At 37.9% G+C, this 144,179-nt stretch overlaps 3 protein-coding genes across 6 annotated transcripts in view; all 3 read left to right on the top strand.

Annotated features, from left to right (window-relative positions):
- The window catches only part of ATP2B1 (ATPase plasma membrane Ca2+ transporting 1), a 61,683-nt gene extending 2,837 nt beyond the window's left edge, over positions 1–58,846 (top strand). For 2 of the 3 annotated variants that reach the window (XM_084283425.1, XM_084283426.1), the window contains exons 2-22: positions 23,718–24,128; positions 28,918–29,115; positions 29,982–30,236; positions 30,318–30,443; positions 30,802–30,945; positions 33,847–33,885; positions 34,261–34,422; positions 36,735–36,949; positions 38,108–38,350; positions 40,291–40,532; positions 43,306–43,543; positions 44,445–44,624; positions 44,705–44,792; positions 45,039–45,145; positions 47,997–48,188; positions 48,385–48,598; positions 48,749–48,960; positions 50,609–50,716; positions 52,599–52,781; positions 53,119–53,205; positions 57,397–58,846. In XM_084283425.1, coding sequence (XP_084139551.1) covers positions 23,924–24,128; positions 28,918–29,115; positions 29,982–30,236; positions 30,318–30,443; positions 30,802–30,945; positions 33,847–33,885; positions 34,261–34,422; positions 36,735–36,949; positions 38,108–38,350; positions 40,291–40,532; positions 43,306–43,543; positions 44,445–44,624; positions 44,705–44,792; positions 45,039–45,145; positions 47,997–48,188; positions 48,385–48,598; positions 48,749–48,960; positions 50,609–50,716; positions 52,599–52,781; positions 53,119–53,205; positions 57,397–57,708 — 3,750 coding nt within the window. In that variant the 5' untranslated portion in view covers positions 23,718–23,923 and the 3' untranslated portion in view covers positions 57,709–58,846. The remainder of the gene's footprint in view (positions 1–23,717; positions 24,129–28,917; positions 29,116–29,981; positions 30,237–30,317; positions 30,444–30,801; positions 30,946–33,846; positions 33,886–34,260; positions 34,423–36,734; positions 36,950–38,107; positions 38,351–40,290; positions 40,533–43,305; positions 43,544–44,444; positions 44,625–44,704; positions 44,793–45,038; positions 45,146–47,996; positions 48,189–48,384; positions 48,599–48,748; positions 48,961–50,608; positions 50,717–52,598; positions 52,782–53,118; positions 53,206–57,396) is intronic. The other variant, XM_084283427.1, reaches the window with a different exon arrangement.
- Positions 58,847–82,070: 23,224 nt separating this feature from the next.
- Positions 82,071–132,738, top strand: POC1B (POC1 centriolar protein B). Of its 2 annotated transcripts, XM_084289343.1 has the most exons (12): positions 82,071–82,179; positions 82,275–82,359; positions 90,479–90,650; positions 91,406–91,585; positions 92,886–92,993; positions 93,774–93,889; positions 94,247–94,380; positions 95,138–95,206; positions 96,845–96,997; positions 105,087–105,173; positions 129,240–129,422; positions 130,702–132,738. In XM_084289343.1, the coding sequence occupies exons 1-12, from the start codon at positions 82,165–82,167 to the stop codon at positions 130,804–130,806; spliced, it is 1,407 nt and encodes a 468-aa protein (XP_084145469.1). In that variant the 5' UTR covers positions 82,071–82,164; the 3' UTR covers positions 130,807–132,738. The 2 variants fall into 2 exon arrangements, with proteins under 2 accessions (XP_084145469.1, XP_084145470.1); XM_084289344.1 differs by lacking the exons at positions 129,240–129,422; positions 130,702–132,738 and adding an exon at positions 114,607–114,688.
- On the top strand, positions 82,601–85,309 carry GALNT4 (polypeptide N-acetylgalactosaminyltransferase 4). Its single transcript, XM_084305876.1, has one exon. It carries the CDS (start codon positions 82,780–82,782, stop codon positions 84,529–84,531), a length of 1,752 nt encoding a protein of 583 aa, XP_084162002.1. The 5' UTR covers positions 82,601–82,779; the 3' UTR covers positions 84,532–85,309.
- Positions 132,739–144,179: the final 11,441 nt, after the last annotated feature.

The following is a 144,179-nucleotide window of genomic DNA, read 5'->3' as shown; positions in this document are numbered from 1 at the left end:
AATAATGCCAGTGCAGCAAGTATGCGTATTTTGCTCAAAGTCAGCTCTCAGTTAGCAAAATTTTATCTAATGCAGATTAATGAGCAGCCGTGATTAGCCCAGGGCACGCCAATGTAAATTTTATTTTTGAGAAATAAGGAAAACTACTTCAATCTATAGCAGATTATTTTGGTACAGAAACACATGCTTACTTTCCTCCAAAAGGATCAATAAAATTGTAGTCATGTTCTTAAATTTATGCTCTTAAGTATTCCTAATTTTTTCTAAAATGAATAATAAGGAAGAAACCCAAGCTTGTTAAAAGCTTCTGTTCAAGAGATAGTGATCTTTTTTTTTTTTTTTCAAGTATTTTAATTAAAAATTAGATAAAATCTAGGTATTGCAGTATTGTCTAAAAAGCTAAGATAAGCTCTTCTTCCTAGCTTGCTGTAGTCCAGGCAACAGTCTCAAGTAGGTTTATTTTTTGTATTCATCCTGTTGATGTTTTTCTTGAAGGTACCATTTTTGTTTCTCATTAAGAAGTTAACAGATTGTCTGCTGTACTCCTTGTTCTTCAAAAGTAATACTGTCGCCTGTTTAAAAAAAAAAAAGTGAACCCATGATGATTTATGTAGAGGAAGAGTATTTCTCACGTGTGCTAATGATTAGTTGCTAATCTAACTGAAAATGGCTGGTCTTCAGGTTTGGATTTCTGTACGATTAAATAACTAATTTTGTTACTAATGTTGCTTTTTCCCTAACTTTGGGTTCAAGTAGTGGATAAGATCGTGTTCATTGATCGCATGGCAGAGCAATAAAAAGTAAGAATCTGAGTTGATGAAACCCCCACCAAACATTCATATCCACCTGTAAAGAGCAGGAATGTGCCCGGCGTATCTGAAAGGGGGCACGCGCATCCAGAAGATGGAAGCAATAGCGATAATTAGAGTAGAAGGATACTAGATAAGAGGAATTTCTGGGAGTTACCATGTACAATGAAATCAACAGGCAGAAAATTAGACGGACCCACTGTTGCACCTTTCCAGACTGAACACAAATACATGGAATTGTCCAGTTCCTATTTTACTTCTAAACTATCAAGCTTTCAAATGCAGTTTATAAAAATGAGTTTCTAGTTTTCATGACAGGTTTCGTTTCATGTGAACAGTAAATTTGAGGGATCTGCCTGTTCAAGTTATTCATATTCCAGTAAACATTATGAAAGTGATTTCTGCTGCCACTTACAAATCTTATTCTAAATGACAGATGACAGCGGGAGGTGTTATTAGTTTAATTTTGGTGAATTGCAAAGTAGGCATGAGGCTTTCTCAGTTGGTATTTCGAAGGTCTGGTGGGAGAAGAAATGTAAAGAAAATGTAGGAGGTGTTTTTAGGAAAAAAAAAAAAAGCCAGAAATGGCTCTAAAAATAAATCCAAATTCTTTTTCTCCAATAATAGATAAGATGTAAGCACATGTTACAAGACAAATAACATCTGCCCTGTCTTGGGGATGCATGGGGGAGAATGGATTGAGGGAAGAAGATACATCCTTCTGTTAGAGCTGTTGCCAACTGCAGTGTGCAGTTAAGGAGCGTGTAGATAAATTTTGAGGATGACAGGGTTGATGAGCTTTGCTGCTGGTCACAAAGTCTGGGTCGTTTTGTCATTAAAAGAATGATTGGTGTCTTCTCAGCACAAGGGGGTAATGTTGGTTTATTGATGGCTTTTTCTTTTTTTCTTTTTTGGTTCTGCTGTGGAAAAGAAACCCAAGTAAGTTCTTGCATGACCTTTCACTTACAGTTAACTTCAGTGGTCTACGTGTCTCAGTCTTTCAATATTGCTTACAAGCTGGATGCTGCCTTCATTCCCAGTAAGCACAGGAAACATCATGTTCTCAAAACGCACTTCTGCGGAGCCTATCGCTTGTAATCTGCTACCCTTACTTGTGCCCTTATATTCACAGAAAGATAAGGTGGCAGTAGGGAATACAACACTATTAGGTTCTGACCACTTGGTGTACAGTGTCTGGACTGTGAAGAAGAGGCCTGAGATGCACCATGTTCTGAATTAGTTGGTAGTGTCAACCCCCTTCTCAAGGCAGACAGGGTGATTCAGCACTCTTATTGGTTGTAACAGAGGTACTAACGTGCCAACTCCTGTTCTTAGCCCTGCCATCACAGTGTTTATCAATATGGTGATAGGCACTGTACATAAAAATAAATACACGCACGCTACAGTTAATTTAAGTAGCCATGCAACTTCCTGGGATTTAACCTAGGATTCATAGTTGCGTGTTCTCTTTCTGACTCTCGTGTCTTTATTTAAACTGAAATTTTGGTATTTATTTTAAGGTTCTGAGTCTGAGGTGATCTTGATCATCTTTAAAGTACATGTACCAGTGAAAAGAGATTGAATGCCCTTTACCCTGGAGTAAAAGATGTGCCTTATAAAAAGGTCACACAGCCTTTTTGACATATTATTTGACAACTGACTATCTTGTCTGCATGGCTTTTTCAAGATTGCTGCTGTGTGTGTGCAAACATGAGAATGTGTTGCTTGTGGTTTCTACTATGGCTTCCTGAGCAACTGCATTTTTAATGAAATCAAGACTTCTTGCGTATTGCATGATAAGATTTCTCAAATAATAATAGCAATAATAATAATAAAAACAACACATGAAACCAAAAAACACCCACAAAAATACCCACAACCAAAACTCACCACCAACAAAATGAAAAGCAACAGTACATGATAAAATAAGTTTCATCTGCAAAGCCAATCACAATATGTATCTGGCTTTGAAACAAATTAAAAATAACTGATACCTCCTTCTGGAGAAAGGTGGAAGAACAGAGACATCAGCTGTGCACGATGGAATTTTTCTACCATCAAAAGGAATAGCCAGAGTGTTCTGCTCTTAATTGGTGTAAGGAGCTTAGCAACTAGCAGTTAAGAAGTTTTGTGGCTACTGCTAACTTTTTTTTAGGAAACCCTGTAGAATATAATAAAACATTAGGAGGATGGCCACTGTGACTCTTCAGAAGTTTAGAGAACACTTACATGGTAAGTGTTCCGAGAAATGTCTGTCAAGTTCTAAACAAAATACTTGCTAATCATTTCTATTAAGATGATTGATTACTTATATTTTTTGTTATTATTCTGGAGCTACAGCATCCTTGTATCATGGCCTTCTCCAACTGCTGTGTTGATCATCATAATCAGAGACTGTGAGGACAGTGAGACAACCATTTCTGTTCTCTCCTCTTTAGCCTGTCACCACGAGTAGAAAGTTTGGTGGGGTGGCAGAGGTGATCAGGAGGCTGCATTGGTTTCTACAGCATTCTGAGTTGCTCTATACTTTTCTTCTTGTTTGTGCTACGCTGACCCTTTGGCTCACTGCACCAGTACTTGTGCTGGACAATCCTAGTGCACAAAATAGGCTCCCCATGGCATGAGGTGAGAGGCACAGCTCACAGGATGGAAGCAGTGTTAGTATCTGAATAGTTGCTGTGTGAATGTTCTTCCTTGTGTAGCTCTCAGGTGAAACTGCTTGCTAGAAAGTAGTAACCTTTTCACATAAAAGAGCTTGAAGTTACTGTTCTGATAGCAGATTGGAAAGTAGTTGGAGTGCCGGCCATGAACTAATGGCTTTCCAGAAAAGATTCTTTGGATCTATCCATAAAGATCGTTGCCCTAGGTAAAATATTAAAGAATATTGCAACCATTTGCTGTATGCCTCAGTGGTTTCTTATGCTGTAGAGGAGGAAATGAGGAACTGTTTGTCATACTGTGCACCTGGGCTTGCTTTCTGAGGCTTTGCTTGGATAAGATGGAGGGGATAGAAGCAAGAAATGAGTAGAAACCATGACAGGTATGGTTAGCCCTTATGTTATCTGAGAAAGGGTGGTATTTTCGAATCTCTCCTGGCTGTTCAGATGCAGTAGAGACTAAAGCAGAAGCTTAATATGCACCGTTGAGCAGGATTTTTTTCACTTCCCTATATGTGCTACTGCTATTGCCGTTGAGTCACTTTGTGCTTAAATTGTTTCACACTGGTTGGGTCTGCCAGTTTTGTCCTTCGCATGGGAACAAAGCTGGTACACAACTTTGAAACCTATGGATAATAATGCAAATCAATACTTAAATCAGTGCAGTATCTAGCAACCACACCCTGGTGAGTTTGTGTGAAACATAAAATAATTTAATCTGACTAGCAGTGTCTGTGCCAAACAGCTTTAAAATATATACATATATATGTATTTGGGAAGCTGGAGACTGACAGCTGGAGAGGGTAGGGAAGGCATTCCACCACTGGTAACGCACTGATTCCAGCTGTCTTTCTTCTGCTTTATTAACAGCTCAGATCACTTCAGCTTGTGTTCACCTACTTCAGCTCTGAAATCCATGTAGTTGTGACAGCTTCTTCACATCCCACAATGAGCTTGCTTTGCAGAGTGAAATGCCTCAACGTCTTCATGAAGTCCTGTTTCAGCAGTGTATTTTGATAGCAGGTGCATCTGGCTGTGGTGACTGCAGATGTAGGGGCTCATTTCTGAACTGAATCTATACATCTAAAGTGAAGTTCTCAATTATCTCAGTAAAGCACTCAGTTATCTAAAATTTGAGAGAAGCATGGTCTATTGTTTTTTGTTTTTTGTTTTTTTTTCTTTATATTTGATTTCTGTTAGTGGAAGCATTTGTAATGGATCTACCCATAAAATGGAGATGGCTTCTCAAAGCACACACTGTTGTACAGGAGCCTTTTGAAATAGTGCATAGCCACTGAATAGTGCATAAAGCTGTCTGAGTATGAAATAGTGTATAAAGCGGTGGCATGGATGTCATCTACTTATGAGTGAGCAGTTTGTGTGGATTTCTTTCCGCTGTCCAATAATGGCATTTCTGACTTTGGACAGCAGCTTTGAGAACCACCTTCCAAAAATTCCTCAGAAAAGGTTGTCTGCATTGTCCTGACTATGTGAAGTTTGACATCCTAAAGCTACAGTGTGAATTCTGGCTGCTTCAAAGCTTAGAAAATAAGTTCACCAGATAGAACAATACAATAGGTGGAGGGTATTAATTTTTGTTTTCTGTTGAGATAGTGCAGTAGCATTCTAATTGGTGGACTCATCAATCCAAAAACTGAATTGCTGTATTTGTATGGACCTGAAGTTTTATATTCCCATTCCATTGCTGAATGTAAGGCTAAACAAATGAATATGGGGAATAAAGCTATATTATTAATCTTAGTCAAAATGGTTTGAACTGCCCAAAGTAAATACAGTGTAATTTGGTCATAAAATAGGCCTGTTGTGAGCTTCTGATAGGTGTTGCCAAAGGTGCCTCCTGAACACGATTGAGCTGACAAAATAATAACACTACTGAAAGACCTTCTTCCCTGCAGTGGTTCAGAATAGCTGGAAATGGTGACGTGTGTCCAGTACTGGGCTGAACTAGCAGGGCTCCTAGGCAATCCAGATCCCTCTGGGTGAAGGCAGACAAAGTTGTGGCTGTCCTGGGCGTTGCCCATGTCAAGTGGCTGCCTTGCTGCAGTGGAACAATGCAGATCCAAAGGAGTAGACTGTGTCCTGGTGGTATAAAACGTCTCTGCCTTGAGAAGCTCAGCAAAGATGCACATGATGCCCTGCACCTTGAGTGCAGCTGCTCTGTGTGGCAGTTCAGGTCAAGGGCCGTTTGGTTAGGGAGGAGGTCTGTGGGAAAGGTCTCGGGCATCTTGGGCATGGTCCTATCCGGTACCTAAAGGAGACCTGAAGTCTGGGGAGGGACTGTTTACAGTGAGCATTGTGATAGGACAAGGGTAATGGTTTTAAACTATAAGAGGGTAGATTGAGATTAGATATAAGGAGGAAATTCTTCACTCAGAGGGTAGTGAGGCCCTGGCACAGGTTGCCCAGAGAACCTGTGGATGCCCTGTCCCTGGAGGTGTTCAAGGCCAGGCTGGATGGGGCCTTGGGCAACCTGGTCTGGTGGGAGGTGTCCCTGCCCATGGCATGGGGTTGGGATTAGATGGCCCTTCCAGTCCAAAGCATTCTTTGATCTTTCCAGACAAGTGGGTTTGGAGTTGGCAGAGCGCTTGTGTGCTGGTGAGGACTAACCTGTTGAGGTTTGTGCTGCACTGGGAGGGGACAGCCTCCACCAGCATGTTGACCTTCAGAAGGAGCCGCATGCATTGCTTCTGTCTTCTTGTCACTAATTCTCATCTAGGTCTGTTCCCTGACCTTGTGGTCAGGTGAGCATTAGAGCCAGCACACGCCAGGGCACAGGGCTATACCTTCTGGCAGCAGCCTGCGTTCAGATATTCCTAAACTAACTGTGAAACCACATCCTTACTCTCACATGTGCCTGCTTTTACATGGTAATGTATCTGCTCAATATGCTAATTCAGCGAGCTGGCTGCCGTTAACATTGGTAGCGCAATCCTTGCCCCTTACATAACCACCTCAACAACTGAAACCAGTCACTCCAGGCCTCTTTTGCTGCTGAGCAGACATAAGTACTTCCAAGATGAGATTCATGTGACTATTTTAGATTGTGTCCTAGATAGCTTCTGCTGAAAGATTAAATTCAGCTCTAATTTATCCATTTCCTATTTAAAAGGAGAAAAAAAAAAGCAGCCTGGGGTTCATACTTCAGATAGAATTGTTACCGTTTGTTCAGGTGGATCTCACACATGGTGGTAAGAAAGAACAAACTTTTAACAAGTGTAATTCAAATAACAGACTTCAATGCATCTGTCCCCTTGGTGAAAGGAAAGTGGGATGGCGAAGGGCAAAACTTTGGAGTTGTTTTCTAAAAACTAAAATTTTCATCTGCTACATGCTGTCTTTTACTAATTAAGTACTAAATTTAAGAGAGTGATTAATACTGGAATCAGTAAGTGTTCAGCAGTATACTAAATATAAGGTGTTAAGCATTTCAAGTTAAAAACAGGTAACTAAACTTCTGCAGATACTTAAATATAGCTACTGTGATTTTAAAATGTACATTTTGGAGTTTGCTGTAGATACTTATCCAAGAAGAAAAGTACTACATACATACAAGTGTTTTATTATTTTTTTTCAGAGCTTTTTTTGCACCCCATCTATTTCACCAATGGATAACATTGTATGTTACTGATTAGAATGCCAGTCTGAGTCGTGCAAAAGAGTATTATAAACACAAAGATGTGCTACTACTAGGATTTTAGGAGTAATACAGAAGCTTAGGTGAAGTACATTCAGCAGTCAGTGAGACAGTCTTTAGTCCCTTCAAGTCTTCCTTTTTCTAATTTGTGTCTCTTTTTTAAGATACTAAATATTACTAAAGATATTATTACTTTGGAGCTTAATGAGACGCCAGTTGCAAGTTGAAATACAGTTGTGGTATTATGTTAAACAAATAAATTGCTCTGTGAATTTGTGGCATTAACCTTGCTTATACCAGCTGTCTGACTTCATAGACATATAAATTCAGTAATGTCTTTTTTAAAACAGCTTTTCTGAGAGTATAGTTTCACATTTGCTTGACTTAAACAGGTTCTGCATAGCTCTGTCTCCTGTTTTGAACTGGCACTCATACGAGCTTATCAGTGTAGTGAGCCTGGTTATAGATCCAGTCTGCCTGAAACCTACATTTTTCCTGTATTGATCAGCTTCCTAATCAAACTTGTTCTGCATCTGCCAAAACTCTCCACTTTCATGAGACAAGAGTAATTTCGGGAATGAAAGGATAATCAGGGTGGTTGGGACACATCTTGATCCTTGGACATCGCCTTTCTTGTGACAGAAGAGGCAGCAATTTTTGTGCTGCTACAGTGTGCTGTGCATCCTGACAACAATCCTAGGAATAGGATAGTGAGAGCAAAAAGGAAGTGGTGCTTGAGCCCTGAATTTTGAAAGCAAAACTATGACATGGTCCTCAGCCATACAGGAGAGGAACTGCAGTCAGCTGTACGATATTTAACCTTAAGCTTGTTCTGTAAGAGAGGAACCCATTTGTCCCACAATGACTTACTCATTTAACAAATCTGTAAAGGAAAAATGAAGCTGAGAAGTGGATGCTTCTTTTCTGTAGGAGGTGGGCAACAGAATCAGCCATCTAATTTACTAAAGGATGGTTTTTCTATTTTTAAAACCTGAAACAAGTGAACGGTAAATTCCATTGCTCTAGGGGCATTCTTCTTCTTGGGCAAGGTAGTGATTAAAGTCTAATGATTGAAGCTGTCAAAGCTTCTTAAACTTGATGCGAAGTTTAAAAAGACTGAAATTTACTTTCTTCGGGGGTGGAGAGTGTTTTGCTGCTTTTTGTGTTTTTTGTTTGCTTGCTTATTTGTTTTTAAATAAACTTTTGAGATTAAAAAAATTATCACATTCATGTGAGCTCTTCATATACTAACTTTTAAATAGTGAAGGTTAGAAATAACCACCCAATGAAATGTGATAAATGCTTAAGATTGGCCTAGAGCTCCTGAGATGGCAAAAAGCTATCAATCTGTCTTCTTAAAGCCTGTTCCTCTTTCAAGCCATTTCCACAGCAGCTGCTGTGTCAACACCATTCAGTCATAATTGCCAACTCCACAGCAGGCTGATCAATGGAAATGCTAAATAGAGCAGCAGAGCTCTTGCTTCAGAGGATGTGGAAAACCAGATTTGCAGCTAGGTGCATGCCTTTGGGAGCTCCAGCAGGAAGGCTGAGCCTCTTGTTGCATTCCAGCCCTAGTGATGCCCTGCCTTTCTGGCTGCTCTGCCAGTGAGTCTGAGTTTTTCTGCTCTCTGAGATCCATGTGTGCTGCTCTTTAAGATTTGAAACTAGCAGGGTTTAGCCCTTCCATAAATAAGAAATGACAGAATCTATAATGTTGACCAGCTGAAACTGTAGGTACATATTTTTGACATGTTAAGGTATCAGACTTAAGGTGCTGGTCATTATTGTTAGAGTTGCTCCTGACACTGTCAGATGCAAGTCCTTGAGACATCAGTGTTAGTTGCAGATTGAAAACAAAACACTAACTCTGCTGGCCATTGACATATGGGTTGTGAAAGCCAGAGGAAGTTCTTGTCTTGCTTTAAACTAACTGCATTATGTTGTATGCAGTTCTTTTAGTGCTTTCTCACAAGGTATCTCTTCTACAGCTGATTAGTAAAATGATGTCTGTACTCCCTCTGCTGGCTCTGCAAAAATAACTTAACTCAGACCAAATAGCTGAGTAGTACCTCTCAAATAACCGTATGCAAAATGCTGACTTATGAACAGCTTAATGAATGGAAGAGGGGTTTTCCTGAAAAATGGGTCAACAAATAGTTACTGAAAGCTAATCAGGTGTCTCAGATGCTATCTCCTGCTATAATGGTAAACACTGGTGTTGTATATACCTTTGTAATTGTAGCATGGTCTGTTTTTGTGTGTCATTGATTGGATGGGGCTATCCAAGCCAAGATACTAAATACTTCTATGCCTAGACATATATTTGATCCCTATTTTTATAGTTATTTTTTCACAATTGTTGTACGCTATGTGTACATAAATAATATCTGGAAGCCTCACATGGGGGAGCAACTTATATCCTTCCATGAAGTACAGCGGTCTGTATGTTTGTTTGTTTATCCTCAGACTATTTATTTGTTCCCATGAGATACCAGATACTCAGCCAGGGTGAAAGAAGGGAGTTCAAGGAGTTCAAGACCTTGAACAAGGTCTTAGCGTATATATCATGAACACAGTGAAAGCAGTTGCTCTTGAAAGTCATGGACATCTTCACATGCCAGTCCAATCTATTCTGCTTTCTTGTTTTTCTGATGTTATGACTATCACATGACCTTTCTGGTTGTCTTTACTTTCCAGAATTTGGGGCTGGTGTGAAAGTTCTGGAGGACTGAGAGAATAAGCTTCCCTACTGTACTAGTCACTAAAAGCTCTGAAGCTGGACAAATGGCATAAGAAGCAAGATTGCCTTTTAGCATTTATTAGTTCAGGATATCTCTGAACAAGAACCCCTTAGCCTTATAATGTGGAGAGTCTGGCTTCTTGTTGCTGAGTCTGAGGATATAATCTGGTTTTTCATGCCTGCAAGGTACATTTCCTGGAAAGTACAGAGTCTTTTGTCCAGGCGTTTGGTAGTGTAATTCATGACTGTCAAATGCTTCAGAGCTGTGAGACTACCGTGCAAACCTGATTTAAGAATTCATTGCAGTCAAACGTTCTAGCTCTTCCAGTTAGACATCTCTTTTGGTATACCTGGGGCTGTCTGCAGGTACCTTTAGGCACTGTTATACTTGAAAGGGACTGCTTGGCTCTGTGACAGCAGGCGATTTCTTCGGCTTTCACACAGTTAGAGCAAATCTTCTAGTAGTGACTGTTCACCCTACCATATAATATCCTGCTCTTCCAGTTTTTCCCTTTGGGCATGCAGTTGTGGGCATAGGTCCTGGAATTTAGCCCTATGACTTGGATATCCTCCACTTATGATCAGAATTTAGTTTCATGCTTATGCTGAGTCACCGTTGGTTTATTATACGAAGATGTGTTTTAATAATGTTCATGTTAACAAGTAAACCACAACTTGCTGACCTGCATAATACAGGCCATAAAGTTTAACTGAATGCTTTGCCTTGAACCCAAGTCTTGTCAAGCAAGAGCAGCTGAGAAGTCTAAGTGCACAAGGAAATGCTTTGTTTTTCTACGAAAGCCTAGCATGGTTTTGACTCCTTAACTTGGATGAATCTGAGACTTCTCAAAATGACTTAAAATAATAAATTATCTTAAAATAGCTTGGTTTAGGATTTTTTTCAGCAATTTTACTGTGAGGAAATGAAATAATTGAAAATAGTTGCTCTGTGGAAAATGTGTTTGTTGTTGTTGTTGACAGCTAATGTCTTATTTTAATTATAGTTGCTCAACAAAATGGTAATGTTTTAGTAAGCACCTGCTTTATTGAGTTCTAAGGAAGAAAGCTGTCTCAAAAGCTAGGCTGTGTTAATCGCATGCATGAGGCACCATGCATCAAACTAGGTTCTGGTCTTGACAGACAGCTGTGTATCTGTCTAAAATTGTTCCTTTGCATTTAGTTTGAGTCTGTTCTCTAGCTGTATAGTGTTTGAGAACATTGCACAGTTCCTTTACTTGGATAACTGCTCTGAACTGTGTACAAATAGCAGTAAAATAAGATATTTTTCCACCCTTGCTCCCCCCACTCTCCAAAAAAAAACAAAACAAAACAAAAACAAAATCAAAAACAACAACGACAACAACAACAAAACACCATCAAAAACCCCAAACCACCAAATAATTTCATGCTGCTTTGCTGAGAGGGAAGGATTCCAGTAGGAATGGATACACATGCAAAACTGCCTCCTGTAGCAGGAATAGCTCTGTAGCACACTGAGAATGGCTTGCTATTGAATAGGCTAGAGAAAGACCTGCATGTTTGCTGTTGGCATGAGTCTACTGGTGCAACGTACAGAAGTGCACTTAAGCGTTCAGTGTAAACAGGCTTGTTCTGAAGGTGAGCTGGAAGAATTTTTTATAGGTTGTGCTGCTATAGCTGTGAATGCTAAACATGAAGGATATTCATGATCTTGTTGGTATAAACAGAGGCCTGTTTTATAGTACCCCTTTGCTTCAGAAAAGGAGGAAACAGCAGTATTTTAAAATATTGGAAGTAGACTGAAGCTAGGAATTAAACTAAACATAGATGCCAATGTAGAAGCTAGGTTTCAAACCTGCTTGATACAATGTACAGACCTGAATGTGCATGTAATTTAAGTGAGCTAAGTCATAGCATAACTTCAAAATGAGGAAACACTTCTAGAATGATTCTTAATTAGATTTCAGACATGGCCGCTTCTTGTGCTTTCATTAGCTCTATTTCCCAAAAAAAAAAAAAAAATCGCTGTTAATGGACTGAAGTAATTTATTTTTTTGGAAAACGGTCTTAGCATGACTGCTTCCTAGCAACCTATTTTCTCTTCTCCATTGCACATGGAGACACTGCCCTATGTCCTTCAAGTCAGAGGCTTTTGAATGTGCTGAGAAGCCGGTGGTGTCCTGGGAGGAAGGCAGGAACACAGGAGGCTGCTTGGGAAATATAGTGGAGCACCAGGCAGCAGTGGGGAGACTTACATGCATCTTCCAAAATTACCTCCAGAAGTACCAACTCCTTAAGGGCAGGAGCTTATGGCAACTCATGTTACAACTCCTGTGTTGTGGTGCTGTATCGTTCTTGTTTTGTGATACTTTGGTGCCCTCCTCAATCATTTCCCTCCTGTGGGGAAGCAGTCATTTCCCTGTGTCTCACTGCAGGCTGGAGGCAGTGCTCAGCTTCTCCACACCTGTGTGCTGCAGAAAGGGAAGCTTAGGAGCTGCGAGGGTTAGATAAAAATATAATTTAGCTTTTGGATTTTCAGAGCTGGTCTGTGAGCCACAGCTGGTTGTATGGGGAAAGAAACTTCGTGAGCTGAGGTGGCTTGCCAAGGAAGTTCACTGGAATCCATGAGCTGGACATACAGATGTGGTTCTTGGAAGCATTTGTGCCTTCAGCAGTGGCCAGCTGGAGTTAGTCTAACATGTAAACTTTTGCAGGTTGCTAGAAGTAAATCACTTGGAGGACAGATACTGTCCGTCCCGATTCCCTTTCTTCAGATATACTCTTATGCTGTTGCTGGAAATAATCTGACTGCAAAAGTTGCAGAATATTACTGTGCACCACTGCAAACTAAACCCTTGTGGGAAGTAGCTGTATGTAGAAGGAACAAAACAGGTCTGACGCAGCTGAGTCAGTGATGATCTGTAGCCTTTATAGATGAGTAGGCTCTTGGCCCTTAGGGTAAGCTGCAGCTGAGCTAATCATGCTAGGCTTCTGATTCAGATGTCCTCTTTTGGTGAGAGCTATATTACCCATATACCTACACCTAGGAGTTACTGCTGCAGGTTCAGAGCAGCCTTAGCGTGAGACTGGTGCTTCAGTGTGAACATCGATGGGCAGCTACACTCTAAGCACTGAGAGTGCTGCCACTCTCTGCCCTGTTTCTGAAGGCCTTGTGCTGCAGTTGGGGTGGGAGTGAGGGAAGTGAATGTCCAGTCCTCAGCACTGAAGAGGCCCTGCTGATTGTTCAGAAGCGTTTCAAGGTATGACCTTTCCCTGCTTGAAGCATTGTATGCATTGTACTGGAGCTAAGCAGGTACCAGTTCACTTCCTCATCTGAATGCCTGCTCTTATTTACTCTATATGAGCTGCTGTTTGACAGTAGCTATGTACTTCAAGCAGTGTCTGGCCTTGGTAGCAAAGTGATGTTTACATGATTTGTTTAGTGGCATGTCACTTTGTCTCAAATAACAGAGGGAAAACCGACCTTTCTTTAATGGAGATAAATGTTATCTTAAAGGTGGCAGCAACATAATAATTCTATGAAGGAGCTGCTCCCAATAGTAGCTGATTTGTATGTCCATCCCTTAAGGTTAGTGTATCTATGTGGCCTTTATGACTTCTACAAATAAATCATCTGCTGGAAACACTTCTGAGGAATCTGTTGTGGTAACTTGTTTGGCTAGTAGTAGAAACTTTAAATATTTTTGGCTTTGTTTTGTTGCTGTGGAAAAAATGCTTTTTGGACAGCTGCTTTCTGCAGGCTGCAAATATCCCAAATTTAGACTGAAAAGGACTGTAATGTATGCCTACAGTAAGTTCGTGTGAGGATGGAGGCTTGGGAACATGCATGGTGCTTTTTTGGGATTTTTTTTTTTTATTATTTTGCTCTTTGCATCCAGAGGAAATGATCCTGTTGCTGGCAAAAATGAAAAATAAAAATAAATCTTAAAGTTCATGGAAACGGTGGCACTAGAGTGGAGAGAAGTCAAGAGTGGTAAAGGAAGAGGTGCCAAAACTGCTTGAAGTGCTGGGTGCCCCATGGCAGATGGATTTAGTACAGGACCAAAACAAGGCTGAGACACAGTGGAAGGAGTGAAAAGGTGCACAAGAAGTTGCCGTGCGAAGCCCTGCATTGATGTGGTGGCAGGATTTTGCATAGTCTATTACTCATTAATGGTGTTGCCAGCAAATGTAGGTTGCCTTTCCTTGTGTGAAAGGATAAAGATAGCAGAAATAATATGTCAGAAGGTGAAAGCTGGTAGAGCTTTTAGTGCCAAAGGAGAGCTGTCTCTGTGGGTGTAAGCCTTACCCTCGGTGTTGTAGCACAGCTGTACCTTTGGTCATCTGAGGATGGTGAGAGGCTTGCTACTTGGCTTGTTAGACCTCATAAATTGCTCTGATGGGAATTGCAGCTTTGAGCATCTTGTTTACCAACAGTTCTTACACACCCCCTGCCCACGTTGAAGAAATAAACTCTTCCAAAAAAACTTCTTTCCTTATATTTAATGATGGACCATTAATTGTCACATAGCTCTTAGAGATCACAAAACATTTAATTCATCATTGTTCTGTGGACACATACCAATAGCTATATTGTAGTAACGCTTCATTGCATGGAGGGGATGGGGTAGTGGTGGTGAAGCCAATCTGGAAAAATGAGAGAGCTGTTTAAAAGTAGCTGAGAGAGCAGGATAGTGCAGGCAGCATGAGAATTTAGCCTTTAAATAGCTGTCAGGCTCCAGAAAGACCAAAAAGTATAGTCGTGAGAAAAGAGCAGTTCTGAAACTGGAGAAGTGCCCTAAGGATAAAGCAGTATGCAATGTCACTGAATGGTAAAACATACCAGGTAATGCAATGAGACTTAACTTACTAAAGCTACTTCTTAAACTGTACCAGAAGGGGAAAGCCTGCTAGAACGGCTTAGTGAACTAAGCTCTCAAAATTTATCCAAATAGCTAAAGGGATGCTCAGTATAACCATAATGAAGTTTGCAAAAGATTCCACAACATGGTTTCTGCAAAGCCATGAAGTGGATTCTCACATTCAAATGTTGGAGGGGGAAAAAAAAGGGGGAGGGGGTGGATGCACCTCCATCAGGAGCAGCAAACTTGTGCAGTAATTCAGGAAGAGCTACATAAAAATCATAACTGGTCTACCCTTGAATTAACGAACTTTGTCTCCTTGGCAATAGGAGATGGCAAATGTAATGGCTTTTGAAAGGGGTTTTCTCACAACTCTTCAGCCAGTTTGTCTGGTGTATTTCTGGCAGGCAGGGATTAATATGGCATACAGGGAAAGCTAGCATTTTTCAAGAAGCAAGCTTTAAGAGTAAGGGTAAGGATGTTCTTGTATTTCCAAAAGGCTTTTGAAAAATCTCAAGATGAAAGCTCTTGAACTGGCATATTACAGGACAACAGGAAAGCTTCTTAAATGTGGGCTGTAAGAGAACAAAACAAATATTCCACTTGGCATTAGTGTCTGCTCATTGAGATAGGTCACCAGAGCTGGGCTTTGTGTTTTGTTTGTGCTTTTATATTTTTAGTTCCAAACCATCACTTAAGAGGGGTGTGGGAGAATGATGGTTTTAAGGGTTATGAATGGCCATTTGCTACATAAATCTGTCCAGTTCTATATTGTTCTTAGAGTTCAATTATCATATAGAAGAATATTTATTTCTACTGTTTTTACAGAGCAGTAAGCTAGTCCAAGGTAGCAAAAAACTCTTCAGACTTTTCCAAATTAATTTTACTGCCCTAATTGAAAGGAGTCAGTCATATACAGAGTGACTTTATGGGAGTAATTAGGTTTAATCTCATTAGGCATAAATATTTCCCAGTACTCCTAGGACTAATCTGAAATTTCTCTCTAGGTTTCCTGAACATAGAAGCAATCAGGTGGGTAGCTCAGGGCTTTTGGCCCCTCTTTGTTACCAGGAAGCATGGTTATAATCAAAAAGCCACAGCTCTGCTTAAGTGGATTTAATATTCTTCTAGAAGAAAAGGGGTGTGCATATCAAGGTGAAAGGAGAAACGTCTTGTTCTGGCTGAAATGCTATATACAATTTAAATTGCCCATGTTTTCATATAAACGGGGGCATCGTGCTCTGAAATGAGGAATTATAATTTCTGGTGTTAGGAACTCCTCCAAGATGATTTTAGCTTCAGAGCAGAGCAGTTTTCACCTTTGCTGCTTACTGTCTTATGAGAAGGGAAGAAAATCATTGCTCAAATGGAGTAAAGCAATCATAGTGGTATGCATGTTTAGTATTGTGGGAGATAAAAGATGGAAGTAAAAATAGAGGTAACGTCAGAATTGTGTGTTTAGCTGAGAATGTATTAGAAGTAGGTTTAGGCAGCAGAAAATAGAGACTCGGAGTAGGGGGTTAAAATAAATAAAAATTGCTCAAGAAAAGTAATATACCTGCGGGAATAACTAGTATGAGGAATTCACAGCCTGTTTTGCTCTGAGTCATGATTATTGTCAAAATGGACCAGCTGGATGCGTTTCCTACAGACATGTGCTAACCTTTAAATACAACAAGTAACTAAAATCCAGAACTCCAGTTCCAGCTCTGTTGGATGAAGTTTGGCACAGTTTCCGTCTCACTTTCCTTTTACTTGAAACTTGGCTGTGTATAGCAGTGTCATGGGCTCAGGATATGCCTCATTTAACACATGCCTGACAGGTTTTGTGACTGGAATGCATCTTGTAATTTGGGAAAGCAAGCAGGCTCTGTTGTAATCAAATGATGCCTAATTTTAATTAGCACGATGTCATATGTTACCTTCTCTTTTATAGAAAAAGTTCAGCTTCTTGTGCTGTAATTTTTGCCAATGATATTCGGGTAAACCCAGAAAAGTGTTGTAAGTTGTTCTTCAGCCTATTAATGTGTATATATGTCAGTGAATGACTTCACTGGGCCCTCACTATCCCTCCCCCCTGACTTTTAGGGCTATATATTAAATTATTAACATGACAGACCTGTTAATAGAACTTAGATGACAGCACAATTATCCTGAATAAACATTTTCAGCCTGGACTGTGCAGGATTAAGAGACTTTAAATCCTCAGTCATCTATTCAGGGCCTGATGGATCTGAACTAAAGTAAGTGATTGGGCATTAGGCAAGCAAACTTTTTTTTTTTTCAATTTCATTTTTAAACTCCAGGAATTTAGATGGGAATCCTGTGATATCCCATGTCTGCTTTCAGCCATCAGTTGCCTTAGTCCAGATTTTGGGAGCTCTGCTCATCTCAAGTTATCTGAGGAAGCTAACGCACACAGTAAATGCATCTTAGGTACTTGAACATACTAGAAATAATGCCTAATAGGACAAAGTCATATCTAGAGGTTAAAACTTATTTCATGTGGGATTATAGTCTTAACTTGGAATTATGTGGCATTATAACCAGTCCTGTCAAATGTAGCCTTTTTGTTTTCGTTTGATGTCACTGCAGAGCAAAAAGGAGCTGAGATCAGTAGAAGACAGTACTGACAATTGTGTTTCAGGCCCTGTGGGTGGAACAGGGAAAAAGCCCTTTGAGTGTTGGTCAGGGTGGTAGACTGCAGGAGGCCCCTTGACGTATTTGGAACAATTTCTGTTTTTATAAAAAGCAACTGAGTAGTTAAAAACTCAACTCTTCTGAATGTGTTCGGGGCATGAAGTGTTACCAGTGTGGAAAGAAGTATTTGGCATCTTGTGGATGACTCAGCATCGTAACATGAAGTAGGAAAATAGGAACACCTAGTGTTTTAAATACCTGGAACACTGGATGCTTTCTGTAATTTGACAGGCTGATGACGGCATTGACTTTATTCTCTAGGGCTTCCCAGTATGTCTGTCTGTTGTTCCTTGGAAATGTCTGTATGTTTTTCTAAAGCCCTGCTTGTTTGACCAGTCTCTTCTTTCTTCTATTTAGTTTTCTTGTTAAAGTCAAAATACCTTCAGAAAGCTAGTGATTAGTTTAGGCTTTTGATAAAACAGCTCATCTGCTAAGATTACTCTATGCAGTACTTTCCAGACTCGTTTCTTAATCCAGCTGTCATTGTAGCTGGAGATGACTTGCTTCATGACTGCGGAAGTGCCAGGACTTGGAAGAGGCATGGCAGTGCAGATTGGCCTGGTGGTATAAAACCATGTCTGCTCGCTTGCTGGGCTCCTTGCAGAGGCTGCAGAGCAAGCTGCTTTGTAGGAAAAGGTCATGTTCTTTGTGCTGTGCATGACCATTAATACAAAGGAAAACTTCTCAGCAGCTCATGTTCATGGTAAAGAGATCGAAAGCCACTATTACTAGTTGCCTAATTGCTCACCTTTATGACTGTTACAAGTTTCTCTTACTGCCCTGTAAAATAGGGAGGGAATGATGTGAGAGTCCTTCGCATGAACATTGCTAATTTGTCCTGCTGAATTTACATCAGGCTACTGAAGACCTAATTTGCTAGGTGTCATTTCAATAAGAACTAGTTTGGGGTCTTAAAGCAAATCAAACTGTATTAGATGAAATGGCTGCTACAGAGAGTCACCAGCAATCCTTTAGGTAAATGGTAAATTCCAGTGTTTACATCCACTGCAGAGTATGGAATGGCAGTCAGTTTTATTTCAGCTAAGTACATCTGCCTCCCAGGAGATTAAGCTTCAGAACAAAATAGAGAACAGTTTTCTCTTAGAAAACTCAACAAAATTCAGAACCCTTGATTAATTTACTGCTTAGAAGACAGGAGCTGTAATAAACAAAACTTGTCAGAACAATGCTGCTAGGCACACATAGGGCTGGAAGATGATGTGTTTAAAAACTCTGTGTTGCTGAGCATCTCCTGTGGCTGTGCATTCGTGCTTAGCTCTTCCATCTTCCTTCAGCTGCCCCTTCAGAAGCCAGGCTCTAAGACACCTACGCCAGAATGGCAGCAGCATGCCACGAACCAACTTGACTCCTCTACATGTTCACTTACGCATGTTTTAACCTGTGGGATCGTGACCTGTAACTGCCTGCTGTTCTTTATGAGGCTCTCATTTAATTTGCAGTTGCTCTCATTTACTGTGAAGTAGGTGATGAATTTCTGTAGTATTCCAAGCTGGTGGGAAGGTCTGTCTCTTTAAAACAGAAAACTGACCCTCCAGAGCAGAAGACCTCAGACTTTTTCAGCATGCTCTCCAGGTCAATTTATTACAATTAATTTCCAGTATAATAATATTATGGACAACTTTTTCCTCCCCTCTCTAATCATGCAATAGCTTGAGGCTATGGAATATACCCAGTACTGTGGATTTCAACCTAATGTATGCAAAGGCATATTATATTTTTCAGTGTTTAGAAAGTGCTTTTATAAAATGTTAAAAACAGATTAAAATGACATGACAACTGAAACATATGGGGACAGTTCTTATCACTGCAGCCTCTTGGTATGTAGATCTGTCCGGTCTTCGTTGAACTAATTAGATTAAACAAAGGCTTTCCTAAGATAATCACTTTGCAAGCCTTTTCCTATATTACAGCAACCAGCTTTACAGTGTTGTTGAAGGTCAAATGCTAGTACCAGCTAATGCTTAAAGTCTGAATGCATAGTGTTCAAGCAGATGAGTAAATAGAGTAGCACAGGATATGTAATTGTCAAAGCTTTGACTCTTGAGATTTTGCTGGAGTTTTTAAGATTTAATTTTCTTAATGCATATTAAAATATTTCCTGGAGATTGGTTACTCCTTGGTGAAGCCAGTATTAAATGTGAATTAAATAACTGGAAAGGTTTGGGTAGGTCTTTATTGGTATCTTAGGTCCTGTGTGTCCTGGCAATAGTGATTATGCTACATCAGACTTCTGCTATTCACATTTTAATTGTGTGTTTCCACTTCAAGCTATTACTGCAAGATGGTTTTAATTTTAACAAATGTAGAAGAAAGATTATTGCTTGCTTTCAAATACAGGTATTTAGTATTGCTTCTGCCTGTCAAGGACTACTTGTAGAGACCCTTTCTGAAACATGCTCAACTTTCAGGGCTGTCTTGATAGCAGTTTTGTTTTGTTTTTCCTATTTCTATTTAGGGTGTTAGAACACTGCACATAACATCACAGCTTTTTCTGGCTTGGTCAATGCACTGTGTTCTGGTGACACCAGATAGAGTTATAGGCTACAGGCTCATCATGCTTTGGTAAACATCTCCCCATGCAGGCTTTTGAGTTTGCCTTTTCAGTTCCGACTGCAGAAGCCTGTGAGGTGATACAACCTCCAGCACTGGTGGAAATATCAAACCTTTGGTTCAATGATTTTTGAATTATTGTCTTCATCTCATAACAAAGCACACTGATGTTTTTCAACATCAGTTTGATTTGGGTATGGAGTTCAGGATGCAGTACTTGTGGTAGGCACCCACAATGACATTACGTATCAGCGAAGCTGTTAAAGTCAGAGAACCGTGGAGTCCTTTCAGACTTGCACAAGTATCTGAATCCTGCCTACAACAGTATCGACTTTTTCCATCAGGTGCCTCTTCAGTGTAGGAGTTTTAGTCACTTGAGTGTGACAGACAATACCTCTACAGTTACTGGTAGTCCAAGTGATAAGGAAACAAGGTTGATGTGCTGAATGGAAGATTGACTTCTTCCTGGTGATCACCAGGTGCACAGCTTTCAGTTGAACAGTGACATACCTTCAGCTGAATTAAACTTAAAATAAGCTACAACTTCAGTAATGGCTTGCAAGTGATTGGTAGTTCTGATAACTGTTACCTGATTTTAAAAATTGGGATATTAGCAGATTGGAAGTTTAAGGTGAATTGCTTCAGAGCTATAACTCTATAATGCTTTGGAGCTCTTGCTGCTCAAATAATGTCTCAAATGGCTGCTGCAAGAATTGAGTTTGGAACTGAAACACTGATCAAAACAAAATAATCTGATACTGGGAAAGATAAATATTATTAGATGACCTGTGTGGCTTAAGAAATACACTTTCTTTTGGTACTGGAGTTTCAGTGTTTACAGTTTCATTATGCATTGCCACTTTCTTGTTACAGTGGACTGTTGGAACTTGCTGTAACAGGAAATGATTGAATGTTGCAAGGCTTGGCATTGAGCCTCATAAAGGGTATTTCTTAAAAGACATTTGTACTGATTTTTTTTTTTTTTCAGTACAAATCAGCAAAGAAACTAGGTTAAGATACACATCCAATATGTACTCATATGCTTTTATACTGTCTGAAATATCTGGTAAAAATGGGCTACTGCAGCAGATTCTTTCTGATCTGATTTGGTGTAACAGTTGCTGATGTTTAAACAAGGTTTCATGTTTTGGAGCAGAACAGGTCTTGCTCAGTATTCAGGATTTGAAGATTCTCTTCCTCTGAATTTTCCAGAGCTATTTCTGAGCAGGGACACACAGAATAGCCTGTAACATTACTAGAATTGATATGCAGAACTGTGCCGTTTTTGTACTGTTAATGTAAATTCTTGAAGCTGTCTGGGAACCCTAAGTATTGGATCTGTTGGTATGTTAGAATATCAGTGAGGTACTTCAGAATACCGAAAGGGCTTCTCAGGTGTAACCTGTTAGCAATATGTAATCACTACATTATTACGTCTTAGTGAAAATGGATCTAGATGGCATAAAAATGATAGAGAGGAGTATTAAGCATATGAGCTACTGATTAAGAGATATTATTGCTCTTCTGATGACTATGCATGAAAACAAGTCTTGGCATGGCTCATCAGTACTCCATTGCAAAGCTTTTCAGTAGGAAGTTAGCAATGACTGCAGCTGTAGCTTTTCCTAACCTCATATCTGTACTTGGATTTGGGAGTATTTGGGCCTAAAGTGCAAAGCTACTGTGAGAGGCTTGAGCTGAGCTTTTATTAAGGCTGGCCAGCCTTAATTAAATTTAAATTAATTTTGATTATAATTAGTTGTGGGGCATTCTGTTTGGTCTATTCTTGCACAATTAGCAGCTGCTGCATCCACTCCGTAGCTATACAAACTCATTTGCCTGATCTGCTTCTTGTTACCCTGTCACAGCTTGTGATCAGATGCCAACTGATAAATCCTAGGCTCCCAGTTGACCAACAGCATCTAGCTTTTGGCCTTTAGTTAAAGATGCAGTGTGGCTTTAAAGAGCACTCTTTCATATATGAGCTTACATGAGTTTCTTCTCTTACAGGGTACTGTAGCAGAACTTGATAGAGTCAGCTGAAGAATAGTTGTTAATCAAATGAGTGCATCCTAGAATGCAGCTTAACACCACTGAAATGGGCTCTTAAACTACTTTAATCTTTTTTTTTTTTTTTTTGGTTTTGTAGGATGTGGAAGTTTTATGCATATGAATATTGATTGCTTTATGCTCTTTATCTCTTCCCAGAAAACAGCCATATCTTTTCTCAGAATTTTCCAGTGATAGGACTAGAAGAACAGCTGTAGTAGTGACGCAATCACTCCTGCATCTTTTAGTATCAATGGTTGTCTTCAGTGCAAATGCAGTACTGTGTCCGTGTGCTCAAAGTGGTAGATCAGCTACAGATGTAGTCAATTGTTTCCAGAGCAGACAACTGAGACTTTCCTGCAACACTGACCTTAAATTTTTGGTTATCAGGTGCTTACACCTAGACATGGACACAGTTGTTGAGCCAAACAGTACTCTGACCTGGCAGGGTAATAGCCAGAATTATTTTTTCCTATGTGATTCTGCCTTTGCAAATCAACATAGTCTGGTAACTGCTTGCCTTTGCTAGGCAATGACTATTTGATGCCATGAGTATTCAATACAACAATAGCAGTTTCTAGATGAGTTTGACTAAATTTGAATGCTTCTTATGGCCTGATGGGGGTGGCAAAGGGGCATATGGCACCTTGGGGTCTTGTTGACCTGGAAGTGCCCAGGTTATTTTTTTTCATTTGAGGCTGGCAGCCTTAATGTTTCGCAGATGAATATATGGTTACTTGTGCTCACCCTGCCATGTTGATAAAGCTGACCTATGTGATCAGACTCCTGTCTTTTCTGCACACAGCAGATCTTTATATAGACATGAAGAGTTTGTGCATTCACTGTGAAGTGAATACATGTGTATGTTAAAGAAGCATCAGCTGAGTGGGGGAAAAAAACATAGAGTGCCTGTGCAGGTTGAGAATCCTGTGGGTTGGGGTTAATTTCTCAGCTACAGTGCTCTCATAATCAGATGGAAGAGCTGGCCTTAGTCTCCTATATCCCTTCTGTAGGAGGATGGTATTATGCAATTTTTTGCTCTATGCAAATAATAAAATGCAGATGCTGTGGGAGGCTTCAGCTGATGAAATGGGCTGGAGTGGGGTGCTAAAACTGGATGTGAAAACGTATTAAGACCTCGGTCTGTCTGACGATATAATATGCTTAGTTACACTGCAAATGTAGTTCCTGCGCCGGTTAGCTTTGCGTTGAAAATGTTTTCCTTGAGGACTGCAGAAATGAGTTTAAGCTAATGCACAAAAAGCTTGCTCATCTTGAACGCCAAAAGCTTCCTGGTATGTTGGAAATAATTTTTAATTTGAGCGTATTCTTACCACATGTGGTGCCCATGGTGGATTTTCCAAACTCCATTTTCCTGGTAACTGGCTTACTTCCAGGTGTTTGTAAAGGTTTCCTGTTGATGATGAACCACAGGGATGTACCAAGTAGAATTTAAGACTTAAAGGCTGCAACTCTTCTTAGAAGTTCTGAAGTATAATAATGCAAGGTTATTTTGGGACTGGAAACATCCATTTTGTGCCTTGTCACTTTGCCAGTTGAATACGGACTAAAAATATGATAGGAAATATGAAGAACTTGTTGTTGGGCAGAAAAATATTCTGTAATCTCAATACAAAAAGAAGGATTGTCTTACAATGTACTATGTAACTGAATGTGTGTTTATTCTTTCCCCAGATCGTACCTGTCGCTTGGCTTGGAGAGCACAGCTCGCCATGGGACGGCCTCAACAATATCTCTCCAGAAGGGGTCTCTTACTTGGGTGATGTGTCTGCTGTCCTGACTGTCTTCATACCCAAAGGATTTATTTTCCTTTTGGAAATATTTTAAATTGAAATCTTGTTCCTTACTGGAAACTGTGTATACTAAAGACTGCAAGCATCATGGGTGATATGGCAAACAACTCGGTTGCATATACTGGTGTAAAAAATGCTGTCAAAGAAGCTAATCATGGAGATTTTGGAGTCACTCTTGCAGAGCTCCGTTCTCTTATGGAACTTCGAGCTACAGATGCACTGCATAAAATACAGGAATGCTACGGAGATGTACAGGGCATCTGTACAAAATTGAAAACTTCACCAAATGAAGGTAAGTCAATTTTAATGTTGCTATTGAGGAAATTCCACTTATGAAAAACTTGAGTCAAGTAATCTTTATTTTTTAGAAATAGCTTATAAAGATTTATTAATATTATAGTATCTGAAATACTGTCTCTTACTCCTGTAAGACGGGATGATACTTCAGTGATAATAAATAAGCAAGGGTTTTCAGCTTGCCTAACTGCATGCACCATTTTGAACTAGTGGCAAAATTGCACATAGGAAGGAACTTCGATGTAGGAATCCAGATATGAAATGAAATAGCAAAACAACATAGCAATGTTTTTTTTTAACTTGGTGTGAATGTTTTGTGAATTGTTCACGTGACCTGTAGATCAGAATTTAGATTATGCTGTTGTAGAACACAAGGTTTTTATAATCTAATGGAGAGCTTATTAATATGTTGTTAATTGTGTGTTGCTACCCACTTCTTGCGTTCCTTAATGCAGCAATTCTCAAACTCATGTCATCTGTTTTGTTACTGTACTGCAATGAACTCATAATAGCCATATCTAACTTAAAAGTCTACCTTAGATCAAGTAGAAATTGCAGAAATACACAACTGTCAATGCAGCTCTAGGCACTAAGATGTACTGTGACCACTGGGAGAAGGTATGCGAAGTGATCATGCAATCTCCAGAAATAAGCATCTTCAGAGAAGTTTTTGCCATTTCAGGCTCAGTGGTGGCCTCTGAATGTGACTATAAATGTAACAGGTCTCCTTCCTGAGAGCCTTCCAGAAGTTTTCCTTAAGGTCTAGTCATCTCTTCCAGGTGAAATAAAAGCTGTGAGCTTTGATTTGTGAAATAACAGGTTCAAGTTATATTTGCTTGAGTTAATGTGAAGTCCTGCTGTTGCTTGTGGTTGATACCGAGTACCAAAGTCGAGATACTGGCAAATTCTGGTGTCTCAGCATTTAAGTGCTTCCCTAGCTCTTAACCAGCTTCATGTTGGTGGCAGTGAAGTACCTTGAGAACTGTTCTTTCTGTTCTTCAGAAATGCTATGGAAATGTTTGCATCCTTGGCTCAAGCACAGCCTACTAATGCTATAAGATACCTCTTGGTACATCAGCATGTAGCATGTTTTGGCTTGATCTGCTTTTGAAGCCAGACGTCTTACATTCAGACTCCTAAATGATTTCAGAAGGTCAGCTGGCTTTCTCTTGCCAAAGAGCAGGTAGCCAGCTCGTATGCCTGACCTGCCAGTAGACCAGTTCTAGGCTGAAGAAGAAACCTGTAAAACAAAACCTGAGGAGTTTGAACTTCATTTCTTGGCTTCATCTGTTTTAAAGCTAGAGCACATGCACGAAGCGCTGCTGTGTGCAAGCAGCATAACATGGCTTGGGTAAGAGCAGCAGTCTTCTATTCAGCACCCCATTGACCTGCTGAATAGCATTGAAAGGCAATTTCTCTTCTCCGTGGAAAAAATCCATAGTACTCTACAAAGAGTGCCTGAACTGAGGGTGAAATCCAGTTCTGCAGTGGTCTGTGAGGTTTAAGGCCCATTATTACTGCGAGCTAGAGGAGCTTGTGATTATAGACAACCAGGATGAACTAAGCACCACATGCCTAGCATACTGCAGGGTTCACTTTGTTCGTGTCCCATAAAGTAACTGTCAGATTAATGCATGGGAATCATGAGTGAGAATATATTAAAAACAGAATAGTTAGATGCCCTTTCCCACAGATTGATTCTGCTTTACCTGAGGACTGTGTGATCAAGGCCTTTCCTTTTTAAGATCTTGACATTTAGATGTTTTTAACTGATTACAGTACAGTACAATTGCTAACTTGATAAAAGATAAAAGCCTTTTTTGATGTGTGAGAGCAGCTCATAAATGCAGCAAGGCTTCAATAGTCAAACTTGATAATTAGCTCAGAAAAGATTAAGATGAGTTATAGAATAGTGTCTAGTTTTTGTTCTAAATTACTACATGAATTTTTAGAGAACAATGTTTTTAAGGCAAATTAATCTCTCACAGAGGTGTTGGTGTAGAATTAATGTAGGAGAACTATGTCTCTTCTTTTGTCAAATTTAAGTTGTAAATATAGAAACAAATTTCTAACAGAGAAAATCTATGCAGGACTATGAAGGCTGCTTAGGAGATGGACTCAGTGATCTTTGTTGGTCCTTCCAACTCAGGATATTCTGATTCTGTTCTGTGCTATTAATTGTACTCGTTCTAATTCTTGGAGGAAGTCTTGAGTGTACATCTGCAAGGCCCTATGGCATTTCTTCCCATTCAGAAGGTCCCTGTATGATAGGAAATGCTGACTTGCATAACCGCTAGTAGCTTCACAGCTAAAGTACATGTAGTTTTGCAATATTACACAGTGAACAACTTCAGTTTGTGTAATTTCTTGCTTTGGAGTTCTTGACAATGTAAGACAGTATCTCCTTTCAGAAATGCCTGGCATAAAATGAGAAATGGGAACTGTCCTTTGCCAGTATTATTAGGAAAGACACTTTTTTACTGCTTAGTATTTAACACTTATGTCTTTTGTATGTGTGCAAGTTCATATAAATGTGAATAAATGAATGTTTGACATATCTGTAATAGCAAAATCCTGTGTGTTCTGGGGAGGTGGACTACCACTGGTTTTTCCATAGGTCTACATCATTTTGATTTTCTAGTAGTTCCTGCTTCTAGATTTCTAATATTTTTTTTCATAAAGCTTCAGCTAGGCCCTTCCCCAATATTTTTCAAACTTAAACCCAAATAAAAGAAATTATCCTAGTTAAAATACGTAATGAATAATGTAGTGCAGTAGTGGGCCTGTAGATTGTGAGCTATGAAATTACTAACATGTGGTAAATATAGCAGGTTCAGTAGCTGTTCACAGTTCCTAATGGTGAATACTAAAAATCCAAATGCTATTTACCTTTGTTAGGTGTGTTTACTAGTCTTTGTTTAGTGATGCTGATAGTAGCTTAACTTTATATAGCTTTGTTAGAAAATGCTTGTCCTTCTTAGGAGACTTCTACTGTATACTTCTGATATTCTGCCTCCTGTGAAGGGAGGAGGGAAATGGTATCACTGACATCATGTAAATCATCTTCCAAACACTGCCATAGTAAACAAAGAAGAGACAAATTGTATCTCTGGTAAAACAGAAATATGGTGCAACCTTTTTGGAATGGCCAAACTGTCCAGGGTTTCTCCAGATACACTCATATAGATTAATTTTGAAAACGGTCTTGCTGTGTCCTCTTAGTTTGAGAGAGAAGGTAAGCAGCTCAAAGCTTGAACTTAAAGAAGCATAGTGTTACAGCTGACCAGTAAAATTGTTCCTGTGTTAAACCTCCAAAGCTGTGAGTTCAAGGTGAACGTTATGATAGAATAAACCTAACTTACTGTATAAACCAAGGACATGTTTAATTCTGTTTGATTTTGAAATGATCCACAAATGATATTTCTGCTTTTCAGTTAGGTGATTACGTAGTAGTTTTTGCATTTAAAACTGAGCTTTGAAGTTCAGTAGTCTTTGCAAAGTATCTTGAAATACCATGTAATGGTTCGGTTGGAAACGTTAAATACTTCACTTAATATGAAAACCGGTTTCATACTTAGCATGTTTTAATCCCTTGTTATTCCTAAGCAACTGGGTAGACAGTTTTCTGAATAGCAGTTCTTCAGGAGTTGTCTTTAAGTAGGTACTGATAATAAGAAAGCTTGGGATGATAGGGTTGAAGTGACTGGAGTTCTGCTCTGAACACATTCAGAAATTTGGCCAAATTGCCTTTAAAAGGAAGCTAGTGGTGGATATTTAAACTTGCTGTGGAGGGTTAGGCAGCTGGAAATTGTTGAAGTAAAGGTGTACTTATTAAAGACCTTGAGTTCATGACCTTGCACTGAATATACTTGGACTTGGTATTCCTTTATTTTTAAGGACTTAGCTAACTGTTGAAACACGTGAAGTGTTTTCTAGTGAATGCCCCTCACTCTTAACCACTGGTGTCCCTTAAGGGCGGTGCAAGAGTTGAGGTAGTGAAGAGAATTCAGAAAGAAATACGCCAACTTAGAAAGAAGGCAGTTGAAAGAAAGGCAGAAGGAAAGCTGAGGTGACAAACCATAAGCACCACTTGCGCAGTGCCCAAGACAGACTCTGTCTGTGTGAGAAGGGATGTCAAGAGACTGAAGCTTCAGAACAGCCATCGGCTGCTGCCCAGGCCGAGGCAGCACTGTTAGGTGGCTCCTCTTTCCTCATTATGCCCAGAGAGCTTTGCCAGACTTTCACAGTGTTTTATATCATAATTAAATAGTACATAATATAAATACTATGGCTGCTGTATTTATCACACAATATTTTATTAATTAGATGCATTGGATTAGAATTAGAATTGTGGGAACATAGGGTGCTGTCTCTGAATATCCAACCCCGACCAGGAGAACCAGAGCTGGCATCACAGCCAGCGGCCATCCCAAATCTGCGTGGTGCTGCTCAGCCTCTACAGCAGTGACTGTGAACAATCTCATCTTGTAAACCTGTTTGCTTTGTACAAGGATGTCTGTTACTGTTACTCTGCTGCCATGCAATGTTGTGTTCAAGTCGGTAGGCCTTAATTTTAATTTATATTGGCAAACTGTGAATTATGAAATATAGCAAGTCTTGTTTAAGGATGATTCTTATGTAATTATACTTGATAGATGTCTCTTCTGTATTGTTTCCAAAAATATGGAGTGGCACTTGACCCTGTGAATGGGGAATATCAACCACTTCTTGCACGAAGGTGAAATGCAAATGAGTGTTGCTAACTTTGTCTTCTTATTAAATAGGTTTAAGTGGAAATCCAGCAGATATAGAAAGGAGAGAAGCAGTTTTTGGGAAGAACTTTATACCTCCTAAAAAGCCAAAAACTTTTCTTCAGTTAGTATGGGAAGCACTACAGGATGTTACACTAATTATATTAGAAATTGCAGCCGTAGTATCCTTGGGCCTTTCTTTTTACCAGCCTCCAGGAGGAAATGAAGCATGTAAGTAAATATTTGAAAAAGTAGTTATCTATCTGTGTTACACTTACGATTTCCATGGTCCAGCATGCTTACACTGTAAATTTGATGTGAGATAAGTCTGGAAATGCAGCCGATTGTTTCTTATTAAGACAACAATGCTAGAATTCTACCTTGACTTAAAAAGCCAAGACTTACCTGCTCATGATCTGGGCTGATTCTACCCAAAGCAATGATAAGGGTGAAGTGCAAGCAGCAGGTCCTAAGTCCTGTTTTAGATTAGTCAAGCTTCTGTGCAAGCAACTATCTTGGTATCTTTGTCTCAAATATTTAAGCAATTTAGGAATTGTCAGTGCTTTCTCTGGGGAGTCAGCATGTCTTACCTTCTCCTTGATTTGCATTATGACACTGGTAACTTTCCAGTTTAAGAAACAAAGCTATGTTTATAGTCTGAAACTGAAGGTTAAGGGATCTGGCGTTTGTTAAACTAAACTTACAGTTGTATGTGGTTTGTTAAAAGAAAGATAAAGTAGGAAATGTTGACAAAGCAGAAGGTAGATAACCAGTTGTTCAATCTGGCCATTTTATCAGCCATCATTTAACAAGATAATATGGACCAGGTAACTTTGTATCAATTTCTCTTATGCTCAAGGGAGCAGGGCTGTAAATTCTAGGTGCTTTAACATCATTGAGCTGTTATATCTTTCAGGTTCTATAGCCTCTTTGTGTATTACCATTACTGAAAATGAATATAAAATTGTGACAAAGGCTAGCAAAGAGAATGTTTAGCAATCTGTAGTAGTTTCTTCTGTTTGGGAAAATATTTTTTAGTGAAATAACTATGTAAACTTAAATCTCTAAAAAAAATCTCTAAAATTTGTTTTCTACAGTATGTGGGTCGGTAAATGTTGGTGAAGAGGAGGAAGAATCTGAAGCAGGCTGGATTGAAGGAGCAGCAATCCTCCTGTCTGTAGTTTGTGTGGTATTAGTAACAGCTTTCAATGATTGGAGTAAAGAAAAACAGTTTCGGGGATTGCAGAGCCGTATTGAACAAGAACAGAAATTCACGGTCATCAGAGGTGGCCAAGTCATCCAGATACCAGTAGCTGACATAATTGTTGGAGATATTGCACAAGTGAAATACGGTAAACATACTTTTAAAGTTGAAGTTTTATTTTATTTGTAAAGAAGGATTCGAAGTCAACATGCCTAATCATCTTTTGTAGGTGATCTTTTGCCAGCTGATGGTATACTCATTCAAGGAAATGACCTCAAAATTGATGAAAGCTCGCTGACTGGAGAATCCGATCATGTTAAGAAGTCTCTGGACAGGGATCCTATGCTGCTTTCAGGTGTGTAGCATTTGGCAATTCTTGAAGAAAGTGGTTAGTTTTCTATGGGGACTGGTTGTTTTAAATTGCGAGATTAAAACCTAGTGAACTGGACCATATCTAGGCTGGTTCCTAGAAGTATTCTGAAACCGCAACTTCATCAAAACTTGTTTGAAGTGAAGTAACAGTTGAACAACATTTTGTGTGTTTGCCTATGGCTTTGTTTTCCAGATAGCTTTGGCACGTATATTACTATGTTTTAAGAGCTCTATATGCATAATCTTATGATTCTGTAAATGTGATGTTTGAGAATGGATTTCCTTTGTGGTCTGCATACAACTGTTTAAGTTTCAGTGGAAAACCTGATGCCTTCTTCCAGGTACACATGTGATGGAAGGCTCTGGGAGGATGGTTGTTACTGCTGTAGGTGTGAACTCTCAGACTGGAATCATCTTTACCTTACTCGGGGCTGGAGGAGATGAAGAAGAGAAGGAGAAAGAAAAAGAGAAGAAGGACAAGAAAAGTAGGCATAATAATCTTAATTTGCTGGAAAACGAGGGGTGAAATCCTAAATATTATTAGATGCAAAAGTGTTTTAGTCATCTGGAGCCAGAAATCTTTAAACGGATTATCTTTCAGTAGGTTTCACAGAAGAAAGGTTCAGTAACCTGAAATGTATACCACTACTAAAAAAGTCTTGCCATATGGATTTTTAATTAAATTTCAGATCTTATTGATAAATTAGAGGTTGGAAAGTTTATAACTCTTAGCCACCCTTACTTGAGAAGGCAGTTTAATAATTTATATATGGTAACTTCAAAGTACATTTGTGTCTCATAACAAATACTTGTTTACGGCAAAGAGGTTGTCAACAATAAACCAACTTAATGAGCATCTAGTTCTGATTTTGACAGTGTTAGGTCCGGTGAGTTCTTGAATGGAAAAAGTCTTACTTGAAGTGGAAAAGCTTGTATCATTGATAGCACTGAGCTTGTAGGTATCTGAAACGTATATGACCTATAAAGGTGAGCAGGCAGTTGTTTGTGCGAGCCCTTTTCTTCCAGAGCTGAAGATCTGAAAGCTGTACTCAAGACAAAAACCTAATGGTGCTTTCCTGTAAACTTTCTATTTGGAAGAATGAGGACATCGTAACGCAGAGCATTTTAGAGTCTTTCACTGAAGTCTGAAACATGATATCTTTTGTATTTTGAAGCATTTGAGCCGCTAGAATTATAGTCACTTATCTAAGCCATAACCTTTATCCTGCTTAAGAATCAAAGCTCAGAAATGTTAACTGGTAATGTTTTGATGCTAGCTCTCCCATGGCGTGTTCAGGACTGAACTTGATCACCACTGAATTTTTGTTGAAATTGTTGTGATATTAACTGGATGGGACAGGGTCTGTGAAGGTTCCTGGTGGGAAAATGTACCATTTCACCAAAGGAACAGGAAAAGAGTAATGGGAAGCCATGCAGAAATGTGTTTTGGAATCTGTGGCCTTCAAGTGTCAGTTGTTGGAATGTGTGTGCTCTGTGCAGGGGTTGAGATTGAATTGTGCTTTTTGGCTTGTTGGCCTAACCTACAGACATTTCTAGCCCTTCTAGAAACTTGCTTTGAGTTCAGCATTAGATTCAAGATCAAGTGGGATAGCTTAAAAGTAGAAGCTGACTTGGAAGGAAAAAGAAACAAGCTACTAGAAGTACTAGCTACTACAGGAGATATGGTGACAATCAGCTTTCTAAATATTCTCCTAGTATGTAAGCAGAAATCTTTTTGACAAGTAATATTTTGGTGTATCCTTGGGCCTGAAAACCTGTTTTACTTTTTCCCTTTGCCTCTTGAGATAAGCAACTTCCTGTTTCCCTTAAGTTATGTGCCTGATAAGATTCTCCTTGGTAAAATTCAGGTTAAACTAAATTAGCTTCTCTGAACGTTAAGGAGATTAAAGTGGCTATTTTTAGTTGTCTGTATATGCCGTGGTTCAGAGTGAAAGCATATGTATATGTATATGCAGGGAGTTAGAAGTAACTCAAGTGTAGAACTTAGTTATCATCTCCTACAAGAACAAGGAAAGAACAAATACTAAATTAGCAGATAATGATGACTTCTTAAGAAGTCTGAAGTGACATCTTCTGGAGAAGATTAACGTACTTTTTATTTTCTCCTCAGCTGTTCTGAGGATGCTTGGGGGAAAAATTTTATATGTATTAAATCAGACTGTGTCTACAGTAATAGTGCATTGGAGGTATTAAATGTCATGCAAGACAGACTGCTTGACAACTTGATTTTCTTCTAGCTAAGTTCTGTTCTGAATTTTTCTAGCTGTCATATACTTCAGTCTACATACTCTTAAGGCAGAAGATAAAATGAAATAGCAATGAGACTGAAAAAAACTGTTTTGTTCTATGTTCTTCCATTTTGTTCTTTCATTTCAAGATATTGCTAGTAGTAATTATAGCTTAGCTTTAGCTTTCTTTAGGTAGGAGAAAAGCTGTCAGTTTGTCTTTTGCCTAGATAATATCTAAACCTCCTTACCTGAAAACCCAATCAAAAAAAAAAAAGGTAGTGACCTTATAATAAGCTACATGTGATGCATAGTTTTAGTTGCATTTACTGTTCAATTCATAAATTTCATTCATGAATTTATTTCATTATTCTATTGTCCTTCTTCCTGATCTTTTTCTGATCTCCATTTCTGAACAGAGGTAGGAATGAAATTTTGTCAGGAACGTAAAATATTCTCCTTGTGCTTTAATGTTGGTATGTTGCCAACAGATTATGTTCATGCTTGTGTAAATAGGGTTAGCATAGATCCAGTAATCCAGCGCTGTGCCTCCATTAAGCTTTGGTGTGGATTTATAAATATTTTATATTACAGTAACTTCTGCAATGTTGTGCAAAAGCACTGACTCCGGAAGTGGAATCTGATCTTACTGTTCATTACAGTAGTCAGGTACAGTTGACAGTGCTGAAAGAACAGAGCAAGGCTGAGGCCACCAGAATCTCTTTAGTGTTACAAATCTCTTTCTCAGAAAAGGTTTAAAAATCTTTCCTCACCTACCTGCTTCAACTAAATACACTCCCATAGGACAGCTGTCTGGCCAGGCAAGGCCTTCTGCTGTGTTTCTATTTACTTGTTTATAAATGTCTATATCAGTAATTTGTGCAAATTTGACTATGGTAGGATAATACTACAGCAGTCTTGTATGGGAAAAGTGAAGTCCAAAAGAGTGATTAAGTTGCTTTTGTGAGTTAATTAAGACTTTAAGGGTAAGTTATGTCAGCCTTCTTTCTCCCAGGTTGTTTTACACTTTCTGAAATGCAATCACTTGTCTCAACAGATATTATTGTATCTGTTATATAAACCTTAACACTGAGTTGGACTCTGCACAGCCAATTTAAAACAACTTTCCCTCTTTGACAGGTAAAAAACAAGATGGAGCTGTTGAGAACCGTAACAAAGGTAAATGCAGTTTCTGTGGTGCTTTCTCTTAAGTCCTTATTTTATGAGTGTATACAATGAATACATACTTTACTATGAAAATGCTTATTGTGTCCTGATATTCAAAGTAATTAATGCTAAACATAGCGTAAGTGAATCTTCCAAAAAAAAAATGCTTAAATGAACTTGGCAGTCTTAAGTAAACATAGCTGAAGTCTCCTCCTCTAGTATCTAGATATCTTTGTTTAAATATTCAAGGATAGTATGACGTCTCTGGGTAAGAGGTACTACACAATACTTATGTTCAGCTGGGCCTGATATGTAATCAAACTTTGTAAGTACTATTGATTTCAGGGACTCCAGAATGGCTAAATTTTATTTGCTTCTAACTTCAAGCTAAAGCCCAGGATGGTGCAGCCATGGAAATGCAACCACTGAAGAGCGAGGATGGTGTGGATGGAGATGAGAAAGACAAGAAGAGAGCAAATTTGCCAAAGAAAGAAAAATCTGTTCTCCAAGGCAAACTTACGAAGCTAGCTGTTCAGATTGGCAAAGCAGGTATGCCTTACCACTGTCCTCTTTTTGCTGTCACACTTCTTTTGATGTCACACTTCTGAATAAAGTAGCAACATGCATAGTTCATGAGGAGATAAGCTAGCCAAGGTTAGCTGCTGAAGTATAAAACTCCAATGCATGTAAGTGTACTGATGGCTTCTGAGACCGCGTAATGTTGGTGACCTTTTTAATTTTGTCTTTATCTAAATATATTCAAGCTTTAAAGTATAAGCTCATAGGACAGACAATTCCAACTTCATAACATTGGACAACTGTTATAAGAGATGTTTTTAGGTAAACATAGCTTTTAGTGATGCACATAGAGAAAAACAAGTTGACATAAGTCTGTGGAAAATGTGGTAGAGATGACTAGACTATCGCTGGTATTTCAAAAGGCTTAGGAATTTCCACTTAGCACATACTTCACTGCTAAGTAATAAAAATTTTATTGACTTGCTGCTATCCTTTAGTTTCTGTTACTTTTCTTTCAGCTGGTTCATCAAATATTTGATAAACTGTTGCTTATAAAAGATAAGCTAAAATAGCTCAGGGTGAATTTTAGGCTTTGTTGTCTAGTATGTAGAAGTTTAATTTCAGGATTTATTCTGGTGCATGTGAACCTAATGAGGTTCAACATGTCTAAGAGCAAGGTGCTGCACATGGGTTGGGGCAATCCCAGACATAAGTACAGACTGGGAGAACACACTGAGAGCAGCCCTGCAGAGAAGGACTTGGGGGCTCTGGTGGATGGAAAGCTTGACATGAGCCAGCAGTGCGTGCTTGCAGCCCAGAAGGCCAACTGCATCCTGGGCTGTATCACCAGAGGAGTGGCCAGAAGGTCAAGGGAGGTGATTGTCCCCCTCTACTCTGCCCTCGTGAGGCCCCCATGGGAGTGCTGAGTCCAGGTCTGGGGCCCCCTACACCAGAAAGATGTTGATGTGTTAGAATGGGTCTGCAGAAGGGTCACAAAGATGATCAGGGGCATAGAGCACTCTCCTATGAAGAAAGGCTTAGATAGCTGGGGCTGTTCAGCTTGGAGAAGAAAGAGCTCCAAAGAGACTTTATTGCAGCTTTTCAGTACTTAAAGGAGGCTTATAGAAAAAGTTGACAGCAACTTTTTGCTCAGTCAGATAATGACAGGACAAGGGGGAAGGGTTTTAAAATAAAAGAGGGAGATTTAGATCTGAGGTTAGGAGGAAATTTTTCACTCAGAAGGTGGTGAGGCACAGGCTGCCCAGAGAAGTTGTGGATGCCCCATCCCTGGAGGTGTTCAAGGCCAGGCTGGACGGGGCCCTTGCCAACTTGCCAACCTGGTCTGGTGGGGGTGGTCTTTAAGGTCTCTTCCAACCTAACCCGTTCTATGAGTTGCTGAGTTGTTGAAAGAGTTAAGTTAAAAGCAACTTCTGGAAGTCCTGTAGTCCAGCCCACAGCTCAAAAGAGCAATTTAAAGCATCTATGTCATAAGATAGCTATGGAGCAAAGAACAATTAAAAATTTTTAGCTTTAGCACTTCATAGTTTGTATAGCAATGATAATTTTTCATTGAAAGCCGAATAAAACTTCCATAATGTTTAGTGTAATACATTATTCTTCTCAAATAACTTCTTGACGTTACTTTGTTTTTGAAAGAGCTCTCTTCCTTTTTTGTAGCCGTTAACCTATTCTAATTCCCCACATACCCTTAATGCTCATCAACTTCATGCATGCATTTTCTGTCCTGTTTCTCAGGGGTGGTGCACACACTGACATATTTGTATATAAAAAGCTGACACTTCTGTGATTTCTGTTGCTTTATTTCATCCAGGTCCATTTTTTTCTCCATTTTGCTGTGGTGTCTTAAATGTGCCACAGAGCTTGTTAGCATTAGTTTGAAGTTGTCTTCCCAATTATTCCTATTTCACTGAACACTGCTTGCCTGCTATATTTAATTCCAGCTTTAGCAGGAAGTAAGGTATGAACAGTTACCCAGTTACCATCTCTCTCTGCTGAGTAAGTTATCAGTATAGCCATGGAAGGCCTATTGAGCTCCTTCAATTATTTTGCTGCTTAGTCAATTTACTTTGCATACGGGTCTCTACTGTTCATAATTAGATCTACGCTTTTCAATCAAGTGAAAAGAAAAACAAGATTTTAGAGGCTTTTAAGTGAAATTCATGAGGAAATACTTGCGCTGAAAGTTGGTATCTCTCTGAGAACTACCTCTGAACTGTAACTTCTGCAAAGGCAGGAGTATTTGCACTTAGCCTGAATCTGTATGGTCAAATATTTAAAAAAAAAAATAAATTCTAAAAACTGTTTGTTCTCTTTTTAAAAAGGTTTGTTGATGTCTGCAATCACGGTCATTATCCTTGTGTTGTATTTCGTAATTGATACCTTCTGGGTTCAGAAGCGTCCTTGGCTTGCTGAATGTACACCAATTTATATTCAGTACTTTGTGAAGTTCTTCATTATTGGAGTTACAGTCCTGGTGGTGGCAGTACCAGAAGGTCTTCCACTTGCAGTCACTATATCGCTGGCTTATTCTGTTAAGGTAAGTGGATAGATAGGGAGCAGATTTGAGAGATAGGTGGGTGTAGTCATCAGCTGTGAAATCTCACTTAAGATATGCTGCATCAGGTACACCCAACAGACTGAGGAGAAACTTGCTTTTCTTGCTTCACTGAACTGCGTAAGAAGTCTTTCGCAGTATTTTTCTTAACCTCCAAATGTACTAACATGAATGCTGAGCAGTGATGGCCTGTTGTTGCCAACTAATGATAAGTGCTTTTAGCTGTTAACATTCTAGCATTAGCATGTTAGAGTTGGATAAGTTAGTTTGTTATTTACAAATTCTTATGTCAACTTGTACTTATACCTCACCAGCATGTTAAGCAACAACTGCAAAAGCTTCCCGATTGAGTCTCCTTGAGGGATGAATATTGTAGAAAATAAGCTGTATAATAAATGGCTACCTGTTTTTTAACTCATTGTTTTTGTTCTTTAACATTTATTACTGCTTCAGCAAGCTGGGCCTGGTTATTGATCAGAAAATCTCATTGTGGAGACAATAACTATGTAGGATATGTTCTAAAATTGAGTAACATAAAGTACTAATTACTCGTGTCTTTGTAATTGTGTTACTTGAAATTACTCTGCACCTTAAAGGTTAAAACACTCCCCAAACCTGTTAAGTAAAGATATTTAAGCAATGCTATACCTGTGAAACTTGTGTATTCCTCACTCTCTTAGCTGAAAAATTAGGCTCTTAGTTTGTATGTAATGTGAAGTTTGACACTAGCATCCTTGAAAATGTCATATGACATTAAAAGTCTGTGGTGTAATTTACTTGTTCCTTCTAATAAGCAAAAAACAACAGATTTGAGCCAGTGCACAGAGCCTCCCTTGGAAAATATATTTTAATATTCTATTGGTAATGCTCAGTCTGTACCTCTAATATATTTCTAAATATAAACATAAAATACTTCCTTGTAAGTCTGTGACTAGTATCAGTCAGTCTGCCATGCAGATGTGGAAGAATGGTTCCTGTGTTTAGGAACCTTGTTCAAAATGGAGGGGAATCCTTACAGCAGCCATCCGGATAAAGCTGAGTGTGTTCTGCAACTGCTCTCTGAGTCTGGACACCCTAAGTGAAAATTTCTGAAACATGAACTGATAGTTAAGGATAACTGAACTGCTTTTATTTCTGTAGAAAATGATGAAGGATAATAACTTGGTGAGACATCTGGATGCATGTGAAACAATGGGTAATGCAACAGCTATTTGCTCAGATAAAACAGGAACATTGACCATGAACAGGATGACAGTGGTCCAAGCCTACATCAATGAAAAACATTACAAAAAAATTCCAGAACCAGAAGCTATTCCAGAGAAGATTATGGGTTACCTTGTCACAGGAATTTCTGTTAATTGTGCTTATACTTCCAAAATACTGGTAAGTAGATTTTTTTTCTGACTAGATAACTAAACATCTTCCTCAAAACATGAAAAGTGATGCCCACATGATAGTCAGTAATTAAATGTTTGTGGCAGAAAGCCGTGTAAAGTGTATTGTACGCAGGGTGAATAGCTCAACAGTTCATTTGAGGCTGAACTTCAAAAATGGTTTTCTGCTGATGATTCAAAGATACAATCTCAGGAAACTAATTTCCTTGTAAGTTCATAAGTGTGTCTAAATTTGTTTTTACAAGGAGGGCAGTTTACCATATTTGGAGAACAAATAGTTTGATTTGGGAGCTACTTCAAAGCAGACATGTAAGGGTAGCATAAGCTTATGTAGAAAGTAACGCAAAAATGCAAGTACGGATGATGCAGTTAATGGATTTTTTTCAGATACTATTAATGCAAATTTGTAGGCTTTGGAATTGTAACACCTTTCCTCATAGCTTGAGATGTCCAAAATATTTTGGAATAAACAGAATAATGGACTGTTATGCATTACAGGGACTCAAATAATACTGTTACTGTCTCTTCACAAATTCCTCTGATACATAGACAATACTCAAATCTCCCTTGTGTGCATCATATTTTCTGCAACACCAGAAAACACTTCAGCTTCCATGCTGAAGTCATTCCAACATGTTACATAATTTAGTTTGTTTCAAGGCAATAAAAATACTACGTAGGTTTTATTTTTTTTTTAAATAATTACACTTCAAGACTTAGTAGAATTCTCCACTAGGAATGCTTTATACTTGAACAGAAGTAAAACCATGTGACAAAAGTCACTTTTCAGCCTATAAAGATGGTAACTCCACAAGAATTTTTCTTGCTAGCAGTACGCAAGGGGATACATCAATATAACAAGCACCTACTTCTCTGAAATGAGGCTGAAATACTAATCAGTTGTAGCATGTGGAAAGTTTCACAGTCTCATTCTTAAAGAACCTTTTATAGGAAGAAAAAGTAGTTGTTTGTAAGCTCACCCAGTCCCTTAGTCGGGTATTGCAGTCCATTCGTATTTGTGGCCTATTGCTGGACTTGCCCCAAGTATGCTCATCATTCTTGTTCTGGGGAGCATGTTAAACTGAACAATTTAGGAGTGTGAGTTTTTAGTACTGTCAAAATACAAGATCTTGCAGATCTGAACAATGAAAATGGATCACTGCCTTATGATTAATGTAGTTGTGATATAGTTATTTGAGGCCTGTCAGGCTAAGTACTTCAGCCTTTTTCGCTACAAACTACAATGCAATGTTATAGCTCTATAAGCTCAGAAATATCTTCAGAAAAATACTCCTTGTAGCACTAGTCTGTGCGTATCCCACATTACTGAGATAAAAACTTGTTCTGGTATAAAAGGGCTGGATGCTGAAAAGAGTTCAGAAACAAGTTAAATAGGCCATGGCCTGGAAAATGGAACTTGTAGTGAGATTTAAGAAGCTTAAAGACTTAGTTTCTCCAGTAGAAGGCTAACAGGTGATTTGATTTTATTCTAAGACATTGAGTAAGAGCTGTTACAAGAGAGGACACTTTAATTTAGCAGAAATAGTGGCATTTAGTATGTTTTAATCAGTTTCCTTAAACTTATCTATGTGTTTATTTTGCAAAACAATTATTCAGGGATCTACTACACACAAGTGATCCAGGCAGATATTTCAAGCAATGGGAAACTCTAAAAAGAAAGGTCATCTCTGGATTTGATACAAACTTCATGGTGATTTTTGAGCCTAAGAAATAGATTGCAGAAGTCACTTATAAAGGTCAGCAGTATGATCTTGTGACTTACGAATTTATAGATTAATTGTTGCAAGAGTGAAACCTCTACATCCCAGAGCTAATCTTGGACTTAACCTTCCTTGTTTTCTAAATGCTGTACTCCAGTGGTTCATAAGTTAACCTCCTCATCAGTGAAGGTTCTTGTTCTTCTTGCAGCCTCCTGAGAAAGAAGGCGGCCTACCACGTCATGTTGGAAATAAAACTGAATGTGCCTTGCTGGGATTGCTCTTGGATTTAAAACGTGATTATCAGGATGTAAGAAATGAGATACCAGAAGAGAAGTTGCACAAAGTGTACACCTTCAACTCTGTTAGAAAATCTATGAGTACTGTGTTAAAAAACTCTGATGGCAGTTTCCGGATATTCAGTAAAGGTGCCTCTGAGATAGTTCTTAAAAAGTAAGAACAACTACTATTGTACTTTGGCACTTCTAATTTGGCTAAATGTTGTGATAGGCTAAGAGTCTGTAAACTGCTAAACAACATTATGCCATAGACTGCAAATCATTTCTGTAGCTCTGTTCGTGAACAAGTGCAACAGTCCTGTACCCCTGGGATAGCTCCCTGGCTTCTCTCTCTCAGTTATTTGACTTTATACAGTGAGGTGGGCTGGTAGCATTTGCGTTACTTTAATTCTAGCCCACTAAAAAATGTAAAGCAGAAGTACAGCTGGTCATTTTTAATTTTAACATGTAAAATCTGCACAGATAAAGAAAAGTGTTTGATTAGCACTATTCTCTAGTTACTAAACCATTTTAGTTTTAAGTTGGTAAAAATACTCACCCATGTTCCAGGAAAGTCCTGACAGCTGATCCACTTAAAATCTGGGTAGGATTTGTGACTTTGCAAAAGTGATCACTTTAAGGTCACTTTGAGATTGAGAAGAGTATGTAAATTTGTGCCAAAGTTGATTACTTTAACAGAAGATTGAACTTTACCGAGAGGTTTTTTTTTTTTCTAATCTGACAAAGCAAGTTGTTTCCTTATGCATCTGTAGAGGCTTTTTGTTCTAGCGATTAGACTATTAGTGAGCAATGTATCACCATTGGGACAAACCTTAAAGTGTGAAAAGGCTGTGGTAACTCCTAGCTCCTAACCAGGTGAGGAGAGAAGGCATGCATGCATCCTGTAGTCTAGAAACAGCAGTCGTAGCTGGTCTGTTTTCATCTTAACTTCATACTATTTGTGTGAGCGTAGCACGTAAGATTGCGTTCTTTAGTTCAGCTTAATTTTTTGCTTGCTGCCAGCCCCCAAAATCACTGCTTAGGGATGTACTAATACACTAAAGAGAAAAGATGAATTTTTTCCTTCTTCTTCAATTTAGTACTGACAACAAAAAGTCAGTCTTTCAGGGACTTCAGTTCCTTTTGATACAGAATATAGATTTAGATGTGAATTACTATATAGCTAAATTTTAAACCAGTCTTCATCAGTGAGTAACTGCCTGTTTTTGCCTTACTTCTACCTTGTTGAATAACCAAACTGTAGATGCTAGAACTCATTCAGTCCGATTCCTGTGGTCCATTTAGGTTCACAATTGAGATATAAATAATAATGGTACCTAGGAAAGAAAAAGAAAACCTAGACTGATTTAGATATTATTGGTATACTGTAATCCCAAAGCTATTTGAGCAGCACTGTCTAAGAAAGTCTTAGCATCCTAAGCCATTTTCTTTACCTTCTGCCTATGCTGTGCAAGAAGTTAATCACAGAGCTGGTAACATGGTTTGTCAGCTGTGCTGTTCATTCTTTACTATCACATGTATGACTATTTACAGAAAATTTAAATAGATATATATATATAATATGTATTAAAAGATACAAAGAAATCGCTAGTAAGGGTAGAAGAAATGCTGCAAAAAAATTAAAGCAGAACAGTTTTTTCCTCTTGCCTTACAATCATGTCTCGAGTAAATACTTTGAAGTGAGTTTCAATTAAACCTTTACATAAAACTTACTGGTTTCCATGCATTTCCATCTTGGAATGCTTTGAAATCATTACAAGCCCTATGATTAGAGTTAATGTAAGATATACTTAGTGGTTGCTGACATTAGAACAGATAACCAAAATGAAGGACAGACTTCAAATTTCAGTTTTGATAAATAGCAAGAAGTGTAAAGGAACTGCTTCATCTTTGTTTCCTGGCTGCAGTGGAAACTTTGTATGTATTGCACCTGAGAATTTCCTAAACCACTGGACTAAAATATTTGTATGTAACACTAGTTGTCTGTCAGATCTACCAGATGTTTTTAAAGTGTCATAAATTCTTACTTTTTTCAGTGCCACATCAGTACTGATTGGTGAAACAAGTGCTTATGGCATTGAATTATGGCAAAACTTTAGTAAGGATACAGATGAACAAAATTACATTTATTGTTAAATGCACTTGTTACTGTTATATTCGTGGCATCAATATATACTCTCTATGAAAGCAGTGGCATCTATGGCATGAAGAAATAAACTAAAAGCGTGAGTTAAAATGCTTGAATATGTTATTTCGAATCTAGCCTCTTAAACTTTTCAGTCAGTTTTAAGCATTTGTTTTTAATTTAATGCTCCACATTAAAAACTCTTTGCCAAATAGCCTGAATTTTAAATGTACATTTTGATTTATTTATTTTTTTAGACTAGTAAGGTTTACACCCAATGATAGGATTGGTTCATCATACCATCAGAGTTGGGTTTTAGTGCTGTAAGCTTAGTGCTTAAAGCTGTTGAAGCACCATGTGCATCTTCTGGAAGTTTATTGTACTTCTGCGATGATTGCAGCTGCTAGCAAGGTGGGACAATTTGTTGGGACAATGTGAAACTAGATGAACTGACTCCAACAGTGTAAGCACTGCATTGATGTACAGTAGAGAAACGGTTACTTCTAGGAAGCAACTAGTGTCTGTTTCCTCAATTCAGGGGGCGTTATTTTCATCCAAGGACAGACAGCCATCTCAGTTAACATTCTGCAGATGGTATGTTTTACAATTAGGAAGAGATTAAGTGCATATGGAGACAATTACCTTAGAGTTGCTGCTATTGTGTATTTTTTTTTCTTGTGTGTGAGAGAGTCTAGTGAAAACAAAACTTGTGGAAACTTACTGGAGCTGGCTAACAAGCCATTTTCCACAACAGGCTGAACTTTGGTAAACATCTGATAACTACTTAAACTTTCCTTTTCAGGTGCTTCAAAATACTGAGTGCTAATGGAGAACCAAAGGTATTCAGACCTAGGGACCGAGATGATATCGTAAAAACTGTAATTGAGCCAATGGCTTCTGAAGGTCTCAGAACCATTTGTCTGGCATTCAGAGACTTCCCAGCTGGGGAACCAGAGCCGGAATGGGACAATGAAAACGACATTGTTACTGGTCTGACGTGCATTGCTGTTGTTGGGATTGAAGATCCGGTGAGACCTGAGGTAGGATCACTGAGTGAACTGCAGTGACTATTAAAGCATATCCTGATTCATGCAAAGAGTACAAGAAACTGAATTACTATTGTATGTCTTAAGAATAGTTAATAGATGAAAATCTAATTTCTTGGGGGGAAAAGTTAATGTAGCTACAAAAGCAGATTAAAACTTCTTAACGTCACTTATGCTGTGTTACTGAAGCTCTGTACAAACTAATGACTTAAGGCGCTTACTAAGCAGTGTGTGTCGGTAGATGGAAGAGCTAGTGGTTTTTTAACCACTAGGAATATTAGGAATATGGGTTAGGATCATATTTAGCCATTGCGGTTGCTGCCAGCTTCTCATGGGAAGGAGGGTTTGTGATCTACGAAGTGAGCTAAGGAGTTCTGCTTGTTGTTGAGGTCCATGGAGGGCAGTAATTCTCAACAGTGAATCCTATAATGCTGCATGTAAATGGGACTCCTTTTTGATCCACATTACTGTCACTTAACATGGGAAGTTACGGGCTGATGAGTATTGTGTGAATTGTATTTTATTTTACATAATCATAAATGTAAAGCCAGTATTTGGTACCTTTTAGCCACTACTACACCCTGTAGTGTATTATGGGGTTTGTGTGTGATATTTTTTGAAGACTGCAATAGTTGAAAAATTAAGAGGGTAAATAAACGGGGAGGCAGGGTGGGGGAAAGGCAACAAAACAAAAAAGAACCACCCTTTGCCAGAATAGCCATTTATATGTTTTTCAGGAAAAGAATTAAGGTGACTAAACTTTTTCAAATGTTCCATAACAACATTATTGATTTTAAAATAAGAATTATCCTTGTTTGAGCTAAAGACAATTCATTCACGTATCTATATATTTTTTAGCAACTGTATAGTCTAACTGTCATTTTTTTGCATATAGGTACCAGATGCAATAAAAAAATGTCAGCGTGCAGGCATAACTGTGCGTATGGTCACTGGTGATAATATTAACACTGCTCGTGCTATTGCATTAAAATGTGGTATTCTGAATCCTGGTGAAGACTTCCTGTGTTTGGAGGGCAAAGACTTTAACAGGAGAATACGCAATGAAAAAGGAGAGGTAAGTACACTGACTACTTAAGTTAAATCAGCAGCTCTTTTGTTAAGGCACATAACTGCAAAATATCTATCTTTTTGTAGATAGAGCAAGAGCGAATAGATAAAATCTGGCCAAAGCTTCGTGTTCTTGCAAGATCATCTCCTACTGACAAACACACTCTAGTAAAAGGTAAATAAAAACCATTAGAGCTTATAAGGAAAGTTCTGTTTATAGAAAGAATAATATAGGAATAGTGGGAAATGCCAATGACTGCCAGCTGATCTATTTACTAAGCGAGGGGGAGTGGGGTAACCAACACAATCACAGACAGTCCTAGTGTTTTTGACTCTGAGGAAGGTAATGGTTTTCTCTTTCAGCTTCAATTTTTTGTTGTCTGTTTTGAACTATTAACACTGAAATGTCATTTTATTTTAGGTATAATTGACAGCACTGTCTTTGATCAGAGGCAAGTTGTAGCAGTAACTGGTGATGGTACCAATGATGGTCCAGCTCTGAAAAAGGCGGATGTTGGATTTGCCATGGTATGACTTCTTTTCCTTCAGTATTTTGAGTACTATTTTGATAAAGCAGTTTATCTAATCACTTGGAAGAAGATTAAATAACCTGGCTTATTTCCTGAGCTAATATGCAACTAAGTTAAGGGTGACTTCTCATGTTTAATACTGATTAGTTTTTCTTGTTTCTCACTCTTCCAACTTAACCATCTTTTTATTTGATTAAAAATGTCTTTGTGGCATTTGCCATTGAATAAAGCATATGCTGCAAAACCCCAGTCATTTGTAAATAAAAACCTTTTTTTAAAGCAAAGACTTGTTGCAAAATGTAGCACTAAAATTACTGATACTGAAGATTCCTGCAATGAGTTCTGTTCAGCATATGGCGGAATGACTTTAGCTGGTAAGTAGCATACTGTGTTGATGTTCAGTAAAGCTTATACATGATATGAAATGAGCTTATTCGTATGTTTTCCATAAAGTGATGCAGAAGAACAGGGAAATTAGGATGAAAGAGAGTCCTAGCTGATGTTTAAAATTACTTTGGAGGCTGTACTATGATATCTCTAGTACAACTGAAATACCAGCATTTTGTGGTAGCCTAGATTCAGACAAATCTGCATTTGTCTGAATGGCTCCTCAGTCTACCCTGCTTTCTCAATTTAAATTCTCAAACACTCTTTGATATGGGAGCCAAACCAAGTCTTAAACAGAGCTCATGAAAATTAAGCGGAATGTCTTAGCCTATATTTACCTTGTGTTAAACACTTGTTACAGAGTCCTAAGCAGTCTATGGTGGCTAAGGAAATTGCATTGTCATTTTGCTCTTCCTGGGATGACCTGAAGGAGTTAGGAGACAACACATCAGTTCTCTATCAGATAATAAATGATCTTTAAGAAGACACAAAAATGTTAATACTTGAATGTGTCTCCCAGAGGCAGGGGTTGTAGTGTTTTAGTTTGATTAGTTGTTTGTTTGTTTGTTTTTTGACTTGTTGTGGCTTATGTATTTGTTCTTGCTGATGCAATTGTCTACATGGTATTAAATATTTGATAAACTACAGCTATAAAGGTAGTCCCTGAAAAACCTTATCACTGTCAACCATAGAATGGAATCAGAAAGTCACAGAACAGCTTGGGTTGGAAGGGACCTTAAAGACCATCTAATTCCACTCCCCAGCCCCCCGACATGGGCAAGGACACCTCACACCAGACCAGGCTGCCCAAAGCCCCATCCAGCCCAACCTTGAGCACTTCCAGGGGTGGGGCATCCACAACTTCTCTAGTCATCCTGTGCCAGTGCCTCACCACCCTCAGTGGTAAAAAATAAAAATAAAAAAAAATAAATAAAAAAAATAGCCTCTTCACATCTAAACCAAATCTCCCCTTTTAGTTTAAAACCATTCTCCCTTGTCCTGTCATTATCTACCTGAGTAAAAAGTCAAGCTCCAACTGACTTTCAGCATTGAATTTGACTTAAAATTCCTTATTCTGCTTTATAAATCTGGATTAACATTTATGAAAATTGATCTGCCATTATATAGAGAGCCTTAGAATACTTGCTTGCCTATCAATTAGAGTAGATTTAGCCTATCAATTAAAAACCCTTTAAGTGCTAATACTAGACAGGCTCATACCTTAAATATTGTAGGCTTCAGCTCTTTTCTAACTACTTCAAAGCACTTTAAGACGAATACTTCAAGCTTCTTCTTGCCTCAAGATTCCTCTTCAGCCTTAAGCTGACAAAGTACAATCTGGTGCTAGTCGGTCATGCTAGTCTTTAAAGGCTCATCATTAACCTTTTGAACTGGGGGGGTGGTTGGTGGTGTGGTGGTGGGATGGGACGGATACCTGAAGACCACACTTTTACTACAACATACAGATGAACTGAATTAGATTGTTTCCCAATAGATTACTATCAAGAGAAGGAAAGGCTTCCATGCTGTTTTCAGAGTATTTTCAAAAGCATACGTTACAAATTTATGCATGAAATGTTCTCTATACTGTAACAGTCTTGTTAGGATAAATGTGTTTTCTGCTATTTCTGCTGTTGTAGACCGCTGCTGTAGTTCGTGCTGTTGGGGATGCTATCTATGTTCATCTCTTTTCTTTTTATAAGAAAAACAAAATGCCACCAGAAAAAAACCCATATGCCAACGCATCATCTCTAACTGATTATCTAAAGATCACTTAAAATACCTACTACATACTATTTGAAGGTATCTTTTAAATTGTACACATAGTTTTACAGGTAACTTAGCAAAATAATGATCATTCAATTTCTTGTTGAGTTACTGTCTATGGTGTTTCGAAAAGCCACCCTTGAAGTAAGTGTTACATATAATACACAACCTAAACTTTTTAAATAGTCTCAGCAAATTCCAGTTGCTCAAAACCTAACAATGTCCTTGCACTGCAATGTTACGTGTGATGATAACACGTCTTGCTGTTCAACATCAATATGTTTCTGCAAAAGGATTTTGGCAATGTGTATTGCTCCACCACGTACACATGTATTGCCCTATTGGTTGGAATCCATATAGCAAACTTGGGAGATGGACTAACCTGTAGTGCTGCACCATCTGGTGGTCTTTAACTTGAACATGGGGAACTTGCACAGTGTCTTTTTATTGTCAGCTTGAGATTTGTTTATTACTAAGGTGTGTATACTTTAAATGACTTTATAATTTTTCATTCTGCAGTAGAACTTAGAAGCAAATCTTGCTTCAGTAGAGCTTTGGGTTGCTTACATTAAAGTAATCCAAAAGACATGGTGCATCAAAGTGAATGCTAAAATGCTGACCAAAGATATAATTGCTTCTACTGTATACAACAGTGCATCCTGTTATATTTCATAATGTTTCTCTTTTTCTACCAGGGAATTGCTGGAACAGATGTAGCTAAAGAAGCTTCTGATATTATCCTTACGGATGACAACTTCACGAGTATTGTTAAAGCAGTTATGTGGGGACGAAACGTGTATGACAGCATTTCCAAATTTCTTCAGTTCCAGCTTACAGTCAATGTAGTAGCAGTAATTGTTGCTTTTACAGGAGCATGCATAACACAGGTATGTACTGGTGATGGGTAGTTTCAACTAAAAATGTTGCAAATGTCACAACTGCCATGTTTTAAAGAGCATTACATTCTTTGGACTATTATACAACTGAGTTTGAATTCATTTGAGTCAATGTCTTATAATAAATACCTTTAATAGCTGCAGTTTGTTCACTTAAACTGGAGGGTTTACATATCTATCTTTATAGGATTCTCCACTTAAAGCTGTGCAGATGCTGTGGGTAAATCTCATAATGGACACACTAGCTTCTCTTGCCCTGGCAACAGAGCCACCAACTGAAGCTCTTCTGCTGCGAAAGCCTTATGGTAGAAACAAACCTCTGATTTCCCGCACAATGATGAAGAATATCTTGGGTCACGCATTCTATCAACTCGTAGTGGTCTTTACACTCCTGTTTGCTGGTAAGGATACTTAGAACTTTATCATAACTCTGTAAGTCTATGTTGACGAAGTCTTTAAACCTAGTTTTTTTATTCTATTGAATGTTCTGTCTGTGTGTGTGTGTGTAAAGTCACCAACTTAAGCTGCTGATAAATGTCTTTTATACACAGGTGAGAGAATTTTTGATATCGATAGTGGAAGAAATGCACCTCTGCATGCCCCTCCTTCAGAACATTATACTATTGTATTTAATACATTTGTGATGATGCAGCTGTTTAATGAAATTAATGCCCGAAAAATTCATGGCGAAAGAAATGTTTTTGAAGGGATCTTTAACAATGCTATCTTCTGTGCTATTGTTTTGGGGACATTTGTTGTGCAGGTAAGTAACTTCTTGCTTACCTTGGAAATGCTAGCCACCTAGGCATTTCATTTCTACAATGTGAAAAATCACCAGTCAAACACACTTTAAAACACTTGGAAATCCTGCTTGACAGGGTCTTCAGGTAAGACCTATTTGAAATTGTCAAAATTACTTGTATTTAGTATTTGCATTTTCTAGTCATTCAATTTGATCTTGGTGTTTTAGTCTCTTAAAATGTGAAGAAGCTGTGTCTTTCTCAATAGAAATCTATTGTCTGTACAGGTAATATTGCATTAGGTCTTATTTACAGTGATGACTAGTGACCTTTAGTTGGCGCATCTAGGCAGATTTGTTAGAGCTGGTTAGTTAAATCTCTCTTTACTAACAAGATGAATTATTATCTGAAATTGATCAGGTCAACACACTGAGAAACACAAAGTTTATTTTAAAGAAATAGTTTACACAAGATAGTTTCACCTCATTAGCATTAACCTTTAATTCATTCGTACCAGTGAATGTAGTGAAATAACCAACAAAACAATATTACATTTTAATGATTAACAAAATATCATTTTGACTTACATTATTTTAGACTTAAGATACATCACACAACTTAAACTACTTCTTAGCCTTTGAATTTCAAAAGATTGACCAAATACATAGCAGTTCAAGCAGTGCAAGTGTATGCACCTCTACTTCATGTAAAATTGATTCACGTACTTTCCCAGTTTTAGACTTCTTCAGGTGGCAGTTTCCCAGAAGTTACTTTTTTTTTTTTTAGGCTGGCAAATGCAGCAGACTATTATTTTCCAACAAATCCAAATATGTAGAAATTACTCCTGCCTACAACTGTGTTCCTTTCATAAACCTAATGGACAGATGCCTTCCCAAATAAGCAACTCTTGAGTTGTCTTAGTGTTTTATTCCATGTTAATAAAATAAATTACTCTTGGACCTTCCAGTTGTCAGGAGTCTTACTTAGTGGTCAGTACTGTTTCCTTTTGATGTTTGCCCTGCTACTTGAATGTTTATTCTCCAGGGCAGAGTTCCATGCATATTATTCCTATGCAGTGGGGATACCTTGCTTATTAGGGCCTGCACAGATTGTTGTAATAAGTTAGTCAGAAGGAGCTCATTTAACTCTTTTTTTGAGGTCTTGACCACTCTTCCCCCAGGGTTTTACTACATAAGTCATCATAATGCAACATCTAAACTGACCTTTAACACTGAGATACATAGTAATAGTCTGAATGACTTCTGAAATGTTCACATCTTGCAGATCTAAGATTTGTGTTAATCATTTAGATAAGTTCATTCAACTTTCAGATGGTTGTTAGTATGATAAATAAACACTGTAAATTTGTAGCATCAAATATATGCTGTAAATGTCATATGAAGAGGGAAGACTAAGCACGAAGAAGTAACCAACAGGGTTTTCTTGAGTGTACCATTTGAAGAATAACTAAATAGTTATTGGAAAAACTGAAAAGCAAGAGAAGATTGCTCATGTTTGGAAACAGTTCCAACAGCTGAGACAGAAGAAATACTTTCTTAATGGGATGGTAAATCCTATGTGCTAAAGTAACGTTTTCTATAACAATCTTTTACTATGGAATTTTCTAATAACGGATCACTGATGTATGTTCAATAATACTGCTTTTCACAGATAATTATTGTGCAGTTTGGTGGAAAGCCTTTTAGTTGCTCAGAACTCTCAATTGAACAGTGGCTGTGGTCTGTTTTCCTGGGCATGGGAACACTACTTTGGGGCCAGGTAAACTAGCTTTTTTTCAAAATGTCAGCTATTTCCTTGTGTGTGTTTGTGTTTTTCATGTAAAGTATTTTATCTTAAGTACTCATATCTTTCAATGGGCCTACATGAATTTGTGGAGATTAACAGTAAATACTGCATAAAATAGTCTAGGTCAATAGCTAGCAAGTCCATAGTTGGTTATTCCTTACTCTGACTAGGCTGAGTAGTTATAATTCCTAACTAGATGCTATGTCCAGTTTATGCTCAGCAACTTTTAACTAGGAGTACCTGTAGTAACTACTTAAACAAGAAATTGTCTCCAGCCAGATAAGTACTAGAAGAACTTCTGTAACGATTCAGATGCAATGCTAATGTTTCTATATATTTAACTTGGTGTTGAATAGTTTTCTGGATGAATCAGGACTGTAGCAATACTTGCTAGTATTTTGGTATTTTAGGACTTTCTGGAATAGCAAAACACAGCAAAACTCAAAACAGTTTTCTCTTTAATCTTCTCCATTTGCACAGTTATGAAGCATAACTAAGCTACTGCATCTTTTTTTTTTGTATTTCAATACTATTGCATGCACAATAATTGTAAGCAGCAAGCTTATTTACACGAAACTTCAGAGCTACATAGTTTGTCATTATTTAATGACATAGTTGTCTAAGTTTTTTTATACCACTTGAAGAGTTTTTCAGTACAGTTTCTTCCATTCCATTTTGTAAAGAACACTTCAATTTTTATATGAAAGTGGCAGGATTAATTTTACTTGTGAATACATGCAGAAATGCATATTTTAAAAGTGGCTATAAGACTATAAAGAAGGCTCTTGGAAAATGTACCTTTTTAAAAAAAAAAAAAAGTTAAAATCAAATAGTCACTGATGTTTACAGGTAGCCTAGAAGAGAGAATTGAGATGGCTTGAAATACCTTTGATCCAAATTATCTTGCAGGACCTACAGTTCATGCTGCTGTAGCACTTCATTAAAGCAAAAGACTTTCGACTTTCTGAGAACAGTAGAAACTGAAGTGTAAGCTGGGAGCATTCATAGTAGCCACATCAGTATGAAGGGCAGTTTATTTTGCTTTTGGAGCAGTCTTTCTTCTGCAGCTGCTGAAATAGTCTTCTAGGTTTATAATGCTCAAGGAAAACAGGCTTGGAACTGATGTGGATTTACTAGATTGGATGTATCAAAATACATAGTCCATAGTTCAACAGAATAACTGAAGAAAGTGGGGATGAAAAGGAAAGCTGGAATGTACATAGCTTTTATTTATCTTAAGCTAGATGAATTAGTTTAAATTAAGTAGCAATTTAATAAAAACAGATAGCAATTTAATCAAGGATTAAATATCTCAAAAAGGATTTTGAGATATCACTCAATACGACTTGCAAGTGGTGTTTTCCTGGTGTCAGAGGAATGCATGCCTATTCTGCATTTCTGAAAAAGATGTGGCTACTCCTAAGTAAATGTAGTTCTTCTCATATGAGGCAACACGTCATGCTTATCAAAGTGAAGAAGACCTGAAAGCTCTAGATACTAGTACAGTCTACAGAATTAAGGGCTTTTCTTAGGTTTGATACTGTTCCTTCATGGCATGGTCAAGTAATTATAAAGTGGAATCTTTGTCCCTACTAAGGATGAAGTCTTCGAGGTTTGTAGTCCAAGTTTAATTTCACATCTCAGTTGAGGTGCTATGGAAACACACAGCTTTGCAACTATTCAGATGGAGTGATGGCTCTACGTTGATGCACTTAAGCCGTGTATATCTTTATCTTTTTTCCAACTTTGATAATTGTATGCAGGATTGTATGTTAAGGCTTGCATCTTTAGTATGTTTATTCTTTTTTTCCCCTTAAAATAATAATCCTGTTTCATGATTTTCATTCACTGTTAGTTGATTTCAACAATTCCAACCAGCCGCCTGAAATTCCTTAAGGAAGCTGGTCATGGAACACAAAAGGAAGAGATTCCTGAGGAAGAGCTAGCAGAAGATGTGGAGGAGATTGATCATGCTGAGAGAGAATTACGTCGTGGTCAGATCTTGTGGTTTAGGGGCCTAAACAGGATACAGACTCAGGTATGGTCTTGGAGAAGGTAGGACACAGTGGGTGTTATGAGGGAAATCACTCCTCTCCATCCTCAGTCCTTTGAGTGGCAATTCTAAATGGTGTGGCTGAGACTCTCAGAGGGGATATGGATGAATGTATAATCCCTCAGGGTTCTCTGTTTTCTTCAGCTCTAAATGCAACTCTTACCTGTGTTTCTGCTGTATTAAAAAGAAAAGTGCCTTTTTTCTTTACTTCTTGTGTGTTATAGATGGGATAGTCCTCTCTCTCTCTCTCTCTCTCTCTCTCTCTCTCTCTCTCTCTCTCTCTTTCTCTGAGCAAGCTGTCACAATCTCTGATTCCTTGCAGATGGATGTAGTGAATGCTTTCCAGAGTGGAAGTACCATTCAGGGGGCTCTAAGGCGGCAACCCTCCATCGCCAGCCAGCACCATGATGTAACAAATATTTCTACCCCTACACATGTAGTGTTTTCCTCTACTACTGCTTCTACTACTGTGGGGTGTGAGTGTGTGTTCCTAAAGTGCATGAAATTAACATTTCCTGATTCACATACCTAACGTTTCTCATTTTCTCCTTAGTACTTAAAATCATCGTTCAGGCTTTTCATAGAGCTTTTCCACAAAGTGGAGTCCTCAAGACTTTTTTTTCTTAGAGGGCTGAGAACAGGTGGAACAATTCCAACAAAAGAGTTTCACGTTAAAGCTGTGAGCCTGCACATCCTGTGCCTTCATCCATTTGTGTACAGAGGGTTATTTAAGATAAAAACAGGAAAACTGTTGTAAATTTTCGAGTATATGCCTCTTAGGGTGACTTATGTTGAATAAATGAATTAAGTGTATAATTGTAGAACTAGGTCTACTAAGTAGTTGTCTTCATTCTATCTAGCACAAATAATACACTGAAAGGTAAACAAACTGGAAAAGCAATGGTATTTTGAAAATATGAATGTAGTTAGAGCATAGAGCACTAAATGCATTTTCTTTGTAGCCTGTGAGGAACTTATGAATCTCTGCTTTCGTTGGACTTTTTTACTGAATAACACAACTTTCTCAACATCAGGATTCAGGTGGCGAAACAAGGCTTCTTAAGTGCATACAAGTCAGAAGAAACATTTATTTAGCTAATCTAAAAAGGAAAAAATATTTAAGCACTCAGTGGTAAAACTTTCATGTTTGAAGGATTTCTTTTCCTTTCTAGGTTCTTCTGGCAGCAGTTCATAAGCCATCAGTGACAGTACAGTTCTTGTCTCTAACTGCCCTCTTGATATTGTGATCTAAGTGGCATTTTAGTTTCAGCCTTTGTCTGTAGAGGCTAAAAATTTAACTGCTCATGTGTGTAGGCTTAAATTATGGATTCTGAAGATGTGTAACAGTTAGATATTAGCTATCAGTATTCAACTGTTGTTGAAAGTTTTCTATCTTAGTAATATATTATGCATTTAACTTCCTTCTCTAATTTCCTATAGAATGGTTAAATAATTGTTTTTTAAAATAACTTTGAGAAGGCCTCTTTTTTCCCCTTCCTGCTTTTTAAGATTTCAGATTACCAGGTGGACGAAGACCCTTAATTTAAGGAGCTGCCTTATTTGTTCTCTTCTGATTTTTTTCCGGCTTGGCCAGAATTTGTGCTAGTTTGCACAAGCTAACCTGTTCTCCGTTGGTGACACAGATATTTTCCTACCTTGCAGCATTATTGAGAAGCTCAGCTCACAGATTTGCATGCCTGAAGAACACAAAATGAAAAGTAGATTTACCAGTAAGGATGTGCAGAATTGCATCTCCTACTTAAAATGCTAATGAGTAACCTGTATCCCTAACTACACTCAAGAAAATTAATTAGACATTCAGAATTCTCTAGAGAGCAACTTCATGCCATGCTGTCATTTGAGCAGAATCTAATGGGCACTGCAGCATCTCATTACATCAAATGACCAATGCCGGTACAAAGCTACAGTAGTGCAGAAGTAGTTTTTGAGTCTCACTGAGAAGTACAGCCTTCTGCTACACCCTCCAGGAGAACATCTTTTGATAAGTAATGTATATTAATGGGAAGCAGATGTGTTACTTCATTTTTCTCTTTTTTTGGAGCTGTTTGCTGGAAGACAGTTCAGATGTTCCTGTGAAGCGAGGTTGCTGCTCTAAGCAGCCATCTGGCCAGGAGGATTTGGAGTGCTTACTGCATTCCTTACTATTCTGGTACTAATATGAGAAAGGCCTGATGACAGTATAAATTATACATAACAAATTGTCTTGTTTGCTCCTCACTTATGATATTTATTTATAGTTAGCTCTCTTGTCTAATTATCTTTAGTAGCTAAAAATAAAGCTTTAAAAATTCTACTTTTTACCTTTTATTACTTAAAATGCTGTTTATCTGATTTCTGCCTTCATGGCTGACTTTCTAAGGGTCCTGGGTTCACAGGAGTGTCCAGATTAGTCTTGATTCACATGCACGGAAATAACTTTATTGTGGATATGTTTATATTCCAATGATAATTACAGCTGTCCTGTTAAGCTTAAAAACTGTTTTCCATTACTGCTTATGTTCTAACTTACCATCTGTAAGCAATGAAAAACTATTCCCATGAGGCAATCATATTTCATTTTGCCACAAATTGGTGGTGGGATGCAACATGCCAAATAAAGGAATTGCAAACTTTCAGTTTGGCATTGTCACTGCTGACTCTCTTGGAAAGTGCCAAGACAGCTTATTCAGCATGCTGGACTTGTTTAAAGCTCATGTAACATGCAAACTCCTTAGGAGCATGCTCAATTTTTTTTTTTTATTTGATGAATAGTAAAGTATTAGATGCTGCTGTAACATTTTACTTCTCAAGCACATCAACACTATTTCTTGTCATCCCTTTATTGAAAGTTGCATGTCCTCCCTGTCACCTCCCAGTGATTTCCACTGTCATTGGGTCTCAGCTGTATACCTACAGTATAAAAATGGGGACTTTATAGGTTTTTAGTAAAATTCTTAGTGGAAATGGGGGTTGGGGGGGGGGAACAATGTTATTTCTAGAGATCAAAGAAAGTGGTCAGAACCTGTCACATGTCTGGTAACAAACTTGACACATTGCTTTTGGGGAGTCCTTTTCTGCTTACTACAAGGGTGTTTGAATTCAAAGGAGTTAAGATACACCAATGTTCCTGACCTGCTCAACCTTCCAGCTTCATTCCTTCACCTGGAATTGCTTTATGTTTACTATTAAGGAACTCTGTGCATCCTGTATGGAAGCAGTAGTCCTGATAAACTTCAGTGCTTGCAACAAGTCATCTTGGATGTGCAAAAAAGAGTTGTCTTAATTTAAAAGTCCTCTTAAATTATGACTTACTGTTTTGTAACAGTAAGCTATTGTTGTTTACTAGAAAGTTTTGATCTGTTTCTTATTGTACAACACAGGAGCTTTTGGATTGAAACTACTTCCCTGAAGACTTACTTGGATTGCTTAGAGATGTTGAGCATTGAATAGACTACTAACAGAAGGGGATGCTGAACTGTATTTTGATTAAAGTGTTAGACAAAAGGCTCATTGACTTCTGATTAACTATATTTATATCAATTCAAGAATAAATACAGAAATTCTGTAGTTGGTCAGGGAAACATGGAACATAGGAGAAAGAGGTGTGTGGCAGGTGATTTCATCCTTCAAATCAAAATTTGAAAAGCGTAGGTTGAAGTCAACTTGGACATGCACAATTTGCAAAATGAAATTGTACTTCGCTGTATCCAATTTCATATCCAATTCTATTCTGAAATGTTTATTCATGAATTCTGTAAACTCAGTATTCTAATTTGAAAAATGTTAGTTAAGCTGTGAAAAGACTTCAGCCTGGGAGTTTTGTCCATGAATTCAATGGAAATTGAAAACTCAAGTAAGCTAAGGCTGATCACCTGCTTCTCTCATACTTTGTGCTACTTCAGTAGCGTCTTCAAAGTTAGAACCTGTCATGACTAAATTTTAAGTGTATAATACAGTATTCAGGTTCCTAGTTCCGGTATTAAGCTTCCAAATCATTACTAAGTAAGAAACTTTCTCTAGTGTGATAGATGGGTATATACTCGAATATTTACAGCTGTTACAGTGGTATCCTTTTTTGCATGACTTCATAAACGTCTGGTCATTGTGACATTGGCTTACACATGCTTGGCTTTTTCATAGTCAGTTGACATCCTAATTCCTAGCATGAGAATTAGTAACCCTTTTACCCTCTAACTTATTTTCAGCCCCATTCTCCCTTTCTGCCCGCCATCTCTCCCCCCCGCCCCCCCAGTATTCAATAAAACTCACTGAAATTTATTTAATTTGTGAATAAATAAATAATTGTTGGCCTCACTTGAAAAATGCTTAGCCCATGTTAAGTAATTGAACAATTCTAGTGCCATGTCTGAATTTTTAGGCCCTTCAGCTTCTTGCAGTACTTTCACAATTTTTATTCCTCTTGTGTAGACTGGCAGTGCTCTACTGAAATGCTCTTCATTTTACAGTTTATTGCAAGTTCCACTGCATCACATATAAATTCGATTCACTCATGTCTAGCTGTTTGTGGATTCAAACTCATAAGAACCATACCATTACCAGTAGATCGCAGCGTTTTAACGACCTTTTTCTTTGTTTACAGATCCGAGTGGTGAATGCATTTCGTAGTTCCTTGTACGAGGGACTAGAGAAACCTGAGACACGAAGCTCAATTCACAATTTTATGACGCATCCTGAGTTTAGAATAGAAGACTCCGAGCCTCATATTCCCCTTATTGATGATACTGATGCTGAAGATGATGCTCCAACAAAACGCAACTCTACTCCCCCACCCTCTCCCAATAAAAATAACAATGCGGTTGACAGTGGAATTCACCTTACAACAGACATGAACAAGTCTGCTACCTCTTCATCCCCAGGGAGCCCACTACATAGTTTGGAAACATCACTCTGATTGTAAGCTGAATGTTAATACACTAGCTGCATTGTAAAGAAATTGAAACTGGGTCTCTTCACACATTATGATGGACAAGATGATATTCTTGTCTTGGACTTCAACAGAAGACACACTTGTACGAATGTAGATTTATTTTTTTAAAAAAAAAAGCTTTCTGCCAGACTGGAGGGTGCTTTTCTGGGGGTGGGAGTAATAATGAACTCTGACAGATGAAGAGTAACTCAGCATAAGTGACCTGTGGATCATCTGTTGTACTTAAGAATGGTCCTGAACAGTGTGTTAGCAGAGCTTTAGTTTATCTTGATCCTTTTTTGAGGGGAAGGCTGGGAAGGGCAAGGAGGCCCTGGATTGTTGAATTGATACTTTAATTTCTGCTGTTGGCTGTTAATAATTTGGATTATTTATGTTTATAAATGATACAGATCTGTTTACAAGGTTTGTAGATACTTTTTTGTTCCTGTTCATAGATGGGAAGCTTCCTTATAAATGATGCAGAGAAGAGAAAAAAGAAAAAAAAAAAAAAAAAAGAAAAAAAAAACTAGTCCTTCAAATACTGCTGTATTTTCAGGAAAAGGGTGTTTCTATTGAAACTGTACTAAATTTTGCCTGCAATTTACCTTGTTAAATATTGTAGATAAATTGCTAATACTAATAGCCAAATAGATAACACTAATGCTTTGTAAAAACATGAGCAGTGGTGTTCTAATGAAGTTATGGCCTCTGTCCTAATTAGTTTCTTAAATACATTTACTACTTAATGGTTTTGAAACAACTGTTTAATTTTTAAAAATTTTGAGAAACTTACTGAATAACTTTTGTTCAGAACTTAGTAGGATTGTTTAATGCAGGACATCAATATGTGATGGAACTTGCTTGAAATATTTCTGTTATCTCGGGCAAAATGGATTAAATCGAAATACATCAGAATCTTAGTCCTTTGTTTTTGTCTAAACATGTTAGTTTAGTGCTGTCTTGGTGAACTGTGAGTGGAACTGTGATTTTTTTCTAATCTATAGAATCCTTCATGCGGCATGAGGGCTGTTGGCATTTTGAAAGGTTGTTAGTGGGTAGCATACATGTTCTCCTTTTTGTTTTTGAAACTTGTTTGTAAACATGAATAAATCTGCCCTTTTGTTAAAATAAAATTGCAGCAATGGTTTATTACAGATGTTTTTCTCTCCTCAGCTCCTTCACAGGAAACATTGAAAAGTACTCTTTTGTATTACTGGTTAACTTTAAATTACAATTTCAAGATGGTAACAGCCCCACTAAAGCAGTACTTTGGGTAAATGGAATTTTGGTGGCTGCCTCATAATGAATGTAAGCTTAAGGTACTCAAAAGTCTTCAATGAGCCCCAAAAGTACTTGGAAATGAACAGGTCTGGCTGGAATTCTAAGACGCACTCTGAGTACTGCATAAGGACTATATTCCTGACCACCTAAATGAAGAACTGACTGATAGCACCAGTGAAAGTATATTTCTCACGTTCATGTACCAAAACGGACCTATTAGTGATAGACTGAAAAAGCCATGGTCTGCCTCATCTGGATTCTTGAAACAGTTAAGGATGGTGGAGCAGTACTTGAGCTGGTACTTCCCATGTCTTCTAGGTCCATTACTGTTCAGAAGAGCATGAATTTCATACTATTTTTCTTTTGACAGCTCTGTCTTCTTAAACATAACACTTCTATAGGTGTTTTTTTTTTCCAGAATAATTCAGAAATTTGGAAAAATTTTAAATGGGTCCCTTGAAAGGAATTAAGTTGGTAATGAGGGAAGAGATAACACTAGAGCAAACTGCAGAAATGAGCAGGTTAGGAAGATGAGCTCCAGCATCTTTCCCCTTGTGGTGGGATACCTTCATGCTTGGGTTTGTTCCTCAATGGCTAATGTTGGACATAGAGCACTGTATCCCACTGTCAACCACTCTGAATTCAGTCTTTTCTATTGTACCTAGGTGAATACACTGAATTCTAGGCAGAAGGGGTAGGGGGGGGATTGCACTTGACACTTTGTATAGTAACTTCTCCCACCTTTCTAGAGCACTTCCCTCACTTCAGATTTCTTCAGCATGCTTGGTGGAGTAATTCTTTTTTATGTAAGCTGGTTTTTTTTTCTTCCCCTATTACAAAAGTCAGACAAGCATTGGCTTAAAATGCGGGAAGTTTATCCATAAAGTACACTACCATGTGAGACGATTCAATGCATCATAACTTCATTTGAAAACATAATTTATTTTTTATATCTTCTAGTTGTGTTCATGACTGCATTGTATCATTTTTTTGGAATAAATTCTACACTTAAGCCTTTTGGAGGGACAGGGGAGTTGAATGTAGGCTTTGTACATCAGTGGTCCCTCTTGATTCTGTTAATATCAGTGTGCTGTTCTTATAGGAAGTGTAAGTGAAAACTAAATAAGGAAAAGTTGTTGGGGGGGGGGGAGTATGCTTTCTTTGTGATCTCAAGAAATCATAACATGTTGCCTAGATTATGAAATGGTTATCACTAAGCTAATGAGGCCTTCATTGCCTTTCTGGTTGTAAGGTTTACTTACTTGTCTTTCTTGTAACTGAAATAAATAAATGTGCTGTTCATCTCAGTCTGTATGGGGACTGAAATTCTTGAATGTCAGTACAATGCTAATTTAAACCTGAAATGCGTGCTAATTCTATAAAAACTGCTCTTACAGCAATGACTTTAAGCTTGTTCCTTTTCAAGAAGTTACAGTATACGTGGTATTATGATCAAGCAATACCAGCATTAACCTAAATACCAGCATTAATCTAAGTACAGTTCTAGGTTTACTTCTGTTTGAATTCTGTGCCTTGGGTAGGATATCTAATACACTTCTGTATAAGACAAAAAGTAGGACACCTAATCTTGGTTTTGGGGGAAGGGGAATGAAAAGTTAACTGTTATAAAGAGGATTCATTTTTTCTGTATTGGTCTTAACAGGAAGAGGAAAGCGCTGCATCGTGGAATATTCTGAAGAGAATAATGGATACAAATGCCATAATGCCAAACCAATGATTGGGGTCTGTAGCAAATGTGAGCATCCAAAAATGAACTGACACTCCCAGGGATTTTTTTTTTCTTTGAACAATAGGATGCTTTCCAGTATGTTTCAAAGTGAACAAGCACATGTAATATAAAGGGTTAACTAATGTATGTCTGACTGTATTGGGAAGTTGTTGCAGAGGCCTTATATGTTCAGCTTCTGCAGGGTCCAGATCACATTAAGCCCTGTAGAAATTAAAGTAGAATGTTTTAACGTCAGTTCTGCTTTTATGATGCAAAATGCTTGGTTCTAAAGAGCTGCTTTTTCCACCCCTTCCCCAAGCAGTGCATATCTTCTGATCCTACAGATTCCAAGCCCTCACTGAAATACCTTAACTTTGTTGGATGAGCCTGACCAGCATGGAGAGTCCAGCTCCGACTTAAAGTTATCTTCGGATGGATCTGGTCTGCTTATTCAGGGCCATGTCACGAAAATATCTGGGTCAGAGTCTGAGCGCTGCTCCTGCTTACCTTCTCCCCTGGACTGTATACAGAACTAACCAACTTCTTCAGGAGACTGCAGCATCTATCCAGGATTTGGCTTATACGGTGTCTAATCCAAAAGCCTCCTACAGGTACTACCTGCCCTTTTTGATCAAAGTAAGACCTAAGATGAGGATTTGCTTATGGGATGGGTTTAAATACCTGAAAGAATGCAGCATGAAATAGGTAACTAAGAGTGACAACACTATTCTAGTTGCAATGCATAAGAATACAGTAAGAGATACTTATGCTGCAAATTTGGCAAAGCAGGGACTATTCCTCAGTAGGGTAAGCAAATTAGATATGCCTCCTATGATTTTAGTACCTTTGTAGCATTAATATATATTATCATATAATAACAAGAAGAGTGACATGGTTTGTCCAAAATACTAAGAACTGCAAGGAAGCAAGCAGACTTCTGTTGCCCTCTGTGGAGGAAACAGCGTACTATGTTCTGTGTCTCTACAATTTTATGGCCACTTCATAGCTTGTTAATCTTATGGATATATTTGTAGAAAATGTGCATAAGGATGCCCAGTATTGTAGAAGATAAATGATAATTTGTTTTCAGCCATTCAAGATTTACTGAATTCCTCTAATCCCCTACTCCACTGTTAAACTCATCCAACAAGACTCCTTTTATATTAAAAAAATATATATTTTTTAAAACGTCAAACTGAAAAAGGTTCTTTGGCATGCCCCTGCTGGAAGATGGTAGGAATTCAAGCTTGGTAGGATACTAGCAAAGGGATTTCTGGAAAATGAACTTTTGATTTTAGTATGTGCTTAAGAATACTGAAACATCACCTGACGCCTCAAATTCTGGTGTTCTGACAAGGGACAGTCCAACCAGAAAACAGCAGTTGTTCACTGAAATGCAAGTATGTATTCTGTAACCCTTTGATTCATCACAAAGCTAGTAATATCTTAACAGCATTCTGATATCTTCATCTGCTTCCCTAAGATGCCTCTCTTCCAGGGTATGAAGCTGAAGTATGCTGAAAGGCTGCAAGTACAATCATAATCATACAGAAAAGCCTTCTATGGCTTCCTCCTCCTCATCAAAGGCACGATCTTAACTTTGCTTTGATAGTTGATAAGGCACAAAGTGAGTACTAGTGTTTCCTATTTAAATCTTTGAGTGACCATGAGTGATACTTGGCATTAGCATGGTTTTGGAATACACACTGAGAGGATGTTTTTTCCATCCTTATCTAAAAAGGAGGACATGGGAATGAGTAGGTATTTTTTTCACTATATGAAAGTGAACAGAATGATCTAACTCCCTGGGCAAAAACCCTTTTCAGAATCTGTGAGATCATTATAGATGATGTACTGTATCTGAATATGCACGTTGTTCAAAAGCACTGAAGTTATTTGCTTAAAGGAGCTTGTGTCACTTTAAAAGGATGTAATGACTTCAAAAGAATCAAATTCCACTGAGTTTACTGCCTTTCTGTATGCAAGCAGAATTAAGTAAGTATTAAATAGTTAGCCTACCCAAGTATTCAAAATAATTGCATCCTTTTTTACTTGGATATAGCACATTATAAACAAACTGAAAACTGTGATAAGTCCTAAGCTTAGGAAAAGAGACATGCCTTTAACCTAGTCAGCAAACTTGAGTTCAAAATTAAAGTGAAGTTTCCTTCAGGCAGCATTCATTCCCTCTAGTTCAGTTATTCTAGTCTACTGTATTTCTAGACTTACTGGAAATGTAGACAAATTTTGTTGCAGAACAACTAAAAATAGAAAATGGGAGTGTTTTTTTATTTTTATTTTTTGGTTGTTAATAGTATTAAGGATTTCTACAGAAACAGAGCATATAGCTCAAATGCTTCTAAATTCTGTGTGAATAGCCTCCTAAAACTTCTGATTACAGTAAAAAAAAAAAAAAAAAAAAAAAAACTACAAATAAACACCAGAAGATGCATCAGTTATTTTTAACAATTTCAGTTTTACAAATACAGCTTTAAATTGACATTTCCCTTCTTCTCCAAATTGGTTTCTGTTTGTAGGTATAAAGCATCTTTAGTTTTAACCTAAGTTTGTCTCAACATCTCCTGAAGGTAAGCAGCTATGTGGCTGATGTTTGTGGGGAAATGAAGAGCTCACTATCTGTGCTAAGCAGATATTGCATGTAGTTTTGTGCAACGTATTTTAGGGGGAACCTGCAAAATTATCAAATGAAAACATTCAGATTCTTGTCATAAGACTTGTCAAAGGATACCTGAATACATAGGTTGCTTAAAATAAGGAGCTTGGAACTGCTATTTTAGTGTGAAGGTCTAGGACTTAGTTTCTGAAAAACACTTTTTTAGATGAGATGGTATATCTTTACTCCCTGGCCATGTGCATGGGCCTCGGTATTCTTTCTGACATCTTTTCTGACACATGACAGTCTAATTAGTTGAGGACTAGAATAACAATCACTGCTATTAAACTAGCATTTTAAAATCATAGTTAAAAATAAAAAAATAAATAAATACCCCAGAACATTTTCTGTAGTATCTTAATTTCGAAAAAGATTAGTAATTCCTAGCTTTTTTTCCTTTTACCAAATCATCTGGACCATTTTAATTCATCTAGTAGTAATGTGGACATGACCTAAAACCTGGTATCTTATCCCTTTCTCCTGCTCCCCCTTCATGGCCCTCCTCTGGATTCACACTAACAGGTCCACATCTTTCTTTTGCTGGGGGCCCCAAACCTCGACAGAGAACTCCAGGTAGGGCCTCATGAGGGCAGAATAGAGGAGAACAATCACATCCCTCGGCCCGCTGGCCACTCCTTTGTTGATTTAGCCCAGGATGCAGTTGACCTTCTGGGCTGCAAGCGTGCGCTGTTGGCTCATGCCAAGTTTTTCATCCACCAGAATCCACAAGTCTCTTTCCGCAGGGCTGCTCTCAACGAGTTCTTCTCTCAGTCTGTACTCATGTCTGGGATTGCCCTGACCCTGGTACAGCACCTTGCACTTGGACTTGTTGAATCTCATGTAGTTCACATGGGCCCACTTCTCCAGCCTGTCCAAGTCCCTTTGGATGACGTTCCTTCCTTCTTCGATATCAAATGCACCACTCAACTTGGTGTCATCTGCAAACTGGCTGAGGGTGCACTCAGTCCCCATCGTGTATGTCATTGATGAAGGTATTGAAAAGCACTGGTCCCACAACAGACCCCTGAGGGACACCGCTTGTCACTGGCCTCCACCTGGACATGGAGCCATTGGCCACCACTCTCTGGGTGCGACCATTGAGCCAATTCCCTATCTACTGGATGGTCCACCCTTCAAATCCATCTTTCCCATTTAGAGATTGGGATGTCATGTGGGACCATGGCAAAAGCCTTACAGAAGTCCAAGTAGATGACATCAGTCTGTCTTCCCTTGTCAACTGATGCAATCACCAAGAAGTGTAATTCTACAAAGCTTCCCCATTAGCCTCATGGATGTTATTTGTAAACAGATGGAATTCAACAAAGAAAACAGTCACTGGAACCATCAGAGAACAGTCACTGGAACTATCCGAGCTGAGCCACAACAGGAAAGGAACTGCTGCTTGTACCCTAAACTGACATGACAAATGGGCTCCTAGTGTTTTCCTGCTGTAATGCTTACTGTGGTAGCAAGAGCTCTGGACACCTCTGCTATCCTCTACTATTGTAAATGTTCTGAAGGATGACTGACTGGGAGGGTCAAAAATTAATGTCTTAAAACGTGAAGACACAAGGGGAATCTTGGAATCCTGATCCATTAAGTAACCAGTTAAACCATTCTGGTGGTTGGTCTTCTGGGCTTTGAAACATTTAAATGAAATTTATGTTGTTGTTTTTCTAATGGGTAAAAAAGCTATCCCTCTACCTTAAAAAAAAAAATAAAAATATTCATTCCAGATTACAGTACTGGAAGACAATGCCATTTTAAAAGTATTTCTAAAATGATATCATTAAGTATAAGGAACTCCACCTTGCTTCTGCTTTTCATCTAAAATGCTACGACTTTCAGACTTTTAAGTTACTCCATGTGAAGCGATATGTTATATTTGCCAGGCTGCTGGGTATCCTAGAGGATTTTTTGCAAGCGAGGCAACCAGATTGTCTAGAATATAAGTGGTTTTGGTATTTTTTTGAAAAATAGGAAGATAGGAGCATTATGTGCACAATAAATGGGATTGCATATGTGCATTAGGGAAAAAAAAAAAAGCCTTGTAGTTTTGTAGTTCCTATTCCTCTGCAGAAACACCTTTTAGTAAATAGAAGCATGCACTTTTTTTCCTTTCTTCTAGCAGCTCTTTCTCATAATCTTTTTATTATTTCCAAATGAAATAAAAATAATTTTGATCTATGACTAGTGCAGGTATACACAAAGCTTGCTGCAAATAATATTACTGACATGTTTTTAGAGTTGTTCTCTAGCAAGCTGAATTTAGTCTAACATCTGATCTTGAGGATTTCAGCAGTGATGTTTTTAAATGTCATAGATAGGATTTAAGTTACTGGTTTTGAGTGAAGATTCCTTGTAAGAAACTTCAAATACAGTGTGTTTTTTTTCTTTCTAATGAATTTTAGCAAAGACCAGTGAAACTTAAAGAGGACTTGAAGATGTTTTCCGCTCCTGTTAAGAGAGAAATCTGTATGAGAAATAACACAGCTTAGTTGTTAGTTCAGTGCTGAACAACGTAGACTTTGTGTGGTGTTTAATCCCTGCTTCTTCCCCCCCCACTTCCTTAGTTTGCAATGCAGCTCTGCAGACAGTTGTCTGGGAAAATATTCTGAGTTGTGAAAAGGGGTAGTTGTTAAATAAGTATTTAAATATCCAAAACAAAATATTATTCCTTTTTTTAATATATATACAGTTAGAAGACTATTCAGCAGAAAATAGCTCTTAAGTAGGGAAAATTCACAGCCTTTTCTGCTTGTCATTTATTAAAGGAAAGATGCTTCATGAAATAATCAGAGTGAAACTTCAAGAAGTTCTACTGTTCTAAGTAGGGGGTTGGATTAGATGACTTCCTGAGGTTTCTTCCACTCTGAATTGTCCTATGATCCAACTTTTAAATAGTCTTCAGTGGGTATCTGTTAAACTTCTCTTATGCCTTTTTTTTTTTTTTTTTCAAAATACAAACAAGACATGCTTTGGTATACTTTGAGGTATGAGTCTGTGATATGTAGGAAAGCCCACAGATTTGAAAGTGATATCCAGAAAGCTCTACTGTGCAGTTGTGTGGAAAGCAGCTGTTCCTCAAGGAAGAAGATAATTTGTCGCTCAGTTATTTGGCTCTTTCAAATCTTCCAAGTGTATAAAGAATAAAAACTGTAGCTACTTCTAAGGAAAACAAAGAGCTGCTTTATTTGCTGATTTGTGTAGTTTCACTGCTGTCTACTCAGGATACTTGCAAGAAGTTGCACCTTTTTCTCAAAGATGCTGTGCTACTTTTTTGATTTCAAATGTTGGTTTCTGAAAAAGAAGGTTCTTCTGCAGTTGCACAAAGTTAACGAAATCTATATTATTGTTTAACAACAAGAAAGAATTGAGAGCACTGAAAAATAGATTTTCAGTAATAGAAGTTTGTAATTTAAATGGAATTGAGAAGCTGACTCTCATCCTTTCCTTAGTTCATAGGGTGGTTCTCTTACAGGTTTTTATGAAACAAAGTGAAACAGAATGCAGTATCAGTTTCATGACTGAATATAAATACTCCCTCTTTTGCCTCAAATTACAAAAATGCATTGTCACCATTGCAGAATTCAATGTTTTATCAACTTGGTGCATCTCTTTACATGCAAAATTTTAAATGAATGCAGTCTGAAGATAATCTTATGCTAATGTAGGATGTGTAGGATGCCTGATGTTACAAAACTGCTGTTCTGGTCTTAAAGAATGAACAGGTAAAAATGCTGTCAAATCTTCCAAGTATAAGACGTATAGTAAAACTAGCTGACTAACCAAATGTTATGAGATGATTCAAATAGAAATTTGACATTCTAGCTATTGAAAAAAATAGATGAGTTTCTGCAAAACAGTTGCTATAGCAATGTGTTATTTATAACAAAAGAAAAGGCTTCTGAAACCAAAAAAGATTTAAAATGAATGTGTTTAGCAGATGTGGGAGGACTGCCTATAACACCAAATCTGAATATACTGTGTTCCAGCTCTCCAATGGTGCAGAAATCACTTGCATTTTCTTCTGTAAGGCCAGTATATTGCTATGCATTTCATTTCAAAGGTATTAGTGTTTCAATAAAGATGAACTAAATGCTATAATGAGAGGTTAAAAGTATTCTGAATTACTATTTTGAGCTTAGGAGCGGTTGCCAAGCATTCTGCAGGCATGTCAGTACCTGAGTACATTTGCTACAGCTTTAAACTTCATTGATTCAACTCTATGAAATGACTAAAGACAGTACAAGTCTGAATATCAACTGGATTGTTAGCTTGCTACTAATTGCTAAGATCAACATTTTCTCTGCTGGAATGAAGAAGTGCTGCAAACTTCTAACCATTGGATGAGGATCATGAGCTGATAAAATACTACCTGAGAATACTACTTCATACCAACTTGCTTTATTACTGTCCCCAAAGACAATCAGCACAGCCATTAGATCTCTCAGTGTGGGTTTTCCAAAGCCATGCTTGATCCTGGTTAACTGTTGTCAGAAGACCAAGCCACTGAAACAGTTGTGTATGCTTTCATAAACCAGTTTGAAACATTAGAGTCAGTTCTGTTCAACATTTTTATCAATGATCTGGATGCAGGAGTGGAATGTACCCTTAGCATGTTTGCTGACAGTGCTAAACTGGAAGGGGCTGCTGACTCTGGAGACATAAAAGGCCTTGCATAGGTATCTAGATAGACTGGCACACTGGACAATCATCAGTGGCATAAAGTTCAACAAATATAAGTGCTGGGTGCTGCACCTGGGACAGAGTAATGTTAGACACAGTAATACAAAGCCTGATACTTGTACTATAACTTAAATTTCCTCAATGATCTGTTTTTTCATTGCGAAATGTGTTCAACTATTGACTGCCCTAATAAAATTACACAGCTCAAGATGTTTACTTCTGAGGCAGAAGAGTAATGATGTGAAATAAAATGGTTTGGCCAAATAAAATGGTTTAGCCACTTACAAGAATGAAGGTGGAGGCAGATGTGTTATTTTTCATGTTAATGCTTGTTGCTATTCTAATATCTCCAAGTTTTTAAACTAGCTTAGAAACTCATTGAGGAGGATGTCTGGGTGTTGAGGATTTCTTGCTGTTCCGTTGGAAAGCGTGGACGAGTTGCAACCTGCTAAATACCTGTACAACCAGCCTTATTCATTGCCCAGCACCATTCTCTGGAAATTCTACTTGTTCTGAGCAAACTGCTCTCTACCTTTTCTGAGGGATGCTGATCAAGTTGCAATCGATCCTTTCACGCTGCGGTGATAATGATCATAATCCACGATGCTGGCTTGGGTTACCTTCTCTGCTCTGTTCTTCTCTTCTTGCAGTATCCTGTCAGTTGAGCTATTTCAACTTTCTGTGACAGCATGGTGAACCACACCAGAATGTCTTTTGGTTAAATTTCTGCTGCTGAAGCTAGTACTGCTGCAAAAAAAAATGCTTTTCGTGTTATCAGCTGTATGGGGGCTGCCCCTTCTATGGTTAATAAATACCCCAGTAACATAAAGGTGGAGGAAATGGGAGGGGTGAGGGGAAAGAAAAGTATGAGCAGTGAGAAGGCTGCAGAAACTTCCAAGGGAGGCAAAGCAGAGAGCTGATAGCATATGCTTCTACATAACAGGGTAGGCTTGCGAGGAACAAGAATGAATATTCAGGTTGGAAAAGGCATAGCAAGTAACATAAGTTCCTCCAGCTCTGGCCACCACCAGGAGGGTTATGAACTGTGTCCCTCTTTCAGTTCATAATTTTGCTTAAGCATTTAGGTACCTTTATATCTTATTTTGGTTTACAGGGGAACCTATTTGGATCTATGCTGTGAATCTGAATGCTGAAATTTGACAACCAACGTGGATCACAGTATGATTTCACATAAGTGATGATTGGTTGGAGGGACTGTAACAGGACTGGAATACCAGACAGTTTAAGTAAATACCATGTGTGTGCAATTCCTGCTACTTAATCTGCAAAAGCTGCTATGCCGAGATAACCTTTCTAACTTCAAAAGGGAAGGCCATTTGACTTCTGTTTTCTCTTTAGTGCTTGGTGGTTGTGATGATACTGATGTGCTACATATCTGGTCTGCTACTGACAGGCCCTATTTACCCTCCCCACAGCTGTGACCAGCCTCCATAACACCTGCAAACTAATTTCCATGGAAAAACACCTTACAGAAGCCTAACTAACTGTATTATGGTGGGGAGTTGGGGGTATGCTGTGTCCATATGCCTTGTGATTAGAAGCGTTCAAAGTGATTAATAAAAACACAAGTAATGGCTTTTTTTTTTTTTTTAATATGACAATGCTATAGGGAACCTGACCGCTTCTCTCAAACATGTTTTAACAAAGGACATTTTTATCTGATTTCATTCTCTGTGTGATATTATGCAAATACTACCTTCTGTTCTTTTCCCCTGCAGAGTACAGGGGTTGTTCAGTTATTCAAGTCTTTCTAAAACAAAAGCATTCATTATGCTGAGATCAGCAAAAAAGTCTTACTTTATTAGTACCCCTGCAAGAAGTCTCAGAGCAATATGACACATCAAACTAGGTATTTATACAGCCTTCCTGCAGGAAAGGAAAGGGAGATTTTTTTTAAAAAATTAGTAGAAGGGTATATTTATAGCTTGGACTTTCTACCCCCAGAATAACTCATGAGACTTATATGCCTCATCAGTGGAATAGGGCCTGTGGGTTAGACTTATAATTTCATAAGCAGCATTTGTCAAGCTATCATTACACCACTCTCTCTTTGAATCAGACTAGTGTCTAGATGTTTCATTTAAGGTGGAAGCTTTTATGCTTGATGCAGGAATGCAAATAGAACAGTATTTAATCATAAGCTACTAGTATTCCCCTGCATCTTTCTGTATGCATCAGCCATGCAAGTAATATTCTAGAGAAAATCTAAATGGTTGTAGTAGGAAGCATCTATGGTACTGTCACTACTTGTGGTTTTGCCAACTGACGTGCTGGAAAGTTCTGCCTGCCAAAGCAGCCAGTGCTGCAACAGAAGGGGGGGGAGAGGGGAAGTAAAGATGCAGCATTTCCTTCCCCCCAACAAAGAAGTCCCTTGCCTGTTCTGAGACAGCAACAAAGAGTGGCAGATCAGTTAGCATTGAGGGTTGTCTCTAAAGTGGCAAAAATACAACATGTAAGGTTTCTTCTTTCTCATGTGACCCAATCTTCTCTGAAACAGTTCCAAAACAAGCAGTTGCCACTGCTAGTCAGAAACACTTTGCTTTACTCCCATCCCTCTAATGAGAGGAGACTAACCCAAGGGAAGGGTGGAACCAAGTTCTCCTAATTCAGAAACCAATGCCACTGATAAAATATGGTATGTGAACCAAGCTGTGCAGCAGAACACCACCCCTCCTCCAACTGAGTGTTCTCTTGTTTCCATTTCCATGTCTCTGGATACCACTTTCCTTGATCTCTGCCCTTATAAACAGACCTGTTGAACTTTAAGCTGTAGTAAAGGACCCAGAAAATCAATTGGCCCAGTGATCTCTCCTTGTTATTTTTTATCTTCCCTTTCTCCACTTGTAGCTGCAGGTGTTTAGTCACCATTCGGTTCCTCAGTTTCCAACAAGAGGGGCATACTGGATCTACTCATTTGTTTCTGTAGTAACATTAATTACAATTTCTCATACTTTGTACCTGGCAGTTCTGGTCACTGGATTCAAGCACTCACATTCATTTTTCTGTTGTACTTTTACTGCTTACTCATATTTGATATGTTCATGTGTGTTTTTCCCTAGTCCTGCTTGGTAAGTGCACATAAGCAAGCTTATAAAAGGCAGGAGGTAGAGTAATTACCATTTCCCGCCCCCCCCCCCCCCCCCCATCAACAGCAGAAAAAAATAAATGACCATGGGCTATTAAAACAGATGAGTACATCATAGTAAGTTATGTATTTAATAATTCAATCAGACTTCTTTTATAACATGAGCCTTCCTGATAGCCACAACTGGTTAAACCAAATGAAGCAAGAAGGGGTAACACATGATCTTCTAGATTCATACAGTTCTCGTGAACGGACAGGACCAGTTAGTCTGACCAGAAGCCTGGGCTGTTTGGGTGGCTGAAAGGAAGACAGGTCCAAATATGTGATGTGCAGCAGCAGCTGAAGCAATAACTAAAGATCCCAAGGTGATAGGTCAGATTGCTAGCGAAATAGTCATCACTTTCACAGGGGCAGGAACAGAGAAGACATCTGGCAAGCAGAAAAGGTGTTATGGTTCCCACACAAAGTACACCATATCTTTTGACCAAGATGAAATGCAGAACACAGGCACGATGTACCTAACTAAACCAGCCAGTGTGCACACCTGCAGTACTGTTAGAAAGCTGGCAAAGGCCATTTTGTGCATCTATCAGACAGAGATGGCATGGACCAAACACGACCCATACTGCTGCAGTAACCTAGATAACACCTCAACTGGTATGTCTCCCTCAGCTTGTCTTTGTAGGAGAGGTGCTCCAGCCCCTCGATCATCTTTGTTGTGGCCCTCCTCTGGACTTGTTCTGATACTCCATGTCCTACCATCCCAGATGCAGGTCTTAGCAACCTCACAAAGTTCAGTGAAGTCAAGTGCAATCTGCCCATCTTTCCCAGTCTGTTGAAGTTTCTGCAGTCTTTCAACATACCAACTGCTCAACTCAATTTGATATTGTCTACAAACATGCTGTCAGATGGACTTACTGTTGGTGATCAACATACTTTCAGCCTCATGGTCCAACCAGTTTTCCACGTGCCTTATTATCTACTTAATCAAACCATGCCTTACTGAGTGTAAGGATACTACAGGAGATCATGTCAAAAGAACATGATCTTGCTGAAGCCAAGGTATGCCACATCGGCTGTTCTCCCTTCATCTGCATAGCCGCTCATTTAACCACAGAAGGCTATCAGGTTAGTCAGGTGTTATCTGCCCTTGCTAAATCCATGATGGCTGTTTTCACTTTCTTGTCCTTCAGACACTTGGGAACAACCTTGAGGATGACTAGCTCCACAACCTCACCAGCTCCAGTCTCACTCACCAGCCCGTAATTCCCCAGACCTTCTTTTTGCTCTTGTGAAGTTGGGTGGGACATTTGCTTTTCTCTGATCAAAAGCAACATCCCCTGACCACCACGGCCTTTCAAAGGTGAGAGTGAGCAGCCTGGCAACAGTATCAGTCAGCTCCCTTAGCCCCCTCTGATGCATCTTGTCTGGTCCCATGGACTTAATTTTTGATTAGTTTAAGTGCCCTCAAACTGTACCATCCTCTTCTGTGCATAATGTTTTGCCCCAGAAACTACTAGTAGGCTAAGAATTTGGGAAACTGGAGGAAAAACATGACTGAAAACTGCCATAAAAAGCATCAAGTCCCTCAAACCTTTTCAAGTCCTTTGTCAGTAAGTGAGTCCCTTGTCCCACGGAGCTGTGGACACGTACTTTCCTTATTTTTCCTTTTGCTGCCACATATTTAAAGAAGACCTTCCTGTTGCTTTTCACATCCATCCTTTGTTCCAAGCTAAGCTTTGGCTTTCTTCACTCCATCTTTGTCTATGCATATAGCTATGTTAAAACTGCCTTCCTTCCTCCTCCACAGACAGTCATGTGTTTCCTTGTCTCCCTGTTGTGCCACCCACTTCTACTGATACTCACTGTTTCTTATACACTCAGGCTGTATGCAGGATGGATAGCACAGTCAAAGGTGAGTCCATCAGTAAAACTCACCTGAGTAACAATCCAGGCATGTAGCACCACCTGGTAGATATGACACAAGAAGGAGAACTTTGAAGCTACTGGTATTACTTGCAAATTTACACAGCAGAACAAGAGGAGTGAAGCCAGGTCTGTCACACTCTGGCTGCCTGTGCCAGACCCAGAAGCGCCAGGTTCCAATGCAGGTTCTGACAAAACAATAGAAGCAGAACTATCATGTATCTAAAGACATTCCAGTGCAACAGGCCTGTGTCCCGCAAACCACATGGAAGGTAAGTTGGAGGAAAAAAGATGCAAAGCAATCATAGTATAGCACTTCACCTGCTTCTTCTACTACTTCATGATGTCTGACTCATCACAAAATCAGCAAGATTATAATTCTTCAAGTCAAAGCTGGTTTTAGAAGCAGCAGAGCACTGCCAGTATTACACTATCAAAAATGATCCTGCTGGGATTTGCACATGAACTAATGGTGACGTGTGTAGAATTAGCTCAACTATCTCTACTCCTGTGATATAATTATCTACAACCTAAATAATCTACCCATGGGAAACAAGGAATTGATTTTATTTGAAATGCTAGTACTTACCAGCACAGACACCTGCAATTGCCTTTGTAAGCATGCTACAGAGAGTCACCTTCATAGACGAGCACTCTAATATGAATGCGGGAGTCACTTCTGTAAAATTCAATAAGTAAAAAGGGAGAAAGTGTGCTTTATTAACTGCAAACTATTAAATGCAACTGTGAAAATAACCGTATAAATAAAAAAGCAATTTCATCTCAGAAAAGAAAGCAGAGCCTGTCCTCAATCTCAGATAGAATAAGAACATCAGACGAAGAAAAAATTTGTGGAGATGGTGGAACCTGGTATTTCAGAGGTATTCTTACCCAGTCAAAATGCAGGGAGGGTAGGGAGAACCTTTATGAAAAGATCATATTTCGGCACAATGTGACAGGAAGTAAATGAAATGAAAAAGGCTAATTCAAGGTTATGGGGCAAATTTCACACTGTCTATTGCACATATTGAATAGAAGGCACTTTCATCAGATGAAGAAATTTTCACAAACCTTGACATACCTTGATGATACTGGACTGTGCATTAAGCTTCAGCCTGAGCTAAGAGACACTTAAACCAAATTTAGAACTTATCAACGTAAGCAAGAAGTATTTAAAACAAATTGTGAGTTCTGACTCAGTCCTAAAACATACTGTGAATCCAAGTACTGTCTACATACCTCATGTCTCTTGCTATAAACTGACTATAATATAGGGTTCAATTATTTTGACCTTGTATATTTCAGGCAAATATCCAAGCCAATGCAAGAAACACAGAAACAGCCGTTCCCTTGTTCTTCCATATAACTCTGATACCACAAAACAAAAAACAAGTGGCTAGTGGAAAACAAAAGCTACAGACGTTCTCAAATATAATCCTACTGATGCAAAATTTAACCACCTAACATGCCAGAAGTGATTATTTTTGTCTTAAACTTAACAAAATGTAAAGAATAAGCAATAAGAAATAACATCTGAAGAAGATATGACACAAAACAGAGGTCAAATTGGAAATAACATCAGGGTTATTGAACAGAAAATGCCATTAGCTAAGTAAGATCGTGTTATGCTCTGATACAGGTAATTTTAACCAGTAGCCTTAATTAAAAATGGCTCTTACAACTCTGAATTTTATTTCTACACTTTTCTTTCTTTCTTTTTTTGTTTTTTTTTTAATTAAAAAAAAAAAAAAAGTATTCCCTAGGGGCACAATTTCTTGGAGCACTGAAATAAGAATTCGGAGTCAGACATGAATTCTGTCTCTGATTCTATGACAATTTCACATAAAATTAGCTTCCTTTGAGTGTGCCTTTCTAACAGCAGTTTTTAAAGTGTTCACCACTGTGTGAAACTCTGCAAAAATTCAAAAACACGTAGATTTCTACTTATAGAATAAATGACTAGTAGAACTAGAAAAATATTTGGCAATCTCTGAATAAAAAGCACTGAATTAATATGAAGTATCTGATTACCTTAGCTATAACATACACATCTACTATTTTTTCATACAGTCCCACATAAGTTCCCCAAAGCCTAAAGTACCACCTATGTACCAGCACCGGAGTACCACCCTTCTGTTTTGTTCCTTCAAGTTTAGGAAAAAAAAAAACACCACCACATTCTTGTCTTTGGTCTTCATTGACATATCATCAGCTAGCCACCCTCACTGGCTCTCTGGATTTTTACACAGCCTTCAGATCTGAACATCTTCCATTCAATTCCTTATGTTTGTCTCATAACTTAGTTGTTCATCTATGTACAAGGGAAAGATTGTATGTTTAAAAAAATGTTTCTAACAACTTTCTGGGTTCATGAAATACTCAGATCATTTGCAATTGTAGGTGGCAAGAACAGGTGCTTTTCTACATTTTCTGGTTAAATCTAATGCATACAGAATTCTTTCCTTTTGAAATAATTAGTCAAGCATGATGCATTAAGGTTTTATCACTCCTTATATTCTTTATGTCTTCATTTTAAATGTTGAAAACTTCACCCATGTTGTTTTAGCAAAGTCTGGTTTAAAATAAACCCCATGAACAACCTGCTAATATGAATTCTGTTACAAGTTTATCCTTAGCACCCATAAAATAAATTTATTGCCGTCTGTTATTCAAAAATTAGGCAGCTAGATCAGAATTTGGTTTCAGAGAGTTTGGACTTCAAAAAAAGCTACTACAATTGAGTAAGCGACAGATCAAAAAGCTTATCTTCAGTTAAATTTATTGTAGTTTCTCTTTGTCCTGTGTATTCCATTTCCTAGTTTATTCTCCTTATTAGTTTCTTTAGGTATATTGTTGCCTTGTGATGCATAAATAAGCAGACACTTCACCAAGCTAGGTATCTCCACACAACAGTTCATCAGTTTTCGTCAACTCACTCTTGCACTTAATTACCATGTTACACTGGATGATGCTATTGTCAAGCTGTAGTAAATGGAGATACTCTGCAAACACCGCTCTATGCAGCATCTGCCAAAGCATCAATAAATTTGTTCTAACCTTTGCTGCATTATACTAACTTCTTCAAAATATCAATACCCACAAGAACCTAATAACACACATTAATAGCTGCTGATTTGAAACACCCCATACCAGACAGTTTGCTAAGCTAATTTGGTTCCAACACATTGAATTTTGGAATAAGCCAGTTTCTCAGGCATTGTATGCAATGGCAAACGACCATCATACCACGCATCTATTTAAAAAATAGCTGCTTTACTTATTTTTAGGAAAGCTAAATGAAAGCAAAAATCTATTTACCAACACACCAATGTTAATGGCAGCACAGCAGGTATTACTGGTATTGATCATCCTAAAATATTACAAAAAAAAAAAAAAAAGAGAGGGAGATTTTCTTTAAATTTAGAATTGCATGCGGGTATACAGGTAATGATGTCATTGCAATAAAGCACCATAATAGGATTAGCCCAGAAAATTCCTCTAGTCAGAACAATCTCATTATCAGAAAATAATCAGTTGCTGCAAACATTCTCACAAATCCAAACAATATACATACACTATAGAGCCTATGACTTGTAATCTAACATTGAAGATAATACTAAGGCAGGTTTACATGCAGCTCACTGCATGCTTCAACTGCATGTTATTTCGTGAGTTATCTTTACTGTGCTTTTGGGTATTTAGGATTCTCCCTATTAAGGAATTCTCCAAGGGTTCTCTCCAATTAAGGAATTTAATCCCTGAAGTCATTACAAAAATACATATCCTTTATACAAAAGTGTCTAATTAAAAGGGACAAACCAAAGAACTCACTGAATAACATGCCCATTTTTATGCAAATTCTAATGACTTTAAGACAAATTCTTTGGCCCAGTAACTGTCACTCAGCTTTTGATCTACATAGCTATTTTATTTACAGTACTGTTTTAAAATTATACTATTTTCCTTTACACATCTCCCCTCAGGCACCTTAAGTTCTGTTAATTATCCTTCAGTAGAAATACTATGTTTTCCGGAAAAGGAAAAATCTTAAAAATCTATCAGCTGCAAGCTAGTGCCCAATACTTAAAATTGCTTCTATATTACTGTATATCTATACTGTGCCTAAGCAAGTCCCTATTACATGTTCTTGCTCTCTTGCCATGCTTGAAGAGTCAATGACATTCTACAAAGCCATTTGACTAAATATAAATTTGTTGCCAATTTTCATCAATCTACACAGACATAAAACTCATTATTTAAGGAAGCAAGCCTTTTAACATTTTAATCCATCCCACTATATCGTTCCAGAAATATAAATCTCTTTAAATTTCTAATTAGAAATACACGTGATTTGCATGTAATATCCATCTTGTCTATTTGCTAAAATAAAAGAATCCAACCAGTGTTTTGGTGAAGACAATGGCTATAATCAGTGCAATTCAGAAAGTTGAAAATCCTTTGCATTAAAAAAGACTAATGTTGGAGATTATGTAAGGCATTTGGAAATAGAGCAGTGAAATATATTATAGACGTAACAAATATAAAATACTCCATAACTGTCTATGTGAGGCTGCCACCGATTATAGTGAATACAGACTATTCAATATTCAATGACTTAATAGGATTCTTGAGGTACTTCATTAGCAGAATTGGATGTAAAATATTTCTTCAAAATTTTCTTAAGCTAGTAATATTTAAGTGCTGGGTAATTTGCCATGTGTGCTCTGCTTTGATAAGGGCCTCATCAGGCTTTTTACTGTGTATTGAACTATGTTATGTGGACTTCACTAATACAAAACTCATTTCTCCTCTCCTTCAGTACCTTCTTTTTGCAAATAGGAGAAAGCTGTGACATAAAATTGATGCATCTGACTATAAGTCCTTTTGCATTTACTAGCAAAAAAGAAAAAAAAAAAGTAATCCGTTTTCATGAAAAGAAAACTTACAGTTTCTGTAGCTGGAGTGTTTGTTCCTCAGCTTTTTAGTCCAGCTGACTAACGGTCTGCCAGGAGTACTGTATTTTGAAAGAGCTGAAGCTACCTCCTAGCTGAAAGCATGCTGGCTGGAAACAGATCTTGTGCTACCCAGGCACCTCTTAATTTCCGCTGATATGCAGTCCTATGAAGAGTTAACAGACAGAAGAACAATGAATGCATAAGTGTAGCTATTTTTTATGTCTCCTTTCCAGTGGTTGTGAAAACATGCAGTCTTCCTGAACTTTCCTTCAATTTCTCATACATGTACACGTTTTGATACTTAAAACACACTGCACAACTTACTTTTAGCCCACTTGTGGGTCACTTATAAAACCTTAATTTCTTTTAGATTCAACTGATTTGATACATAAAGCTATGGAAATAATACAATATAGCTATTTTTGTACAGGGCCTAAGAATACAAACCGAATATACCTAAACCCAAGTTTTCTCACTAAAAGAAAAAATAAAAAGGAAAAAAAGGAAAACAAAAAAAAAAAAAAAAAAAAAAAAAAAACATTTTTGAGACTTTCATGTGACTTTCTTCAAATAAGTTGTTCCATTATCCTGAACATGTATCTTCCTGTTGTCCCTCAAGTCTGCATTTCTTAGATTAAATCATATTTTCTGAATCATACTTGCATTTCAAATGTGTACATACAGGCTTGCTGTCCTTCCCTCTCCCCCCCATTCTAGCTGTTGTTGGTAAACAGACTTTGGTAAGAATATTCCTCCAAACCAACAGTACTCCACAAGTCACTTACAGTCTCAATGTTTATTTCACAACTTTTTTTTTTTTTTTAATGTAGCAGAAAGCAAGGCAGTATTAGAGGTTGGAAACATGTAGGGGGCAGAACGTGTAACAGTTCTGCAACTGCAAGACAGCACATAATTAAATCTACACGTCCTGAGACCACATTCTCCTCCTTCAAGCAGCTGAACAACGAACGACCCCGCTGGCAAAATGGATCTCACACTCCCCTCTAGTGTCCAGGGCGCACCACAGCCTCGTGTCCCCCCTCTTCCAAAGACCCAAGGCCAAGGTCTTTTCCTAGCATCCCAAAGGTTCTGCTGCTAATGAAGCTGCCGCCAATGCAACTCCACAGAATAAAAGTTGGGGGTTTCAGATCTATTTTAAAATAGGATATAACATTCGAATTCTGTATTAACATTAAAGTTATAAAGTCCTCCTATGAGATATGACTGAATTTTAGGTGGGCTGCTATGTTAAATCTGTCCCCTGTGCACATGCGCTATCTTACCTCAATTATTTCATTAAGAAATAATATATCGGTGTAATTTATGCATGCATTGCAACACACACACACAAGAGTTATTCAGTTTGTCTACATGCCCTAGAATTCAATGAGCACTTTAATGAGTTCTTTTCCTACTGTGACCATACAACCTGCACAAACCTTGAGTTGCAATCTTAAAATATTCCTCCATATATATCATTTCTGCTTAGATCCATGTTATCTTAACTCAGTATCTGAGAAAAACATTGCAGATGCTGAAACAACAGCCTGCTGAGGCATTCATTATGTTTGGAAGATATTTTCTGATGCACCATTCATCATTGCCATCACAGCGCACAACAACCCACTATCGCAGATTGCATTTGTGTATCACAGAACAGTTACTTTCAACCTTAAAAAGACAATGCCAACTCATATTAAGTTATGAGGAGTTACAAGAATCTAAATCATTCTAGAAATAAAATCTATGCATACTAATGAGAAAAAAAAAAAAAAAAAAAAAGAAAAAAAGAAATCAGCATAAAAACTATTACCCGCCAGCCTTATGCCTACAATTATTATAGCTAATTATATAACAGCAGCAAGGGACTGCTTTGCTTCGTACAATCATCTGTGAGTCCTCAAAATGCCATCACATGAGGGAAAGCAGCAAGGAAGAGATTAACTTTGTAAACCCTACAATTTGAGAAACATTCTTCCAGAGCTTTGTAGAAATAGTGATACCCACCCACCTTTCAGTAATCATAGCCACAGAGCAAATGGACTAGCACTTGGCACTGTTTCAGAAATTTTATGGGCAGGTACAGATTTCAGTTTACTGACAACACCCCAAAATGAGTAAAGGATATTAAGTTGCTGGAAACATACCAGCTGTGAAGGCAGCAAAAGGAGAACGATTCAGTATGACTGAGAAATCTCATTTATCTCAGGTTGTAAATAAATGAACAAGTGCTCCTGTCCATTGGGTTTTAAGGCGCTTTAGGAACACAAGATACCAGAAATACTGAGATCCTGTAATACACAATAACAGAAGCAGAAGGTCATTTCTCTCAGAAAACAGAACACAGCAATTTGAACTGATACAAAAACTGTTTCCCAAAGGTAGCTCAGCTATTTGATACCTTCTGAGAGGCATTATTCATAGTCAATAAACCATAGGAAACAGGATAGTTGGAAAAACAGTTGAAAAATGGCAGGAAGAGTTCAACAGTGGTAAGGAGATCAAGTGAACTGAAGTTTAGTCACTGTTCCTACAACATGGTAGGACATGGGATGTTTAGGTCTTATCATTACAAACTTTTTTAATGCTACATTTTTACTTTGCAATAACCAGTCATAGAAGCTAACACAAAGGGACAGATGAGTGAGCTGTGTGGAAAAAACAATGCCAAACCAGGAACAAGTAATGACATAAAACTGGAGGTCTGAGTTAAAGTTAATGTGTCTTGTCCACCACTTATTCTTTGAAAAAAAAATAAATAAAATAATTTTTAATTCTGAAGCTGTACAGGCAAATCATTAGTCTGCATATCAATGTAAGGACTAGTTAGAAGATCTTCAAGGAAACTTTTTATAAACTTGTGATAATATTGCTTTCTTCAGTATTTTTAAATTACTATTTTAAATCTGCATTTTACGATTAAACCCAATTGATTTAGAAGTGTTCTGTAACTGACCAATCTTACATGTTGGCCTAATTAGTAACCTGATTCTATAGATGTTTGAGTTCAATGTCAAATGAAACTCTGTAAAATGCAGCCTAGATAGAAAAAAAAAAAAAAAAAAAGTAATTGCAGCATAAATTCTCTCTTTGTGAACACCTGCATATTGAATGACAGTTTTATTAGTAGAGCCCTCCCTTTTGCTAATTATTGTCACCTCAGTTTCTCTTAACATAGCTCTTGGAGCATTATCTTTTGAGTGAGGTTGGTTCCCTTACCCAGCTTTCTGTGAAGCTGAATGAACATTCACAGCACTACAGTAACACTAAATTTTAAGTTTAAAAAACAACATAAAATCTAGCTGTACTCTTTTTAAAGCATTAAATGACTGCTTAAGGATAAAATGGGTATGATACAACCATGAGTACTGACTTGGAAATCTGGAAAGCACTAACAGGTTAGGAAAGAACAAGAAACTGACAAGGAGGCCCACAGTACTTAAGACTGCTTAATTCAAAGTCACTGTTGTCGTGTATCAATTTAAGTCAGGAGATCCAGGCAAGAAGGGGCACCACCTTCCACTTTGAAGATTTTGCCTCCTCCCCAGCTCATCTGAAGGGCCCTCAAGAAAAGGCAAACAAAAGCACTGGCAGATTTAGACAGAAATCTACAAAAAGCGGCGTGGTTACTCAAGAAAACCTGCCTCTTGACACCTCCCCCTGTGCTCCTGGCTGGTGCCCAGGGACGGCACTCTTAGAGCGAGGATAAACCGGGATTTTGTTGAAAAACAACTGTGCGTGCTCCCTGGCAGTAAGCCCCCAAACGTGACACCCTGCCCCTCGCACTTCGGGGCTGCAGCACCCTGCTCCCCGAGCCAGACGGAGCATGGGGCTCCCTCAGGCCGGCCAAACCCCCGGCCTTGGGCCCCATCCCCCGGTCGCCAGCCGCCCCCCTGCCCCTCCGACACCGCCGTGGGCTGGCGGCGCCTCCCCGCAGCCGTTGGTGCAGGCGGGCCCGAGCCCGGCCGCGCTGCCGGGGGGCGGCCCCGCCCCGGCCGGCAATGGGCGGACCGAGGGACGCGGGGCTCGAACCGGCGGCGCTCGGGAGGCCGAGGGGGGGGGCGGAGGGCCCGCTGCGCCCATGGCCTCCGCGCTGGTAAGGAAAGGGCCGGCAGCCGGGGGAGGAGGGCGAGAGGCTGCCGGGGGGGGAAGTGGATAACGGCGGCTGACGGTGCGCCCCTTGTCCCCCAGGAGGACCCGGTGCTGCTCCGTCCCCTGCGAGGCCACCGGGCGGCGGTGACGGGCGTCAGCTTCAGCGCGGACACGGCGGGGCTGGGTGAGTGCCCGGGGCCGGGCCGGGCAGGGCAGGGCAGGGCAGGGCCGTTCCGGGTGCGGGTCCGGGTCCGGGAGCGGAGGCGGGGCGGGCTCCCCCGGGCGGGCCGCGGAGTCTCTGCCCCTTCCTTAAGCGACAACTTTTTGAGCAAACCACGAGGCGGGGAGAGGGAGGGGTTTGTCCCGCGGCGAGCGGGGAGGAGGAGGAGGAGGAGGAGGAGGAGGAAGTAAGCGAGGGGAGCGCCGAGGCTGCAGGGGCGGGGGGCCGCTCCGTGCCGCGTTTCCCCCCCCCCGGTGCCCGCAGCCAGCCCCGCCGGCGGCCCGATCCCGGAGCCGGCGTCCCCCGCCGTGCTGGCGGCGCGGGGGGAGCCCGGCAGCAGCCCCCGGAGCCGCCCTGAGCGAGGGGCTCTGCCCGGCGCCTGCCATGAGGATCCGCCTGGCGAGGAGGGGGCCCTGGGTGCGCAGGGGCTGCGCGCTGCTCGGGCTGCTGACGGCCGCCTACTTGGCGGTGGAGCTGTCGGTGTCGTCCTTCGGCGCCTCTCTCGGCGGGGGCAGCACCGCCGCGGCGCGGTGGGAGAGGCGCTTCTCCGGCGGAGCTGAAGAGGCGGTGGACTTGGCGCGGCCGGTGTATGACAAATCCCCGCCCGATTCCTACGCCCCGGGAGAATGGGGCAAAGCCACCCGCCTGCAGCTGAACCCCGAGGAGAAGAAGCAGGAAGAGGAGCTGATTGAGAAGTATGCGATTAACATCTACGTGAGCGATAAGATCTCTCTCCATCGGCACATCGAAGACAACCGGCTGAGCGGCTGTAAAGCGAAGTCTTACAACTACAGAAAACTGCCCACAACATCTGTTGTCATCGCTTTTTACAACGAAGCCTGGTCGACGTTGCTGCGGACGATACACAGTGTTCTTGAAACCTCTCCCTCGGTGCTCCTGAAAGAAATTATCTTGGTGGATGACTTGAGTGACAAAGTGTATTTGAAGACTGACCTTGAAAAATACATCAGCAGGCTGAAAAGAGTTCGTCTGATACGGACCAACAAGCGAGAAGGATTGGTTCGTGCACGCCTGATTGGAGCTACCTTTGCGACCGGCGATGTCCTTACATTTCTCGACTGTCACTGCGAGTGTGTCTCTGGTTGGTTAGAGCCGCTGCTTGAGAGGATTGCTGAGAACGAGACTGTTGTCATCTGTCCCGTCATTGACACCATTGACTGGAACACATTCGAATACTACATGCAGTCAGCAGAGCCCATGATCGGGGGCTTTGACTGGCGGCTGACCTTTCAGTGGCACTCGGTGCCTAAACATGAACGTCTGAGGCGCAAATCTGACACTGACCCAATCAGATCCCCGACGATGGCCGGTGGCTTGTTTGCAGTCAGCAAGAAGTATTTTGAGTACCTGGGTACCTATGATACAGGAATGGATGTTTGGGGAGGGGAGAACTTAGAACTGTCATTTAGAGTTTGGCAGTGTGGAGGCACGCTGGAAATTCATCCGTGCTCTCACGTAGGCCATGTGTTTCCAAAGCGCGCACCATATGCTAGACCAAATTTCCTTCAGAACACAGCACGTGCTGCTGAGGTGTGGATGGATGAGTATAAAGAACACTTCTATAACAGAAATCCTCCAGCAAGAAAAGAGAACTATGGAGATATTTCTGAAAGAAAGCTGCTAAGAGAGCGTTTGAAATGCAGGAGTTTTAACTGGTATTTAAAAAACGTATTTTCAGAGTTGCACGTCCCAGAAGATCGTCCTGGCTGGCATGGTGCCATCCGCAGTGCAGGAATATCATCAGAGTGCCTAGACTACGTTTTACCAGAACATAATCCTACCGGGGCTCACCTTTCTCTCTTTGGATGTCATGGTCAGGGAGGTAACCAATTTTTTGAATACACATCAAATAAGGAGATTAGATTTAACTCTGTAACTGAGCTATGTGCTGAAGTCCCCGAGCAAGAGGATTACATAAGTATGAGGAGCTGCCCAAAAGATGGATCTCCTATCCCAGAAATTATTATATGGCATTTCAAGGAAGATGGGACCATTTATCATCCTCATTCTGGAAAGTGCCTTACTGCTTATCGTACTGCTGAGGGGCGTCCTGATGTGGAAATGAGAACTTGTAATACTGCAGATAAAAATCAGATCTGGAAATTTGAGAAATAGTCACCACCAGCCGTAAGAATCAAATTGAATAGAGTCTCCAAGGTTTTTACATGCGTGAGCAGATGATAACATTCAATTGTATACCTTGGAATCTTTTCAGATGCATCTGCCCTGTAGTAGTATAGAAAACACGTCTGCTGTGGTGAACTGTATGTAAAGCAAAAGTGAATACTGGGATTTAGTTTCTAAAACAGTGATTTCAGATCTAATGCCTTCTATTTTTGTAAAATTTTGATCCATTATTTTCTTATTTCGGTCTGTCTTGATTATGTGGGAAAACAAATCCTTTTCAGTGGACTAAAGAGGGATTTTTTTTTTCTCTTAAAACTAAACATGTTAAACCTATAAAATAATGTGACATGAAAGCAAAGATTTTTTTACTTACTTCAGTAGAAGTTAAGGTTCTTACAGCAGTGTTAACTGACCTATTTTGTGGATGCATCGTAATATACATATCTAGCAACCTATGTTAGACTACAGTGATGTGATCAAACTGACATTGATGTGGAAAGTTGAATCTTAAGCCTTGGAATATTTCTAGGTTTCTAGGGAATTTACATGCTATTGAGAGTTTTAAAGTGACCTCTAGCTCTACTGCATTGAAGAAAAGGAAGGAGTTTTTAGTGGATGCCTTTTGGCACTGCTTTGCAGTCTTGCTCCTATTGTAGAAACCTTAACCTGGAAAGCGTGAGCTGGGACCTCATGCACTTGGAAAGGAGAGTAGCAGCACTGGAACCAGGGACGTGCTAGGTAGAGGTACTACAAATGGGAAGAAAGAGGGGAGTTCTCTTTAAAGGTAATGGAGAATGAGAGAAAGCACAGAACAGCATTAGCTACTGCTGTTTCTTTGCTATATATTTAACCTTTACATCATCTTTGTGTAAACTTTTCCTTGTTAAGCCTGGCTTCCTGGGAACACAAAGTCTGTGTGACTATGTCATGTATCCATTTTTTGGATTTTGATAATCTTACAGGTTTTGGACTGGTGTCAGGGTATGGGTAGGGGAGAGGAGCATAAAGGAAAAGTTGGGCTGTTTTATTTTGTGTCACGTGTTTTGGCACCAGCTGGCATGCTCTGCAACCGCACTAGCGGTCTGAAATAATGCAGCATACACAGCTTCTTTCTGCTCATTGTCATGTTGTGGGAGACCTCGGGAAAGGTTGAAAAGCAGGAGTTACTGAGGTGAGGGGAGTTGGAAAAGCAAAGGACGGCTTGGAAGAAAAGAAGATTTGATAGTTAGGTGATTCACAGGACATCTTATCATTTTCTGTATCCTGTTATGCTAAGTTTTCAATAATATTGATTCTTGAATCGGGTCACTAATTTGCTTTGAGTGTGATTATAGGCAGTAGGTATGACTGATGTGTGTTGGAGAAAAATATCTTGTCTTAGTATCTGTGTTTTTAGCTATATATGAATAAGTTAAACACTTACTTTAATGTTTCAGGCATTCCAGCTCTTTTGGTTACTTTCACTGAAGTGGTAAATGCTTTTTGGTAGCCATGGTACAGTAATCCTTGTCACTGGGCTGGTAGGTAGGAACTTCAGCTTGTGGTCAGTAAGAATCTGGATAAAGGCACCTGAGGAATGCGGTAGGTGTGGGTTTGCTGCAGACGTTGGTAGGTAGAAGGGTTAAAGTGAGACCTGAAGTAAGTGAAGATATTCCAAAACTAAAGTAAGAGTAAATTAAGATTGTGTGCTTGAATCTAAGTGACTTTAAAGAGTCAAAGGGTTTGTATGCAAACAGGCTAAGATAGAAGGGGAACAAAGGAAAAAAATTTGGAGTTGGGGATGTAGAGCTGAATCGTGCTTAAAATGCTTGCCACTGTGTGGCATGGGTTGTTTTATGCCTTTAACTTATTGTTAGGAGATTACTTTGACTTTTTTTTTTCCTCCCTAAAACAATTTTTGGGAAAAAGGGAACTTCTTTACTATTTAAGGGAGGCATTCCTGAAAAATTCCATTCCACTGCAGCAAGGAAGTATTCTGTGGACCTACAAGTTATGAATCACTGACCAAATTTTAAAAAGGCAGCCAATCATTATGTACTGGGGCAATAACTTATAAGTATGTGCTTTTGTGTAAAGCTTGCTGTAAACTGTTACATTCAATAGAAACAACAGGAAAAAGACCTGGGTTCTCCTACATGGCAGAAGCATCAGTTGTATATGCAATGCATGTTTCCTCAGATGAAAGTAATTAAATAGTGTGAATATAGACTATGCAACTTTTATACAATTAACTTTTTTTAGGACTTGACAAAAACTATATTTCGTATAAAGAATACCTACTTGTTGAATTTGACATTCAAAGTGTTCCTTATCTATTTAAGCAATAAATCTAAGTGCAACTGCCTCTTAAAGTTCGAAAACTTATTTTTACTGTATGTACTTTAACCCTTCTTCTTTCTCCCCACTACCTCCCATTCTGGTTTTGTGGTTATTAAAAAAAACTACAGGTTAAAAAAAAAAAAAAAGGCAAAAATAAACAATCTGGATTTCAAACATTAAAAAAAAATGTATGTGTGTGTGTGTATATATATATATATATTTTTTTTTTTCCCAAAGGAAATAAAAAAGAATGAAGTAGAGGAGGTAGGGAAGGAGAGAAAGAGAGAAGGGGAAAAAAAAAAGTTGCCGTTTCTGAGTTCAAGTAGGCTTGAACTGAGTTGTGGCAACTCTACAGAAATACTCTAATCTGGTTGTTTTCCAGTGCCTACAGATTTCTGGAAAATCTGAAACTATGGAAGATTTTTTATTCTGTTAGACTTTGAAAATTTGGGGAACACTTCTGTATATTTTAAACTACTGATTTTTAAGTGACTTAAGAAACTGAATGTAAACTTAACACTGAATAAATGTGGGAGGGCTTTGAGGTTTCTCTTGAAAAATAAAATTCAGAATGATAATTAAATATGGTGTGCTTTTTGTTTTTCAGTCTTCCTCCATTTGTGTGAATACATACAGTATGTAATGAAAATTATGAACTTTGAACTTCGTGGGAGATATTAAAAGTTGTAAAATGTTGTTAAAATGTTGTATCTGCTGTGCTTAAAATCCTGATTGGTTGCCTTGACAGAGGTTTAATTAATTAATAAGTTTTCCTTTAAGTAGGAAATCTTCAGAATCAATGTTAACAGTGTTTGTATTGCGACGTTTCACCTTATCACAATGAGATTTGCAAGGTTACTATAACGTGTGGAGATTTCTTTGTTTGCTTTGTTGTTCAAATATTCATTTACACACAAGTCCCTGCACTCTATTTGACCTGTAATCCGTGCACTGGGTGATGCAATTATACTGGAGATGTTTCAGTATTTGGGGGGGGAAAAGGTGACCAGGTGGTGCATTTTTCTGGTAAAGCCTGGCACATATATCCTTCAGATCTTTTGCACAACTTCATCTCATAGTCACTACTGTGGTATCCCAGGAAATGGGAGTGTAATGGTAATTCCATATTGTGGCACCTTGTTTGTGTCTCTGCTTATTTGTGTACATACACACATTTGCACGAAAATGGGTATCATCAATACATAGAACTTCTGTGAGCCAAAATTGAACTTGGTTTCATTGCAAGCGCCCATAAACATTTTTCTTGGCATATGTAAAGCCCAAGTATTTGTTTAGAGACCTGCAGCAAAGTGATGTGTAAACCTGACCTTTCCATGAGGCCAGGTGTTTATTCTTTGCTGTTCCGTTCTGTTCTGACTCATAACCAGAAAATATTTTCTAGAGATACCTCAGTGATGCTTGGGTGTGTACAGAAAGCACTGAGGTTGTAAGCTGGACTAAGTTTTTTATTGAATCCAACTCTGAATTTTCAGCTTTCTGCTTATATGTTGCAATTGGTCTGTTACTACCATTACTACAGCAGGGCCAAATTGTTTAATCTTTCAAGTCTGAACATGTTTCAGGTTATGTTGTGGTTTCTCTGAGGAGCACCTGTTTATTAGCGCATCCTAAAATACTGTTCTGATACTTCTGTGTTTCTTTTTGTTTCATTTCTAATACTAAAAATTGGCCATGAGATATGTTATGGACCACATTCTCATTAGCCTGGGTGCCTTGGGAAAATACTTCTGCAACTGGCCTGCCAGTTACTGTCCCTTTCCTGCCCAGGTCCTGAGCCTCTCCCCTCTTTCACACCTTGGGGTAGTGTAAACTGGGCTGGGGCTGCAGCAGCAAGGGTAATAGCCCTCAAGTGTCATGGTAATGAAGAGGTAGCTTGAAGAGAGGAATTTACCTAAGGATGGAGAGAGGGTTCTCTTCCAGCATGGGCAGCAGAGAATACAAAAGGAGAGCAAGGACGATGCTTGTGGGTGTCCCAGGGAAAGAAAAGCTTCAAATCACTGCTCGTGTCTCATTAGCCATGGGGTAATCCTTCTGTGAGAGAGCAAGCTGCAGGAAACCAGGCTTCGAATTTATTACTGTAATCTCTTTAAAATATTTCCTTCAGTTTTAGAACTGGAGGCAAAGAGGGCTGGCATTACAAGGCCTGTCAGCAGTTTGTGAGGTACATCTTCATGTTCACGGGTAATTGGCACTTCATGCATTATTAATTTTAGAAACCATCAATCTTGTCCGACATGATGCCTTCAAATTGTATTTTGGCTTATATTTCACTTCTTTTACTTATGTTTATGCTACTTTAGATCACATTTTTTTTCTGAACCAAAACCAAAAAAAATAATCGTTCTAGTACAATTAGAAAGAGCCTGCTATAAAATAAAGAAGTCTGAAAACTGGAAGTGGATGGGGGAATGTCCTATACTTTTGTCAAATTTACACCTACTGATATAGGTGCAGGGATAGTTTGATCCCATGTCTTTTACCAGAAGCCATTTTTGGAGGAGAATGCTATCTCTGAGCCAAGTCCCAAAGGAGAGTTTAAAATCTAATATTTTATTCAGGGCTTGCCTTGACGTGTGTTAATAATCAGACTCCTTTCCTTCCACTGCTGTCAGTGCCATGAAACAGGCCGGAAAGCGAAGATCATCCCTGTTTTCTTGTCCCCCCTCCTCCTCTGTTCCTTTCAGCTTCCAGCTATTCTATTCACTCCCTTTCTGTACTAAGGATAGGAATTATTTGTCTATTTTTAATGGGGAATGTGCAATTCCCTTTTCAGTTATGCCCTGTGTGCTAGCACTTAGGAGAGATGAGGAAAATAGGGGTGTAGAAGTATCACACTTACAATTTCAGTTCAGCTTCTTGTTGCTTTTGCTGTATATCGTTTCCTGAAAAGCTCTGGTTAAAGCTGTATCTCCCTTATCAAATGTAGATAGTGTGGCCAACTTGTAAGGTGACTGCAAAAAATAAAGATTCTAGTGCTTTTTCTCTTACCAGACCAAAAACTTCACATTGCGTTCTGAACTATACAAATGATAGCGTTAAGAACTTGATACTTAATTAGGATTACAGAATTATATTTAGATATTCGGTTTCATTTAGATAAATGAGGTGTTAGAAATGATATCTTGAGTTTAAGTTGGCCTCTCTTCTGAGATAAATAATAGATGCTTAGGGAAAAAAAATACATCTGAAAGATCAAAGTGAGATTCCAAACTTCTCATTGAAAACCTTGTCAGTTGTTTTTAGTGACACTCTTAGTATTTGGTAATGATGAGTCTGGATTCATACTTAGGACATGTGCAAGATGTTGGGCTAGTTTGCTCAGTATGTGGGAGAGCTATCTGTTAAGAGTTAGCCTTCACTTCCCCAGTCTTCTGATGTCCTTGCCAAAAGTCTGCTGGCAGTATTTCTGGCTGCCAGGCTTCCAGTCAGGCTAAGCAGACCAAATTACCCATTAAAACTCAGTAGCTCCTCCTTCCCTAACACTCTCATGACCCAGTAAGTTCACAGTAAATCCAAAATTCTAGACATTAATTAGCTCTGTTTTTTCTAATAACGACAAGCAGACTCATATTATCTTTTAATTATTTCTTGCCAGCTACCTCTTCTTTGGATAGGTCTCTTATGATATGGAAACTGAAGAAGCAGTGCAGAGCTTACAAATTTGTGGGTCACGAGGAAGCTGTGACCAGCGTGCAGTTCTCACCGGAGGGGCGGCTACTTGCTTCAAGTTCCCAGGATCGTACTGTCAGACTATGGATCCCTTGCATGTGAGTGTAATTGGGCGATGCTGGCTGTATGTTTCTTCAATGTGTAATATGAATATTGGGGGTCTTACCTGGTAAATGTTTCTGTTGCCTTCCCACATTCTTGACTGGGCTTCAACCCAGTCATGGGAGAGCACGAGTAACATGGTTCTTTACCATGTTACTTTATTCTTTGCTGATTACTTTGTCCTTTCCAAGGCTTAGCAGTTTAGATGTTTTAATTTCATGAGTATGCAGAATTAAACTTGGTACTTCTCTGGCTTAAAGTGCATATTTCTTTTAAGAGGATTGCGTAACTGCAATTCATTTTGGAGAGACAAGTGATGAGTGAAACAAAAATAATGTTCTTGAAAAAAATAAATTGATTTGTCTTCTTAGACTGTTACTCTCAAGTAGTAGTGATTGCAAGCTATTCAGAATAATCTTAGCGTGACTGGTGTTTTAACTCTTAGGCATTTTGTAGATTACTGTATCAAAAGATTTAATAGTCTTCTAAATACTTCATGAAGGCTTGTACTGCTACTTAATTGCAATGATTTCTAAAATTCATAATTTTAAATATGATTACTGCTTGTATTCTAACATTTAATCTATAAATGAGGCAAAAAAGGCAACAATGATTGGCAACAAATTGGCAAAAAATTGGCAACACTGTACATTGCTCTTTTGTTTGAATGAGTTTTTTGTTGTTGTTGTTTTTCTTTAAACCCTATTTCTGTTAAATATTACTGTGAGTTTGATTTTCTTTTTTTTTTCAGTCATGGAGAATCATCAGTACTGAAAGGTCATACAGCATCTGTTCGTAGTGTGAGCTTCTCGCATGATGGCCAATTCCTAGTTTCAGCTTCCAATGATAAATCGATAAAAATATGGAGTGTTCACCGTCAGCGACTTTTGTTTTCCTTATTCCAACACACTCATTGGGTTCGCTGTGCCAAGTAAGCTTTGTTTTTATTTTCTGTGAAGAGGGTGTTATGGTGGATTCCGTGTCCAGAACTCCTTGCAAAGAATTTTTATTTCGTAGAGCAGAACTAAAAGAAGAAAAATCTGTGAATAATAAAAGCTTCTCTGTCACTACTAATAAAATTTTAATAAACCAATCTCATATATACATGCACACAACATTTTGTATGTATATCCTAATCGAAGTCTGGATGCTTGTTTTGTGTTAATATGTGCACATATGAAATCTGTTACTGATTGTTATATATATATATATATATATATATTTTTTTTTTTATTCTAAAGGACAGGTATATCTTTCCATATTTATTTTCTCTCGGTATCCTGTTCACTACCCTGATCCTGTATATTTTTGTGCTGTATTAACAACTTATTTTGCAGCATTCACTTATGTCTAATTTTATTATTCATAGTAGTGGTTTTCTCAGCTATTCTATGACCGTTCTTGGTCATGAGTCAAAATGAGTTAAATGTACAGAATCGGAGAAGGTAAAAGAAAGTCTTTGTACTGAAAGTTCAGATTAGCACCCTGTTTAAAGGCAGAACTCTTCAAGGACGAGAAAAGATTTGAACTTTGCTGATTTGTTTCCATATTAATGGAAAATCTGCAGCTAAGAGAGGCCTGCTTTAAACACCTTGGTGAAGAAATTTAGTAGTAGTGAAGTGCTGAGCCCTACAAAGTTCCAAAGTATCTAAAAAGTATCTTCCAAAGTATCTAATCTTGAGAAGAAACATAGAAGATCTAAAAATAGTGTTCAATATCAGTGTTCTTGAATGTTGCTGTGCAGTTGTGCAATATGAGAAATAATAAGTATTGGTGAAATTATAGGCAAATCATTTTTCTTGTTTAATAAGCTTAGTCTGCTAAATCTAGGAATAATCTTGAATATTTTCCTGACAGTTTGGAAGTCTAAAGAGAACTCACAGGAGAATGTTTATGTAGGCTAAAATTGAATACAAGGCTATTCTGTGTCCTCTTTTTCTTGCCCATATTTTTCTGTAATGTTCTCCTGGGCATCTGAAATGCCAACCTATGGCTGCTTTTACTGTTCACTTAGGGCCCTAGTTTTAATTGTTGATTGTGGAGGTGGGGGGCGGAAACACTGTAGAGAGAAACTTTTCAGTTTTATGACTTCATGAGAAATTTAAATATCCTTTGAAAGTTATACGTTTTAATTCTGGACTTTCTTGGTTCTGGTGTTTTGATACTAATGTCTATAATACTAAATGACTGATACAACTCAGAATAGCAATGTGTACATTTGCACATTCCAGATTTTCACCTGATGGAAGACTAATAGCATCTTGCAGTGAGGATAAATCTGTGAAGATCTGGGATACAACAAATAAAACATGTATTGATAGTTTCATAGATTATGGAGGGTAAGTGTTACTGTAAAAAAAGGAGAAATGTAAATGTGTAATTCTATTGAGATTAAATTGATGTTTCATTTTGTTAACATCTGTACGCTATATTTGAAAATAGATCAAAAATTCTTTTTCATTAAATGAAAAATTTCTATAAACTAAAATAATTAATTTTGCATTCTTCTAAGGAAGTTAACTAACTGCATTTACTCGTGTTTTCCTGTAGTCAGGAAATAAACCAGCAAGAAGTCAGATTGTTCCTAGGTTTTTAAATGTTTTCATATATATCTTCTACGTGGATAATGCTATTTAATATTGGATGCTTCAACAAGAATAACACTTCAAGAATTCTCTCCTTGTTGATGAAGACAGTATTCTGTTAGCTTCAGTGATCTGCCATATCTAAATAAAGAAAACACTTGCTTTTACTTATCAGCAGTTTTCTTAAACATCCTGGAACCATAATTTTATTTAACAAATGACTGAATATTAATCTTGTATATATGCTTTGCTAATTTTATGGCTACCATCTCTCTTTTTTTTTTTCTGAGCTAAGAGACTGTCATAGCTAGATTTTCTGGTTTTAGACAAACTTAATTTATTTGCTACTTGATTATACAGTCTCATTTATAATGAGACTTGTTTACTCATGCTTATTTCTGTTGTTAGAAATAACTTACTTGAGTTTTCATATACGTGGACAAGCTGGCTGCAACTCAATGTTAATATTACTATTAAAATACAAATATTTTTACCCAAACAAGTAATCGATCTGTTCTCGTGAATTATGTTTAGGTTTGCAAATTTTGCGGATTTCAACCCAAGTGGTACATGTATAGCTTCTGCAGGTTCTAACCATACGGTGAAACTCTGGGATATTCGAATGAACAAGCTGCTACAGCACTACAGAGGTAAAAGCAACATTGTTTTTTTTTTTTTTTTTAGAATGGGTCTCTTTACTACAAAATTCAATTTATTTTGGTTGTACTGGGGGAAGTAGAGAAACAGGTCATACTGAGTTTTTTTTGTAGGCCAGCAATGCTAAAAAATGCGTCATAAAATTAATCCTTATTATTTCTTTGCAATACTTTACTCAATTTTTAGAATAACATTAAACAAATAGATTGGAGCATCTCTTATATCCCCAGTGTTTTGTTTTGTCACTTAAATGGAATAGGTTGTTTTTTTGGCAAGTAGAAAAGAGCAAAATAATGAAGTGTGCATTTCCTATTGTATGTAGTTTTTGAATACTGTCTTCTGTAAATTAGTTCACAGAGCAGGGGTTAATTGTGTATCGTTCCATCCTTCTGGTAACTATCTCATCACCGCTTCTTCTGATGGTACTCTAAAGATTTTGGACCTCTTAGAAGGAAGACTTATTTACACGCTTCATGGACACAAGGTATTCACAATAAGCCTGTTAAAGTGGAGATCTTAATAGGTTATTCATTATCTTTTTAAATGGAAAGTAACATTTATGAGGTCTTGTGTCTTGCAACTAGCAGATAAACTTCAGTGGACAGCAAAGTGTTGTGTTAATTTTCCTTGTAACAAGTGTGTAAAGCAACACATCAATTTCAGCAGCCCCTGTGCAATCTGCTGCTATTGCGTGCATGCTTAATGTTGAGTAATAGTTTGTGTTCTATATTAATAATTTATTTTGAAAATAGAGTTAATTATTTGGAATATAAGTCTTTTGTCTACTGAAAAACAGTGCTTCTAAGGGGGGAAGCTTATGGAAGAAATATTTTTGTGAAGAATGGCAGATGTTTTATTTCTTTCCTCCTTATGCAGAAGAAATCCTACTTGTGGTAACTTAAGCACATTCTCCTGAGTTTTGTAATATATATCTGATATTTTTGTTACTTTATTTCTGCTTAAAATCTATGGAAAGTGCCCATATTTTCCTAGTATTGATTGTAGTAATCATAATGAAGTATCTTACAAAGATATGCAATGTTAATCCTTCAGTCAAGTTGCCTTGCAAAAATTTCACTAGCCAATTTGTTCCTTGTTCCTTTTGAAATTAAAAAAAAATATTTCTATTAGAAAGTTTTTTTTTTCTGTGCATTGAAATCGTTGAAATGCCATGATTACAGTCATAGTATTTTATTCTACTATATATATATATATATATATTTTTTTTCTTCTTCTTTCAGGGTCCTGTTCTTTTTGTGGCTTTTTCAAAAGGTGGTGAAAAATTTGCCTCAGGTGGAGCAGATGGCCAGGTTTGTGGTATTGTCTGTTGAAATGAAATGTCTTCTCAATGTTTGTTATGGTCGATAGGAGTTAATTACAGTATACTGATATTCTTTGCATTTTGTCTAATAGTGTGTTATCCTAAAGTTAAATTCAAGGTGGAAAATAGTTAAGATCAAGTTTTTAAATAATGTATTTACCACTTTTGATTGGATGTTATGAGGAGAGATACTAGGTACTTCTCTGTTATACTAATTATAGTAAGGAAATGGTTTGTAATAGAAATATTCCTAAGTGTTGCAATTCAGTGTCAAAAATAATTTTGTTGCAACTAGTATATTTTGTTGCAACTAGTATACACTAAGGTGTGCTGCTGAGAAAACTATAGGTAGAATTGGAGAAGAAAAAGAATCTTTTATTACTTTTGCTGATTTGTATTGGCAATAAAACAAAGTATTGGATTTTGTACAAAGAAAAGTTGTTTGAATCTTTAAAGCAAAAATGTTCTCTTTAATTAAACAGAAAACCATACAATTAATCTTCATCTGCTGTAATCTATCTCATAATTACAGTAATGCTATCAAGCCTGGAATCATCTTCATGAGGTCTTTACATTCTCCAAAAGGAAAGAATTTGTGTTGCCTAGCAACTAGTGTTTCACAGTTTGAAATTTTCTTTAATATTTGTTGTCATTTTTGTTTTTTCCTATTTATAAAAACTTAAGAGCTGAATGTAAACACAGGAAGCCATACTTTAGAAATGAGGATCTTTTGAAGTGACCATAAACCATGTTTATATTCCAGTAAAATGATTTCTCTTGAATTTAAAATGTTTCAGGTAGTAACAGAGATGGTCTTGGTAAATAGTAAATGAATCTCAACTAACAATTTCAGTGTAATTAAAAAGAAAAGCACCTGTTCCTGGTTTTCAGTTGATGCTTCAGGTAGCAGTCTTTCTTGAAGTGAGTTTAAAGCACTCAGAGGAAATAATTTAAAGATGCTTTGTATCATAAAGAGCTAGTAAGAAGCAGTGCCAAGACTTGCAACTATTGGAAAAGTGAAATTGCCAGCATACCTCTGATATTAATTTTGCAAGTCAAAGGGAAAAGAAAAAAAGTATATTCCTTGAGCCATTAGTGCAATCTTTTGTTTTCCATATTGAAGGTTTCATGTGAGATTTTTTTATGTTCCAAAAGAAAACTTGGTTCTTAGGAAATTCTGAATTGATGACCTTATTTTCATGAGCTCTGTCTTTGAGCTTTGTGAGGATTAGTATATTATACTGAACCTGAGAGGAAGTGAAAAGCATATAAAATTACATGAGAGCAGATTAATCTGTTAAGATTAATAGATTTGGACTCGATGATCTTGAGGTCTCTTCCAACCTAGAAATTCTGTGAAATTCTGTGATACAATGCTAGAGGAGTCTTACTATTAAGCCTAACACAACCTCCAAAATGCTGGCATACTCTGGGAATGCCTGTTTTACTGCAAGGTTCTCTGAATCCAGAGCCCACCAGGTGGTATGTGTATTCAGTGCAGTAGTGCCATTGCCTTTCTCCTGCTCTGACTCCATGCTGTAGAGCCAGTAGCATGTGTAAGATGACTTCTGTTTCTCAGCAGTTTGGTATGGCTTTAAGTAGTTAATGATGTGGTGGCTTTTTACAGGTATTACTATGGAAAACCAACTTTGATTCATTTGATTATAAAGAAGTTCTTAAACACCACATTAGAAGAATACATACTGATGACCCTCCTCATCTTCTTGATATTTACCCAAGGTCACCTCATCTCCATGATGAAAAGCTTCAGTCAGTTGAGGTGAGTGAAATAAGTACTCTAATATAGGAAAGCAGAACCTTTTGTAAATACTGTCTGTCTATCATTTCTAGTAAAATGTAGTCTGTGTATGCCTGAAAACTTCTTGTTATTGTGTATGGTATATTGGAAGCAAACATAGCTTATGAATTCATGTTAAGGTTAGTTGAAAATACAAACAAACAAACAAACAAACAAAAAAAAAACACATGTAGGTGATAATCTGGTTTCTGCTGAAGTACAACGTCAAACTATCACTAAAAATATCTGTATATTCAGTGAGCTTTAGGATATTGCCAAAAACATCATCATATATACATTACATCATAGGTACAGCTAGCTTTTGCTTCATGACTGCCTACACTTTTATCTCTCTTTTGATGGAGGTGCCTCTATTGTCCAAGAGTTGTATCTAGTGTATAAATCCAGGAACTTTTAGTTTTCTGTCATTACTAATTGAGGTCTATAGAAATTCACCATTATCTGTTCTTTTTTTTTTTTTTTTCGTCCTTTTTTCTTTTCTCTGTATAAAATGGTGCTTTGGAATTTATTTCCTTCTTATAATTTTAACACACTTAGACTTGAGGAAGCTGAGAGGTGCATCTGTGCATGTGCATGCATTTGGCTTTCTCTATGGAATGAGCCTGAGTATGAAGACAGTAGTACTACACACTTGCAGAAAGTGTATGTATGCAATTTGCGTAGTACAAAGATTGAAAATACTTTGATAGAGGAGGTGAACCCCACTAGAATCAATCACTAGTATTCTCATGTATCTGGTTTGGTTATCAAGTTAGATGTAAAGCTTTCTGATTATGGTCAAAATAAGAGCAGGACAATTGCATGTAATGACAGCTTGCTAAATAAACTTCTCTGCCGTACAATGCCATATTTATTGTAAGGTCAATGAATGAAGTTAAATGTAATTCCCATTGGTAGCAGCCTTCAGTATAGATAGTCAATGCTAGAACAAACTAAGACACAGCATTTACCATCAGGTTTAAACCACCCTTCCTGCATCAGAGGTTTACTTCAAGATATGTTCAAATTGCACACACAACATATGTTAAACAATCAGCTTATAGTTCCAGGATTTAGTGGAGTTCTTTTCAAGTCAAATTTTCCAGACTTCTGCTCAGATGCTTAGCACAGGTATGAGTATTTGCTAAAGCTGTCTTCCATGTTTTTACTCTGGAGATCTAGTCCAATCTCCCTGCTCAAGTAGGGCTCCCTAGAGCACGTTACCCAGGATTGCACCCGAACAGCCTTTGAGTATCTCCAGGGAAGGAGACTCCACAATCTCTCTGGGCAACTTGTGCCAGTGCTCCGTCACCCTTCCAGTAAAGAAGTTTTTTTTCTCATGTTCAGGCAGAATTTCCTGTATTTCTGTTTGTGCCTGTTGCCTGTCATCCTACTAGTGGGCACCACTGAGAACGAAGTCTGTCCTCATCCTTTTGACACCCTCCCTTCAGAAACTTATACACATAGATCAGATCCTCACTGAGCTTTTTCTTCTCCAGGCTGAACATGTTCAGCTCTCTCAGCCCTTTGCCATATGAGACATACTCCAGTCCCATCACCATTTTAGCAGCCCTTTGCTGGACTCTCTCCAGGAGATCCATGTCTCTCTTGTACTTTGAAGCCTGGAACTGGACAGAATACACTACAGGTGAGGCCTCACAAGGGCTGAGGAGAGTGGGGAGCAATATCTCTCTTGACCTGCTGGCAATGCTCTTCCTAAGACAGCCCTGGATACCATTGGCCTTCTTGGCCACAAGGGCACATTGCTGCTGCTGATGAATGTCAAGCAATTTATAAGCTAGCTTTGACAGATTTTGTTTAATCTAATGTCTTCTTGGCTGTAACATTTGTAGCAGTTTGCAGACTTTTGGGTTAGCTGTTCCTCGGTAGTGAAAGGGCTTGATGGCTTTGTCATTTGTCTTAGCAAAGGTTTATACTCTCCTGATCTTGTCACAGTTCTCTTCTGGACCAGTTTAAGGTTTTTAAGAATAAGGTTGCTGTTTTCAGTGTTCTATATACATCACGTTATCAGTGACGTAAATCACTGTAAGATACCATTATCTTACTTTCACATAAATGAAGTATATAATGTTCTTTTAGACAGAACAGTTACCGTTTCAACAAAACTAATGCTACTGTAATGTACTATACTGTTACTATTGTAAATTGAGCAATTTAATAAAAGTAATAAAGATTAAAATCTCTTTTACAGCTTATTTTCAAAGTTAATATAATAATCCAATAGTTTAGAAAGAGTTAAAGTGAAGTTATCAGGTTTTGTTGCTCCATCTCTCTCTCTTTCTTTTTCTGCTCCTCCTGCCTGTACCGACAAAAACAAATTAAATTGTTTTGTTGTGGTGAAAAAGAATGGACCTTACCACCTGGGCAGAAACATAATTTATCAGGACAAAGCTAATATCAGATTACTACCAACACTAACATGCCTTAGTTGCTGTAGCTATGTTTGACATTTTTCAGTGTTCTGTCTTACTAAATATTGCCTCCTGTAACTGAAAAATGAAGCATTTCTAGAGCTGCTGTACTCTGGGGGAAGCAGGTGCCAGAATTGTCCATTTTTGCAGCTAGGACAAACACTTTTTTTTTTCATTGTACCACCACCCTCATTGTTCTAGTTGCTCACCATGTTTCTAGGGTACAGGGGAGGGAGTAACAGAATCACAGACATGTCAACTTGGGGTAGATTCTGTAGGTTGTCTGTCTCGTTGCCAGTACAATAAGTCAGCCTCATTTTTGTGTAGTTAGGGAGCCCTGGGCAGGGATGGAGACCTCAGTCTCTGGGAGACCTGTTCCAGTACTGTGCAGCAACTGTAACGAAGCAGTTTTTCCTATTATCTGATCTGTGCCTCAGACAAAATGCAGAATTGCTTGTGTTATATTTGTTTTCTTGTTTTTCATGAGGAACAGGGGAAGATGATTGATCTTTACTAAACTGAAGTAACGGTATTTTTAAAGTCTTAGCAATATATCTTAAGTGTTACCGGCACACAGAGGAGACTTCAAATATGAGATACTTAGAAGAACAGATGACCTCTTAAGGTTTGCTACAAGCCACTACAAGTCATCTAGATGTTACGGTGTGTTAAAATGTATTGCCCTGAGTTATGCTGACCTGGTTAGGTTTAGTCACCTCTATAGCAAGAATGAAGATGGATAGCCTTATCCGAGGTAGCACAATACTAAAAATTCAACAGATGCAGAGAGAGAGAGAACTGAAGAGGAAAGTAATTTTGTAATTCTGTCTGCGCTTTTTGAATATATATATATATTTTTTAAACTGCTAGTGTTTCATGCCTCTCCAGGTTTCTTGCTACTTTCTGGTAGATGTTTCTTCTGCCTCTGCTTGCCTCAGTGTGGCAAGGGCCGTGCTATGTCAAAACCTGGTTTTGGGAAAATGGTTAGTATGAAATGGAGCAGGCTTTGCTCAGATTTTTTTCAAATGGCTTCAGAAACTTTGACTGTTTTCACAAATCACCAATTGGGAAACGCTGCTCTGACCAAAACAGCTTGCACAAGAGCATGGAAAATTGTAGCAGCTGACTGGAATCACCTAGTATTTTGCCACTCAGAATAGTGACTAACATGTGGAGCTTGAGGGTATGTTCACCTTTTGTCAGAACTCTTCCTTACTTACTCTTCAAAGTGATACACAGAGGCAATAATATTTATAAGTACCTTTTTTTTTCTTTCTTCTCTCGCTTTCTGCCAACTTTTTGAAGCACAGTTAACATTTACAAGAAATTCATTACTTGTATCTTCTCTTTAGACAGACAGTAGCCTGAATTTTAACACACAGTTTTTCATGTTCTTAGCTTATAAATCTTTACTGCTGTTCTCTACCTGCACTGCATCTGTGCAATTATTGATTATTCAAGGAAGTAGAAATTGATTCAACTGATGTTCTAGAATGTTTCATTTTTGTAAAGCTTGTAACCATTACAATTACTCAGATAATTTGGAAATGTAACTAAGTGACTTGTTCTCTGAAGGTGCCTACTATGGTCAATGGAGATGACTAGCTCAGATGACTAGCTCAAATACAGCAGTGTGTCTAAATTTAAACTGAGATGAATCCCAGTCGTTGTCTACTTTTGAGATTAGGAATTGTTGAGGGTATTTGAAAATATATGTTAAATCAGAAGGGCAGTTATAGTGCAACATACTAAAAGAAATGCATTCCACTTGCTGACAGTTATATTTATCAATCTCCTGTGTTTGTAGATAATGTTGTTTGTGTACTAGACACCTCTTCAAATTGGGTGAACAGCCTGAAAATCTACTGTTAACTTAGTTTCATATTAAATTTTTCAATGTAATTTCAGTTGTAAATATTTTCCTAGATGTATGAAATCCAAATTTACACTAGGTGGCAGTAGAAATAAAAATATATGGCAGTTGCTTGTTTGGCTTGAGGATTCCAGTCTAGGAAAACAATCAAACAAACGCCATTGAATCAAATTCAAAGCTAAATTTTTACAGTTAGCTACATCACTTTTCTAGGAAGTGTTTTACATGAGATATTTAAAACTTCCTCTTTTAATTTTATTAATTATCTTTTTTTTTTTTTTAATACAGCATCAGTGTCTTATGAAATTCATTCTAAAAATTTGAAGGGCTTTTTTATTGGCGATTATATTAAAATCAGCAGAGGAATATCTATAGAAGCATATTCATTTAATTGAAACACATGACTAAGAATTAATGTACTTAGTTGAGCCTGCTTCTTTTGCTCCTCCCGTAGGTCTTTGCTGTCCTAAGCACTGATCCTAATTCCTGTCCCTCTCTCTCTCTCTCTCTCTTTTTTTTTTTTTTTGTTTTTTGTTTTTTTTTAAGAAGTGTGTTTTGGTTTTGCTCTGCTTCAGTCTTCAGAAATCTCTTATTTTTTTACATGAAAGGTTCTGCATATGAATTTTTCCTTCAAAAATGTTTTCCTGTACTGTGGATCAAAAAGTGGTAAATGCATCATCATATTGGAAGAAGATAATGAAAGTAATTATCTGTTAAACTAATACATAAGTGAAGTTTTGGAATTGTGGCTCTGAAGATATTTAATAGAAACCGGTTCTCTCTACCTTGCTCTTTAGTGTTCTGGATTTCCCCTCGTGTTTTTAAAGTTAAATGTTTCCAAATATGCTGTGATTATTGGACAGCTAATCACATCACTTTCTCAAGAACTGTGTCCAGTCATTTGAAACTTTTAATGTTAAGCTTTGCTCCATTACCTCGTTAATTTTAAATTTGATATTAAACATGTTTTACAGGAAGAAAGGTTTAGCTGCAGCCTTCATAGGTTTTGTGCCTTTTTTCATACATGTACACTTTGCTATTCCTGACTTGTTGCTTAACAAGCTGATATATATTTAGCTCTCTTAATATAACTTCTGATAGTTCCTGCTCTCCTAGTCAGTGTCTGCAATTCATATCTCTGTCCCCTTATCTCAGATAAAGTCATAAGCAGAACTGTATGCAGAAGAGACTTTCATTCCAGCTCTAGGATGTGATGCTTCCACTTAAAGAGTGTGTTTCCTTAACTTAATCATACAATGTATTTTTGTAGCAAACACATATCAGGAAAAGCATTTAATTGGTTCTGCAATAGCCTTGATGTATGGAACAAGGAAATAGCTCAAAGTAGATGTTTAAATAGCTGTTAATAATAATCATACAGTAGCTCCTCTGCATTAGAATATTGATATGGGGTAGGCACTACTGTGCTTGTTCTGCAGAGTCCTGCAGGTACATTGCCCTCTCTTCAGTGACCAAATAACACGTCAGAAAAAAAAGGTTGGGCTCAGCTACCAATAGTATGATTGACACTCAGATCATGAATATTTACTATAGCACTGGCTGAAAATCAGACACAAATGACCCTAGTTATGCTGGACACTGAACTGAAGATTTAAGCTCTTAAGGACAGTATTTTTGTTGTCCATTTGATCTAAATAGACAGAGTGCAGCAATGAGCTTGCGGGGAGTGAAACTGGACAGTCATGTTTTTGTAGAGGGGAAACTAAAGCAGTCCAGATAAAATGGTACAGCTTTCAGATAAATGGAAAACAATTACTAGACCATGTTACCTGACTGATTTTTCTTTTTCCCTTTCTTTCTTCCAAGAACATTTGGGAAAAAAAAAAAAAAAAAAAGTATGAACTAGCACTTGATGCTATTGTCTAGAAATTAAGGAAGAATTTTAAGTTACCAGCTGTGATGGTCCTGGAGCAGGATTGGCTGTCCTTACTGCCTCTGGTTAGCTCATTCTCAATTGATCCAATTGTAACTGAATTAAAAGACAGGATGACTACCAAAAAAAAAAAAAAAAAAAAAAGCTCTTGATTGAAGAATGGCTTGTCAAGACTGAATCCAAGAAAGAGCTAAGCAGTGCTAGTCAGCTAAGTGAGCTACATTAAAAGCAAAGTTAAGATGTCCCATTAATTAAGTCTTGGCATCCATCTCTGATTTACTAGTGCTGCAGAGGGTCATTTTCCACTTGATTGGCCAGGTAACATCTGTATTTAACCATCTCTGCTTTCTAGGTTGCTAGTAAATTTTGTGATCACCCTTTCCCTACTTCCCCTTTGCTGAGGAAGATCTTACTGTTGTGAACTTTCCTTCTATTGTTTGCTTCTTGTAACCTGAATTTATATATAAAAGTTGTGACAATCCAAACCAAACGTAATGAGAAGGCTTCAGGTAGTAGTAGGAAGATGCCGTTGCCTGCTTTCATTGGCTACTAATTCAACTTTTAACATCTCATTTTAGCTATTTACTTAACTAATGGATCTCTGACCTAAATGTCTATACATCAGTGTACCTAGATGACAGAACTCTAGCATCAAGTACTTTTGCTTCAGGAAATTCAACTGAAGCTGTTACTGAGTGAGCACCTCTGGTTTAACCAGAGTTCTGACTGTCTTCAGGTGAGATGGTGGGCCCTTCTTGAAAAGGCAAAGCACAGCAATCCTTTTATCTAATGAACCTCCTGTTTTGGTGTAGGGTTTGTTTGTTTGTTTAAATCCATTTTAAAGTAAAATGGCTAGAATTAATGCCATCCTTGATAAAGCTGCTGAGTTGGAAGAGAGTGTGTTCATTTCTCTTTATTACACCAGACTCCTTGGTGATTTAAATATTGTCTAATCTTTCTTTGAAATTAGTCAGTGCCCTTTATTTCAGCCTTTACAAGCTAGACAAGCTTCCTCCTTTTACATAATCAGTTCAAATAGCCAAACATTTTGGGCTGTAAATCTCCATAACTGGCTGTGCTTGGCACAAAGCAAGATTTCTGGCAAATGAAATATTTGGCTTTTGTGCCTCCCTAAAATTCCTGTGTGGGTTCTCATTTTTCCAAGTTAAAAAAAAAAAAAAAATAGTTATCCAGGGTGGGTGGGAGTATCCCATATTGGTATGATGCAGGTTTTTAGCCACATACCATTGAACTATGAGGTTCTTTGAATCATGATATCATGAAGCTAGGTGGTCAGATCATGAATGTTGTATGTATGCTATCAATGTGCATGGTGGAAGTCTCTGTTTTGGTGAAGTTGCAAAGATCTGGATCTGAAATAGATCTTGAGCTTCTGTATGGTTTACCTGAAGTGAAGTAGGAGGAAATTGGTGTGAACCGAAGACAAACTAGAGCAGACAGTATGAGTGCTGCAAACATGTCACAGCTAGAGCTTGCTATAGTTTCTTTATTTGTAGTTACAGAATACATAAACTAGCTCCATTTTAAACTAACATTTTTATTTCATTTTTACTGATTTATGATAAACTAAATTTCTTAATATTTAGGGTAAGAATCTTTGAGTTAGGTTTGGGTGACAGATATTTGTAAAGTATAAATGACACCTCTTATAAACATGTATCTGTATTCTCTTTCTGTATTATATGATTGCATTTTAGATTATTGTGAGGGTAGCATCCTTCCTTTATTTTTAAAGCCTGTTTTTAGCTTTTAGTGATGTCGCAGTGAAGCAAGTAAGCCTTTTAATTTCAGTCTTATTTCCCTTCTTTTACTGGTGCTGAAATAATGAGGATTGTAACTAATTTTCAACAGGTCAACCCTACCTTTGATGTGACTGACACACAAACTCCTGACCCACCTGTTGTAGAGATTACTTCTTCTCTAGCTTTCGGTACTCTGGTAAGTTGCCTTTTGAGAAAGAAGGAGTGTGAAGAAAGCTTAGCTAGTTTGGCTTACACTAAACTTGTTAATGACAATTTTTTTCTTTTTTTTGGTCTGCATGAATAAGATAGTTTTTAAAAAGTTGTCAATTGTTCATAGCTTAGTATTCTGCCTTCTCAGTTTAAACTTTCTTCCACAGTTCCCAAGGCTAACCAGAAGATGGTGTAATAGCGAAACTTTCACATTATACTATTAATTTTACTTACGTGTTTAAGCAGAAATCCTAATTATATACTCATATTAACTATACCTAGGTATTACAATTAAAGTCTGTTGCTTTTTCCTCATACACTTTCAGTAACTGTCCTTAGCTGCAAATAATGGAAAATCCAAAGCGTAGCTGCCTCACTGATAAAATTCCAGAATTGATTTTTTTTTTTTTTTTTTTTTTGCCTTTTAAGGCATCTAGTAGCTCTCCAGGGAGGGGAAAAAAAAAAAAAAAAAAAGTAACACATTTTAGGAAAGAATCATAGGATTAGTTCCTTCGAGTGTTAGCTTTTTTATATGGCATTGGTATGGCATGTGGGAGGAAAGGAAGGCAATGTTTTAACTGTAGTTTCGTAGGAGGAAAAATATGCTCTCCTAGTATGAAGTCCTAAAAGATGTACTGTTCTAGAATTAGGTTAAACTGGGAATTTCTCTTTTAGCTCGAAATCCCTTCATGTGAAGACATGATTTGTATCTTGAACAATTTTAATTACCATAACAAGAATTTGTGTGGCTGAAGGGTTAATACATATGAATGGACAGCAGGTGTGGTTTCTGCTGTTCTGTTTTGTCATGAATGCTTTACAAAAGGGCATGTCATGAGGGTAGCTTATAAAAATGCTTTGACATCATTTAATGAAAATCATAAAAAAGGTTGACATCTAAAAGAAATCTTTTCTTCAAAAACAAATAAGCATAAAGTAATTTTATTTGAGAGATGATAGTTTCATATATTTTAAAGTTCAGCAGTTGTGTTATGCTTTCATAATATGGATATTTAAGATAATTTCTGTCAAAAGTAATTTGCAGACTTAAAGATGTCTCTTTAGAAGGCTCAACGGTGAACATTCTAGTGGAAATAATTTATTGACTATCGCTTTAGAATATGTTATGTTCATTACTTCTTGGTCTTAATGCTGATCATAGAATCCACATGAATGGTTACATTAATTCTTTGTTACATATCTATACATCTTCCATTCATCTAATCTTTTTCCTTAGTTCTTTTAATAGGGCAGCATTTTTTTAATTTTATGCCCAGAACTAATTCTAGGAATAAGTTGACCTTTTACTGACAGCATTCTCTTGATTTCAGTCTAGATGGCTTTACAGTCGTCTTTACTACAAAAATATTGCTGTCTTTTGATTCCTTTTGACTGTGTCAGTAATCACTACATTTTTTTCCATTATCTTGATCTCCTATTCAGCATTGGCTCTCACTTTTCTGCATCTCAACACTCAATCTGCATCTTTTTTCCATCTGTTGCCATTTCTGTGTCCTTGCAACTCAGACTACAGCTGTAAGGACAACAGCTCTGTCCAATACACCATCATTGACACAACTCCAGAAACTATTTCCATATTTTCTCTTCATTTAGCTTCCTTCCCCAACACAGTAAGTAACACTACCCAACTTTGGCAACCTTATCTGTGCCTCTCTGCTTTATTCATTCTCTCATTTCTAGTGTTGTTATCCTGTCCAGTGTCTGCCTTACCGGCTTCTATTCTGGAATGATGGCCTGTTTAATTGGGTCAGCCATCCAGTCTCATCATATCTTGTTTCCAAAGGATTCTACATCTCTGTGATTTGGACCTTTTCATCTGAAGCTGGCTCAATTGCCCTAATACGTAGAGGTCCTTCCTAGGAGGCTTCACATTTTATTCCTGAAAATCAAAGGGGGAAGGGCAGATGCTGGGTTTCTTATTGTCCCAGCTTCACTGCCAGCTGTCCGCTTAATACTGTTTGTCCTCACTTGAATGGTACTGTGCTTGTATATCATTTGTGTATTAGCAGATATCGTCAGCCTCTAGTGTAGCTCATCGTCTTCCCTCATGTCTTACACCTGTAACATCATTCCAAACCCCCAGGTTGCTCTTCTCCTACCAGTTATCAAAGATAATACAACTGTATATTTTTCCTGTAAGCTTTACAAGACTTATCTTGAATCTACTTGTGGTTTTTCAGTCCTATCTTTACTTTCCAGAGCCTTGCTCTTCAGATAGCTAAAAAATGTTTGATTAGGTTGCCAGATTCTTTTTTAAAAAAGAGCCATGTATACCTACATTATTCTTTTTCAAGTGTTTTTATGTAGCTTAAGTAATTCTTCTGCCCTTCTGATATGTTTAGAGAGAAAAATACACTTTGCACTTACGTATCCTTAAGTATTCTTGTTCAGTGTCATTAGCATCAAGCATGTAATATGGCAGGGACCTAAGGAGAACTTACGAGACTCTTTGACAAGTCACTGGATGGCAGTAGCTAATCAACAGATATACTTAACTTTTTTTTTACAGAAGACAAGATATACAGACTCTGTTGGATTGCTGTCTCAAGACAGGCTTCTCTGGGACAAATAAAAAGTTTATGTAGGATCTGTGATGAATTTCCTAAAACTCCCTGAAAGATCTTCAGGGAGAGTGGAAGTCTGTACCAAACCTTGTAAGGTTTTGTTGAATGATTATCAGAAGAACTAACAGTAAGTGGGCAAACTCCCATAGATGTCAAGCTACTTCAGGAAATAGGAGAAAGACCACTTTATCTGTTTTTTCTCTTGTGCTCTCCCTTTTGACAATCTCTTCTTCACTCTGTTGGAACTTTGTCCCTTCCTACTGGTCACAGGAAACATGCTATTACTGCTCATTAAGATGACTTGCAACAAAGCAAAGGATTATTCATTTTTTCTCCCTTCTGTATAGATTTATAAATAAAATTAATGGAGCAGTATAGATTACTCCAGACATTGCTTCCAATTTCATCTCCCCTCCCTCTTAAAGCAGGGCCAAGCTGGATCCTAAGGGCCTCATCCAGTTCATTTGTGAACATGTATAAAGATGGAGATTATGCCACCCATCTAGGCAGCTTACTCTGGTGTTTGAATGGTGTTTCATAATGTCTAGTTAGAATTTCCCGTGTCCCAATTTGTTGCCTCTAATTCTATCACAGTAGTTCTCTAATAAGTGTCTGACTCAGACTTCTCCATTATCTGCCTGTTAGATATTTGAGATGGCAGTAAGATCTCCTGTCCTACCTTCCATGAGGCTGAACAAACCTTGTTTTCAGCCTCTCCTTGCATATCATGTGTTTCAGCACCCACACCATCTTGCTCGCTCTCATCTAGACTTGTTTCAGGATGTCAGTGTCTGTCTTGTATTGAGAAGCCCCAAACTGCATACAACTCCAGATAGTTAAGGCAAAGCTAAGTACTATTGTCATTTATTCTTTACAGCAATCTGCACAGACAAAACTTTAAAAACAAATATTTTAAAATTTGATACTCCTTATTGTTGTGAATTTAAAATACATTTTCTTAATTTATTTAGACTTTGAGATTTATCTGTATGAGGAAATACTGGTATTATGTTTTCCTGTCACTCTTTCTCTTCTCCTCAAGGAATATTTAATGTCCTCAGACATAATTTATTGTTTTATCAAAGCCAACGATTCCAAATAACTTCCATACTTGAAAATGCCTACTCACATGTTTTTGTTTTCCAAATTTACTTTAATTTTCTTGCACTGAAAACTAAGCCAAGATATACAGAAATAATTTTATTGTAGGGGTTTTGCTGGAAAACAATCAAATAATTAAACTTTAAATACTGTATCTTTTCAGCATTTGTTTTAACTTATAAGTTGTAAAGGCAGTTCTTCTTGAACACTGTTTTTGTCTAAGATCCAAACTAATGCAACTTCTTTTGTGAACTTAGTGAAGGGAACATGATCATTGTATCAGTGGAAAAACTTAAGTGTAATCATCGGTACAGAGCTGTTTCCTTTTGAACCAGAATTTCTTAATATCTTTGTAATTATGTTAGTATATTGATATTTTCAGGAAAATAGTTTTGAATTTGATGATTCATTTATTCAGGTCTCCTGTGTGTTACTGAAATGAGTATAAAAACACAGAATATGCTTAACTAACTGGTATTTTCGTAATGCCCTGACTTTTCCATTGGTAGGAGTCTTCATCTGTTGCAGTTGTTAGAAATGAGGTCTGTGCTAGCCTTTTAAACTGTGAAAATGTTCACTGAATGGGGGGGTCAAGATTTTGGGGCAGCTGTGTGGGTCTTTTTTTTTATTCCTATCTCACCGAAAACCCTGAAAACATTACTTTGGAACTATTTTCCTCTGATCTGTTTTGTCCTCTGATCTTGTAGTTTTGAGGGAGGGAGGTTGGCAAAAAAAAAGTCTGTAAGTCAATACATCGATAACCTCCAGTCCCTGATAAGCTGTTGGGAACAAGGGAAAGTTGATGATGTCTCAGTAGTTTTTACTGACAGCAGCAGGAAATCACTGTAGAGGCTCTCTAATATTCCATCCCTTGACCTTGCTCATGTAAACAGGATTTGGAGGAAGCAAAGCAATGTGCTGTAATCTGGAAGTCAGAAAGTCTGCACTGGCTGTGAGATGTTTGCTGTTCTTTCTCTTCCAGTGCTAGTTAACACAAAGTAAGACATACTTATTATTCTTTTTCAGTATGGTTTCTACAAAGTTAAGAGTATGGGTTCATTGTTGGAAGAGGAAATATAACGACTGTTTACAGTAACAGGACATACTATGTTTTAAAATAGATAGTGACCTAATGAATTCCTTCTCCCCCAAAACCTGTTAAATATTTTAAAGAAAATAAGATCATGTGAATTTTTTATTCCTCGAGGTAAGACATTGTTAATAAATCTGTATTGCATTTGTGTTAAATCTCTTAATGCAAATGTTAGAAGCATCTGTATTCTCATTTACCGTATGCACATAAATTCCTCAGTATGTATTTCAGGGTGTATATATTTTTGACACAATTTTTACTGCTTTTATTTTTAGTACAACCAAGAAATAAACAACCCCATGTAAGTAGTAAAGTGTGGCAGCGATTACAAATTCAAAACTTGCACCTAGTTCTTCCATCTCTGTGTACATTAAAACTTATACAACTCTTCTTCTTGTGGGAACTTATTTTGAAAAGATCATCTGGGAATATTGTCTCTTCCTTAGCCCAACTCTAGAATTCTATAGAAGAGCATGACACAAGAATTTTATCTTAAAAGTTAAAAACTGCATATTTTACTTTCCATGCAACTTCAAATATATTATGATCTGCATTCTTTTCCTGGCTTCAGATGTACTTGGAAATAAACATCAACCCTCTTCGCTGCGGTTAAGGGAAGGGGAAAAGGAAGAAAGGGAAAAAAAATATAACTTTACAGCTATATCACCTCCTCTGGGCCCCGAGTCCAATGTGGAAGGGAACATCCAGTGGAGCAGAATTTTTGTGGCACTTCCCTGTGCCCAGCAGTTGTTAAAGTTTGTCTGAAATCACAACAGTTTTCCACAGTTCATGCATCTCGTGTTTTCTTGGGACCTTCAACATTCATCTTTTCACTTAAACTCAGATTATTGCATGACATTTGTATGCTTGTCTCTACCAAAGGAAAATTGTGTCACTGCCCTTTTAATAAGAGGAGTGATGCCAGCAGTAGAAGGGCTTTGATCAAAATCCACACTGACCTCTCCCATCAGTCTTTCTCCCATCCGCTTTACCTTCCTCTGTTCTAGACAGAGCCTTAGCACCACTGCAAAGTACAAAATTAACATTCACACCACATAATAGAAAACTAATTTAAAAATAACAAAGGCTACTCCCTGAATAAGTATAGGTTTATCTTTTTACATTTTTACTTTATATTTTTATATTTCTATTCTTGTGTTTTCCAGCAAATGTGGTTTGAACAAACTGGAAACTCCATGATCCAGACTCCAAATCATAAACACAGAATAAAATTATGGGTTAATGTGAAAAGATCCTGCTTCTGCAAAGTTGTGAACTAAAATTGCAGCTTTTTTGTGAGCATACTAAAAACTTTCAAAATCTTTGACTCTCTGATGTCTTATGAAAGCATAAACCAGAAGAATAAATGTCATAAATAGAGGGACTCAGAAGTGTTCATTGTGACAGAATAAAAAGTAAGAGTTTGTAAACTCTGCTCTTGTGTCTCTGAAAATGTTTCTCTCTGTTCAGCATTGCTCTTGCAGAAGCAATAGTTAGTGTCCTCAGGGCTTAGAGCACAGACCTTTCTTTTCTTTGTGTGCTCTACAGGTACAGTGCTTGGGGCTGGGGGCAGAAGATACATGTAAGTTGCCTTCTCCTCCACCCCGGCTCTTCAGCTAAGCATGTTCAGCTGCTCCAGGAAAGGAAAGTCTCACATCTCTCCAAAAGGAATGTTGTTCCCCTAATCCATGGGGAAGCCATGAGGCAGTAGTAACAGCCTTGTCTGTTGCCCAGCACGGGGTCTTTCAAAGAAAGCAGGGTATATACAAACAAAACAGCTAATCTTCTGTCCTAAGTGCCAAAAGGATGAAACATTTGACATATTGAACAGTGAAACTCTAAACTTTTAAATATCTTTATACAGGTGCAGGCATGTTTAAAAAGATTGGTGTACTTAATCTTAAAAGAGTTATGCTTTGATAATACAAGCATCAAATAACAAAGATCAGGATACATAAAGGTGAACTCAATATTTGTAATAAAAAAAGAATATGATCCAAATGACCCTTGCATTTTGCAGTGATGATATTCTACCACAGCATGTAACTGCAGGTTTACAAGGAAAGAACAGGAAATGTGTTGTGCTGCTACTTAATTAGGTAATAATACATGTCATGATGTTCACTAATAGGCTTCATTATATTCTTTGAGGGAACTGGAGCTTGAGAGAGAGTCAAGTTTTCACTGGAGACGGAATTCTGAATTTGGGCACTAGAGAGTGCAAGAATATAATATTCCTTATACTATTTTTAACCTGCTTTCCTGAGGAAATGAAGCTTATGAGTTTATATTGTTTATGTCTGTCTCTTTCCCATCTCCCTTTTATATATATATATATATATATTTTTTTTTTTTTTTTTGATCTAATAATTTTTTACTGAGTTTGGAAGCTAGCAGCTGGCAGGATAAAGAAACTAAGAACTAGTGCTTCCACTAAAGAAAAAATAGGTAGGATGTGACACTGAACTCACTGATTCTGGACTAGGCATGGACTAGCTATGGATGACCTGTCATGTAAGTGTCCCAGTAGATGTGGAGGGAGCTAGTTACAGCAGGACAGCAAGTTCCAGAGAGGGACTGAACAGGAACCCCTCCTAACCACTCCAATATAAAAGACTTCAATATTTAGTTTCCTCACAAAGCAGTCTATGTACTTATGTTGCCATTGCCCAATAGCGACATTCTTAATGGATGCTGCTGTTGAACTTTTGGTACCATTTCATAAGGTAATTGGCTTACTATAAATTACTTGAGAATGATTTAAGAACTTTTACTTTGTATAAGGTCTTAGTCATGGCAACAGTGCAATGCCACAGGAATGCTTTCAGGTTGACCCATGTCTTTATATTGTTCCTCTAGCAAATCAGCACTTTTCTGGGAACTAGGGGCTCAGAAGTTCCAGGTATTATTACTATTTCAACTTCCTGAGATACTGTACTCGTGCGTTCTGACCTTGTCTGCCAAAGTCATGTTTTCTCCCACTCCAGCTGGGAATCCAAGCTGCATTCACAGTTCTCACAGCTGATTCAGAGGCATGTAGAAAATGCCCGACAGCTATCAACCCACACATCCAATAACAACTGGTTCCTTCCTCTTCCTGGGGAAGAGTAACATCCTCTGAGAAGAACTATCCCCCGAGGAATGCACGAACAGCAGCAAGCCTTTCACACAGGAAATTACTACTATAGCACTTGCAGAAAAGTGTCTCTGTCACTTGGCTTGTCAGTCCATAATGAGCTTCCTGCTGACCTAGATGATGATTTACTACTGATCTAAATGCCATTTGTGAATCATTTAGCTTAATGGAAGTTAATGAAGTTAGCGTTCAGTAGCTCTGTTACTCTAAACACCTGTTTTTTGTTTGTTTGTTTGTTTGTTTGTTTTCAGTAGTACAAGTTAAGTTTTGAACTTCTTAATATTCACAGCACTTCAATAATTCTGAAATCCCACACTGTGGGGCAGAGAAACATGGGAATGTTTGGATCAGTTCATAGTGTGTGACTTTTTGGAAAGGTTACAAGGTTTTACTTTTGTTTATCTTAAGCTGGATAATAAAGCTGTGCCGCAGATCAAGCATGCTAGAAAACAAGATGCTAAGCTGTTGGCTTGCCCTTTGTTTTTAAATATTATTGGAGTCTAAGTTTAGTGCAGCATGCTTGCAAATGTGTGGTGCAACCTTGAGTATAAAATGAAATATATTCAGCCAATGTGTTGTTCAAAAATGATTAATGCAAGTATGTTACAAAAGAAAACACTAATACTATTTAAATCTCTTCTTATATTTCTAAATGACAGTGCTTGAACAAATGCTTGCAAATTCTGTTTATCACTGAGATTACAGTGATATCTAAACCCAGAGGGTGCTTTCTGCCTAAAGTCTTGTTTGAGCATTTTCCAAATATATCAGTTGTTCTAATACAACATATCTGTCCTTGAAGACCTTGCTGCATTGCTAGCTAGTTTGCTATAAGAGATGTAGTTACTTGCTGCATGTGAGATAATGGAGCGACTGACTTGAATTAAAAAATGACATAGGTTACTTAAAATAGGACGTAAAAATTGAGACTTCTCAAATAAAATTCAGCAACAAGAGCAAAAATATTTATCCATACTAGCCTCATCATTTAGATATTCGATGCAGAAAAACTCTGAAAGCCTTTTAGGTCCTATCTTCCACTAAAATAGTTTTGAGGTCAGAAAGTAGGCAGAACAATGCCAAAGGATGATTTCGCAGTCACTTTAACTTAGAAACTGTTTATCTGGTTAATTTCATCCAAGTCAATTCCCTGATCTGCTCAGCTATCTAAGCACTAATACCAGCACAAAGGAAATAGTGGGAAAAAATATTTGGAGATTAAGTAGGAGGTTAGTGCTGGCAGTATCCCAGTTTAAGTTAACCAATGTCCATTGAGCCCACATATCTAATATCTAGAAGGGTCATCTGCAGTGATTGTGCTATAACAGAGGTGTGTTAAATGCATGATACATCCCAAAATGATCTTTCTTACGAGACAATCCGTGAAAAAACTTGAGCAAAGAAGGTGATAGTAGTGGCTTCCTGTTGTTCAGACAGTAGGTGACTTGGATCAAGTCCTCTTTTTCAGGGCGAGAGGATTCATCTTGCTTTCTTCTATCTGCAGGGCTGTAACCTGAACAGCAGATAATGGAGACAGAGGCTGAATGAAGCCTGCTCCATTCTTCATGCTTGAATTTGAAGCACTGTAAGTTGAAAGTGTATGGCATCAGAGGAAAGAAGTCTGTTGTCAATGAATAAAGTTTTCTGAAAAAAAAAAAGCAAACACACACACACAAGAAGAACAACCTCTGGATTCCATTGCTCTTTATGCATTTTGCAATAAATAGTATTTAACAACAACAACAAAAAAAAGTATGCAGGAGTTGTGTGACCGACAGCAATGCCATGTATCTCCTCACCGTATGGGACTCTGGTCCAGCTCAGTTTGGTGCTTGGGAGGAGAAGAGGGGTGCTGTTGTCTCCCTTTGTGCTTCCCAAACTCCAGGATGCCACTTCCTCATTGCAATTCAGGTACCTGAAGCACAGGCATTGCCATGAAACTCTGATGCAATATTACAGCACTTTTATCACAACATAGGAAGACCCCTTTCTTGACATAAAGGTTTAAGTGAATTAATTACTTTATCCTTAACCTGTTCTTAGATAAACAGTGTTAATACTTATAAATTTATAGTATTCTTACAACTTTTAAATTGTAAACAGTTTTTCTCACTGAAAATATTACTCTTCCAAGCCATGATTTGTTCTAATAGGTGTTTTCTCATTTCCTACACATCCCTTTGGAAGTATGGACACAGAATTTCTGTCATGTTTTTGCCAGTGTAATATATATATATATATATATATATATTTGTAATACATAAAAATATATATACCTTTATATAATGTATAAATATATATAAATATAATATATATATATATTAATTACAAAAATATATAAATAGCAGTATAATACTACCTCTTGCTCAGTAGATTCATCTAGTTAAAACTGCATAGAAGTTACCATAATTTTTCACTCAATAATCTTTCCACTTTAAATTTTATTATTTCAGTTAGTTATATATTATGACACTGCAATTATTTTCCAAAACTCTGCTTTCTAGAGCATATTGTTCAGTAACACCTCCATCTCTGAGATCTTACCTTTGAACGTGATGTTGCGTTTGGACAGTTGAGTGAAGTCAGACTGCCAAGCAGCTTTGACTATTTTAGTTTTCAGGATGTCTTTCTTGCAACTTATGTAAACTTTATCTTTCAGATCACTGGCACCTTTTGCATAGGACAGAGGCAAGAACAAATTTCAGTGGAATCATTAAAAAAAACATAGTTCCATAGTAACTTCCTAATTTTACTGGTTTTGAAGAAACAGAGATAAATTAGAGATAATTTAGTTCATACTGCATTTTGACCTAAATTAAAATTGTAGCATGCATATTATGGAAAAGTATATACATTTACTTGTATCAGGAACAGTTTGACTAAACATTTCATTAGCAAGAGATCTTAAGTTCTGGTTTTTTTTTTCTTCCTTTTTTTTTCTTCCAGATCTTTCTTTTTTTCTTCCTGTTCTTTCTCAAAGCATATTGATTCACTTTATGTTGTGTCATATATACTTGCCAGTTATGTCATAAATCAACTTTTCAGTGTTTCCCTGACATTATTCTCAAGCCAACTGTGACCTGTGACCACATCATTATCCTGTTTGTCCTTTCTAAGTATTGATAGAATGTTAGCTTCCATATTCCTCTGGTATTGTTCCATTATTATGGGATATTAGGTAAAAAAAAAAAAAAAAAAAGAGCAACAACACCATAATTTACTTGTTAAGTTAGTTTAGACCCATTGAGTATACCATACATAACCCAAGATTTAAAAATTTTTGCATACCATGTAAGTTATTTAATAGTCTTTTTTTTTTTTTTTTTGCTTATGTTTGGGTTAGAAAGTGTTTTGCCAGAAATGCAACTACTTCATTCATTGTCTTCCTAAACAGAAGATAAAGGTACTTTATTAACCACTTTATTTTTTTTTCTATACCACTCATTAATATTTCTGGCTACTAAGAATACTAGGATTTCTAGTATTGCTAGGATTTCTTTTGTTCCTGATATTTGTAAAGTACAAATAATCCTTGAATGACAGAAATAATGTATGCTAGCTTCCTACAAATCTATTTTTCACGTTTTGTTTTAACCCTTTCCCTTGTTTTGAGGTAATTGTAAGTTCTATTTCTCTTGTACGCATTCTGTAGTCTCTAATAACATGTAAACTTGTGCCAGAGCCTCTGTCCCAGTGGGAGTACTTAACGATTTCTGTCCTTTAGCTGGCAATCTATTCTCAGGAAGCTTATCAGAAATCAGCTCTCTAAGATATCTCTGTCAGATTCCTCTGTCAGACCCTCTTAAATCTGCAACAAGTTCAAAACTTACAAATGAGGTGTGGAGACAGGCAGACAGAAATGATAGTGTAAGCATTGTTTCCTTAGGAAAGTGGGCAAAAATGACCTTGTTATTGCTCCTAATTCTAATGGCAATAGAATTTTACTGATGCGTTCAATTATCCCAATCTGCTACATTTCATCATTTATAGTTTATAGTCATTTATATTATTCTACCACTATAAGATGTAAAAAGCAACAATACATTTTATCTGTGAAGGGTCTAACTCCCAAAGAGGAATTTGGCATTTGGGATTGGAATGCCAGCTGCTGATCTGGGATTATAGTGCTAACTGCTTTCATTTTTATTTTCACTTTAGCATCTTCTCAAGTATAGAGTGTGGTACAAAACAGGGTTATGTCTTCTTCCATATCCCACTGAGTGTGGCATCTCCACGTGCTGACTAGACCACTACCTGTTGTAACTGATAGTATATAATTGATTCCACATTGTTTAGCAATCCCATGCAGCTGAAAGCTGAGAGTATCCTCTGTAGAGATTTGTGTTAATATCATCCGCTATTATTAGAAATTATTTCCTTAAGATGCAGGGAGATATATGACAGGGAGCACCAGTGACACCATGTGTTTTCATTGAAGTATAGGAAATGGTATATCTCCTCTATCTTGCATGAACATAACGTTCCGTAAATTCTTGCATCTTTTAGACTGCTACTGGTGATAATAAAATATCAAAGTGGTCTTCCTTTCATAACCGTTAAACTTTTATAGTATTACTACATTTTTTCCCTAAAAATAAAGAATAGTGACTGCAACTTAGTCATCATTCCAAAACAAGAGGGCTTTAATTTAAATTCAGGGTGATTCCTGACAAAATTTTTGTTCTATTGCTCAGTAAAGCACCAGACTTCAATTCTAAAGAAATGGCAAGCAGGAACAGAATAAAAGTTTCCAGTTTCAATTTGTCCTGGTCAAGCATGAGGACCAGATTTCCAGAACAGAAATTGAATAGTTTATTGAAGTATGTGTCATAAAGTGAGTCCTGTACCTGTACTTCAATTCCAAGTTTTACGTATAGTTTGGCTTTCAGTCCTGCTTGGGGAGCATAGTGGAGCTCCTGTTTTATCTGCCAGTGTGTTACTCACATTAAAAGGATGCTTCTTTACACCATTAAATGTTTCTTTTTGGTGTAGATTAACTTTTGTGTCAGGACTTTGGTAGAGAAGTAATGCAAGAATAAACTTAACTGTGTAGGCCTATAAAAAGACAATTGGTATTAAGTGCTGTGTAGACTGGGACAGCTCGTATCTGAATGGCACTAATACAAATATCACTCCAATAAACTTTTTTTTTTTTTTTTTAACTCTGGATCAATAGGAAGGTGAGCAAGTTAAACAGTGATTTTGTATGTATAATTGTGTTCTCACATTTTTTCCCATTTTGAACATGGAATGCTAATTTTAATATTTTAAATGTGGCCATTCAAAGCAAACAAAAAAATAAAACATACTGCAAGTGCTAGTAATGTAGAAGCAAACATAATTAAATACAGAATGTGTGCAGAAGAATCGCATGGGTGTTTAACAACTTTAAATCTGGGTGGAAATATGAATAAAATAATACCTTGTGACCAGTGGAAATTAATATTTATCTTGGAGTGGTAAACCCATTTACTTGATGTTTTCCATTTACTTTCCTAATACACACACATTCACAATTTTAAAGTTTTGCTTGTTACAGAAGGCAGACCTGTGGTTTATTTTTCTTCTAAGGTAATATAAGAGTTTCTAAGGTGTTTTTATATATATATGTGTATACATATATGTCTGTGTGTATGTGCATATACATATATGTATACACATACAAAAATGTTATAAATGTATAAAACGCATATATGTAAGTGTATGTATATGTATAGAGGAGAGACTTTATATATATACACATATATATAAACATATATATATATCCTTATATTCTAAAGTGGTATTTCTTTGTGCATGTATTTTACTGCCCTGTAAGATGCTATGCTTTAAAAAAATAAAAATTGCAAATTATATTAATGTTTTCTACTTATATACTTTAAATGAAGAGCAATGTGCCAGTTCACAGTGGCCCTGTTCATCAGAACCTATTCTGTGGAAAAGATGCTATGCATTGCTGGTAACATGTTCTCTGTGAATTGTCTGTCTGCTTGTAATACCTCAACTCTTCCATTTGCATAAGCATCACTACAAAGAATGGAAACTACACTTTGATAACTGGAGTTCTCCCATAAACCAGGAAGGAGTAATAAGATGTGAGAACAATTGGATTTGGAACACAAAGTTGTGAGTTTTCATGGACACGAGACCGGGTTGCTTCTCTTGGGCTGTAATCACCAACTGCCCTTCTACAGCTCTGTGGCAAAGGGATCCTTTAAGAATCATGAGGCAGAGCTTCCTCAAGCTGTTTACCTCATAAGATTTTGCTGCTGAAAGAGGCAGGAGTTTGTACTTTTTTCTTTTTTCTTTTTTTTTTTTTTCAATTGTCAGGAAGGATAAGCTGATTACAAAGAAGCCATCTATTTGACATCACTAATAATATGAATCAGCATCTTAATCCTTAAGACATTCCCACTCAAAGAACTGAAAAAAAGGGGATAGCATTTTGTAAAGTCATTACTTTTCTTCTTCACCCTTCTTATTGGCTCAGAGTTCTGCACTTTGCTTTTCTTCCAATATGATTTGTGTAAGTGGAGAACAACCCCCTAAATTTTAGCTAACTACTTTTGTTTTTCTCAGTATAGTTTATCCATATTTATTTTAACAAAAGTCATTAACTATGTATGTGATGTTTGTGATATTAAGAACATTTGCTGAGGCAGAAATGGGAAAGTTTTATGTTGTTACTTGATTGGAATATAACCTGTATAAACTACATTTTGTCTACTCTCAATGTATTTGCATTCTGGCTTTTTAGAACTTGAATAAAAATAAAAATCATGGGACATGCTGGTTCCAGAATAACAGATTGTTTCATGAGAAAGTTCTAAGTGCAGACTCTATTTTGTAGGTGAGGACTGGAGTCAGTGATAAAGACCTCTTTTAATAGTATATTCCTGTGAAATTTAAGAATAACAAACGTACTTGGAGTTCAATTTTACTGAATCTGTTATCATCTCCACCTTTCCACCTGCCTTGACTGCAAATTTGGTCAGTGTGGTGTTACCATTTATCATATGCATACAGTTTAGTCACCTGCCGGTGTTAATTTTTGTCACATTAAGTAGGAAGAAATGGGCTAAAATACAAATACCAAGTGACAAATGGGAGGAAGATGAATATTTAAAGTCTGGTGGCTAATGAATTCCGTGAGCAATAAAACCCACTTTCTCAGCTTATTACAGAAAGATTTTTTTTTTTTAACTGAATTTTGATATTAATGAACTGACAGAACTAGAGATCATACTCTTATTTCATGTAAGATGTTTATTTTTGTTTTCTTACAGTTCCAACTGTCAGAGCCCAAAAATGGTAGAAAATTATGAAACATTTCAAGATAGCACTATTATTGGCAACCTTAATGCTTTAACTGTAATTTTTATCGTAGTTGAATTGCTTTTTAATACATCCAAGTAGAACCTATCTACCTACCAATCTTATGTGCCAACACATTTAGCATTTTAATTGGTGTTGAACAATGTGTGTATTTTGACAGAAGTTTGTAATAGAATACTGATTAAAATAAATGATATTTCAAGAGTAAAACAGACATGTCAGACAACTCCAAAGTTAACATTTCTTGCATGTTTGTGTGGAATCCTCAAAAGCTTTCTGCAGTTTCTAATTTTATTCCCTATACAGTAAACTGTAAAATTCAATTGATTTAAGTAAGAACAAAATTATGCTTGTGCTATTAAAGCAAATTTTGAAAATCCCACCTCTGAACTAAACTCAGCAGTGCTGAGCATTGTTTCTACCTGGACAAATTGGACAACTTGTCCAAAACTTCAGCCTATTAATAATGCTGAGCAATGAAATAGGTCAGTGTAGACTTTTATTTCTGTAGGTATTAATTGAAACCTAACAAAAGCACATGAATTTAACTTTTCACAAATTTTTCAAGCCGTGTTTTATCCTTATGGGAGTTTTCTGTTACATAATTGTTAAAGTATTTGCTGTCCAAATCATCTCTTATATGTCTGTAACACTTAATTAGCAAAAGCTAATAATTAATAAATTAATAAAACAGTGTTCCTTCATTACATAGTAAAATGGCTATATCCAGGAGACTTAAATTTCAAGTTGCAAAATACTGTGCATCTTTTTATCTAATAGTAGCATCTGACTCTTTGGCAAAGTCTTCAAGCAATTGTGCTGGCAGCATTGGACTTAACTTTGGACTCTAATGTGCTGGATTGCTAACTGAGTTCCTAATGCTTTTTACTCCTTGACATTTTCTTGTAAATAATATGAACTGGAGGAAATTGTTTGCTCCATAGAAGCAGGAGTAAAAACACAGTGATATCGTCAACAGCCACAGGTCAAATGCTATACTCTCCTGTTGCTACCTCTACTCTGAGCGGAAGTCAAAGCTGACAGATCTCAGTTAACAACAGAAGATTTGTCTGTGAAATCCTTCCATACGGACACTCTGCATTTCCTATCATCACTTACTGGGATGGAAGCTGGGTTTCTCTATGCAGGGAAGTTTTTTTGACATACATTCATGTCAGCATTATGCTGACATGAAGTACCCCCCAAAAAAAATCACACTGTATCACTGATACTGTTATACTGACCAAAACCATAGACAGAGGTACTGCTGTGCCAACAGAAAAGAACTTTGTTGGCTTTACATATAGCTTGAAATAAGGTTGTATGGATATACATGTGTGTATTATGCTTTTATATATTTATACGTGTATATATACACTTATATACGAGTTGGCAGAAAGATATGTGGTATCATTATATGCTTCTATACTATGGGCTCTGATAATATAATATGTACATGTGTGTGTGTGTATAGATGAAGAGAGGCCATGCAACACAGACTGCTCTATTCTGGTTCCGCAACAACCTCCCACTCTTGTGAAGCACCAGCCCCTTGTCTGTTGAGACTGGAGCACAAGGACTGCAGTTTTTCTCAGCTTTCCGCAGGGTTTAGGAGAAGGTTATACATATCCTTCAATTCTTTTTGTCCTGGTACAATCTGTCTTTAAGGATTTTCTCTTCAGTAATCTTTTGTTTGTTCTTACTGAGAGGTGGCGTTGAAGATAAATGTGTGCTCTTTTAGCTCGTCTCATTTAAATACAGTGTAACTTGGTAAAGATTTGCCCCAACAGGTTAAGTAGAACAGACAGTTATCTAAGAGAAATCAATTACATATTGTAAAGTATTTTACATAGCTTGAGAAATTAAAGTTAAGAAAAATTACTGTGGTTTGGGTTTCTTAGGATTATGTGTGTCTTCAAGTGGCGAAATTCCTTCACTTGGATTTGTTGAACAGTCTCTTTTTATTGTAAATTCTTTTTGAACAATTCCAATTAATATAATAGACGACTTTGCCAGCCATTTGAATGAGATGGATGAAGTGCTAGCACACATTCTTTAAGACTCTGCTCAATAAATCATACTGTTACCACCTATTGTTTCCTTATAAAGTTCAGTTAAATTCATTTAGCTAGCTGTTGGTCTAAAGCAGAGACTTTCAGTTAGTTTCTTAAGTAGAAGGAAGATACGGGAAGAAGTCATGAGCAGACAATCCAGAAGCACAGCTATGATTTCTCTGAGTAAATGTGATGAAGATGCTGTGCTCTCACTCACACTAAGGCAGGTAACCCTGCCTCCTTCCCTCCATGGATTTGTTGCCTTCTGTGACACCCCCAGTCTACTAAACCAAGTATAGGAGGTTTAATCACATGCTACATAGAAAGTCCTAGTTTTGTTTGTTTTGATCTGGTTTTATTCATTAGTATTTGTAGTATCAAATATAGCAGAATATTCTATTTATAGTGTTAGAAAGGAGGTCTTGTCCATATAGGGTTATTCATCTGACTTCATTATTTCATTTCTAATATCTATTTCATGTTCCCAGTTTCTGCTACAAGTATTCCTCCTGCCCTCCAATTTTTCCCTGCCCTAGTATGGATAAGAAGTTCATGCAGAGTATTTAATGTTTTTATTAGCACTCTATATGGGTAAAAACAAGTCTTGAAACTTTAGCACTGATTGTAGCTATAAGATGTTCCCTTAGATGTGCACATACATAGTCCAAAGTAATTTGCTTAATTAAAAAAGGCTATTTTATTTTGCAGTTGTGATTAGGGGGAATGTTTCTGTGGTTTCACATTATTTGTCCTCAGTTTTACAAAGCTTCCTGCTGAAGGTGAAGATACACTGAAGATCATTTATTACCCTCCTTTACCTTTATGCCATAGGGTACATATTATTTTCAGTCCCTGTGGTGTAAGTATTTTTATCATCTATAAAAGCGTTTGAATATGGTCTTCCTGAACTGTTATGTTTAGAATTGACTTCCTGGTAGGGAGTTTCTCGCCTTTGGAAATTGAACTTTTAATGATTTCTGTCTCTAGTTTGTGTAGGATGTTCATTACTTCTTTTTGTTTTTCAGCAGTATTCCTTGCTTTGCTGGGGGAAAACCTCAGTTTAGAAGAAAGGCCGTGGTTTACTTAGACCATGCTTAATGGGTCATGGTTCTCTTATTTCTTTGCAAACTGCATAGCTACAGTACTGAGGTACTCTGAGTATTTCATTTTAAGGGTTTAGTTTATCCAAATCCAGAGGAAGCAGAGCATAACTATTCAGTTTTCAGTTTATTGGATCAGACTCTGACTGTGCAGGGAACTGTTGACATTAGAAATTAACATCAGTAGCAGAAAACGAGCAAACTCAGAAAATTACTTTTTGTGTCCTTACGTAAAGCTTAGGTATTACTGCTAATCTAAGAGTTTAGAAAAATCTTGGAGAAATATGACTTGTTTCTAGCTGTATGTACCCAAATATTTATGGACTCTGTGATTTTTCTGTTAGGCAATTTTATTTAATTTTTATATTTCTTAGAGAAAACAACCCTTGGTTTTGGTTCTTTTTCCATGTTCTCTTGACAAGAAAGGAATATGGAACAAATTGTTGTTGTGTTCTAGGTTCTATACACGTGGAGTTGCAAAATATTCAGTACACTGGATGTGCATAGTTGTTCAGTGTTTTCTCAGACAAGCAGTAATGGCAAATAAAACTTATGGGAAAAAGCTGGCGCAGCAAAACAACATAGCCAGTTTCTCTATAAGTATTTGAAAGAATACTTGTAAAGTACAATATCATTTCTTATCATAAAACTCTCTATTCAGATGTGCTTGTGAACAGAAATGTTTAGTATTGTATGCTATCACAGCAATGCTAAATTTAACATACCTGTAAGAAAATATAAAATAAATCTTATTAATCAGATCATAGCTAAAAGGGCATCAGGATTTCAGCATCAGGATTTCACTTAATTTTGCACTTGTATTTTTATAAACAACTTAGCAGTTAGCTTTTATTGTACTGTATTGACCTCTTGACCTCTATAAATTCAGCTGGCTTCAAAATGACTACATTATTTGCACAACTAAGAAACTGCTGTCAGTGAAAATGTGTGTTTTGCTAAGGACTAATGTTGCTTGGTATGTTGGCTGTGTGTTTGTATCCTAATACCACTGACAGTCATGACTGGGTTTTACATTAAAGTATATAATATCATCCGTGATAACACTTGTGGGAGAGAGGAGACTGAATATTTCCTTCTCAGACTGGATGAGAGGCATTTACAATAAGTATTTTCAATTCAAATGTTTAGGTTCTTTTAGCTTGGACATTCTTTTAAGAACTAGAGAAGACTAAGATGTATAAGAAACTCTGAAAGACTGAATGAAATGTGAAATTCTGCATTTTAAGTTGTTATGAAAGTGTTCTGCTCAAACTAAAGTGTTTGCTTGAACTATTTAAAGACATACTGCGTAGTTTGTATATTATCGCTTGAATGCAAAACTTCAATGAAAGTTTGCAAATAAAATATATCAGAAACAACTTTATCAGATAACAAGAGGCAGAAAACTGCACTTTGGCACATGGCAATTTTTTGCCATGCATAATGCAGATTCATGTGCATGCGAGAGAAGAGAGGAAATGAAGAGTACTGTCATCAGCTGAAAGTACAGGGAAGTTTTCTGCAACAGAAACTGATAAAACAGATTGTGATTTAGCATAAGCAGTGTTAGCCTAACAGATCAGAGAACTCTATTTTATGTGAATCATTTATTCATTGGAAAAAATAATTTCAAAAGAGTAGAAACTATCTGTGTATAATTATGACCAACAGAGAGAGAGAGAGAGATCCCCCAAATGGTTGAATTTAGCATATCTACAGTGAAACATTTTAGTTTGAGGGTGGGTTCACAAGATGGAGGAAAAAGCAGTGATAACAATAGTATCTAGTACAATAGTGTAGTACTTCTCTTAAGAAACTTTCCATGATTTAAAAAATAAAAAACACAGGAAGTCAAGGTCTGGTAAGATGGGAGACTACACTGTTTTGTCTTTGCTCCTTGGTCTGTTTGAGCTTAATGCCCTACTTATGACTAATTGTTTGTAGTTGTTTTAATCGCAGTATCAGAAATGTTTTAGTATTAGCAGGCAAATGTACCATGTGTTCAAAATTTAAAGGATTATTTTGAAAAAGCATACCATGCCAAATTGTTGTGAGTCATTAGGAAGCTTACCAATGTCACTTTTTCATATAAGCCCATCTTAATTATAAGATCATTAGGATATTCATTTGGAAGCAGTTGTGTATATTTTCTGAATTCAAAGCTCTTAGAAGATTGAAGACTAATGATTTTCAGTTGAGTGACATAGACTTGAATTTTTTCATATTTTTTCCTCTAGGGAACTTGGTTCTCTATAAATAGAACAGTTCAGGCATCTTAATAAATGGATGCATTTTACTCAAATTCTATTCTTACACATCACGAAGTGAAGGGAGATCGGGACACAGTGTTTGTTTCTGTCTGATCTGTGAACGTCTCATGGGAAAACATTTGGGATTATGCAGAGGTGATAGGGTTATGTGTAAGGATTTTTCACAAATTGATTAAGTACCACCCACAGAGTTTTGGGCAATTTTGCTTGACAGAAAACAAAGATGAGCAATTATGGTTCGTTGTTTATGACATCATTTATAAGCTAAATTTAATTTTCTATTGAACATCCGCTTGGTAATGTCATGGTAATAACTTCCTGTTGATTAATTAAATCCGCTCCTTCTCCTCCTTGTTTGTAACTCACATGAAGTTGCCCAAATGTGACTATTTTATTACTAACGGGCTGTGGATGAAAATGCTGTACACATTTAAATTTTCTTTTTAGTTTGCTCAGAAGTAACAATTTGAAATTGTTGCCTTATTCAAATTTATTCCCTCAAAATAAGCTACATCTCTGATGTCTTCCAGAATGGCTATTTTTTTTTAGTTATGAGGCATTTTTACAATATTGCTGGCAATATACGAAATTATTGTTTATGAATTGGTAGTATTTAAAGTACTTTAGAAAGGGGCTAATTTGAAGGAAAGGGAACACCCAATTCTTGAAACAATTTTAGTAAATTAGAATGTTGAATAGTTCTTTATGTTCTTTATGATCTTTAAAAATGTTCTTTAAAAACTTTTATATAAAAAGATTATACCAAATGAACTGATAGGTATCAAAAAGTAAAGGAAGTTATTGAGACTAGCGTCACCAGTCTACAACCAGGTTTTGACATGAGTGTTGCATTAGATTTCAGCAGCTCTGTCGCCTTCACTGAGCTGGGGATAAATTTGATTAACAGAAAAGGTTTAAGTGTCAACCAGAAACCTCCTGAATATAACAGCTTAGTTGATGCCTGCCAGCATTTAAAAATCTCTACAATTTCCCAGAATATGATAAAAGTATCAACCATTTTGTCACAACTTAAGTAAGATGAACATTTGAAGCCATTTTATTTCTTTTCTCTCCTACTGATTTTGGAAGTTCAATTATTTGTTTATCTGTATTTGATCCTTTTAGGTCTGACAGACACTGAGGCCTTTGCTTTATTCATATAAGCACTTCCATATCACTTTGTCCATGTATGCCTCTGAGTTCATATAATAGAAGAATCACAATTTCTTGTCTAATTCACTAAATTACAAGAAGGTTTTTCTGGTACTGTGACTTGGCAATGTTGGTGGCAATTACTGAGCTATAAAGCATTATTCACAACCTATTTGTCTGGTACATTGAATTTTGGATTGGTTTTACTGTAGGAAAGAATGTTTGGTGAGATTTTCAGTAGCTTAGTGTTTGCTCTGTTTACCTGAATTGACAACTTTCCTTCTTGGCTTGGAAGAATCCATTTAGGTTGGCTTTAATAGCAAAATTTGTCATCAGTTTGTGGGAGCTTAAATGAAATCTGTATTTTCTGTCTGAAGTATATCTGGCTTTTTTGAAAAGAACCTGAGAAACACATTTCAGAGTAGAGCTGTTTTTAGAAGAACATGTCAATGTCTAATAACCTCAGATTGTTTTGCTCTCCTTCTGCATTAATTTAAACTAATTGTAAATCTTAATACTTTAAATCACAGCATTTTTTAAAATTTGACTTGCTAGTAAAAAGAAAAGCCCTGCTAGACAGACGGTGGATGTAACTTGTCTCAGTTCTCACTCTCATTGATGTAAGTGGCACAACCCCAGCACTCAGGGAAAAAAGATTTTGGAGGATCAGCATGTTGAGTCCAGAGAACAGAGCATGTAGCTAGTCAGGACTGCAGGATGGCACTGAAGATACAGAAATAGTATTGTGGATAGCGCAGCGGTATAAGTTCCTGATAATATTGGTGTCATTTAGAATTACTTATATTAAAACCATAATATTATCATATTTCATACATCAGTCTGTGATCCTACCTGATTCATAGGCAGGATCTACTACAGAGAAAATTTTCTTGACAGAGAATTGTCTAACTTGTTTCTAAATCCCTCCTGTCCCTGCCTCGGTGACTCATCAACATGCGTTGGTAATCTTATAAAGGTTTGCCACTAATTCTGCCTAGCAGTTTATCTTCTACAAGATTATTATAAAGAATTAGAAGAACGTTTTTTTAATGGCTCACACTGGTTTTAAGACTTGCATTTGAAAAATCTATTGAGCTTTACAACATAAATATTTTGGGTACGTTGTAAAGAATGTGTATTTTAAATACATCAGAAAAGACTAAAACATCCTCTTTTCACTGCTAATGGATACTTTCATCAGCTGTCAAGACATTTCAGAGAAACTGTAAAACTGTAACCACTTATTTTGTAATGGTTGCAGGTATTGCAATTATAATTACAGATAATAAAATTGGATTGCCTCAAGTTTATTTCAGTTTTGGTTTATTTTTATACTGTCTAAAGCCAGAAGATGTTTTCAGAGAAATCACAAAAAAAAAAAAAAAAAAAAAAACATTAATAAATCAGGTAAAGTTGTTGTGAAGAACCGTATAGTGAATTAGTGATGATTTAACCTATCCTGACTCAAAAGTGCTTTTAAGAACTTCAAGGCACAAATAAGAACTGAAGTGATTGGGAAGATCATGCTCTTTCACTTACCTTGAAGCAATGTTTATACATCAAAGTTATTTCTCTCTTAACTTGGCATTGTGTGTGTCTTTTCTCTATGTTGTTTTCTCCTCCTATTTCCTGAAGGAATCAGTTTCTCAAAAAGTAATGCAACTGAGTGAACAACTAAAAATTACTTATTAAAAGCTACTTATTTTTTATTATTATAAAAGTGCAAGATAACTCATATTAAAAAAAAAAAAAAAAAGTTTTATACTATGAAGTTGGTCATAGAAGGGTTTTTCATCCATATGACTGCTGTGAATGAATTTGTTTGTAAACTAGAGCCATCTTTGTAAAGAAAACTCCAGTCACCAATAGTATTTATTTGAGGTTTAATTCAAGTTCTAGTAGTAAAGCGTCTAGTTCCTCAGTCATGTACCTGAAACTTGCTCAAGTTGAAATTGTTCATAAAGACTGCTGAGATTTTTCAGTACACTTTGTATGCTTATTGCCTCATTCATCATGGCTGAAATTCCCTCTTAGGTCAGAAGGAATTGAAGTGTTATGAATTGGACCTGGTACAAGAAGCAAATCTGAAGACCCTTGTGTGTGTATACATGTGTAAAGATTTTTTTTAAAAATTAAAAACAGATCTTTCTGCCTGTTTTCTTGTATGGTTTTAATTAAACGAAAGCAAGGGCAACTGAATCTTCAAATGGTGTATCTGTATTATAGGATGATGTCAGCCACGAAGATTTGCAGTATCCCCCTGCTTCAGTCTTGGCAACAAGTTCAAAGAGGAAGTCAGAGGATGAGAGTGAATCAGCTATGCATAATGTGGACAAGCAAATAGACATCTCCCCATCTCTGGGTAATGCTTTGGAGAACATTGTGGAACAGCTGGATGTTTTGACTCTAGTAAGTATGCAATAACAGAAAACACTTCCAGTGGAAAATGATAATGTCAGTGGTAAAAAAAAATAAAATCCAGGAACCATGCTCATAAGTCAGAATATTAAAGTCTATTGAGTTATTTTGGATAGTTATATAGTCAAATGACTCTTGTTTTTTTTTGCCCTTCAGCAGATACTGATTGCATGTATTGTGTTCCCTAAAGTGAAAGCTTCCTGCTGCATAATCATAAACATTATTGTTGTGTTTTTAACTCTGGAGGAAACGAGTCACTATTTTTCAATAGCAAGATCTAGTGTGGATTTACCAGAAGCCAGTTGTTGAGTTGACATTGTCAGATTCCGGCTTGAACAGTCATGCATTAGCAGGGGATGAACAAAGTAAATTGTCAATGCACCGTTAAATCCTTTTTCAAACCCAGTGCTCAAGGTATTGGCTTAGGTAGGAATCTATGCAGTGGAATAATTCCAAGTGTCAGTGAAACAGCACAAATATTAGTCTCAGTCAGTGACTGAGTCACTTGCTTGCAAATGCTTAATACTTCTTTTTAAATAATCCAAATTAAGCCAATTTATATATTAAAACACTATTTTATAGTCTAGAATATATTAACATTAATCATTAAAGGGGAGTGGCTAAGATTTTTCTGCATTCTTCTGCAATATATATGTTAACCTAAGTAATAAGTTTTGGAAAGTAGAAAGTCAAGTCATCATTGAAAATTCTTTGTGAAGTAAGTTGGATTGAAAAGAAACTCTTAGAATATGTCCAGGAACCTACCTTTCTTGAGGAAGATAGTCTCTTGGAGAATGCCTTTTGTAATTTTTGTATTTATATGCTTTTATGTTTTTATTTACTTTTATATGCTTTTTATAATTTTTCATGCTTTTTTTGATATCTTAGAAGGGTTTTCTTAGGTTTTTGGAAGACATCATTTGGGGCCACCATTTATGTCTGTTTTTATATTGAAATATGGATGCAACTTCCATGTAGTATTTCTGAGTAATTTATACATACATACATATACAGAGTCACAGGGAAAATATTTTGTAAAAACAATTTAAAACTTTTAGATAGTCTTCGTAGATACAAATTCATCATTTATAAATATGATTGTAAATAGTGGAATAGCTAAGGCACAGCCACATGAGACTATTTTTCTTGTTGAGTTAAAAATATTTTTCTTATGTTACTGCGTTGCACACTTCTATAATACTGCTTGAATAATATTAAAATACTGTGTGAGTAATATTAAAAAAAACCTGCTACTGTCCTCTTCATGCAGACAATTTCAATCCTGGAACAACGGCTGACTTTGACTGAAGATAAACTGAAAGAATGCTTAGAAAATCAGCAAAAAATTTTACTTCAGGGAAGACAGGAAGAATAAAAGATGAAAATGAACTGTATTGATGAGTATGTTTTGTATATTCACAAGGAAACAATAAATGTTGCTTCATTGGATTTCACTATAATTGGGAAAAAAAATCCTTTTCTAACTATTGATCTAAAAAAAATGAAAAAATATGTATGACATTTTAAACATTAGTATCAAGCAGATAGTCTGGTTATACATTTAATAAAGCGTAGCCCAGATTAAATTAATATTTTGTAAAATCATTCCCAATGAAAGTTACATGATTCTTACTTCAACGCAGTAAAATCTTTAACTAAAACTAAACAACAAGCTATATCTTTTTAGATGAACAGCAATCACTGTGGAAGTGCACTATGCAGGTTTTTCAGCTCAGGTAAGGGCTATGAAAATAAAACTCTTTGTACCAAGGCAATATTACTCTAGCACCTAAATTAAATTCGGCCTAATTAGCCCTGACTGCTTAAATGCCAGAGGTTTTCTTCTTCCCTTACGTACTGTCAAATATTTTACCAAAAACTCATAACATTTACTGCTCATATTCTAAATATTTTAGTGATGATTGTGAGAAGATTTAGTGTAATAACTTTTAGTTAAAAATATGAAAATGAAGTCACTTAAGCTTTGAAACAATAAGGGGATCTGTGTGAATTCAGCTGCAAGACATGCAGTTGAGCACTTCCACCAGAATTCAGTTTTTATATTTAGAAGGTACATTTCTGAGGAATTTCTGAACCAAACACATAATGATGCAAAGTTTATACCAGAAATATAAAAGACCCTCATCCTCCAGGGACTTCCACAGGTGCTCAAATTTCACATGCTATGAATTCCCCCCATAGCTTAATGCATTACAAATTAAGTTACAAATCTGTAAAGATGTCGTGTGATTCAGTTTGCAAAGTATAATGAATTTTGGTTTTATTTGTAATAAAAATGTGTTTTTTAGAATTACATATTTGTCTTTCTAAATTTTCAATTTAAAATTTTCTAAATTTTCAATTGTCATATTGTCCTTTAAAAGAGAACATCTCTGCTTCTTTATGTCTCCCTATTTATTTTTAATGGCAATTGCAGAATATCTCTTGTATATCCACAATCACAAGTAGATAGTCATCTCTTTCTGCAACTTCCCATTTTGTATGTTGAAAAATAGGACACTTGAAATGGGGGGAGCATTTTAATCCAATTCTCCAACTGACTGTATATAGATAAAGCCCATTTCTCGGGCTGAGCCTCATTAACATCAACAGAGTTCAGCTTAAGTACAGGAGTGCTGTGCAAATGCCATTGCAGATGGAGCTAAAGTAACTAGCAGTCAAATGTTCTTTTATAACTTTTCGTTTTCTCTTATAGTAATTGCCTTTGGGTAGCCAGAAATCACCTCAGTTGATTAGTAAGCCCTGAATTTTGCCACCAAGTGCTGTTTATTTTCAGCTCAATCTTAAGTAGTGCTGTTTATTGAGAAGAAACAGCCTCTTAGAAGTTTTTCAGATATAACTATTTCTATGTAACATCCTAGGCACAGATTAATTTTTTGTTTTTTATTTTTTGTGTGAAAAGATGGCCTTACATATTCAATTGTGTACAGCCTGACCTTTGATTATGCAATTTTTTTATAATGCTATATAATGCATACTTATGTAAATACTGCCTTTTAGATCAGATGTACTTTGTGTTTTGCATTTGGAAATACTCTTGTGGTCTTGGCCTTTTCTTAGTTTCATTAGAGGACACAAAACCATGTAGCTATTAAAAACTCAGGCTTATTTCTTGTTTTCTTTGTACGACTTATATATGGACTATACTTTCTTGTTGTTGTTCAGCTTTTCAGGATTATTTATCAGCAATATTCAGAAATATTTTTTTTTAAAATCTTTATTTTTTAATAAAATCTCTGCTGATGTCTTTCTCTTTGCCTTAGCTACAGTTACTAATTCTTCTTCCTTTTCAGTACCTACTTATCGAGAGCATTTAATACTTAATGCAATTTTTTCCTCTGTTGTTTGTGAACCTGGTCAACTAGCATAACACTTCCAAATTAAGGTATGTTCTTGTCATTTGATCAGGTAGTCTGTTGACAGTGAAACTCTCAGCATGCATGACACCTGGCATGTCTGTATAATTAGTGGTGGTGGTTTGAGAAAGTGTTTTGGAAAACTAGTTCCTGGAGGCAAATGTAACTGAATAACTCCCAATCTTTGGGGGTTTGCTGTTTATTGCTTTTATGCTTGTAAGATAATAATTCAGTGTTTCATTGTCATAATCATGAGAAACAAACTGTAGGCTTAAATTCTGATTAAACTTATCGTCTGTCTAGAAAAACTGGGGTAGATTAAGTTTGTCTAGCCATTTTGGGATTGCCTGAGTAAATCCCTGTAGCGTGAGGGATTCCAGAAATACAAATTGCCATCTTTATTTATAAATAAATATGCTGTACTATTTTTAAGTTTTTTTTTTTTTCTTCTTCTTCTTTTTTTTTTTTCCTTCCTAGAAGTCTTATTACAGGGTTGCTGAGTTATTTTAATTGCCATATCACAGCAAAAAAACACTGAACAAGGGTAGCTGGGATCAGAATGTGTTTCCAAGGACATAGCTTTATGTAAACTGTTTACGCTGTAAGACTTGTAAAAATCTGAAATTCTGTACTCTCTGCCCCAAACAATTAATGAATATGTATGTTCACATTGGATCCAGGAACAGTATGTTTTTGTCAGAGTGCCCCCTCAGGGACTTTTGCACGCTTCAGATGCATAATACAATTGAAGCCGTTTCTTTGTGAGAAAATAGGTTAATGACTTGCCAAAAGGCAGATGTTAATTGGAAAAAGTGCAGACAAGTCCTTTTCTTTACAATGTATATGGATTGCATTTGTTATGACTTGCGTCCAAGAACAGGTGCAATTTCAATTGACTCAGCTAACAGGATATGCTGAGTGCACTCCTCACCAATTTTACCGTAAATTTTAAATCCAGCAGAAAAATATACTTTCTAAACTAGTCAGTGAATGATAAGCTGCATCTATTACCTCTGTTATAGAACATATTTACAACTTATTATTGTGCTTAAGCGTCCTAATAATACAAAAAACAGGCCCTTGTTTATTCAACAGTGCTGAAGGATTTTATTGGTGAGCATTGAGGGATCTTATACAAGATAAAATGTGTCTTCCCTTCCAAAATATTTCTTACCTAAGAGAGTCAGCAGTTCTAGATGAAGTACCATGGGTGTTACTGTAACTGGAAATTGAAGCAGAAAAATTGCTTATTTTTCATTAATGCATTTCCTGCCACAAAGTCACACAATCAGATTGAGCTCTTTACCCAGCCTCCTTTCATGTTCCCTGTCTTAAGAAGCAAAAAATAATAAAACAAAAAAAAAGCAATAAAAAAAAAAAAGCAAAAAACAAAACCACTTGGGTGTGGCACGTTGAAAGACCTACTGTTTGATAGTTTAATCATTTAATTCTGGGGTCTATGGGAATTGCTAGGCTACTCATACAAGACCAACAAAGTGAGGACTTCGTTTAGATCCATGTTCCTAACCTAACCTAACCTAACCTAACCTAACCTAACCTAACCTAACCTAACCTAACCTAACCTAACCTTCATGTACCTAACCTAACCTCCTTGAAAAGTTACTCTTGCCTAAGGAGTGCTGGCTGTGAAATGGGATGGCTGCCCAGGAAGCAGCTGAATCAGCTTCACCTTGGAGAGCCCAGCAGCCTCAGAATTAAAGCTCTGTTCTGTGGTGAAGCAGCTGGGTTTGGGCCTCTGCTCCAAAGCCAGCAGAAATACAGCCTTTCACATGAGGTGGGTGAGCTTAGATTTCCAACCAGTGAAGAAAGCTGCTGGTAAAAGGGAATATGTACATTTTTAAGAAGTCTTGATCCAGGTTACGTTTTGTTCAAGGCCAAATTCAATAGACATGCTGACTAGATCAAGACCTACAGTCTAGACCAGTGCAGGAACATCCAGATAAGAATCCCTCAGAAGCTCCAGCATTACTGGTGATACCGTCTGCTGGTGGCTGGGGGTCACACCTTTTTCACATGGATGTAGCACAGCCGTGGGCATCAGTGAACACCTGCAGAGACAGGGGTGGGCTGGGAAGAAAAGCTGAGGCTACCAATGCCACCTAAATGAAGGATTCTGTGACTGAGAGTAGTAGTTAGATCTGTAAGTACTTTTATGGCTTGAGCCCTTACAGACGAGGATAAAAGGGAGAAACTCTGCTTCTCTTCAAAGCTGCTAAAGAGGAAGCAATTGCCAGGAGATGAAGAAAAGACATCTATTAGCTATCTTTTTCATGCTTTTGTGCTTTGTATTGTAATGAAACAGTACCTCTGTCTCAAGCTTTTTCCTCCTCCTAATCCCTGGAGGAAATCCCTGCTCCTTTTAAAGAGAAAAAACACTAGAACAGAAGGAAAGTAGCAAGAACTACTAGTCTCCATGGCACAGGATTTCACTTGAAGCTCTTTCTGGCTGCTGTGATGGAAGCCAAAGGCTTGTGGTGCTCATGCCAGTGTCTGTATTGAACGTCAGTTCTGTCGTAAGATTAATCATTCAGAAGCACAGCATGTTTGCAGTGGTCTGCTGTTTACTGGGGCTTCCTGAACAACTGTCACAGCAACAGAAGTCTGGGAGGTTCAAAGCAGTAAAATCCTGTCTCTGGTTTCTTTTGAGAAAGATTCAGGTGAGCCATATGCAAAGGGCTCTGCTGCTTCACGCTGCCTTTCTTGTTCACATCTCTCAAAATGAAACATTTAAGATGCAATACACTTGGGTGGTGAAAAGGACAGAATGCTCCTAGCAGCAATTCTTCCTCATGAGAGCACTTGTCTAACATTTTTTAATCATTCTTTTTATAATTATTTTCATCCTGTGATACATGCTGGGAGCGCAAGACCTGGTACATTTACTAAAGCCTAAAAAGAGCAACTTGAAAGCAAAAGAAGAGACAATGGTTGTTTCAGACTATGACCGGTTTCTGCACTGATTGCAGGGGGTGTTCTGTTAAAGCTAAACGATGCTACACCTATAATTTGATGCTGGTACAAAAGCAGGACTTAGCTCTTAGTCTGCAAGACTTGAAATTTCGTGTACTTCACAAGACCAGCTTTCAATTCTAAGAAAATTTCATAAGTGCAATAAGATACCATTAACTTTTCAGTTAAGCAGTGAGTGCAATCAGGCATAGTAGATTATAATATTTAATTGTACGTAACCATACCGAGTGGTTTCAGACTGCACTGATGTCTCTGCACAGCTTCATTGCTAAAACACTATGAGCTTTTGTGCAGCTTCTGCAATCTATTCAGCATAGACCCAGCCTATAAATAGCCACATTATTGAGAGGCTGTAAGAGGTTCATTAGAGAAGTTGTGGCAGCCATGCTGTGCTGATCTGGTAGCTACCGAAGAGCTGAAGCACACGGGTAGCACCCAGCACGAAGCTACCCCCCAGCTGCCCATCCAAGCTATCCTCCCAGTCACCCTGGGTGCAGTGCTCACAACGTGCACTGCACATCTCACCAGGTCCGGGCACATGTGTTGCTCTCCAGATGAAAGCAGGGCACGCAGCAGCTTGTGGTCACGCCGGCCAGGTCCCAGCACAGAGCCAGGATGCCGCCAGGGCGGGTGCCTGGGGCCGGGGCCGCAGGACATCCTGCAGGCCATACCTACCCAGCAGCGCGATTAGTCACCGTCTCGAAATCACACACAGGCATCAGGACGCTGCTGACTCAATAGGAAGTCGCTGGCTGAAATCAATGGGACTTCTCACACACTTGAAGTTACATGCTGAAAGTGTCTTAATCTTGTATGCTATATTCACATAACGGAGGGACAGAGAAAGAAAATGTCAGTAGGAACCGAGGGCTATTTTTTTCTGAAGCTACATGGCAAACAAATATAGCCATGAGAACCTGACTTTCGGTTAGTCTCAAGGGGTACTTTGCTATTTGTTGCACAGCTGTCTGAAGTAGAGCCTCCCGGGTCTGGCCCTGGAAGTCAGGTAAATTAAAAGTGTGTAGGACAAAGTCCTGACTGCACGCAGACCTTATCCTCAGGCCTTCTGGATATTCCTTAGGAAGAGATGCTGAAATGCAAGGCTTCCAGTGTCATTCAAAACTATGAAAGAAGAAATATATATCACTCATTTTGTCTTTTTTATTCCTTTTAGAAAGAAAAATGCCCTTAGCTACTCAGCTGCTACAACTCGTGTATGTGTTTTCCACATTTCTCCCCCATTTCTCTGAACGATCAAGTTAATCATTTCAAAGTGAGAGAGTTATGCCCTTGTTACAGAACCTGAGTACTGGGGAGGGAATAATCCATGTTTATTTCTGTGTAATGGATTTGGGAGGAACATGGAGATATATAAAACTATGTGTAATATTTGAAAAATGCTGTTTAGGATGGAAAAATTATGGATGCAATATCACCCTATTCGCACCCAGCATCTCACAAATCTATATACATTTGTATACATTACAGAGTAGCAGCTGAGCCTTTAGCCCTCCTTGGGAAAACAAATCCAGACTGAAACACCCAAGGTCTCATTTTTAAGATTTTCCCAATATAAAGAATCACATACAAAAATATATGTAACGTAGCTCGTTAGTAGTAGCTCTGACACACCCACTTTCCTTGTATTTATTTATTAGAGGAACAATGATGCCATAATAAACACTGGCTGGGAGCTTTCCAACAGAACAGGTTTTTGTCAGCGAATGCTGATTTGTCGTAAGCAAAATGTTTCGCAGAAACGTATCTGTTTGGATGAACTTCCGCTGAAACACAGGCAGGTTTCCATCGCAAGCCCGCCTGATTTCCTGCCAGCTTGCCTGGCAGCTCTCCAGGCTCCACGGATCCGGGACAGCTCTGCATTAAACCTGGGATTCTTCCTGGTTTCTTTTTCTTTTCTCTTTTGTAATTAGAGGGAAAAGGTCTTGGAAGAAATACACATTGGCCCTGCCTGGCTTTTTCTGATTGTTCAGAAGTAGGTGTGGGGTTTTTGTTGTTTTTTACAGTGATGACATCGCACAGCCCATCTTGGCTCATTGCATGGGAGAGCCAGAATAGCTTTCCTCCCTGCTAGAGGTTAAACTGCCCTGGAAGTGAAATAAATTTCATGCCATACTGAGCTTCATTTCTGAGCACTTTCAGGAGACCTCCCGGTGCCAATATTGTCTCCTCCTCCCTATTTTCTAAAATACTTAATTGCACTGCGGTCTCTCTGAAGCAGCAGTACCCTTCAGCGCTGTCTCCTTCGCTTGCTTCTCTTCAAGCAGTTTCTAGTGCAGAGGCTGCATCAACCTCTCAGGTGTCTTCTGGACACTTGTGGCTGCTGGGCATTGCTGTGGACATTGGGTGGTTTCATGGTACCTTAGGCACTGAGATCTATTTTAGAAACCTGCTTTGGCAGCCAGCTGCTTGTGCTTTGGCTCTGCTGCTGCTTCCTGCTTTATCTGCCCCATCTTCACTTGGAGACAGAATATTTCCCTGCACTTAACTCTGAATCACCTGGGGGGTGGTGGTTGTTTCATTTTTCTCTTTATAGTGGGGTTATCTGAGGGCAGGACGTTGTGCAGGCGTGTGCCCAGCATCCTGGGTGCTCAGGTGAAGCACGGTGGGGATGTCAGGCGGCTTCTCTCTCACCTCGGGGCTTGGGCTGTAGGCAGTCAGCTTTATCTGCCTCTGTAATCCAGACTCACAGCTTCTAGCAAGCTCCTAATGATTTTTTTTTTCCTCCTGCCTATAAGTTTCATCAGTTGCTAATTTGTCTGTGCACTTGGGTTAAATTGGTCAAAACTGAGAAGACCCCAGCCTCTGGTAATTAGGTTGAACAGTCTTCCCAAATGTACCCACAACCTCTGCCTCCTTCTGCACGAATACCTCGTCCCTTCCTATACTGCCTGTCCTGACGTAGCCCATCAGTTCTTTGCTTATCTCTTCCTCTCTCTGTTCTTACCCTCTCTTCTCTCCCATCCTTTTCCTTTAAAAAAAATATTTTGCAGCCTACAATTAATGCACTTGGCTGAAGTCTCATTGGGCATATCAGGAAATTTTCCGGATCGCTCATGGGTGGAGTTTCCCAAAAGCATCAATCTGGTATTAGTGTTGTATAAACAACGGGCCTGCCAAACTCCAGACAGAGTGAGGCAGCCTCAAAACGTTGTGCCCCATTGCAGACTTCCACTTTGTTTGTGGATTACCTCCCACAGCAGAGACACCATGGTCTCTGCAGTCACACAGCAAGGAATGACCACGAGCAGAGGCAGGGATGGAGCTGGCTCTTGTTCTCTCTTTTCTTTCAGTACCATCAGCACTGCTTGGTTGCTGCCCGTCCAAGTGCCTGTGAAGAAGTCACGGCTGCTAACATGGTTAAAAGTGCAGGCACATTTTCAAAGTTGGGTGTAAATTGCCTGGCTCATTTTTGCCACCTGTCGTGGGATAATATGATGTGCAATAACAACATTGTGTGCAGCACCTATGGGATAGAGTTTAAATTGGTACATTGTCTGCAGGAGAACTGTAAATAAATATTACAGCTTATACAGTACTAGTATGGCTTGACATACAGAATTACTTAGCTCATTTGGAAGACCTTGGTTGTGGTTGTGAAAGCAGTGGGCAAGAGCTCCTACAATTATGTAAACCACAGACTAGGAGTGCCACAGATAACCATCATTTCCTACATTTCTTTTTGAAAGAAGCTGTTCTCACAAATTTCTTGAACTTTAACTGCCTTAACTGAAATTTTCTATTTTTGGTACCCATTTCAGGATGAAATTTTCAGGACATTTTCAGGTTTTTCAGAGAACAAGATAATATGTGATCCCCTTTGGATCTTTCCTGGAGATGTTCTGGCATCATCAATCGTATGGAAAACTGGTGGGGGTGATCTGCTGTAGGAAACACTTTTCCTGAGGACGCAGGCAGGCAGATCACTGAAAGCCACTGAAGAGAATGGCCCAGGTCAGACAGAAAACAGGCACAGTGGGACTGAGGCTAGCTCAGCGTGGAGTCTGAGGCTAGGATGAGGAGACAGAAGGGATCTGAGCACTGAAGAGCAAATGGGGATGCTATGAGATACCGTGGAGATAGAAGCAGGATCAAGGAGATTTGTAGTGCTGGGAGAAATCAAGCTTGTGGCAACAGGACGAAAGGATCCTGGTCCATTACGGCCAGTTTCCGACCAGTTTGCAGTGTGACTTCTTGCTTGACTCAACACCTGTAAAACCTGGCTGGTTCCCCTCCATCTGCTCATTTCCCTGCAGTGTGAGCGAGCATGGAGGATAGCACCCTGCCACAGCTGTTGGGGACTCCACCTGCTCAACAGGCATTGGTCAGCCTGCTGAACCTAAAAGCACAGGGGAAATACATACAGAGAAAACTATCTGAAGCTGTACGTTAAAGCAGTGTTACTAAGGCGACTCTGGAGAATTGGATTTCATCTCCGCATCTGTATCATCAACCTGGCAGCTGTACTCTGTGTAGGAAGCTGTGGGATGGAGATGTTAAAAGGATGGCAAGGAGACGGATGTAAAACCCAAAACCTGGAGACTGCAAAGTTATAAGCAACTGTTTTGAATTCTTGGTTGAGATCTCAGAGATGCTACAAGGGACAAAACAACAGAATTTGAAGCAAGAGACAAATAATGAAAAGCAATTCTGTGATTACAGGTCCAGTCAATAGCTTTTATGTCAATAGAAAGATGAAGAGGAGTGGGAAGGGCCTTTGGAGGAAAATAATTAGTTCTGCATTAGAAATGTGAAAAACAGAAATGTGAAAAGCTGCAGGTGAAGCACTGGGACATGTTGACTGCTATTCTGCCTTAGAAAAAGGTTCTGCTGTCTGTCTAACTGTGGTTTTATGAACTGTAGACCATGTTTATCTGCGGCCCTTCCTATTTGATTTTATAATGGTGCATGCATCCTTTTGCATTTTTTAAAATCAATTTGATGCCTGCAAATTGATTTGCCATACAAACATCCTCTCCCTCTCCTGATCCGTTCAGCCTCTAATGATCAGCCCATGCTGCCTTCCTTTCACACGCTCCTGACCCTGCTGACTCCAAGGCATTCTCCAGCCTCCTAAGCATCCTGCAGCACTTTTCCCTTGCCCCCTTCCTGTCAGTGGTACTGAATTCCAGGAGGCACCACCCCGAGTGCTGTGCCGGCTGCTGCACACCCGTTGAAGGCAGGAGGTCCTGCTGGCCTGGGGGATGCTCCCCGCTGCCTTCCCCTCGGCATCGATGGCGAGGTTGGGGCAGCATCCTCAGGTAGATGCCTGGGCAAGGGGAAGGAAACCTGCTCAGTCAGCTAGAACCTTCCACACTGGGTTGTCAAACACGCTTGTTCACTGGGGTGTGAAAGGGAAGCTGAGGAGAAGAGAAATGAGTTTGAATGCATTTTAATTGGGATTATGGGCATATGGCGTGGTGTTGTTTGTTTTCCTCTTCCTGCTCTGCAGTGGGGCTTTAATACCTTCTTCACACATTTGCCTTTATCTGTCATGTCAAAAGGGGAGACAGCAAGAGGGTTTTGTTTTTTTTTTTTTCTCCCCCTTCTCCTGGGCCATGCTCAGAGCCCCTCACTTCCCCTGCAACTTTGCTGAAGGAACAATCCTGATTTTCAGAAAAAGCACATCCAGACTGCAAAAGCGGATTAAACAGCTTCAAGTTATTTTTATTAAACTTTTCAGCTGCTCCTGGGAGGACTTTTGCTCATTTCCAGCAGCAGAAGGGGATGGATTCAAAGGGAGAGGGGGGACGTGATGTCCACAGTACCACAGGCACACGATTCCCCGGCAGCTGGATAGTTAGGTTTTATTGTTATGACAGTATATTTAGTGTTTTGTAAAATGCTACTTAGGGAGCCATTTCCCTTGATGTACAGCAGTTTGTTAGCTGTAAGATTCAGACATGAGCCTTTAATTATGCCTAGCATCTCTGCAAAAGCAATTTCAGTTCTCTCCTTTGCCTCATGCAGCATCTTGGGATGCTCTGCTTTTGAATGTGGACAAGTTATTGTTTAACACAGCTTTAAATCACTACAAAAATGTTCTGTAGCATCCACTGGGAAAGCCTGCTCCCATCTGCCCTGTTTTCACACAGTCGCTCTGGGAATAAAGGCCAATAATCACAGAATTTTTGTTTAAAGGTTAAGCACAGAGAAGCGTACCTTCATATACTGTGCAAGCTAATAGCAGGTGAAGCTGTGGCTCCGAAACATTTAAAGAGGAAACTATAGCTTAATATTAAGCATCTTTCTCAGCCTTCATGTAAGCCTCTTTCTAGTTATTTTCCAAAGATGTGTATGATGCAGTATAGGACTTATTTTTCTGAGGACTTACAGGGGACCTAGATGTGTCCTTAATGTCCACTTTAGAAAAAATATCTCTAGCACTGCTGAAGTCAGTCTGAATCTGCTCCTGCCTTCCCTGACACAAACCCTCTGTGGTAGACTTTGGGCAATTCACTGTGCCATGGCATCCCAGCTTGACCCTTATGCTAAACCTGTAGTTCCTAAATAAAAGTCAAGATGTTTATTTTTCTTCTGAAAAGATATATATATATATATAATGTCTTAGACATGCAGAAAAGGAAGAAACCTTTGGCTAAATGCAATTCGGTACTTCCTATATTTGATGCTCCTTATGTCTCCCAGTTTCTGTTTCAAATAATGATGAAAAAGTTGTGTTAAACTTACATCAAAGGAAAGCTGTGGAAGCAGAAACATGAATAACAAACACATGCATAATGTGATTCTGAACAAAGCAGCCTGTGTGGGGATAGGCTGCACAGGAACACATGTATGTCATTGCAGCATATTGCTAACACATGTAGGGGTCATCAAGATATGGTCTGGAGCAGTTGAGAGCCTTGTTTGAAGGCAAATTTTACAGAATCTTTGTTGGTACTGTGGCAACAACTGCACTTTACATCTTTATAGAGTACTTACCACAATTGTTTGCGTGTTGTCCTGTGCAGGTTTCCATATCCAAGGATGCTCCAAAGGGAGAAGGTAAAGAAAATGTAAGGAAGAGTAAGTGTAAAGGATCATCAAAAAAAAAAAAAAAGATAAACTTCTGAAAGTACTTCATCCACATTTTAAACATGTATTTAAAATAATAATAATAAAATTGTAATGAATTTTACACAGCCAGATTCCAGTGCTCCAGAGCAGTTCAGCAGTTTTTCTTGTTCAGGAGTTCGCAATATTTCCAGCTTTCCCAGTGAAACATGGAGCATGGCCAAGGGGCCATGACACTGCATGGGAATGAGAATGCATTTGTCCAGAGCAAGGGGAAGGCTCTGGATTTGGGGCCTTAGTTTGGAGTGCTTCTGCAGGAGCTGAGGACATGCTAGACTTTTGTAACAGTACCTCAGACTTTTTACTCTGGAAGTAATTTAACATTTTATACTTGCTTTGCAGAAACAGGTATGCCTGCTGTTTGTTAGTAACACCCATGTTTTGGTTTGGTTTGCCAGCTGTCTGGAGTCCTGCACAGACACTATGTATGACACTGAATGCACTCCTGCTTTCCTTTACTGCAGCTCTGTTCCACCCTCCTTTATACCACCCTCAGATAGAGAGAGCACCTGACTGACTGCTGGTCTTCACCACCACATTTACCAAATGTTCAGCACCCATAATACTGCAGCAGATTTTCAGCAGTGGGCAGCCATCAGCTATGATATTTACAGCTAGGCCCAAGCTCTCAAAAGAACTTGGCATGCTGCCCCAAATCTGGTCCCAGACATGGATGTACAGTGCTTTCCGGCAGGAGTGACAGCCCTGATGTCAGGACTGGCCTAATTCTGTGCCACACGGAGGAATCACGTGGACAGCACGAAGGGGGCAGACGAGTGCCTTTCAGCCGTGTTGTTTTGGGATTGCAGTGCTTGCCATACCACAGAAGGACAGCAAAACTGAGGATGCAGCTGTTACAAAATGCTGGTTATGAACAGGATGAATCCATAAACACAATATAGGCTTTACATCAGGGAAATCGTGTGGCTGGCTCACTGCATGCAGTGATTGATATAAAATTAACCACTCGAGTTTGGCATTTTATAGCTAAACATACTAAAGCAGGACTTTAAACCATGAGTCCCTAAATTACGTTTAGTGGATCTACAAAATACACACAAGAAAACAAGATTTATGTTCACAATGTTGGGATCTTATATTTCCATCCATATCACCACTGAACAATGCTTTGAACTGCACAAATTCAGAGCAGTTTAAAAAATAAAAATAAAAATAAAAAATGATCAATGGAATAGAACCCTAATAAGCATTAAAACAGGAAGTTTGAAGATAATAACTAAAGTTATGGCCCAGGTCAGTGCCTGGGGATGGTCCCAAATCTCCCAGG

This window comes from Netta rufina, assembly GCF_964035555.1.
Source record: "Netta rufina genome assembly, chromosome: 1".
Classification (NCBI taxonomy): domain Eukaryota; kingdom Metazoa; phylum Chordata; class Aves; order Anseriformes; family Anatidae; genus Netta; species Netta rufina.
Note: the sequence above shows the minus strand (reverse complement) of the source record. Positions and strands in the feature narration are given on the sequence as shown.

What these genes read in the sequence shown, in the direction of transcription:
- POC1B (XM_084289343.1), top strand. An exon ending in ACACGCTTCATGGACACAAG is followed by an intron (nt 94,381 to 95,137) that starts GTATTCACAATA and finishes TTCTTCTTTCAG; the next exon opens with GGTCCTGTTCTTTTTGTGGC. An exon ending in AAAAGCTTCAGTCAGTTGAG is followed by an intron (nt 96,998 to 105,086) that starts GTGAGTGAAATA and finishes AATTTTCAACAG; the next exon opens with GTCAACCCTACCTTTGATGT.
- GALNT4 (XM_084305876.1), top strand. Translation starts at nt 82,780, where the DNA reads ATGAGGATCCGCCTGGCGAGGAGGGGGCCCTGGGTGCGCAGGGGCTGC.